The sequence below is a fragment of the Sander vitreus genome, chromosome 17 (genome assembly GCF_031162955.1).
Source record: "Sander vitreus isolate 19-12246 chromosome 17, sanVit1, whole genome shotgun sequence".
NCBI classification, from domain to species: Eukaryota; Metazoa; Chordata; class Actinopteri; order Perciformes; family Percidae; genus Sander; species Sander vitreus.
Window position 1 is genome coordinate 5,481,008 of NC_135871.1, and position 121,896 is coordinate 5,602,903.

The 121,896-nt window shown below is 41.1% G+C and overlaps 1 protein-coding gene across 1 annotated transcript; it reads right to left on the reverse strand.

The window, feature by feature from the left end:
- Window positions 1-39,999: 39,999 nt before the first annotated feature.
- LOC144532780 (uncharacterized) lies at window positions 40,000-117,057 on the reverse strand. The gene is made up of 6 exons (XM_078273717.1): window positions 116,827-117,057; window positions 114,462-115,551; window positions 72,837-72,894; window positions 50,333-50,439; window positions 40,379-40,470; window positions 40,000-40,272 (listed from the first exon to the last, which is right to left on the reverse strand). The coding sequence occupies exons 1-6, from the start codon at window positions 117,055-117,057 to the stop codon at window positions 40,000-40,002; spliced, it is 1,851 nt and encodes a 616-aa protein (XP_078129843.1).
- Between the last annotated feature and the right edge of the window lie 4,839 nt (window positions 117,058-121,896).

The window sequence follows — 121,896 nt, forward strand, 5'->3', positions numbered from 1 at the left end:
CAACTCAGTACAGTAATGTGAGTAAATGTATTTTGTTCCTCTGATTATATGTGGATATTTATATCATAATATCCTGTATATGAACTTATAGGGGCAGGCCCCCCCGTGTAGCTACTTTAACTCAAGTCAAATGGTACAGTAAATGCATGGCTTTCACTTGTTACAGAGTACTTCTACATTATTTAGTTTAACTAATTTTATAATATAAAGATGTCAAATAAATAACTGCATATACTACTTTTTGGGGAAAACTAAGTTAAAATAAATGATCATTATATTGGAATTGTTGCTGTTTGTAGCATGGTTCAAACCATGGTTCATCCAGCTGCTTCTGAATGACTTATGGCATTTTTTGTTACTGTTTTCAGAATCAGCTCCTTAAATACTAGATGAGCCCCCTGTAAAACAAGAAAAGGCTAATCGGTGCTAGAGTTATGGCCTGTGGAGTTATGGCCTGTGGTCCTCTGCTTGTTGGAGCTTGGGAACAATCTTGTTCTCAAGCCCCTTGTTATTTCTTTATGTCTCTATTTCTCCCTCTCTCTTCCACACACACACACACACACACACACACACACACACACACACACACACACACACACACACACACACACACACACACACACACACAAACAAAAACACTGGCAGAATAAAATAAAAGAACACACCGGCCTTCATGTGGTGATCTATGTTAGCCTCTATATGAAGATCTATGAAGCCAAGTGCAATCATAAAGACCTTTGAGAGATTGTGTGTGTGGTTTTGCTGACACAAACAGGGTTATAAAGGCAGAGGGATGACACACACTGCACAGCATCTCTCTCTCTGCCACGATGGCGGGCCTTTTCAAATATACTGCCAACACTAAAACGTAAAAAGAAAACAGAATTACAAAACAATTTGCACCCATCATAACCTCTGTCCTCTAGGAAGTGTTAACAACTGCATGGTTAAATCTGTCAAGTTGGTTAGTTGTAACCTGCAGCATACAGCCATTTCACTGTTCTATGTGAAATCACAAGTAAACTATACAGTGAGATTAACCTGACCCGTCAGAAGGTTTGTTACAAAGAACTGTCTGAGAAGCCGTCATTAGAAACTGTTTGGAAACGGGCAGGTACTTTCAGGAAATACTTGGCAGGTGATTGGAGCCATCTGTCTAGCAAACATTTGCTGAAGCCAGTCGGGAGAAGAGCGAAAATATATTTTCTACAGAGAAAAGCCTTCAGTGCCATTTTTTGCTAAATAAAGAACTACTCTCCAGTTTTGATATGGTCTGGATCAACAGAATTACATTTCCAGGATAATTGCCTGACATCTGGCACGTGATGTCCCTCACCTTCTGCTCTCTGTGCGTTTTCGTTCTCAAACTCCATTCTCTTCGGGAAACAACACAAACGTTGAGCTAGCACGCTACACGCTGAAAATAGCAAGTTCTGAAGAAGATTTGGATCATGCAACAAGGCAGGCCTGCTGGGTTCTGTCGGAGAATAATTGCAAAGATTTACAAAGAATATGTTTACAGCCTTTCGTCCTAACTGGGAGGTTTTGGGACCGATTGGTGGGTTTGCTGTAAGCGAAGTACACACGGTGATACACTGGTAAGAGCAAATTACGTTTAACCATGTATCCAGCTAATTTAAATAGCTCCCATTACTGTATTGTGTGAACAGTTAATTTTTTATTTAATATTGTATGTGACGTTTTCTTTTGCGGGGTGCAAATGTTTCACCAAAACAAGTTCCTTCCTTAGCACCGCCCAAGATGATTGGGATTGGTTTAAAGAAATGCAAACAACCCAGAGAGTTTTTTTGTCCTATTTTTTGTCCTAAAGATGCGTCAGCTGAAAATACAGGCGGGTTTAGGAGTTGCACATAATATTACTACTGCTGGCGTGCATTCTCCCAGTTCTGCTGTCAGTTTTGATGTGAGTAAGCACATTTCACAGGTGCCTGTTTTCCGTGAGTCAGAGGTAGAAGCTTACTTTGGTGCATTTGAGCGTATTGCTGTTGCTTTACAATGGCCTATAGACGTGTAGGACAACTAACTTGTTGCAGTGTAAGTTAGTGGGTAAGGCTCAAGAGGCCTGCTTATAATAAAGTGAAAAGTGCTATTTTGCAACATATGAGTTAGTGCCTGAGGCCTACAGACAGCGTTTTCGCGGTCTTAGGAAAACACAGAGCCAGTCGTTGACTTTGCGCGAGAGAAAGGGTTCCTTTTTGACAGGTGGTGTGCAGCTTGTAGCTGCCGATCTGTCCTCTTTGCGTGAGCTGATGTTGTTGGAGGAGTTTAAAAACTGCGTACCTGAGTGTACTACTGTTTATTTAAACAACCAGAAAGTTTCCACACTGCAGCAAGCTGCCACACTTGCTGATGAGTTTACACTCACACATATGGCCGTTTTTAACCAACGTGCTACTTCTCCACGTGAAGTTCCTCAACCATCTGATCTTCTGGTGCGTTATGACAGCGCTCCCTCGCATCCAATGTCTGAGAAACTATGCTTATTCTGTCGTAAGTCCGGTCACTTGGTTGCTAATTGTGATGCTTGGAAGCGGAAGCAGCAGGGGTCGTTTCAAAAACAGCCTAAGGGTGTGGGATTAATTAAAGAGTCCAGTCCACTTCTCCCAGAGTCCAGTCCTTAGAGTCCCTAGCTCCTGAAGTGCCTGATGACTGTTTTAAACCGTTCATCTTTAATGGTTTTGTGTCTCTTTCAGACAAATCTGAGGATCAGTGTCCAGTGAAAATACTGCGAGACATGGCTTGTTCGCAGTCACTGATCCTGTCTGACGTTCTGCCGCTAGGTATCAGCTCAGGTGTGAGTGCATTAGTAAGAGGCATCGAAACGGGTTTTTGTGCCGGCACCACTTTATTGGATTTATCTTTACAATAGGCGCCCAGTCAGGATTTCCAATTGATGGCGTTGACTTCATCATGGGAAATGATGTTGCAGGAGAAAAAAGTGTATCCTGGTCCTGAAGTAGTGTGCACCCCCATTCCTGAGTCGGAACGCAATAAATTAGCCATAAATCATCCTCATGTGTTTGTAGCTAGTGTGGCAACTAGCAGGGTGGAAAGCAGGCCCAAGAGGTTAACTTGTCTGACTCCTTGTTTGCATCTGTACTTTCTGAGGAAAGCGTGCCCTCTGGTGGTGGACCTGTAAGCTGTACTTCAGGTGAGCCTGGTGAGAAGGTTAAAGATTCAGTTTTGGTGCCTGACTCTGCTGCACCCTTGTCGCTTACTCAGGAGGGCTCTCATTAAAGCACAGAAAAATCATCCCTCACAAGTTTTGGAATTCAGTTGTCAAAAAGCGTAATGTGTAATGAACTGCCATTCGTTGTGGAGAATGGTGTGTTGATGCGCAGGTGGGTCTCACGGTCAGGCTGGGTGGCGACCGATTGGGATGAGGATTGGTGGGTAGTTATTCAGGTAGGGATCCCTGTTGACTGTCGGCAGCATGTCTTGGCGCTGGCTCACAGGTACTTATAGTCAGGTCACTTGGGCATCAGCCAAACCTATAATCATGTTCTCAAACAGTTCTTTTGGCCAGGAATGAAGGCAGATGTAGTGCGTTTTTGTAAAACTTGCAGTACTTGCCAGATAGCAGGTAAGCCTAACCAGCCTGTGCCCCCTGCCCCACTGCGGCCTGTCCGTTGTCCGCTGTGTACCACTGTCTGCTCGCTAAAAGGGAGGCTATGAGGGGAGAGATTAGCTATCTGGTAGAAAATGGTCTTGCCAAGCCCAGCTACAGTCCCTGGAGTTCTCCCTGCTTGTTGGTGCCTAAGTCTGACAGTAGTCCTCGCTTCAGTGTAGATTTCCGCAAATTGAATGCTTTACTGTTTCAGACTCTTTCCCTTTGCCCCGAATGGATGACTGTGTTGACAAGGGTTGGACCAGCTGTGTGTATTTCAAAGCTTGATCTACTTAAAGGATACTGGCAGGTTCCTTTGACACAGCGAGCTTCTGAAATATCAGCCTTTGTCACTCCTGATGCGTTTATGCAGTACACTGTGATGCGTTTTGGCATGAAGAACGCGCCTGCCACTTTTCAGTGCCTAATGCAGCATGTATGAGGAGATGTACCTAACTGCAGTGTGTACCTTGAAGACGTGGTAGTCTACTCCAGTGAGTGGGAGAGTCACATGTCCAGTCTGGAAACTGTTCTCCAGCACCTCTCTTTCCCTTAACTTGCATTATCTTCAACATCTTTGTGGAACCAGAGCCAGTGGGCCAGTGGCGTTGTGTTGTTCACTGAAGCGACCGGAGTTTGGAACGGCAACACAAAGAAAGTGGAATGACATCCCGCGGAACCTCAGGCAGCACTGGAACTATCCGTTAAATGAACCGTCGTCGATCCAGAGTATGTTTCCCCTAGCTCAGCAGTCACAAAGCCTTTAATAGTGTAGTACCCCCCACCCCCTTCCCGGATGACCAAGTAGTGTATTGCAGTTACTGTAGTCTTTAGTGCACATCGAATCAACTGCACAGTAATTATTGATTTAACCCAACGTTCTCTGTCAAAACATTTAGCAATTTTATTTGCTTACATGTCAATTTACTTGAGAATAAAAGCCTTTACTCATCTCAGCGACGGGAATAAACAGCACAAAATTGTAAATAATTCGGGGGCGAACTTCAACGCGCCTGGATATTCGCATCAAGTGTGACACGATTAAAATATATTAATACGTTTATTTAAAAAAAATTGCACCACTGGTGCATCTTTTACTTAATAAAAAAGGTAAAAGGAAATGTGAAACTTGGGTAAAAGGAAAAAAAGGAAATTTGAAACTTGGGTAACTCAATGTCCGTTGGACAATTTGAAACACTGCTGCAACATTTGGCACCAAGCTTGAAGAAGCAGAGGAGTAATTTCAGAGAGCCAATTGACCCGGAGCAGAGGCTAAACTGGTTCAATGCATTAATAATGTCATCTTGTGGATGTCTCATAATTTCTTGCAATTGAACAAAGATAAGACCAAGGTTTAATTATGGGGCAAATGTCCAGAGAGAAATACTGTACACTAACTTAAAATCCCTGGCACAAAAAGCCAAGCAAAAGAACTTGGCTTGCTTCCAGACCGTGATTTAAACTTAGAATCTCACATCAGTGATCTTGCTAAAACTGCCTTTCATCACATTAGAAATATTACATAATTGCAGGTTTTTCTCTACTGAGAGGCTTATGCATGTTTTTATCACCAGCAGGCTTCATTACTGCAATGCTCTCCTTTTTTTTTAGTCTAACTAAGAAAGCTGGCTACCTAAGATGACATAGTATCAAGAACGACAACGGTAGCGAGTAGTATGAAAGACCGAAAATCGGTGTTGGTTGGGGTTGTGGATGGGTCAAACAACACAGGACTTTCACCCAGGAGACCGGGGCTGGTGTCCCGTTGTTGTCCCACGTGTCATTGAAACGTACATTTTGTAACCCCACTCACGATCAGACTTTTTGACGCTCCCAGTGCGTCAAAAAGACGCCAAAGGGCTAGATGCGAAAAGATCCGACCAAGCGTGTCTAAATATGACACTCAAGGAGACTTTTTGCCTCAATAACAAACACCAAAGGCACCTGACCAAGCGTCGCTTTTTGATGTGACGAAAGTGAGTATGTGTTGGTTTTAGAAAAGATTTTAAGATCATTTTATTGGTGTATCATTTAATAGACTAGCACCTGGATTTTTCCCAGACATGCTCTCAATGTATGCTCCCCCTAGATCACTCAGGTCCACTGTCAATGGCCTTTTAGTTGTTCCTTGGTTGTGGACAAAGAGCTACCAGGATTGGGAGGCATGTCAGTGCAGTGCGGGCAGCAGGCCTACATGCTGTGAAAAGTAACTTGTTGAGAGAAAACTTTACTTACAGACTTAACAGCATAAGCAGTTTAACACTGAAATCACTGGGCAGTTTGGGTCAACGTATCACAGACTTCATACTGGGTCAATTTAACCCAGCGAATGTAGATTGTTTTGACCTAATGTCAGTGTTATTTTCCCATACTGAAACCTGTCTATTGTAACTCAGTATGTTAAACATAACATGCTTACGTTTAAAGTGACTATATGTAGGCTAACTTTTGAATTTTTCTGAAGCTCTGTCAATTTTCATACAATGATCTTAAATGAACTGTAACAGCAAACGAGACTAACAGTGAAAAGAACTGTATTTTTATATAGTTTTTAGTAAGGCCTCTGCCTAGGTCCGATTTTTACCGCGCAGTCACAGACAGATTTGCAGCAGGTAGATGGCGCTACAGTCACAGTCTGACGGGTCACAGATTTCTTTGTAAGCCTGTGTTAGGGTATACCAGCGGAGCCAGGTAAAAGATAGCAGGAGATGTCTTTATATAGGCCTTATTGTATTTTATTGTTATTTTACAAGTTATCTGCTGTAGTTATGGCTGATACTGGGGCAGGACTATCACAGAAAAGAAGGAAATGAAACAAAAAATAACTGAAAGGGAAAGTGAAAGACCGTAACGTAAGTCACACTCGATTGGGCTTTCAACAGATGAAGACAATTACGGAATTGTAAATGATTCAAAAACATCCTCGAATTAGCCGTCAGGTATGTAATATGTCTATGTCATTAAAAAAGGCGCGATGTGGTTGTACGTCAGTAGCCTACATTAAATTATGTCCCCCTTCCATTAAGCGCAGATGTTTTATTCCATTTACTCCATTTTTGTGTTGGATTCCTATTTTCTTTTCCCTTGTCCCCCTGTAAAGTGTCCGTTGGTTTCATGAAAAGCGCTATATTAATCTAAGTTATTACTACGTTGGTTGCTACAACAATCTCTTAATGTTTTGGCTTGTAACACAGTAACAGTAATACCCGGTTTAGCTCACGAGACATCCAAAGTAGGCTAAGTTACCATACGCTTGAAATGCAACGATGCATCTATAACGTATTCTCTTATTGGGAATGATTTTCTGTCTGAGCAAAACATTCATCGCAACTATATGACCTTCCCGTAACACTTACTCCGTAATACAGTGGGCAATACAGCACCGAAAAGAAAAGATCTTTACGACAGCAGGTGTGGTAAAAACACGAGCAGCCGCTAGAATCAACACAAACTGAAAGTTACATATGGCATATTTAACTTAAAACTGTCACAAATGTATCATTAGTTTATGAAATGATGTTCATATGACATTCAAAACTGCAAAGGATAAACATAATTAGACATCAGTAACAAAGAGTGATATATATATATATATATATATATATATAAATATATAGAAACAAACGGAACAGCGTGAAACAAACCAGAGGAGCTGAAATGAAATAGTAAAGCTAGTTTGGAAAAAGAACATGGAGATATTATTCAAGAGTAAAGTAAATGTAAATGTTTATATTTTATCTACCAGCCATCAACCCAAACTTAAATGTATTCAGAGGCACTCATAATCTGTTTTCTTTTCCCTCGAAAAAAATTAGCTAATGGGAAATCTGATTGGCTGGTAACTTAAAACATGTACTAGCCATGTTGGCTGGTTATTACAAAAGTTAATTGAGAACCCTGGTTATATTTAAATAACATTTTGGCACTAGGTAAAGTTAACCCAATATTGCATTGATGCTATATTGACCCAAATTTGATTTATTTTCACCAAGTGATGTTTGGTGTGTTTAGATGCATTTAAGGAGACAAACATCCGGCATTATACTTCCCACAAAAAACAAATTTGCTGATGCAAACAGGATGTATATAAGAATAATTTACAGGAGACAGATTTGCATCTCACACATCCTTCTTTTCACTCTCTCTCTCTCTCTCTCTCTCTCTCTCTGATTCTTTCCCACAACTAAATGTCTACCTATCAGCTTCCCTCTGTGTGTCACTCTCCTCCCTCCTTCTCACCTCTCCTCTTTGCTCAGAGCATTCCTTATTTCACACCCTGCAAAATGAGTCGCACTTCCATCTCGTCTCAACGTTGAGATACAGTAAATTCTCACAACCCCACAAGCTGTTTTGATCCTCACCTTTGGCTCATATTTGCTTTGCTGACGTTATCAGGCTTTCTATTACCAGCTCTGCCCGTCGTCAAATATAAAAGAATATTGCTTTTTGGAGAAATGCAGCTTGACCTGCTGTGATTGAAAATGTTTGGAGCTCAGCATAACAATTTATTTTGCGGAGGAATACTATCACAAGTGTAAAGCTCAGAGCTTTAACTTTAGCTCAGAGACGGTAACTTCGAGTGAAAAGAATTTTTAAATTAAAATTCAAAAATGACCTACTACTTAACTGCAGGTCTCACTTAGACAATTTTGTCTTTTTATTTTTTATGGATTATTTGTTTTAGCTTTTTTGGCCTTCACTTGATAGCATAGCTGAAGACAGGAAAAGGGGCAGAGAGTGAGGGGGTTTCTCTTATTATTTATTTTGTAGCCTAGTTTTCAGACATTTTACTTTGAAATAAGAATAGAACAAGAATTCTGCTAATGTGTATTAGGTGCTGTCAAAATGAACGCGATAATGAGTTAACAGAAATTCCTTTGCGATTACTGCACACCCGTTCTGTGATTTGGGCCTCGGGCTGCGCCATTGTTTGGGAAATCAGGAAACTGATAACATCCAGGGGATCACCAAACCCACCATCCGTCGTCTGGCTCGCTGCAGCAGAGTGAAGCCAACTCAAGTCTGAACTACGAGGAGACCCGCGGTGTGCTGAAGGAATGTGATCCGTGATGGCGTCAGCTAACACCGAGCACGCCAAGAGGAAGACAGTAGTAAGCGCCATGGATGTGGTGTACGCTCTGAAGGGGCACTGCCACACCCTGTTTGGCTTCGGAGGTTAAACCTGATCCTGAATCACCAATAAAATGCTCCTTTAAGAGCCACACACGTAATCTAAAGAGAGACTTCCCATTCTGAGTAACATGCTTTATTACTTACAATTTTAACTAATCAATGATCATTAAAAAGCATTTCAAGCCACCAAACTCGCAGAAATGGAGAAGGAAAGGGTCTTCTGAAAAGCAAGTTGAGTTTCAGTTATTTGCATGTTCCGTCTATGTAAATTGTGTTACAACCGGAGTACGTTGAGTCACAAATACCACTTTGTGACTATTTACTACTTTGTGAAACTTGACAAATATCCATTTTAAAGTCCATTTAGAACAGGTAAAAAAAAGTGTGATTAATGTGGGATTGATCACGATTAAATATTTGAATCGATTGAAAGCACTTATATATAAAGCTGCTTGGTCACCTGTTAAAGTGAACATACATCTGTGTGCGTATGAAACAAAACAATGAATTTAGCCAATATAAAAAACTGAATTTGCTCACTGTCAACACATACATGCTTGACAATATTAAAAGCTTTGTAAATAACAGCTCTGATTGCATTTTCAGTCCCTCCAGGATTTTGCGATGTCGCGATCACAACAATTCACACAAATTCAACCAATCACCGTGAATTTGGTGCGACTCGCAATTTTGACCAATCACCGGAGTTTCCCGCGACTTCAACCAATCCCAGCAGTCCCATGTGCCAGACTTCGTATCAGTATGTGACTCTGAGAGCCACTGACCAAGCGGGAGTGAGAACAGGTTGACGTAACACACGTACGAAGACGAGATGTGTGTGACTCGAACATCTCACATTTACCAACAAAACGTACGGCGAAAGACAAAACATTTCAGACCGTCCTTCCAACCTGTATACATTTTAACATCAATGTACGCTGTAACGTTTTTTTTCACTCTAAAGTCGCTGAAAGCTGCTGCTGTTTCAGTCCTTTCGGCTCTCTGCAGGGGGCAGGACTGCTGCTCAGTTTCCCCCCTCAACTGACGCGCGCACACACACAAACACACACGGTAGATGCATGAAAAACCGGAGATGAGAAGTACAGGATGACCAAAATTGAAGACAGCTACGCTCGTTATTGTAAGTGCAATGATGAGTTAAAGTCCAATAAGTACTTTATGAAACCGTATAAATGTGTGTCCCAGGCCAGGATAGGAAAATAACTAACAATGTAAAGGTCAACAAGCCACTGACAGATATGTTCAAATTTGATTAATTCAATAAATTCTTTTTTGTCTTAAATACACCAGCCATTTTCATATTATACCAACATTTGCAGCATTCTGAGCTTTTTTGATGAGGTTAGTAACCTTAATTGTAATTTGAAAATTGTAATTGTTGTCCAGAGTAATTTTATTCTCCCCAAAACAAGTTTCCTTTTTATTTTTAAAGAACTATACAAAAAAAAAAGCTCCCACAAAATCAGGCATTTTGGGCCGCAATAATCTCAAAAAAAAGGCTGAGTTGGAGTTGGTGAGTTTGGAGAGCCATTCTTCATTGTGCAGTGACCTACTCTGTCTTGACCTCATTATCTAAACCTATAAATCTCTATACAGATAAATGGACAGTGTCTTCTTCAGATCAATACACCACAATCCAATGCTGTGACCCTTGACATGGGAGACTGTCCAGAGTGACATCACAGCAAATGGCTATTGGATTGTTTGTTACAGTTAAAGTTAAATTTTAAATGATCAATATACTTGTAATAACTTATTATCCAAGAAGGCATTATAGTTACATTACTGACTTGTGTGGGCTGGAAAATTAGACATTAAAACCCTAGTTGATTCAGAGACTGCAAGAACATTATTGGTAGGGAAAAGGGGGGAAGATTATGTCTTTTTGTTTGTTTTTAGGCACCCTTTGCAAGATTTATATGAATATTTAAGTTTTAAGTTTATTTCATTTATATAGCACTTTAAAAGCAAACACATATGCAAAAACATATGTCTATAAGCATAAAACACACAGATATATGATATAAAGTTACACCGAAAAGAGTATACAATGGATCATAAAGGAATGCTTGGCAATGCCACTTCACTAATGTATTCATGCTTCGTTTATGATGCGGAGACACACACACACACACACACACACACACACACACACACACACACACACACACACACATAGCCTAATAGCCTTTCATTTAGTAGCACTTGGTTCAAAAATAGTGGTCATCTACAAATCAAAAGACCTTTTTTAGCATTAAAATGTGCATCTTCGTTTAGACACAACAGGCTCAAGAACTCTTTTTTACATCTGTCTATCCTGTTGCTAAATCAATTAAGATCTGGATCTGAGGATATCATGAAACAGTTTCTTTATCACGGCTGCTGATGTGTTTTCATCTATTGTACTATATGTGTAATTGTTGTCCACATTATTCCCATAATAAAGTTGTATCGTATTGTTTCATATGTATACAGTAAAACATTTTTTTACCAAGGGCCAATTACTGCATCTTTTTCACTTGCTTTGCTAATACAGTGAACTTTCCTCACTCTATCGGCAATGCGATAAGAACACCCCTTCAAACATCAAAGATGATCAATATTTAAACAATGACATCAATATCAAGATCAATAACAGTGTTCTCAATTACTTTCAAATACACTGTCTGTCTGCGCTATGATTAGCGGGCTCTGTTTAATGGGGCAATTGAGGCTTTAAGGAGCCATAAGTCTGCCTTTTAGGTGCTTTCTCAGACAGAGTGAAAGCGAGTTTCATGGAAAATCTGTTTTGCCTTGTTCATTACTGCAATTTGTCCTCTCCTCATTGGGGAAATAACATGAGACAGCAGACGAGTGCTCACAAAGTAGGAGGGAAGGCTGAAGAGAATTGATTTAATGATGTTTGCATTGTGACTAGGTTGTTTACAAACTGTTTGTTTTCACAGCAAGAAGGAGAGGAGTGATGTATTGGGAGCTGTCAGTTGCATCCTAAAAAGACCAATAGAACTATATGTAAAAAAAGAGAAGACAAAAAAGAAAAAACTCCCAACAGCATGCTCACTGAAACATTTTTTCAATTTTAATTTATGAATAAAACAAATTCTCAGGTGTTGATTAATAATACGTTTAACATTTATTATTGGTTATTAATCATGACAAGTCCAGTATAAATATTTTATTTGTTAGTTTGTTTGTTTGTTTATTGGTTTGCACACATTCATAAAAAAACCCAATACAACATAAATCACAACATCTGTCTTTCACATACAAAGAGAAAGTGTACTGGAGAGGTCATAAACACGTGGGGAGCTTATAGTGAAGCCTCAACAGGGGCCTCATCTATAAACGTGGCGTACGCATAACAGAAGACGTACGCCATTCTCTTGCAAGAATTGGGATTTATAAAAAGCAAACGGGACGGGAAAATGTGCGGTCCTCCACGAACACTCTGACCCAGGCGTACGCACAGTAACGGGGGAAAAACTCGTGAAACTGTGTGAATCTGAGACCATTGTCAGTCCTTCCAGGAGTTTTTTTGTGATTGTTGCGGGCGAAAATCCTTGATTATGCGGCACGTTTTCTTAAAAAATGCGATGTAATATGTGGGGTATTTATGCAATTTTAAGCGATGAAATTGCGGGAACTTGCAAAAATTGCGGGAACTTGCAAAAACTGTGGGAACTTGCAAAAACTGCGGTTTCATCATGGCTTCATCGCGGGGTTTGCAGCTTTTCGATGATGTTCACGTCGCGTAATTACGTCACTTCATAACATTCCCATGGCAACAGGGGGAAATGGCTGCTCTTGTGTGAAGTAAACGTTTTTCAACTTTCTGCTAAGATATATGACTGTTTTGCAACGTAAATGCTGGGATTATGAAATCATGCCCCGTTTTGGAGACAATGGGCCTGAGACAAAGAAAGGGCCTACATTGAAAATTCCAATCCATGTCTCCTCAGAAAAGAGGGTTCACTACCCATTTTACAGCAACAGCCTGCAAGTCACAAGTAAGCGTTACTGCACAAAATGGCCACAGGTCCGAGAACTCTGATCTCCCATTGGCCCTGAGGAGCACCCAGCTTGTCCGTGCCCGTTGACGAGCCGGATTGCGTTCTGTTTTTTTCCGTGGAAAGCTATGGACAGACACAAACGGACTGAACACACAGTAAGAAGGCTTAAGGTTTTCTGGGCAGCGGAATAGTGTGTTTTATTAATGTGTAAAGGCTAATGTTGCCATTGTTTTCCATTAATGTGATTGATTGATAAGCGCTACGGGTGCGCGTTTGATTTATTAATCTATGATTGTGCTGAGTCAAATCTGTTTCTGTGAATGTACTCTGATCACGGTGCATTTGTTGATATGTTGTGTTGAATATGTAGCTTGTTCAGACTGTAAAGGCTTGTGCTTCTCCCACTGCTGAGGAGTTTAGTTACTGTTCGGCGAGATAATAATCTCCGTCGGTCCGTCTGTTCACAGCCAGTGTAGACCGGCGGAGCCGTGTTATCTCCACGGAGAATCAGCTGTTTAGCGCACCAGAGCGGTTATAATGAACGTCCCCTCAGTCAGGCGAAATTCTCAGAGTCTGCCCTAATTTCACGTTAGTCCAGACCTGAGTGACTGAGAGGGCTGGTCATTATCGATAACAAAGATCTAAGTTTGTCTCTTTCTTTCCCCTTTCTTCTTTCACTAACCTCACGCACACACACACATACACACGCAAACACGTGCGTGAATAGCTAAACCGCTAGCCCGTAGCAAAGTAGCTAGAGTGTTCTTTTGGTCTGTAAGACGTTAGCCTGAAAGCTAACCAGCTAGCCCTAGCTACCCGGCGTTACACCTAGCACCACTACCGCCCTCGTGAGGCTAAATAGTTTTGTGCAGCTCACAGGAGTAGCCATTTTTGTAGTCTTTGAACTAGACTACATTTCGACACCCCCTCCTCCTCGCACTCTCTCACACACACTCCCACTCATACAGACACAGACACAGATGTGTCTCCTCACATCACGTGCTAGTTTGTTTTTGCTCTGTTTGTTGTAGTTAAAAAAAGGTATATTGGTTTTAATTGATCGAAGGATTATTGATTGGCCATTGATAATTTTGAAGTTAATAAATTCTACTATATTTTAAATAGCAGTTGTCTGTGATTATTTGTGTACTTGTAATAAGCTGGTTAAACAGCAAACAACAAATCTGTACCCTACGAATTCCCAACACCCGCATATTTTGCACGGAAATCTGCAATTTATGCGGCGAAAGTGCAGCGTATTTGAAAAAATGCGGCCCCCGCAATAAATATGCAGACTTTGGCTGATTATGCTTTGAATTATGCGATCGCATAATCGCGCTTTTCTGAAAGGACTGCACAGGGAATTCACAAAGCCATTCTTACAATTAATATCCTACACAAACACCTGCGGTGAGAAACAGACAAAATAAAACAAGATACTACCGTAAATTCAAACAAAGATATATTTGCAAAGAAAACTCAAATGTTCTGTAATTATATTGGCATGTTATGGAATTTATTCTCATGAATAATACGATAAACAGGACAAATAGACTGATGCTGTTTTCGATGCCTCCGTCTGGCGGAGGACGTCATTTTAATATGGTCATCATATAGCCTACAGTATCATAGTATTTTATACAGTGTTTATTTTTAGGGTGAGGCTATTTGCACCCCTGGTACAATTAGCAGTGAATGCTATTGTACCCTGGTGCAATTAGAAGTGAATGCTATTCGTACCCCGGCGCACACAGCAGTGTGTTCTATTAATACCCCGTCTGGTTCAAATATCAATGTATGCTATTTGCATTTACCCTGGCATATTGATCACACAATGCAATTAAAAAAAAATAAAAAAAAAAAAAACTACTGGGAAAATGTGGAAATCTCTCAACATTTTTCCTTATGACATCATAATACTGCGCTAATGTTCTAATCACATATTTGTGACCGTACTCCCAGGGGCCTAGCAGCAGCTGATCACATATTTGTATTCTGTACTCTTCAACACTTTAAAGAAGCATTGTAAAATATATGTATGATTATCAATGTATGCTATTCGTACCAGTGTATAAATTAGAAGTGGATGGTATTCGTACCCTGGTGTAGGCTACCCTATATTTACACACAGTTATCCATACTACTCATGTATTACACCTTTTTGGAATATTGCTCTGTGGCCTGAATAAAATTGTTGCAGTGTCCAATATTTCGCACACTTCAGAGAGACGTTGATACATACACTGGCGTGGTTCTCGACCTGGGGGGCGGGCCTGACTTGCGCAATGGCATGCAAATTATCCAATCCAAAATGAAAGAAACAAGATCTCTTCACTGGGGAATCAAACCCCAGACTCCTGGGACATAGCTCACTGTTCTAACCACTCATCTAGCAGTTCTTGTGGAATGTAGTACAACCGTATCCTGGATGCCAGCCAAACTTAGCTCCGCCCACAACATTCGAGGTCGGGAAGTTCGGTCTGGACTTGATCCGTTGAGGAGCAATAATGCTCGAACAAGATCTGTTCGGACCAATCAAATTGTGAGGGCGGGCTTTATACGGTGACAGACAGATACAGTAACGAACAGTAACGTCTCTCTCACATACACACACACACACACACACACACACACACACACACACACACACCTGATGGTGTCGCTGCGACTCAGCTGTTCAAGTCACAGAGGCTGGTTTTAGAACGTAAGAGACTTCACCTGTTTCAACGGCCAATAGAGAAGTCAGCTGATAAAGTCAGCTAAAAACTATAGAAATGAAATTATCAATAATCCATTTTATTTCTACATTACAAACAGCTTTACGAAATGGCAGCGTTTTAGACGGAGCGGCGCCTCAACAACGGCCCGAAAGCTCGGTAACGTTATATGGTGGAGAGAGCTAGAGAGATACTGAAGAGAGGGAGCGCCCAGCGGCGTTAGAACAAAGCTGTGAATCAGAGAAATAAAACGTGTTTTCTCTGATTAATCTCTAGAAATGCAACTGTAGCAAGCACATGTCACTATCACTAACGTTATCCACATTCATATTTACACGAAACAAATTATATATCCAGCTTCAAAAAAGTCTAAAAGTCGGGAGTTAGGACGGAAGTGCATTGTGCAAAGAGTGGTTGCTATGGAGACGAAACACCGTCTCTCGTCTGTTGGCAGTTGAGTTGAGTTCCGTTGCTCTGATTGGTTGTAGGTCTATCCAATGAGTGCAGAGGAATTTTCTTTCCCTGTTCGGTTGAAACACGCCCCATAATCACAGCCCAATGGAGCAGTTTCAGACTCACATTCTGACTAGAATCTGAGTATGACCAAAGAATTTCTAATAAGGGAAGAAGTTGCACTCTCTTGTTACTTCCGGCTTCTGAACTGGTTGCAGAGTTCCATATAGGGGGCGATCACAGGCCAGTGCAGAATGAATGGGACTCTATGGAACTATACCCCTCAAAATCCACTTTTCTCAGGACATAATTTTTTGTCTAGTAATTTGAATGTTGTATACACACTGCTGGGTGGTAGCTTTTTTGAAAAGTCGCTTGTTTGTTCTAAAAAGCCTTTTAAAATGTCAGTGACATCATACACATATACGGCCAGAGATACTGCTTTACGGCAAGCTCTGAGTCGCTTCCTTTTTTCTCTCGAGGCATCGACAACACAGCTGACAGGTTAGCCTCTCCCTGTCAATACATGTGCTAGAAAGAGGTTTGCTAATGTTTTAAAGACCACGCCGAAATATTCACTCTGACATTCTGGCTCTGCTTCGGATGCCGTCAAGTGGGATCTCCGATCGTAATCAGTCCTTCACTGACCAATCAGCATTCATTAGCAGAATGCTAGCGTGTTATGGGCAACAACGACTCAACCTGTAAGAAATCGAAAGGACATAAGTACTCGTTCATTCAACTTTCGACCTATAATCCATGTTGAACTTGCAGAAACTACAATCAAATCTGAGATTTGTCAACGACAATCAGGCGAAAGAGACAAATTTAGCCGTCTAGCTCTATAGAGTCCCATTCATTTTGCACTGGACCGCGATCACCCCCAGTGGAACTATGGTAGAACTGCAACCAAATTCGGTACAATGGGGCTTAATAGGGAGTGGAACGGCTTTCCGTAGACCGGCTTTGGTATGACCATGTCAGGCTAGTACAACCGTTGACCACTTGGTGTCTTTAAGCCTCGGTGGCTAGGTAACCATACTGTCTACAAATATAGGTACTAGCCATACGTATTGATACTTTTTTTTTTTTTGCAGTTGAGTTCCATTTTCTTACTGTCTGTGTTTTTATCCGAAATACAAGATGACTTATGTCTGGCTCCTGTGGTGACTTTCTAAATAAAGAATGTGTACAATTTAAAGAGTTAAATGGTGTCATAATTGAGTGATCAGATTAATGCTTTATCTCCATAATCAATTACCCAAAAGGCAAAATTTTAAAGGTGGGCAGGAGGGAGGAAGAAAATACAAAGTGGGGTCATTAAATACCAGTTGTAATTACACACATACTGTCCGTCATATGTCATTCAATCTAGCTAGCTAAACTACCGGTATAAAGAAAAGCTATTTGTTTATGGACATCAAGCTAGGCTAGCTAGGCTAGCTATGGCTAGCGCCATATGCTATGTGCTACATTTATTATTTTATTATTTTAGTTACTCACCCTCATAGTTGTGTACGTAACTTGATATGTCTCACTTCAAAGCTTTCTCCCGTTTCCTGATGGGTGCAGGTGAAAGAGTGTTGACCATTCTGTGCACATTATTGACATATACTAATAATAAAGCGATGGACGGCCGGCGTAAATAAACTTGGTTACAGACCCATGGTGACAGAGCAGCCCTCCGCAACAGACGTTCTAACATAAAACGAACGCACCCTCAACGGGACAGGGATCATTTTATTGGTCAACACTACACCTGGCATTCTATTGGTTGTGGAATTTTGATAGTGTTGTAACACAAAAAAATCCAAGCGTGCAGGAGAGAACCGAGAGGATATTATGAGGTGGTCCGCGAAAATTCTTGATTACAAATAGTGGTCCACACAGTGGTCCAAGTTTGAAAACCCCTGGCCTAGGCTATTCCTACCGGGGGTGCAAACATAGACTGTATATAAGAATGGACCAACAGATCCCGTTGCTCTGGACGGAGACCAGTGAAGGATATTAGAAGCACTTTTCCGGTGAGCGCTGAGCATTACTCCAACTGAGAGAGACGACATAAATGTGACGTGAGCAACGTGTCTGAAAGTTGTAAGTCTTCTGGTAGCTCTCAATACCTTTGCAAATGTGAACACAGATTTTGAGATTTTTTTTTAAACATTTACAAATCTGATTACGTACACACGGATTCTAAATCATAGATAGTAAAAGAATGGACACAGCTACGCCATATATTTCGACAGAGACCAGTGAAGTCACTTTTCCAGTGATGGCTTGGTGCTGCGCATCCTCAAACTGAGCTTGACAACGTAGATGTGACGTGAGCAACCTGTCTGAAAGTTGAAAGTCTTCTGGTAGCTGTGCCAAGTAAAATCTCAATCATTCCGAATCTTGCAGAGACAGAGAGCGTAGGTGTATGTAAGGAGATAACATAGGCACAGGATAATTACTGCTAACTAAAATGCTAGTTAATATTAGTAATTAAACTTAAACAGCTAATGTAAGACGAAACTGCCTGCCACGTTACGGAGCCATAACGTGAGATACAAGGTAATGGAGCCTTTAATACATTGTCGTGTTTCTTTAGAAATAAACAATGGACAAAAAAAGTCTTTAAACGCTTCAGATGTAAAGTTATTCGCTGTCAAAGTGACGTCAAAATGGGATGCTAACGGGAGGTGATGGCTTGTTAGCCTACAATCTCTCCATAGGAGGAACACTTTCCAGATGCTTGCTTACCCACTTGTTCTAAATACACATTTAAAGACTCCTGTACCTACGATCACTCATTGTATAGAAGCAAAGTCAGGGACGACTCCCTCCTGCTACGTAAAGCATGTCGGAAAAATCACCGGTTGACGACTAAAAATGAGAAGCTTTCATTTGTCTGTGTCTGTCTGAAGTCAAGGATTCCTCTGGTCACTGGATTATCTCACTTTGTACCCCCTCTGTGTACAAAAGGCTCCAGCCATCTTCTCCTGAGAGAGCGTTGTCTTATCAGCCACATGCCAGACCAGTGGAAATATCGTCCTCGTCGGGAGGGATTATTTATCCCCAAGCCATGACCTTTCACATGTCAGGGTTCAAGGGTTAATGCCACATCATAATTCACTACAGTCTGTGGGGAGGGAGGGGCAGAGGGAAAGCTGAAAGTAGTGAGAGGCACAGGTGAGAGGTTGTCACGGTCAGGGGCTCTGCTATAACCTCAATGAGCTACAGGGAGTATGGAAATAAAGGAAGATTAACATATCACTCATTTGGAGAAATGATCCTGTTCCACATCTGTGCACTAAAATATATGTGGTGAGGGGAGGAGTGTGAGAGAGCATAATGGGATAACTGTGACACCCATAATGCACAACATAGGAGCAATAACAGCACTTTCTTAATGTGCTGTGCTATGCTGTGTGCGTGTGTGTGTCCTGTTTTCTCATCAGATCGCCTGTGGTTTTCTACGCAGCTGAAGCAGATTCCACTAATCAACCCCGTTATAAAACCTGGCTCTTCACTCAGTCTGCACCAGATCGTCTGTTCACCTTTATAGCACACTAGCCTATCTAGTTTAGTATCTATTGTTTTGCCTTGTATTGCTGTGGAAAAGGATGGCACTCAGATGAGAGGAGACCCAGCTCACCTGCTTTGCCCAGTGTTTACTAGACCCGTTTGTCATAATCCCTCGACCCCCAAACTTTCAGTTTGTCTTGATTCTAGCGGCTCCTTTCGACAAAAGCGATTTTTACGTGTTTTTACCACACCTGCTGTCGTAAAGATCTTTTAGAGTTAGCATTACCGGGATGCTACAGCCAGGGGCGGTTCTACATTGAATTACACCCAGGGCGAGACCCCCTTGGAACTTTTTTGAAAAGTTTAACCGACACATAACCACGATCAGCTTTGTGGGTGCTCAGTATTAGCGGAGCACCAACGGTATTGGCGCCTATGACCAGCAACCCGTTCGACCCAGAGGTGAACTGTCCCCCGCTCCCCCCTCCCCTTCTCACACAGGTTCTCTGTGCAGTGTGCCCGGTACCTTCTCAGCAAGCAGGGGCGCCAATTTGCCAATTCCCCGCACGGTGAAATGATATACAGTAGAAAACCACTTGAGGATTTTTTTTTTCTCTCCCTTTTTTTAAGTGCTCTTGCCGCCCCCCCCGTGTCATGAAAAAATGCCACCCTGGGCGGTTGCCTGGTTCACCCGTGCCAAAAACCGCCACTGGTTACAGCCTTAGTCGTTAGCTAGGTAACAATTCCAAATTTTGGACAATTAATTGTCTGAAATAATTGTGATTAATATAACCGTCTCTTTTAGGGAATTTTGTTTTTCTTCAAACTAAAGTTTAAATGAATCCCAGGATACATCTTTTGTTATAGATCAGTTATGTGACCTTGATACGCAGGTTCACAGCCTACGAAGCAAACCATTGTCAGTTTCCGATACAGAACCCAAATGCAGATAAGGTAGGTGGCGAAAAAAGGCGAGTATTTATTGAAGAACACAGGTAATGCCAAACGTGGAGACAGGTGAGTCCGGGTCATGGGGGCTGAAGGTGGGGATGAGTGGGTTGGAAGAGAGCTGGGAAACTGGAATCTTGGTGGTTCAATATGGTTGGAGGTTCAGGTTGCCAGGCAGAGGTGGAGAGAATTTCCCAGGTAAAACTGCAGACAAAAAGGAACAGGAATCAGTTTAGCAACAAACAAAAGCAACAGAGCAGCAAAGCCAACTATCAACAGGATTAAGCTGACACACAAGCACAACATACTGTTAGGCTAACGATCCGGCAGGGAATGGATGTCAGGTCACAGCTTATATGGTGTAGAGATGATCAGGACCACGTGTGCAGATTTCTGATAATCCACAGGTGAGTGCAGTTACAGATGATCCTGGGTTTCCCGCCTTGCCCTCGTTGCCCAGCAACAGGAACAGGATGCGTTCAGGAAAATCAGGCAGGGAAACGGACTCAAGGAGGAGGGTTCATGACAACCATGCCTCTTTATAAAGCAAAACATTGTATTTTTTTGCTTAAATGAACAAAAAAAATTGAAAACATTTATTCCCGTCAAAAAAACAAAGCTTTAATCATAAACAAGAGCATGTTTTAATTTCTGGCTTTAGACTGCTACAGCCCAGGATGTTTGGAGTTGCTATGGCAACAAGTGACAGCTGCCGCTAGTGTGACCTATGTGAGATGTCTTGTGTATCACTCCGATCCAGTCAGGTTGGCAACAGCCTGTTACGACCCCTTCGATGGATTCGGGGACAGTAACACGACAATCAAAGTGAGACAGTCAGTGTAAAAGTGAAAATATTTGGTTTTTATTCCAAACATGGAAATAGCTCACAACAGGATGGTGGAAGATGGGACCTGGAGGTTGTGCCAAATAAATGGAATTATATAACAAAACTAGGCCTAGCTCACCACTAGCTATACAAACAAAATACCTGCTTCTCTAGAAAAAGATGAACATTACACAGGCAGCAACAACCACTAAACCTGGTGTATCTATACAAAGATCAACTACGTGCAAAATGTACAGGGTACCCCAACTTACCTAAGGTCCTCAACCTCCACCTCACAAAACTCTACAGTTTAATTACCAAACAGCAGCAACAGCTTAAAAGGACAGGAAGACTGACAACCAGCAGCACAGAGCAAAAGAATGTCCCACTTCTCAGGAGTCCTTTTGACTGCCACCTTGAATGCTGATTGGCCAACTCCAAACACAGGTGGAAAGCAATTATCTCAATCACCTGGAGAGAAAACAGAGTGAGCAAGAGGAAGAACAAAGAGAGAATACATGCAGACAGGCGTTTTGTCTGGCATGTAACACAGCCAGTTTAATCAGCCTCTGCCTGCATTTACAATGGAAGGTAACAGTGTGAATGCTCATCTCAAAAGGACAACAGCAAGCATGCTCTGTCTCGTTGAAAATCCTCTGTTGCTGTGTGGAATTTTTCACCTCTAAAACCTAATTCTCTGTGCAAAACTTTGACACTTACTTTAGCTAAGCAATCTACATGAATAACAAATGTACATGTACATTATTGTAAATGAAATAAACAATTGAAGCTGTACTCTTGCAAATTAACAGTCACTATATAAACAAAATTATAATTTGGCTTCTTCATACTGGACTGTTGCTTTTTATCCTTTTCAGTATTTTAACAAACAATAATAATGTGCTTGACTTTTCTCACAGTATAAAATAGCAAGCAGATCACAAGTAAAACAAAACATTTCACCACTGACGACAGCAACATATAACATACTGCAACGTACCTGCATTTACAAAGGAAGATAACAGTGTGTGTGAAGGCTCATCTCAAAGGACAACAGCAAGCATGCTCTGTCTGGAAAGAAAGCACATGTAGGTGCTAGTTAGCATACAGAAAATATTTTTCGAGTGGTAAAACATGAATAAAACGGCTGGTAACTCAATACAACCATTGGCAAATTAACTTCAGACAATTATTATATCTGACCAAACAAACTAGGTCAACTTTTACGTGCTTTTCAAGTAGTTAACGCTATATTGTCCACTAGCATTCACAGACATGTTACCTCGTTGGAAATCCTCCGTTGCTGTTAGGAATTTCCCATAATGCTGCGCTACAACTATTCAAAGCAGGTACACATTTTAACAGTAGATGGCGTAGTTGTGCCAATTTAGTAGAATTTAACTTGAACCCATTCAACTATGTTACACTAGCATAGCTTTAGCTAAAACAGTCTGACCAATAATCACTTATATAGTTTAGCAAACAAGTGGTTCTGTACAGATTAGAAAAATAAAAGCACAAATCCCCTTGGAACTACGTTAGCATAATGTTAATGAATGACGGCCATTTCTGCTACAGCGTCGTCATTTACGGTAATGTTACTAATTAAACAAAGCACCATAGCAGATTAAACACCACAGACGGACTAACTACATTACTGAAACTCATGTAAAGGTGCTTCTGTGGATTTTTAATGTTTGAAAGCCGACTGGCTATCGTCACTGTTCAACCCAGTCTCACGGCAGTTCGTGATGGCATCACGAAAAGAAATCTATTAGACTGTGATACCATCACGATATTTTGAAGATTTTTGTGATAGGATCACATTTTTTAAACTAATGTATTTCAGTGGGAAGCATCTTTCATATATATATACATACATACATACATACATACACACACACACACACACACACACACACATATATAGAGTAACATTAAAAATGACTTAATACTTAACTTTACTATAATACTTAAACATTATGGTCAGATCTGACATTTCTGCTGTGCTCACTTTCTGTATTGTGTTATTCTTTACGGAAGCAAAATTCATTCACTTAAGAAAAGTATATGTTCTTCACTCCTGTTTGCTCAGCGCTATACAGGATTGTCTAAGTAAGGCAGTGGTGGCCTAGAGGATAGAGAAGAGAACTTGTGACCGGGAGGTCGTCGATTCAATCCCCAGACCAACAGGATAAAATCTGGGTGGGAAAGTGGAAGAGCAGCACTTGTCCCTCCCTCATTAATACCACTGAGGTGCCCTTGAGCAAGGCCCTTAACCCCAACTGCTCCAGTGGAGCTGCTCAGTGGCCAGCAGATCAGACTGCGGTTGTGGCAGCTTCCAGGTGTGAATTCCAGGTGCGTTCCTGCAAAAGAGTGGCTGCCTCTCAGTGAAACTCCCCTGAATAAATAAAGGTTAAATAAAAAAAGTATGTACGGGATGCAGTTTTTTTTTTTTGTAAAACAAAACATTGTGATTGTCCAAATGTTATTATCCAAAATGGCCATGTGTGTGATTTCTTTTTTTTTTTGCAGCTGAATTTTAGATCACTGCTGCTGGTCTTCTTGAAGTCTTTAAGCAGTTTAGCATGAACAATTCTAGCATGTCAGACAATATATACATTTTATTTGACAAGACAAAGAGTGTAATGAAGAATTGATAACTAGGACTGTAACTGTAGCTAGTTGGGAATAGGTGACCACTGTGGTACATCAGTAAGAATGCAGTCAAATGCTCTGATGCTCTTCATTAGATTTATTAGCAGGTCTTCATGAGTGTATGTGTGGTTCTACAATAAACAATAAAAAAGGGAAATATCAGCATACAAGTAAAAACAACAGTGCTGACAGAATGCAATTAGTAAGACTAATAAATGGCAATTAGTATAACTTTCACTTCAGGTAGCTATAGCTGCTTATATCAAATAACCAAAGAATATACCAGTATACCAATATACCATACTTATTAAATTAAAAAGCAGCCTTCTTACTGCTGGGTCTCAGTAACAGCAACCCAAACATAGTTCTCTACTACACAACCATAAACACTCCAATAATAATTGTGCAGTGTCATGTGAGTGCACACATAAGCACAATGGTAATGTAACACTAATAATACTAGGCATTAGCATGCTGATAGCAAAAGTTATGCTAATATACTGCATTTCAACTGAGTATCCCAGAACAGATAACGTTCATATAAACCTAAGGCACCGAAAATACACATATGTAAACATTTACACCAGTGTACTCACGTCTCTGATACACCCCAGAAATATCTACATGTGCTTCTCCCGGCCACTCTCACTACTAACTCAAAAACGAAACTTATCAGCCAGCGCAAACAGGTGTCCTCTCTGTAACCCAAAAACAAAGGCGCTGATCCCCATTACCCCGAACATAAAATAGCAAGTCCTTCTTTACAAAGAGGGAAAAAGTACCACAAAAGGATAGACAACTGAGATAGAAGGTGAGTGACAAAAACAAATGGGTGTGCATTGAGGAGATGACAGTGCTTCATGCAGACTGCAGGATGACCTCCCACTCGCAGAGTGTGTATGACAGATATGGCTCCTGCTGGAGATGACAGAGACAAGAGTGTTAGCTCTAAGCGTCCGCTACAGTGTGTCCCTGTTACTGCTGTGATCACCCCGAGAGATTAGAGGTGTCAGAGTCTGAGGGTCAACACGGCAATGAGGGATGGCAGCATTACGCCCGGGCCACAAAGCCTGCATGGGCAGTGCTTGACAGCTACCTCGCTGAAAACGCTTGCTGATCGCACACGCGTTGTGTTCACAGAGACAGCGTTGCTGCCGTGGCGCTACCGGAGCACTGCCTGCCCTTTTACATTCAAGTTTTGCCATTTATATGTATTTTATTATGTATGGTGTACATGTCATGTGGGACAGACACTGTCACCACATTTAAGAATAAACTGAAAACCCTCCTCTTTGATAAAGCATATAGTTAGGGAGTGAGGAGATCCAGAAATGCTTGTTACTAACCTAGCTCTGGGGAGTTTACTCCCCGGAGTCCTTATGTTTCTTTTTCCCAGCATATTTCATTGGATTAGGATGGCACCAAGATCTTGGTTGCAGCTGTCACCATGGTCCTGCTTCACTACACCCTGCTACGCTCTACGGTGCCCTGCTGCGTCCTGCTGAACCTGCTACATCCAGCCATGCCCTGCTGTGCCACGCTACATACTGTAACGCCCTGCAGTGCCCTGCAATGACATGAACTACTACGACTACCATTTTCTAGTCACTGTTCCATTATCTTTATTGTGACTATTATTGCCACTGTTCATCACATCCCCAACCGGCACCGTCGGACACCGCCTACCAAGAACCTGGGTTTGGGCGAGGTTTCTTCTTAAAAGGGAGTTTTTCCTCGCCACTGTCACACTAAATGCTTGCTCTTGGGGGAATTGCTAGAATTGTTGGGACTTTATAAATTATCGAGTGTGGTCTAGACCTACTTTATCTGTAAAGTGTCTCGAGATAACTCTTGTTATGATTTGATACTATAACTAAAATTGAATTGACAAATCGTCAGTGAGTACGAACATTATTGTGAAGACAGTAACTTCAGAACAAGACATGGCAGATACAGTACACCACATGCAGTTCCCATGGAGTAGATGATCTGACATTTCTTTGGAGCACCTTGTGGCTTAAATAAAAAAATAAATAACATTTTAGACAAACCGATGTCCTTAAAACAGTTAGGCTGGAGGTAGTCTCGCATTGCCAGACCTTCCTCCACAGCGCTGCGGAGGAGGGTCTGGCTAGTCCACACAGCATTCCAGGATGGGAGAAACCAATCACAATCGTCTTGGTGGCGCTAAGCGCTAGACGGAGCCACGGTGCCTCTGCAAAATAGCCTCAGGAAGGAAGTTGTTTTGGTGGAACGTGTACGTTCAAGAGTTGTTTTAGTTGTCCAACAGAAAACTCAGATTGGACAGATAGTCTAGCTAGCTGTCTGGATTTACCCTGCAGAGATCTGGGGAGCAGTTAACCATAGTCCTCATAAATCCACCAGGAGTTTAAAATGTCACACAAAGAAAGAGGACATCCGGCCGAAAAGAGGGACATCCTGCGGAATTTCCTGCAGCACCGGAGCAATCATGGAAGTGGAACGTCGTGGATATAGACTAGGCTGGAGTGTGACACTGCTTGAAACATGAGGTATTAGCATATTATGTCGCCTTTTTGTGTAGAGGCAAGGTTTCTGAAGAGAAAAAAACATCAGATGATGGTAAGAAGCCAAGCTGGGGCTAAAGTTATCTGGTAAGATGGCCATACAGTGGATTCACACAGGCAGACTTGCATGTGTTGTGATGTGGCTTTGCCATCTCTTCAGTCCCTGTTGTTTCTGTCAAGCATTTGTGTGTGTGTGTGTGTGTGTGTGTGTGTGTGTGTCGCTCTGGTCTCCTCTATTTCCTCATCAGATCACCTGTGGTTTCCTACGCAGCTGAAGCATATTCCACTAATCAACCCCTACAGTTATAAACCCTAGCTCTTCACTCAGTCTGCACCAGATCGTCTGTTTTAGGGATAGACGATTGCTGGTTTTTGTCAGTTTGCAGCTTAGCTGTATCAGTGTTTTATTTGCCTGATAACCGATGAAGTTAATGAATTAAAAAGTGTACTACTTTGGCTCCGCTACAGCTCTGTGTCTGTCCCTCTGCTTGGGTTTCACTCACCAATGAGTCTGACTTAATGTCCCGCCCACAACAGTATCTGACTATTACCCCATTTACACGTACATGGTTATTTTGAAAAACGGAGACATTTCCCTTTGTTTGTGCCCATTGTTTACACGCAAATGGAGAATTTGCCTCTGAAAACGATTCTTTCTAAAAACTTCGGCCAGAGTGGAGATTTTAGAAAACTTTATTTACATGCAAACTACACGTTTGCATGTAAACTGAAACAAATGGTGGTTTAGGCAGCCGAGGAAGAGAAGAGAGACGAAGTGATTTGTTGCTGTTGTTGCTATTTTCGGGATTCTGATTGGCTTACGTGGGCTTGAGCCTTGACGGCATTGACACCATATATACACGGGTACGTGTAAATGAACGCTTTTCTGAAAACTGACAGCTGTGCACGATGTTATTTTTGAAAACGGAGAGGTTGAAATGTCCGTTTATGAAAATAGCTGGCCACGTGTAAACGAAGCTTATCTCTTGGTTTGTCATAATCTGCCCATTCTCCACCCACTGTCTACAGGACTTAATCCTTGCACATTCTTTGTTAATTGTTAAATAGTCTCTCGCATTGCTAGACCTATCTCCACAGCCCTATGGAGACCACAAAACACAATCACAATCGTCCTGGGCAGCGCTAAGCTCCGGACGCAGCAACGGTGGCTCTGCAAAATAGTCTCGGGAAGGAACTTGTTTTGGTGGAACATTTGCAAAAGAAAACGCCACATACAATAATAAATTAAGTTAACTGTTGACACAATAAAGTAATGTGAGCTGTTTAAACCTATAGTGCGCAGCTATTTAATATTAATGAACATCTGTTACATTCAAGCCATTGCCAAATAAGTTAAAACAAAGCTTATTAAGCCTATCAGCTCCACAAAACAGTGTACACAGCTGAGACTACATTAGCAACACAATGAAGGTATGCATGACTGAGTCAGTGGCCCAAAACTCACACTTCATATCACAACTATCCAAACATGCATGTATGTCTATATCTGTCTGCTGTCAGTATTTTTAGGTATGTGTACTTGTGGCGTTGTCTCTGACACTGACCATGGTTTATCAGGCGGGAATGTTGTCTAGGAGTCGGACACGTCTGTTGACACCTGTTGTTTAACACCTCGCTGTCATGGCCTGAGGCTATGGAGACATAGACGGAGAGAAGAGAGAGAAAACAGGCCCTACTGGAGACAGTAAAGGAAAAGAAGAAATAGGATAAGTGACAAAAGAAAAGAAAATGACACACGGGAAGACAGAAAAGCAGACCTCTATTAAGTAGAGTCCCGCTCATCAGTCTCAGCAGGGAATCTGGTCAGTTTGTTGGTGGCTTCACATTCAACATTCCGTCTCCTGCTGTGGGTTAAAGCAACAGCAAGCTGGGGACAAACAGGAATATGGAAACACTGGAATTATGTGATTTTATGCATTTGTTTTATATGTTGTTGTTTTTTGTGTTGGATTGTACTTTGGTTTTCCCTGTGTGCGTGTGGCAGGAGGCGTGGCTGGCTTTCCCTGACGAGCTGCAGTGAGGCACACGTGGAGTCAATCATCCACAATCACCTTCTCCATATAAGGCCGGTCACGTCGTTATTCCAGCAGCAGATTACTCTGTATCATTCGGTAGTGCTTCAGCATTTGCGCTGTCTTTGACTTTTTTTAAGATCTTGACATTTTTTTGCTACAAATACTTTTTCCGGTACTTACTTACCTTTTTTCCTGTGTTTTTCCAGCCTGTGCCCAGCTGTTCTCTGGATGCCTTGGCTTCTCATGTGCCAGCCTGTTTCCTGCTGCCGCCACCTGTGTTTTTTGTTTCTTCTTTTTATGCATCACCAATCTGCTTGATTTTTTTTTTTTTAACAATAAACTGATAAAGAACTTCCTTAATGTGTCTCTGCCTCTGTGCATCCAGAACCCTAAAAACCCAACAATAAGAGTAAATAATATTGTGTTACGAGCAAATTATTCTCTCCATGTATGTAACATTTTTAACATCCCTTCTTGGTTACAAAATGCTAAAACACTTCTGCTCACACACATAAAATACACACACAACAACATTAAAAGAAAACAGACCATTCAATAGACTCACCTCCACTTACTTCAAGTGTGTAGGAAGGGATAGGGGATGGGGTTGCCGTGGTAACCGACAGGCAAGCGGCCAGACTGAGCCTTTAGGTGGACCTCGGCTGAAAAAAGATGTATGGGTGTATTCCCCCGAGGCTCGGCTTTTCATGGCCAAAGCAAAGGCAATAAATCTTCTTGTGTCCTTTCGAAACATGAAAAATCAATTAGATATATTGTCATCCCATGCTGCATGACTTTAAAAGTGTATCTCAATTCTGCAATGAATCAAAGACAGAAGTGCATGTAGAACTGTTCCCATAAGAATAGAACAGAAAATGTCCTTGCAGAGCCTTAAAATGTAGATTTTATTTAAATAAAAATGTTGCCTGATGCACCAGATGGTTGAAAGCAATGATTCAAAGAAACGGTTTCTGCTTTTGTCTATAATTAAGGAGACATATTGCCAGATTTTTCAGTGGGGATTTGCACAATGCTCCCTTCATACATGAGCAAACGGCACCTATAGGGCTTATACATTGTGATTTATTGTTGTGTGATGTTATTAGGCTAACCCAGATGGTTCCTGTGACATTTACACAGGCGTGCCTCTGGCTTTACTCGGAACCAATATCAGAACAGGTTCCTTTCTTTTCCCTCTGAAGTTGTGAGATGGAGTCAGAGCCTTGTTATCTTAACCTGCATTTTCTCTGGCTTTACAGTATATATTTACCCAGGTAAACCTACAGTAAGGCTTAAAAGGCATACCTTCTCTGTGTAAAGTTAGGGTTAGGGTTTTCACTAGTGATGGGACGTTTGACACCGAGGCACCGAAGCTTGTATCACTCCCGCAAAGCACACTGGTTCGAAGCAGTGTTGGAGCTTGTATCAAATTGAAATAAGCGCGTGACTGATGACGTCCGAAGCTTCGAACGTCACTGAAACTCCGGAACGGTTGGCTGGATTCATGGATTCATGTCGCTGCGTGCTTACCAACGGCCCGTTAGAATTCACTGAAACATCGCAGGGTTTATGAGTGTGGCTTGCAATTTATTTGATTAGCCTTTTAATGGAAATTAGCCTACTTACATACACCTGTACATAATTCTACATAGCAGTAGAAGATGGAATTGTTGCTGCAGTTTATTAAATCCATATTTAGCCTAATAAACATACTTACATTCAAATCCTGATCACAGTAATTTATATTATTATATTATGTTATATTCAAACATAGGCTTTATATTTTTAATTCAGTCATGTCATGTTCATGTCATTTAATTCAAGTTCAGGCATGTCATGCCATATGCATGTGTCCATTCTGTCTCTCCTATGTTCATGGTGTAAGCTTCATTTGGCTGTGTCGAGTTCATAGCCGCTGTCATTTCTGCTGACTGACCACCAGATGTCACTGTGTGGTTTTTGATGCTTTGATGCTTCGGATCATTTTGCGATACAATCAGGAAGAAGCTTCAGAGGCTTCACAAGGCTTCGTTCGCCCATCACTAGTTTTCACAGGGAAAAACTCACAGGGGAAAAACTCACAGGAAGAAACGTCTACAGGGAAGATTCCAAAAACACACTGACAGGATACAAACACAAAACAATCTGACAAGAGACAAAGGGAATACAGAGGCTAAATAAACTAGGTAACGAGCAAACACAGGACAGGTGACACCAGGGCTGGGGAACAGGTGGAGCACATTAGACAATCACACAGGCGGGAAAACACAAGACAGGAAGTAAGACTAGACAACACAAGGGAGAAAACAGGAACTTCAAAATAAAACAGGAAACAGAAACATACAGGAATACAATCAATATACAAAACAGAAAACAGCAACAGAAATATACACAACCACAACACAACCTCCGAATACAATTATAAACCTGAAAATGAACATAATATGAGCACTTTAATAGTCTGACAACATTATGAAAAGGATTGCTACAGAAATAGTCTTTTTTATTAGTAAAATCCTTTTTGTTTAATCAGAAACGGCTGTGAAATCGCCCTCGCCAAACTCACCAGACTCCATTTAAATAAACAGTTCTTTTAGCATGTATAGAGCCAGCATATTTTCACATGTAAATGGGGGAATTAAGGGTTTATTTCAACCAGTGTTGTAGTCAATACCACATAAACCGAGACCAAGCCATGACCAAGACAAGAGTGTATCAAGACAAGACCAAGACTTTGAGGGATTGAGACCAAGTCAAGACAAAGACCTTCGGTTGGCCACTGTGGCAGCCAGACGCTGGCGCTGGGGTAAGCATTCTGTCTGTCATATTTATAAAGCAGTATGTTCACCTGGTTCTGTTTTATAAATCTTAATCACTGTGGAGCTGGGTGCCCACAAATAAGCCTCATTTTCACTTCCGCAGTTAGCCAAGAATGGACTTAGAAACGCCCTTTAACTCCGTTTGCATATTGATACTTTGAATAACAAGATTGATCCGATAACAAGTGGTCACTTGTTCCATGTGGATAACGTGGATTTTTTAATGCCAGGTGTGAACTGACGTACTTAGAGCTGACCACTTACGATCGGATCGCTCATGACGGATGTTAAAACCAGGTGAAAAGAAGTGTAAAAGCTACAGCCGGCATGGAACGCACGCTGGACGCCAACGCTGTTGTCTTACATGTCACATCTCTTTCTTTTTGTTTGGTTCAGTGAAAAAAAAAGCAAAGCTGTCGTAATGGCAGATCTTCTTTTTGGCAGAATTGTGTAATCTCTGTGTAAAAGAAGTTTATATCTTAACCTCAGTGTTACCCCCCTGAACGAGCCACCTCTGCAGAGGTGACACCAGCACCAACACAAAGGAATATTCAATTTGAGATCTGCAGCTTCAATCGTGTAATATCCTCGACAACAAGAGCCCCAGCTGGCTGACTGCAAACAGTGAGACACAATAAGCCAAATGGGAAATTGCATTACAGCAGTTAAGTTATGCTAACTTCAGTGCTGGGATTTAGTATCCAATTCTGTTTGATTGGTCTCATTTACAGGCTCCTAATATTGAGTTTGGAATTCAGCAAAGGGCTCTCTGACTCATACAGGGTCATCACATACATCTTAAACAGACAGTCAAGAGAACAAATTATTATATTATACACTCAAGAGAACAAATTATTGGTGATCCATGTTGGCAATATGCTACTATCATTTTACTGCCAAGACATTAAATAATCAGTGTCATGTCCTAACTTTTCAGATCAATGCAGTCCAACATGCACAGTAAATGTTGTGGGCTGATGCTTTTAGTGTCACATTCTAGTTAACCAGTGAACATGGCAGCGTTGTAGTCGAGTCACCAACTGTTGAGTCCGAGTTGAGTCTCAAGTCCCCAGTGTTCGAGTCCAAGTCCAAGTCAGAGTCACCAAAGAAGAGTCCGAGTCGAGTCCAAGTCGATTCACCATTACCTGAGTTTGAGTCAGGGTCGAGTCTCGAGTCCCCAGTGTTCGAGTCCAAGTCGAGTCGTCAAGGTTGAGTCTGTGTTGAATTCCAAGACTGCCTACATTTCTCCACTCTGGCACCTTTTAAAGAGCTGATATACTATCAAAAGAGGGTCTACATTAAACAAAAAGGACACCACTGTCACAATTGCAAAGGGAGTTTATTTACTGACTTTTTTCTAAACAACATTTAGCAGTGCTCTTTCCAGCATTGGATGTAAAATCCGTGTAGGCAAACTTCACGATCTGGGGCACATCTCTCTGCATTTTCCAAATTTGAATATATGACTAGATTCTCGAGTCCGAGTCCAGGACTCGAGTCCGAGTCCAGGACTCGAGTACTCCATCACTGGAACGTGGATTGACAGTTTACTGAGGCTACATCTACATTACTACATTTTGGTTTAAAAACAAACAAAAAATTAAGTTTACGCATTGCGTCTGCACTACTGCGCCATTACCGAGCCCCTAAAACGGAGACATTTGGAAACACTGCTGCCCCGGTTTTGGTTTGAAAACTCCGGGGAGGCATGAAGCGATTGTGCTTGTCTGGTGTTTGCTAGACAAGGCAAGGCAAGGCAAGGCAAATTTATTTATATAGCACATTTCAGCAGCAGTGCAATTCAATGTGCTTTACATAAAACAATAAAACAGTAAACACAGTTAAAAATCAATACAAATTAATACAAAATTAAAAATAGGTAATACAACATTAAAAAAGCATTTCATACAAAATTAAAACAGTCAAAAACAGATTAAATACAGGAATAAAAGGATAAAATAGTGAAATAGTAAAATTAAACAAAAGCAGTATCGAAAAGAAAGGTCTTCAGCCTTGATTTAAGAGAGTTGATCTACAGTTTAGCGGTAGTTTATTCCAGATGTACGGACCATAGAAGCTGAACACAGCTTCCCCCTTTTTTGTTCCGACTCTGGGGATGGCAAGCAGACCTGTCCCTGATGATCTCAAAGATCTCTGCGGCTCGTAGTGTAGTAGCAGATTTGAAAGGTAAATTGGTCCTAAACCGTTTAGTGACTTATAAACTAACAAGAGTATTTTGAAATCTATTCTTTGGTGCCAATGTAAGGACTTCAGAACTGGAGTGATGTGTTCTATTTTCTATTTGCGTTCTGTATCAGCTGCAGCTGTTTAATATACTTTTTAGGAATACCTGTAAAGACACCGTTGCAGTAGTCAAGTTTACTGAAGATGAAAGCATGGATAAGTTTTTCCAAATCCTGTTGGCACATAAGTCCTTTTACCCTTGCTATATTTTTAAGGTGATAGTAGGCAGATTTAGTTACTGACCTAATGTGGCTGTTAAAATTCAGGTTAGAGTCCATAATTATGCCAAGATTTCTTGTTTTGTCTGTTGTTTTTAACGTTGTTGATTGAAGATGGGCATTGACTTTTAATCGTTCATTTTTTGGTCCAAAAATGATCACCTCCGTTTTATCTTTGTTTAATTTTAGGAAATTCTGGCACATCCAATCGTTGATTTGTTCAATGCACCTGGCCAGGTGCTGTATTGGACTATAGTCTCCGGGTGACAAGGGTATATAAATCTGTGTGTTGTCCGCATAACTGTGATAGCTTATGTTGTTGTTTTCCATGATTTTAACTAGGGGCAGCGTGTAGATATTAAACAGTAGAGGCCCCAGGATGGAGCCTTGGGGAACTCCACATGTCAAACTTGTACGCTCAGATGCATAGTTACCTATTGACACATAGTAATTTCTATTATTTAAATAGGATTCAAACCACTTTAGTACTGTTCCAGAAAAGCCTACCCAGTTTTCCAGTCTGTTTAATAATATGTCGTGGTCAACCGTGTCGAAAGCAGCGCTGAGATCTAGAAATACTAAGACTGTAGTTCTGCCACTATCTGTACTTAAGTGGATGTCATTAAAAATTTTCAGAAGAGCTGTCTCCAGTGCTGTGATGTGGTCGGAATCCGGACTGTAAGGGATCCAAAATATTGTTTTGGGACAATAAAAGGTTGATTTGTTGAAAAAACGCTTTTTCAATAACTTTACTTAAAAATGGGAGGTTTGATATAGGTCTGTAGTTGTCCATTAGTGACGTATCTAGGTTATTCTTTTTTAAGAGTGGCTTGATTACTGCAGTTTTTAATGCCTGTGGGAAGATACCTGCTTGAAGAGACATGTTTACAATCTGTAAAAGATCTGAAGCCAAACAATTTGAAACATTTTTGAAAAAGCCAGTTGGTAAAACATCAAGGCAACAGGAAGAGGTTTTCAGATTTTGTATGATATCTGCCAGATTACCTTGGTGAATCGTTTGAAATTGTGTCATATGGGGTCTTGTTTTGCTTAAAAACTGAGACAGCACATATCCTCTACCTGATATGGATGCACTGACTGTTTTCTGATTTTTTTCACTAAAGAAGATGGCGAAGTTATTGCAGGCTTCGGTGGACAAAAATTCAGCTGCTACTGGTACTGGAGGGTTTGATAACTAATCGACAGTAGCAAATAGAGCACGTGAATTATTCAAGTTTTTAGCAATAATTTCGGAGAAGAACGACCGCCTTTCACTCCTCAGTACCACATTATAAATACAAAGTCTCTCTTTATAGATTTCATAATGGCCATGGAGGTTAGTTTTTCTCCACCTGCGTTCAGCTTTTCGACACTCTCTTTTTTCGAATCTTACAGGTGCAACATTTCTCCATGGAGATTTTTTCTCACTAGAGATAGTTTTGACCTTAACGGGAGCAATGGTGTCAATAATAGTTGACATTCTACAATTAAAATTATCTACAAGCTCAGTTACTGAGGCTCCAGAGGGGGCTGTTGTGGACGAGAAAAGCTGAATGAATTCATCACTGGTGCTTTCAGTTATGTATCGTTTTCTGATTACCTTAGTTTGAACAATTTTTTTCGCAGTTATAGAGCTGTTAAAAAACACACAGGAATGATCAGAGAGAGCAATATCATTCACCACAACTTTGGAAATGTTCAAACCTTTAGAGAGAATTAAGTCCAAGATGTGACCTTTGTTGTGTGTGGCTGTAGTCACATGTTGAGTCAGTCTATAATTATCAAAGATACAATACAGTTCCTTTGTACTATCCTCAGGGTTGTCGACATGAATGTTGAAATCACCCGTAATAATTATACAGTCAAAGTCAACACAGATCGACAGTAGTTCAGCAAAATCATCAAAAAAGGCTGCACAGTACTTAGGTGGTCTGTAGATATTTAGGAATATAGCTCTATTAGTGGACCTTAGCTGAAGAGCCACATACTCAAAGGAAGCAAAATTTCCAACGGAAATATACATATACTAATATACATAGGAATAAGTTTTTAAACAAAATAGCGACCCTACCTCCTCTCTTATTAACTCTATTCTCATTCATAAAACTGAAGCCAGGGGGGGGGGGCTGACTCGATAAGGACAGCAGCGCTGTTATTATTGTCAAACCAGGTTTCAGTTAAAAACATAAAATCAAGGTTGTGCTTAATAATAAGATCATTGATTAAGAATGATTTGCCTGCCAGGGACCTAGTGTTTAGTAGTGCAAATGTCAGTGTGTTAAAGTTATTAGCTGTCTCATTTTTTGTGACAGACTGTGGTTGACAAGAAATAGATACTAAATTCATTGTCTTTGCAGTTAAGTAGTTGTTGTTATATAGTGACTTCACCGATCCGTCTTGTCTGTTACTGATTCTGACTGGGATGGTGGAGCTGGTCTGTGGATGGAGCTCATCTGTGGAAGCGTGCATGTGCACATGTCCACAGTATGTAAACAGTCATTTAAAAGTCGGTGTTTGCAGGGCATGGTGCAAGTTCCCACAGAGCATTTGGTTGCCTCGTGTGTTTGGATGAATACCATCCCTGCCAAACAGCACGCCACGTTCCCAAAACAGATTAAAATTGTCAATAAAACCTACATTGTAAATGTTGCATGTAGACTGGAGCCAGGAGTCAAGTTGGAGTAGTCTGCTAAAAAGGCATGATCCACGACCTAGAGATGGCAGTGGGCATCGAGAGAGGCAGTGTCAATGAGAGATTTGAAGCTTCGCTTTGTGCGTTCACTTTCCTCACAGGACATGTCATTGTGTCCACAATGAACCACGATGCGTTTTATGGAAATCAGGAGGGATGGTATCAGGGCCTTAACTTTGGCAAGGATGTCTACAACTTTGGCTCCTGGGAAGCAATGTGTTACGGCATTAAAAAACCACATACCTCTGGTGATGGAGTCACCAATGATTATTGGCATGAACGGCCAGCGTCCAAAGGACAACAGTTCGCAACAGCACCAGATGGACATTGACAAGTAGGAGATAGTAGGCCTACCTCACCCGCATCCTGTAGAAGCTCCTGGCGCGTGACAGCAGCCCCTTCCTGCGAAGACAACCGGTGATCCGACCGTGCAGCAGTACTCTCCCGCAACGACATCCGGTGAGCCGGTCGTGCAGCAGTCCTCCCCCGTGGTGATTGCTGGGGAGCCGGCTGCGCACCGGGGCGAGCTCTGGAACCACCGGGCACCGAGCCATGAGGAATCATGGCAGCCTCTGCTGGGAGGGTCGGGATGCAACAGGTAGCAACAGGCACTTCACCAACCCCGGTCATCGAGCGTGAGCCAGTCAGGTCGGCATCTAGCTCCGACAAGGCACCAAAGCGGTTGGAAAGGCTGAGGGCAGGAGGCAATGCAGCCCCACCCTCGGCTTTCCTCCGGCCGTGGACCACCTCAGTCCAGGACGGCCTGACGGTCGGCGTTGAGCAGGAGGACGGACGTGGACAGGTGGACCGGTCCCAGTGCACCGTATCCTGGAGGGTCGCCAATAGACTTGAAATCCGCAACGACTGATCATGGGCTACATCAAAACAGGCGGCCAGCAGGGCGTCCTTATTCTTTAATTCCTCGGACATCCGACGAACATCTTCCCTGAGATCAGCTATTTCCTTATTGGTATTCCTGAACAGCGATGTTACTTTGCGGGGCAGTGGAGACTCATCAGGAGGTATGGATGTAGCCATGCTTAGCAACGCTTAGCTCTGCTTAGCTTATCTGTGCAACCGAGCCACTACGCTAACTTCAGTTAGCATTCAGTCTATGAGGCTCTATACTAGAGGATACTATTGGCTTCACAATACAGTGGTTATCCAATGAGTCTCTCTGTATCTGTCTCTCTCAGACACACAAACAAACATACACTCCTACACTTGATCTCGTAGTGTGCCTGCTGCTCGTTCTCAAACGCTAACTTTTTTGAAAGCTCTAAACAAAAACAAACCTGAATTACTACTCTTGCATTGCCAGACCCAGGGGCGGTTTTTGGCACGAGCGACCCGGGCAGCATTTTATCATGAGTCATGGGGGGGCGCCATGAGCACTTGAAAAAAAAAAAAATCCTCCACCGCGAAGCAGTTTTCTATTATCTATCATTTCACTGTGTGGGGAATTGGCAAATCGGCGCCCCCTGCAGCTGCAGGCGCCCCTGCTTGCTGGAAGTGCTGTGTACAGAAGCTGTGTGTGAGAAGGGGAAAAAGGGAGGGGCGCGCGGGGGACAGTTCACCTCTGCGCCGCGAAGCAGTTTTCTATTATCTATCATTTCACTGTGTGGGGAATTGGCAAATCGGCGCCCTCCTTGCAGCTGCAGGCGCCCGGCTTGCACCCCCTACTTTCACAATGAAATGGACTAGTCCGTAACAGTGCGGGGCCCGGCGCGAAAGATAAACACACGGTGACAGGAGAACTCGGAAGTACACGGAGCAAGACAAATCTAAACCTTTCTTTTATGTCAATGATCTAAAGACCCAAGCGGCTCAAATAAAAGAGAAAAGTGAAAAGACATGTTTTCGGCAGTAGCAGGACCTTCATCAGCTCCCGTGGCTGATGATAGTGGTGGTGGTGGTGTCGGCGGCAGTGGCAATGGCATGCACAGTGAGGAGGACACTACACATACATTCCAGGATAGGAGAAAAAAACACTCACCGATCACAATCATTTGCACTCTGCAAAAGAAAACACCACATACAATATTAAATGAAGTTAACTGTTCACACAATACAGTAACATGAGCTTTTTATATTTGCTGGATACATGGTTAAACATAATTTGCGCTTACCAGTCTATGGCCGTGTGTACTTCATCCCCCGCAATCCCAACAATCGGTCCCAAAACGCCCCAGTTAGATAGTAAATGCCGGAAACATATTCTTTGTAAATATTTACAATCATTACCTGAAAGAACCAAGCATTTCAGCGTGTAGCTTGCTAGCTCGAAGTTTGTTGTTGTTTCCTGATGCAAATGCAGTTTGAGAACGGCAACACACAGAGAGCAGAAGGTGAGGGACATGTCAGGCAATTATCCTGGAAATGTACTTCCATTAATCCATACTAGCCGTTTCCTAATCACATATAGGGCTAATATCTGTGTGTGTGAGTATGCGTGCATGCGCTGGTCATCTCTGTTGCTATGTTTAGATAGAACTTACAAATGTGTGGAACAAGTACTAATTTAAAACAAAAAGCAATCACAAACAGCAGTGACAGTAGGCTATTTCTACTGTTGTGCATAAGAAAGACACACCAGTAATGCTACTGCAAATGTGCATTAAATACTGTAGAGTAAATCAAAAATAATGAAGAGATTTCAAATAGTTACAAATCTTACTTATATTTTTATAGACCTGGTCTGCTGGCAGCAATTACAATTGTGACATAAGAGCTTATTACGGACACAGATTGCAAAACAAAAACCGTTTTTTGGGCTTGGCTTGTTTTTGCGTTAGTGTGCTGCAGAATGCTTCTTCACATCTACAGAAGAAAGTAAAACAGTAGGTTGTAAAGACCCAATAAATGACCTTGGTTTTTCTTCACAACTGGATGTTTTATTCATATGATTACATCTAATGCAGGTAGTCATTAACGAGAGCCGGTAATTAGCAACCTAGAGATGACTAAGAAGAGTCCAGTCAATTACCACACAGAGCTGGGCTTCACAAAGTGCTTAGGCTGGCAAAAGGAAAGTCCCTGGACCCTTTCATTCCCTGTCTCAGTATAATGCAGTATGAAGCCCTCCCACCGTATGTTATCACATTGACCTCAGCCTGCAGTTTAACTGGAAAGCAGCTGATAGGGATGTGCAGTACAACATTTTCAAATCATCATTTTCTCCGATATTGTAAGAGGTGCCGTTGCTAAACAATATCTGAGCATCAGTGTGTCTGGGGAGAGACAGTCTTGCATTGCCAGATCGCCACTGCGCTTTTCTTTATCACAATTGTCTTGGGGTCGCAACGCGAAATAGCGCCTCTGCAAAATAGCCTCTGGAAGGAACTTGTCTTGGTGGATCATGTGTACATTCAAAAGTTGTTTTAGTCGTGCAACAGAAAACTCTGAACAGATAGTCTAGCTAGCTGTCTGGATTAAACCTGCAGAGATCTGAGGAGCAGTTAATCACAGTCCTCATAAATCAATGTTATGTTTTTGTATTTTGACCCAGAACTCAGACAAACACACAGACAACAGGGGCGCAGTTTAGATGTTTATTTGAACAAACTTGGAATAGGCAGGAATGGTGCAGGTGGAGTGGCTCCAGGTGGGGGCGCAGCTGGAGGCAGGCAAGCGTGTGGCTGGACAGACTGAGCCTCGACGGAGGTTGCGAAGAGAGTCCGGTCCTGACTCACCCAGGTGTTTATACGGGGAGACGAGTGACAAGGTGAGCGGCGAGGAGATTTGAGTGGAGAGGCAGGCAGTGATGAGTGCGGGGTGGAGAGGCGAGCAGGCGGCAGGCAAGTCCAGAGACGGAATCTGAACACAGAGATAACATGTGAGCCAAGCACTAGGAAACACAAACACAGCGCTAAAGCCGAGATGCTAGGCGTGGAATCGCTAGTAGGTTTTGGAGCCAAGTTACCACATGAATGGTTGCAACGAACTGGCGCTGAAGAGGTGAACAGCCCGGGTAGATAACTGTTGGGTGATTAGTGGAGATGTGCTGCAGCTGAGCTGGAAACGGAGCAGGAGAGAATGACCACGCCTCTTGACCCAGACACGCCTCTCGCCACAGCAGGTGAAGACAAACACACAGACAACACACACAGGGAAAAGGGGAGAGGATAACAGGCAGGACAGGGAAACAGACACTGACCCATGACAATCAACCAGCGTTTAGAATGCCAACACAAATAAAGCGGAAGGTAACGCACGTAAAACCCTGGCATAAGCACGCATTTTTCACCAGGTCTTGACATTTTCAACTCACTTGAGCGCTGCAAATTTGCATATAATCCCACCATCTTCAATACCTTTCTGGACCCTTTAGACCTTTTAAACAAAATATTTTTTTTGTGTTTTGTTGAATTCTACAGATTTTATAAACCTGAATTTCTGACCTCCGCAGTTCATCTGACTGCCTTGTAGTCTTGCATTGCCAGACCTTCCTCCACAATGCTGCGGAGAAGGGTCTGGCTAGTCCACACAGAATTCCGGGTTGGGAGAAAAACGTGCTATGGTTTATTGGCATTTCTTTAAACCAATCACAATCATCATGTGCAGCGCTAAGTGCCCGACAGAGCCACGGTGCCGCTGCAAAATAGCCTCGGGAAGGAACTTGTTTTGGTGGAACGTGTACGTTCAAAAGTTGTTTTAGTCGTGTAACAGAAAACTCAGATTGGACAGATAGTCTAGCTAGCTGTCTGGATTTACCCTGCAGAGATCTGGGGAGCAGTTAACCATATTCCTCATAAAGCCACCGGATATTGGAATGCCAACACAAAGAAACCAGAAGGTAACGGACATCCGGGGCGAAAAGAGCGTGATCTGGCGGAATTTCTGGCAGCACTGGAGCAATCCCGGAAGTGGAATGTTGTGGATATGGACTATCTGCATGGTATCTCATCAGTGTTCAGTGCCAGTATCCAGGATAAAGGGGATGTACATGATGGCACTATACGATCACGTTGTCACAGTGGCAAACACGCAAACAGAGAAAGCACTGCAAACAAAATGTGGCTAGGGTATAGGTTTGTACATGTAAATGTTATAGAGGGAAGCATTGATCATTACAACTTTCTGTTAATGACATCTATTTTTTCTGTCATATTCTTTGCTAATTTTTGCTAGCTAAGCTAATGTAGCAAATGCAAAAAGCATATTTTTATATGTACAACTTAAATAAACAAGTTAAAAAACATTGAAAGTTGCACAAATTAACACCACCACCAGCCAGTTAAACAGTAAAGTAAGAGCTGTGTGGGAGGAAAAGGAGAGGAAATAGCAAACAAGGTTGCAGAATAAGAAATATTCTGAGAGCATATCAGACTTTCAGACAGAGTTCTCCTGATTCATGAAGGATGCATTCATTAGCATCCTAAATGCTTTTAGATGTGACTCTGAGTTATTTCAGAGTGTCCTCAGGTACATCTCTGTGTCACTTCCTTACTGTTAGAAAATGAGACTTGGCAAAGGTGAGAGGGAGCCCCGGCTTGGAGAAGCCTCCTAAACATTTTAACATCTCCGCACACACACAAGACTTCTAATGAGAAAGAAAACTGATGAGTCATGCTTCTCATTGTCTGCATCACTCTATGCAGCTCCCATCTCAATTTCTCCCTCTTCTCTGCAGTATTAGATGATGTGGCCAAAATATATTTTCAATAATTGTATCAACTGTCAGTTTTGTTTTGTTGGGGAATTATGTGACTTAATTCAGGTTTATAGCCCAAACTCAGAATCATATTTTGTCTTATGTATACTACACTACAACCTGGGAGGGATCACACATACTTGCACACACAGGCGGTCCAATGACATATCCTCTGTGTGCAAATTTATTTGTGTGAGATTAAGTGTATTGATTGTGGAGTCTCCTGCTGAAGAGCTGAATGCTGGTTAGGACCACAGCCAATGGTGTGCAAAGTTAACAACAGCAGCCCACACACATGGTTTAGTATCTGACAAAACGCTGCTCCACTGCCACTGTGGTCTCAGCAGTGGTGGAAGCATAGACAATAAAACAATAAAATGAGTGGACGTGGCATCCTTGACGGCACCCATTGGTTTGCGGACTGCCATTTTGAAGCCTCAAGTTTGGCAACATGAGCGTCGCCATCTTTTTTTTGAATGCAGGTTTAAGGCACTTCTGCATTGGCTTCAATTTTCAGGCCCAGAAGGTTTTTCCATTATTATTATACAGTCTATGGGCTGAAGAAGTATTCAGATCTTAAGTATCCAGATTCACTTAAAGGTGCTTAAATGTGTAAGATATGGCCAGAAGTCAACAGAAGTAACAGTTTTGACGTTATGTCAAAGAAGTCTACGGATTGTGTTGCAGAGATATCTAGTGAAATGAGCATGCTAAGCCTGGCCCGTCCTGTCTTGTAATACCAATTGTACCTCAAGAGGCGATAGTGAGTCACTGTAGCGTCCAGTCTGCTCTCAGTCCAACATGATACACTGTTAGCAGTACAACAGTTAGCTGCTTACACCTAAAACTAAAATTAAGATCTACACTCAAACTAAGAGTCAGAGTTAAAGAGACTGTTGCAATGGATGGGTCCCTGGAGACTCTAGCCCCATCCCGGCAGAGATTAGAGCCCTCATGTAGGTGGCGAAGCAATGCAGAGTTTTGTTTTTTGGCCTGCTAGCTCGAGAGCTAAGTGTGTGATGTTATTTCCTTGCAGCCAGTTATCAGTGTGGCAGTTGGTAATCTGCAGTCTCATGTTGTCCAGCTTGTTGACAAGACAGCGGGCGTTGCCGAGAAAGACTCTGGGTACAGCAGGTTTACACTTGTGCCTCCTGTCTGCGGGGTTGTTGGTCTCTGTGTGCTCTGCTGAGGTTTTTTAGGACATTGCAAGGTTTATTGTCTGTCTAACTACACAATCCTGAACAGTGTCATCGCTGCAATCAGTAAATCATGGAATTCTTGCACAAGGTGAAATGCTGCCCCCTATTTTTTGGAGCATGTGGCCAGGAACTATACATTGCACCTCCAAGTATCAGCAAAATATACGATTGCACAATGTACAAGTAATCATTCTGCAGTAATCTGCCTCTTGTTACCGATAAATATCATATACAATATTATTCAATTGTTTAACAAATATTGTTGTGATGCATGAAGGTGTAAGTAGCATTTTTCTGTTGTAACAGCTTAAAGCGGAGCTTGTTTATCCTCCTCCTTTACGGATTGGTAGTTTGTTCCAGTGTTTCCAACCTAGGGCTCGGGGCCCCTCCAAAGGGTCACAAGATATGGGGTTAGGAAGAAGAAGAAGAAGAAAAAAACAAACAAAATTGTATTAATTTTTTGACTTTTCTTGTATCTTGTACTTATCTCCTATGTAAAATATTGGATAATTTGACCTCTTTGGTCCTCAAACAGTTATTTTGAGCTATAACAATGTTATCTCACTGACCACACTGGCTGTGGGTTTAAAGTTTTCACTTGCACTGAGTATGTGTGTATGCCTTTTTTAAATGTATGACATTGCAAAGATACAATTAGCCTGTGTGTATTTAATAGCATGCATCTGACATTGTGTATCTTAGCTAATGTAGTGATACAATGCTAATTACAAAATTGTTTATCTCTTATCTTAAACCTCAAATTACCTGTCTCTTTGTCTTCCACTGCCCTCCCCTGCAGCCTGCAGGTCAACACCAACAGAGTGTGCACATGTGTGTTTCTTTGTGTAGATGTTTGTGTAAGTGTACTGTGTGTGCTGTATGTGGTGCTCCATTAATCTTAGCCTAAAACAATGGTGTTATAGTGCTGCAGGAAATGAAACGGTTGTTGTGCCTGTGATTGATCGCTTTGTGACTGAGCACAGATGCGATAAATAAAATAAATGTCTTTTAGACCTTGTGCAGTTCTACGCAGGCCACATGCCTGAGTGTTTGTGGGTTAGTACATTTTCTTGCAAATAAATATATATATTCACATATACTCATTGTAAGCTCAAATCGAGCAGTGGTTTTCAAACTTTTTGTGCCCAAGTTACACCAAAATGCAAGCAAAACTCAAGGCACACCTGTATTCATATCAGTCCAAAATAGTCATGTTATCACTCACATCACTCTGTTAAAGTTTATTTTTATTAACTAATGCCAAGTACAATTTGATAACAACTATATAATGAAATATGATGAAAATTAAATAAATTAATTTGAAACATTGTGTGTGTGTGATGTAATCTGAAGATGTAATCCCGTTTTACAGACAAAGCTAATAAGTATGCAATTAAAATTACATTACAATACATTGAGAATGAAAACTAGCTGCTACGTTAAACAAGAAGAAATGTTGTTGAAATTGTAAATGTAACTGAGGCATTTGTCAGGCATTTTTGTAATCCTTGGTGGTACTGAAGAGAGGGCCAATCGCAAGTCCTGTTCAACAGAGAGGCATGACCCCCTGTTGCTCTTCATGTAAACCAGGGTAGAGGATGCCAACTCACAAAGGGTAGGTAGTAGGGAAAAGAAGAAGTTGCTTAATAGCATGGTGGGAGATGGTTGAGTACTCTCTGCCAAAGCCAACCAAAACTGATGAAGTTTAAGATCACTTAATTTGAGCTTCATTGTGTGGTCCACACAGCTCTGTGCATTCCTCTCTCTTTCTTACAAAATAAACTTTTCTGTTGAGGAGTCCTGATTGAATAGGTCTCAAATTCAGTCATAGTCCGCAAAGTCGGCCACATGTGTAAAATAGCGCTCAAATCTCTCTTTTAATGTCTCAAGGTTTTCGGCAAATACAGGCTTTCCATGGCACGACTAATGCCAATGTCCATGGAGCCCTATTCCAAAGCCTCGTTCCATAGAATAAGCTTGCACAGAAACTCCTGAAACGTGTCTGTGGAAGATAAAATGTTTTCATTCCTGCCCTGAGGCTTGGTGTTCTACTCGCTGAGATGCCCAAATATGTCTGCAAGGTAAGCCAGCTTGGCGCACCAACTCTCATCTTCGAGCTTGTCTTTGTGGGAACGCGTGTTCACTTGAAAAAAACTCCAAAAGCTCTCATCGAAGCTCATAAAGAAGGGACAAGACTTTCCCCTGTGAAAGCTAATGTACCTCTGTGTGGACGACAAGGCTTTGGTGGTCAGCTTCCATCTCAGCACACAGTTGGGAAAAGAAGCAAGATTTTAGGGGCCTTGATTTAATGTTCACCCCCTGAATCCTGATCCAGCACCTCAGCCAACTCGGGGGGTATGGTTATGGCAACTAATGCCTCTCAATGCAAAATACAGTGGTTTGTCACAATATTTGGGTTTTGTGCTTTCACCCTGGCCAAACCAAGCCAAGTTTCTCTCAACGTGAAAGGTTGATGATTGGTTTCTAAGTGCCTCTTCAGCTTGCTTGGCACTATGTTAGCAATACTTCTCCCGACAAATGACGCTAAGGGCTGTTGACATCCCCAGTCCAGCTAAAGCTATTAGACAGGTACCTTTCATGTTACTGTTACGTTTTTTTTCTTTCTCTTTTCTTTAGGTGTTGGGTTATCTGCACTGGTTAATTGTGGTTTTCTCCGCACAAGAAAGCGATCCATTTTCCCCTTTAAGGACTTTTTATTTTTTATTTTGTTATCCTCACACTATACACTGGCTGTCAATCCGGGCCTTTGATGTGTAACACTCTAACAATTCCCATCCAGTATAACCGTCCGGTAACTGCGCAAGCAGTGAAAATTGTGTTTGCTTTGATGACAAGTTTTTTTATTTATTTTTATGTTAGGGTATAAAACACCAGTGTGCCATAGAGGCTCAGTACAGAGATATTTATCCATCTGGCCTGCAGCCACACTGGCCTCATTCAGACAACACTCTTATTGATTACAGTTGGAATGAAGTGGATTCCCTCATTACTGGGCTATTGACAGCAATACTAGGCATTAACATTGTACCATTAACAACAACAGCTAATGTTAGTGCTACTGTGTATCTTGTAATGCATTTGTCTGCTTGGATACAAACACATTGATGTCAGAGATGCAATAGAACTAGCCAAAAGGAACAAATATAAGTGCTAGTGTGCCAGGTTGAAAGGCCTATGGTCAGCACAAAACAGGACAATATCAGCACTCGGTGGATCACTAAGGTATATAGACCTTCTTTCTCTCACTGCCAAACTTTTGCTGCTGCTCCATACACAGTACTCATAATGGTGTAATTGGTCCATTTAAATGGGTGTTAACTGCAGTGTTTGCCTAAATTTTCATCGTCAGGGAAATCTGCTAAACATAACACATTTTGCTAAAATGTTGCTGAGTTTCAATTAGTGCCAAACACTAAACAATCCACTAATCATTCACTCAATCAACAGACTCTAACCACTATTTGTAGCAACATAGCTGGCTTTGTCAAACCGCCACCCGGTAGCTCCTGTTATCCTTGACTTGCAGGAAATGTACAACAATGTGAAAGTTACCTAGATTTTTTCAGTTCCAAATAGAACAAGTTGTGCCATGAATTGGTTAGTAGCCATTCACACCAAGAAAAGTGATCTGGCGTTTTTCCGCAGGGTGGTGCGGCAGGGGGAGTGTCAATGAAACAGTCCATTAAGTGTACGGGACTCTCACACCGCCTCAAACCAGAGCACAAAACACTCTGACAAGTCTGATCTCGGGTTACGATATGATACGTTATGATTGGCCACCGCAGCGTGACGTGGGGTTGTGTTTTTCCAAAAGTTGAGTGGGTCTCAACTTTTCGCCGCAGGCCTGCTGCATTTATTTGAGCGTTTATTTGCGGCAACCCCCGCAGCCTAAACGCACTACCCTCATTCAAAATGAATGGAAAGACCTGCGTTTTTGCCGGACCGAGACAGGCAGTGTGAACACAGCCTTAGTCACTTTCAAAAAGATCTTTAGTATTTTGGAAAGGACACATATTAAAAGTCACAGCCACATTTTGAGATGCAAACATTGTTGATGAACAGCCCCCAGCATTGCGCTGATATGAAAGCCCTAAATGCAGCCTCATTTGCAGTGATATGAGTCGTCCGCATGCATCCAGACGAGCGAGTTGTTGCATTTAGAAGAGAGCTGAGCAATTAAAGCAACACTAAAGCACTTTTCCGCTTTGGTCCCCCTACAGGTTGGAAGCGGAATTGTCCATTACCGTTACCATTATTCTTATGTCTCATTTGAACTACAGATCTGCTACGCGATCTGGCAAACTTGCACCAAAATAATGTTTCAGTGGTTCATCAACTCGTAACAGGGTGAACGGCACTTCTGCATTCACTTTGTGGCCCTCTATCGGCTATAACCGCACTATGCAAGTTTGCCAGATCGGGTAGCGGATCTGTAGTTCGAACGAGACATAATGAGACATTACGCGGACAATTCCGCTTCAAACCTGTTGGGGGAGCGACGCAGAAAAGTGCTTTAGTGTTGCTTTAAAGCCATCTCTATTTATCTGTATCATTCTCAAGTTATTTTGCTAAATAAATCAGCGTGGTAACACAGCATTAGTCAACCATAGTGGCAATTCCCTTTCCAAGTCTATTATATTGAGAAGGGATTGTGAGGTCACAGTGGATATAGAAACTGGGATTGTGTGGAGCTGGAAACAGCCCCCCACAGGTCTCCAGTCAGCCTGTTTAAATAGCATGGAGACTGAGCCCATCCATCACCATGGGAATCTCATTTCCACCATGTGTCCAATGCAAATGAACAGAGCTTGCAATCAGGGGGCTGTTGTTTTGCCAATAGTGGCAGAGTAGCAGGAGGAATGTTAGCTCATCCGTCTTGGTTTTGAGTAAACAAAGCTTTGCTCAGATGAGGGGCTCAATTCACATTTGCATAGCCGAGCTGGGAGCACATTGACTGTTTGCCATTTATTGGTATTTGTTAGCAGTGTTATTTTTGGTTATAGGTGATTACAGTACTTTCATTGTAGAAGATTAGTGAGTACAATACAGCACTTATCCAGCTTCTTGTGTTTCTATCTCTAACATTTAGAGACAGAGGGAGTCGAGAAGGGTGAATGGGACAGAGAATACGGATGTCTTTCTATTGTAATTCAAGTTATCTCTCTGTACTGCGTTACCTTTGGACCAGCAACAACAAGCCCTTTTACAGCCTTTTTTTAATCAAATATTCCCAGGAAATAAGGAGCCCCAGGAACTAAACTCAAGAACTATGGGTGCTTTCACACCTAACCTGTTCATTGCAGTTTAATAAAACACTGGTGTGTTTCCCATTTGGTTCATTTAATTTGGGCTAGTGTGATAGACAGTAATCGAACTAGACCAAAACAACTGGAAAGAAACCACCTGATAGGGGTTTGCTTAATATGTTGGTACAATACAGGCCTGTCTTTACCTGTCTGCAGTGTGTGATTTTCCGGGAGGATGCGTTTTTTTCTCCCCTTTCTGGTCAATATATCCCTACCTCTGCTGAATTATTTGTATCCCCTGTAGGGACAAAATGTATCCCCTCTTAAAGTGATCAGTGTTACTTCACCAATACACCATATATTATATACCTAAAATAGAAATATTTTAAACTAAGTAAAGTGCTGCATGAACAGTCGCACAGTATAGTGCGAAAGAACGATAAAATCTGAGCAGCAGGAGTAGTTGTGTTTACAGAGCTCCGTCATATCAGCTGCAGTTGGTAGTTGTGTTTAGCCGCTACGGAGCGCCGTGATGCCGGCTACAGAGATCTGTCGTATCAGCCGGAGCGTGCCTATGTTCCCACATTTCTAAGATTTTATTTTTCATTGAAAATTAGGCCGTAGATTAGTTTAGCCGAGAAAAAGTGAGCGTCATGAGGCGACGGCAGCTAAGTTTACGCACCAAAACAATAATAGTTTTTGATTAAAACACTTGTGGTATCTGAATGGCCTATAAGGTTCAAGTCTGTATAAAGCTCAAATGTGCTGAGATATTATGAGCACTGTGTTAGTGACCTAAGATTAATGATTTTCCTCTCAGTGGAGTGATGTGTTGAAGAGAATGTTCTATTTGATTCTGTGATTGGTGGCTGAGTGGGATCAATGCTTTTATGTGTAGTGTTGGAGCCCCCCAAAGAGACTCTGACCTCAAAGGGACTCAGACCTTTACTTGCCAACTCACATCAATTTACTTTATCTAACATGTTACCTAAACGTACCCCTTATAAACCATGTTCTTGCTGCAGCAAGACAGAGTGCATTTCTGGACTGTGACTCTCTGGGTTCCGTAGGACCCGTCATGATGCTGAAAAACTTGATGTAATAAACCTTTTATAATCAAGATCAGTGTCGGTGAATTCCTCTTCCACACAGCACCACAGCAACGAAGCTAAAGATACCACAGAACTTTTCCCGAGGAATGAACAGGCGTTTTAAGTACTTTGTTTTCGCTGGGATGTGAACTCCGCTCCCTGGCTTGAAAGCGCTGTGTTTTATGTTGACACCATGTTATTTCATCTTGATATTATTTTCCATTGAATATTGTTTCAATAATACGTGTTGTGGCACTATCCATGGTATTGGTTTAATTTTTGTATGTTTTGTTTTTTGTTTTGTGCATGATCAAAAAACATCCCCCCCTCTTTATGCTAACTTCGGTGTAAACTGACTTGAAGTCACAGAGGTGAGGTTTTGCAGTAACAGCCAAACAAGCAGTAATGTTACGAGGCAGAGAGCCAGCCGCTAAATGAGTCAAATTTAACAAGTTCATGCTTCATCCACACAAAGCACATTGCTATCGCCGGGTGAATGACAACATTGTCCGCTCGTTTTTCGTGTGTACCGGTGTGGCGTGGGGCATGGCAGAGTTAGCAAACTATTTAGCCAGTCGTCCACTGGTTTGCCGGCTTGCTGGGTCTGCTGTGCTTTTGTGATGCATTGGTTACAGAAAAAGAGCCGAACAGCGGGCTGGGTCTAACAGTCCATCCTCTTCACTCCCTGCTGCTCCAGAGAACGTCTCCCGAGCTGCATCTGCCCGCTCTCCTCCATGTGAGCTGTGACACACTTTCCAACTAACACAGGACAACTAACAACAATCAAAAAAAAAAAGTTGTACTAATCAAATCAAAAAATCAAACCAGTGCAAACAGCTCAATGGCCTTTCTATCCATTTGGAGTCTTTTTATTGATACATGAGCTTTAAGTTTTCATAAATGTATGTACAGTTGTGTTCAAAATAATAGCAGTGTTTAAAAAAGTGAATAATGCTCAATATCCTTAGAATAGCTTTTAATTCCATAATATCATTGCATTGGGAACACTGCACATTCAATTCCAAATCAAAACATGACCAAAATTGATCAAGTTTGTGTTATACCTTTACAGAAAGTGAAGAAAAAGGAATTAGGCTGTTCAAAAAAAATAGCAGTAATATACATTTTTCTTTACAAACTCAAACATGTACTGTATAAACTGAAAAATGTCTCAAGGGTTTGCTTTACTTTGAACTGCACTAATATTTAGTTGCATAACCATTATTTCTGAGAAATGCTTCACATCTGTGTTGCATGGAGTCGACCAACTTCTGGCACCTGTGAACAGGTATTCCAGCCCAGGACGATTGAACTACATTCCACAATTCCTCTGCATTACTGGGTTTTGCCTCAGAAACAGCATTTTTGATGTCACCCCACAAGTTTTCTATGGGATTGAGGTCTGGGGATTGGGTTGGTCACTCCATAACATCAATCTTGTTCATCTGGAACCAAGACTTTGCTCGCTTACTGGTGTGTTTTGGGTCATTATCTTGTTGAAAGACAATGACCCATTTCAAAGGCATTTCCTCTTCAGCATAAGGCAACATTACCTATTCAAGTATTTTGATGTATTGAAACTGATCCATGATCCCTGGTATGCAGTAAATAGGACCAACACCACAGTATGAGAAACATCCCCATAACATGATTTTTGCACCACCATGCTTTACTGTCTTCACAGTGTACTGTGGCTTGAATTCAGTGCATGGGGGTCGTCAGGCAAACTGTCTGTGGCCCCTAGACCCAAAAAGAACAATTTTGCTCTCATCAGTCCACAGAATGTTGCCCTATTTCTCCTTTGGCCAGTCAATGTGTCCTTTGGCAAATTTCAACCTATTCAGTACGTGTCTTTTTTTCAGCAATGGGACTTTGCGGGGGCTTCTAGCTGATAGCTTTGCTTCACAGAGCCTTCTTCTGATCGTAACAGTACTCACAGGTAACTTTAAGTCTTCTTTGATTTACCTGGAGGTGATCATTGGTTGAGCCTTTGCCATTTTGGCTATTCTTCGATCCATTTGAATGGTAGTTGACTGTTTTTTCCCCACGTTGTTCAGGCTTTGGATGCCATTTCAAGGCATTTGAAATAATTTTGGCTGAGCAGCCTATAATTTTCAGCACTTCTTTATATGTTTTCCCCTCTCCAATCAACTTTTTAATCAAAGTCCACTGTTCCTCAAAGCAATGTCTGGAACGACCCATTTTGCTGAGTATTTCAGTGTGAAATGCACTATAACCAGCATGCACAACATTTGCTTCCTTCCTTCCTTAAATATGGGCCATAATTGACACCTGTTTCCTCACAGAATCAATCACCTCACTCACTGAACACAACACTATTATTTTGAACATGCCCCTTTCAATTACAGATTAAATTACACAGAATGAGCCGCATGCATGTCATGACTGTTGGGTCTGTTGGTTTTCTATGACTCTACAACACTTACTAGTAAATTATTTGCCATGTAGAAATATCACTTCTACCAAAAAATTTGATTTATGAGGTTAGTGATGTTGGACTGCTATTATTTTGAACACAACTGTATAGTTTTTTTGTGTCTATACAATGAAGAAAAACTGTTTTACAATGCTTTCTTTCTGGGAAATGTCATACCAGACACCTAGTCCGTAACACTGCAATAATTCCATCAGTGACCCATAGGCTCAATCAGCAGTGTGTTACCTCATTCAGTGATTAGATATACTTAACAGACATTTATTTAAATTAAAATCTTTGAGATTACAGCAGATAGGATAGTACATGTGTTTTATCAGCAGTTCAGCAGCAGTTTGCTTTACTTTCTCTAATTGGGGGGGCAGCAGTAGCTCAGTCTTTTAGGACTTGGCTTTGGAACCACAGGGTCACCAGTTCAAGTCCACGCACAGACCAAGTATGTACTTGCGTACTGTGTGTACTGGTAGCTGCAGAGGCACCAGTTACAGTACTGCTCAGCATGCCGTTAATGGGCAGCCCCCTCACTCTGACAGCTCTCCATTAATGCATGTATAGGTCCTGTTTGTGCATGTGTGCTGTATTTCCTGTGTGTAACATCAACAGAGTGTAAACATGTATGCCTTCTTCTCTGGCTGATGATGTCTTAAGTATTCTATTTTCAATTCAATTTTATTTACAGTGTCAAATTATAACAGATGTTATCTCAGGACACTTTTCAGATTGAGTTGGTGACAACACTCTACAATTTACAGAGACCCAACAATTCCCCCAAGAGCAATTGCACTTAGCACGGCGACGGCGAGGAAAAACTTCCTTTTATGTCATAGAACAATAGGAAATTTTCTTCTCTCTGCGCCTCTCGATCTTCATCTTCTTTCCTCCCCAGTCTCCCAACCCTGCAGAGTTGCATTACAGATTGTGATCTGATTCCTTAAACACCATGCTCCTCATATATCCTCGCACACACACACACACACACACACACACACACACACACACACACACACACACACACACACACACACACACACACACACACACACACACACACACACACACACACACACTTATTCAAATACACAGTTTAAAGTGTGCTGCTGAGGGATCTAGACCAGAGAATAGCAAGAGAGCGGCGGCCTGGCTGACACTGAAGGATGCGAAAGCAGTTTAGCTACTGAGACACTTTTTCATCCTCTTCTTTGTTCAGCACTCACTCACACACACACACACACACACACACACACACACAGACACACAGACACACAGACACACACACACACACACACACACACACACACACACACACACACACACACACACACACACACACTGTCCGAGTGTATATCCTGTACCTGCTTGTGCACATGTTCAGTAACCTTTCAAGCAAATAGTGACAAATGGCTAAAAGTGATGATGTAAAATGTGTGCAGACAGAATATATTAACAATAAACAGTACTTCTCATAAATAAGAGTTTGTAAAGTTAAATATAATAATCAATTAACATGTATTATTTATTAATGATACATTGGCATACAGTATGTATAAAAATGAAAACTGAATATCATTCATCACCTGTGGAATGCTTCATGTAAATTTCATTTCTTGACTCCTTCCTAGCACTTTACAACAAAAGCTGTCCATTCAGGCAAAGCAAAAGGAAAAACAAAAGTAGGGATAAGCCTTGGCTCACCAGGGGTATATTGAACGCATGCAAGAAAAAGAATAGTATGTACAAAGAATTTATTAAATGTAGATCCAAAGACAAAGAAATCAAATACAAAAGATACAAACACAAACTAACAGATATAATTAGAAAAAGTAAAAAGGAGTATTTTGATAATAAACTTGAAATCAATAAAAATAACTTTAAGGGAACATGGGATATATTAAATAAAATGATCAGAAATAAATCAACCGGTACCAGCTACTCCAGTCATTTTATAGACAACGGAAAAGTTGTCGGTGACATAATTGCAGTGGCAGAAGGTTTTAATAAGTTCTTTATATCAGTAGGCCCCAATCTGGCAGGGGAAATTATACTACCAGATGAGGGCAGTGTAGAACAAATTTATGGAGCCAGAAATTCGGAATCAATGTTTCTGAGAAAAGTGGGAGAGAATGAGATAATTGAACTTGTAAACAAATTTAAAAACAAAAAATCCATAGACTGGAATGGGATTGACATGACTATAGTTAAGGAAGTCATTTCAGCCATTGTAGTGCCTCTGTCGTGCAATTGTAACTTATCATTCCAATTGGGCCGCTTCCCGGACAAAATGAAAACAGCAAAAGTAATTCCACTGTTCAAGGCCGGAGATAAAAAAGTATACACAAATTACAGAACGGTCTCACTTTTATCTCAATTTTCAAAAATACTTGAAAAACTGTTTGTTGCCAGACTGGACTGCTTTGTTGAAAAACACAATATATTAATTGATTGTCAATATGGTTTTAGAGAAAGTAGATCGACATTGATGGCTTTGACGGAACTTATGAAAAAGCTTTCAAGTGCAATTGATGATAAGAAGTTTGCAGTTGGAGTGTTCATAGACCATAGGAAATTATTTGACACCATAGACCATGATATTATGTTGGAGAAAATGGAAAGGTTTGGCATCAGAGGTGTAGGTCTGGAATGGCTGAAGAGCTACATCAAAAATAGGAGTCAGTATGTACAAGTGGGAAATGCCATGTCCAAGCAAGGTAACATCACGTGTGGCGTGCCACAGGGTTTGATAGTTGGACCAAAATGATTCATTATGTATATAAACGATATTTGCAAAGTGTCCAATATATTGAAATATGTCATTTTTGCAGATGATACCAACATTTTTTGTTCAGGCGACTGTTTACAAAGGCTAATGGAGAAGGTAACAGTAGAACTAGGTACATTGAAACTGTGGTTTGATATAAACAAGTTATCTTTAAATTTGAAAAAAAAACGAAGTTTGTGATTTTTGGAAATCACAAAACACATTTAACAGCTCAGGTAAGTTTAAGGATAGAAACTGTTGAGTTAGAGAGAGTATATGAAAATACCTTTCTAGGGGTAACAATAGACCACAAATTCAGTTGGAAACCATAAGTAAATCACGTAAGATCCAACATTTCCAGAAGCATTGGGGTGTTGAGTAAAGTCAGATGCTTTCTTAACCGCAGATCTATGAACAAGAGGGTTCATAGATATATGTCATTTTTGCAGATGATACCAACATTTTTTGAACAAGAGTGTTCATAGATCTGCACGCTGATTCTACCTTATTTAACGTACTGTGTTGAGATTTGGGGTAATGCATGCAAAACCACAGTTCAGAAAAGAGCAATACGAATTGTGAATAATGTTGGCTGCAATGACCATACTAATTCATTATTTCTTAAGTCAAAAACACTGAAATTCATGGACCTGGTGAACCAAAAAACTGTGTTAGTTCTGTATAAAGCTCGAAATAACCTACTTCCTCCCAACATACAAACCATGTTTAGAGAAAGAGAAGGGGGTTATGCCCTCAGAGGCGAACTCAACCGGAAACAACCTACCTGTAACACAGTGATGAAAAGCAGGTGCATATCTGTCTGTGGCATGAAGTTATGGAACGCATTACCAGAGGAATTAAAACATAGTAGGAATGTCTTCAAATTTAAAAAAGGGTTCAAAGACATGACACTAGATAAGTATAGACATTGAGTGGTATTATTCTGTGAGAATGTTTATAATGGTGGTGATGATGATGATTGATGATGAATATCATTATTATCATTAGGGTTATCATCATTACTTAGGATGTTATTCACCTTATGGTGGCAATGTACTGTATATAAATACTGACTCTTATGGGTATATGTAGGAGTGTATGTATGTATGTATATATGTAGGTAAGTACACACTATATGTATGCATGTATGTAGAAAGTTATCTGGGTAAGTGTATATGTTCTTTAGTTTTTTTGTATAATTTATTTTACTTTCTTGTCTTATACATTTTTTCCTTGCCAATTTGTTTGTTACTCTTAAACAATGTAAGAAAGGGGGGGCCTTATATAAGCTGAAGCTTCTGACCCTACCCTTTGATTACGACCAATAAATTCATTAATTCATTCATTCATTAAAGGAGCAGTGTGTAGGATCTACAGGTGAGGTTGCAGATTGCAATCACTCAATACCCCTTCCCTCACCCCTCCCTTTACAAACAAAGCAACTACTTCTGGGCCTAAAAAGAGAAGTGCCTTAAACCAGCATTCTATGTCATTTCCAGCAGGGGGCAACTCCAAAAAGATGTCAATTTCTACAGATGTCTTTGAGTCATGAGTTTATGGCCTCAATCACTAGTTTCATGTCTTCTTCAATACAGCATGATGTTCATTTTGTAAATTATGGTCCAATTTATTTTAAAATAGACAATAAAGCAGGGGATGCTTTAGGGCGTGGCTACACACCACGCCAACCTGTCAATCAGGACAGAGGCTTAGATATGCGTATCCATGTGTACACACTGTGTTTTTGGATGTTGTCCATGTGTTCATCTTAAACTTTGCCCCTATCACATGTGTTTTCACATTAAAGTGAATTGGAACACTTTGGTCGCCAAGAAATGTCTTGTTCATGTTAATGCTAACCAAGCTGGCTAGCTACCGCTGGCATTAGTTTGTAAATTAAGGGAAAGTTTGCTGATTTTCAACCAGCTCTGTGTACTGCTGTACATGCAGATAAACGGCGCCACTACCCTGAGGTTTACCCGCCAGTAAACCTCCACTGGATGACTCGCTTCAGAAGGATTGAAAATCTGCGACGTTCCCTCTTTAGCGTTTAGCTTAGCGCAGCACCATGAAACCATCCACAACACCGGCTTAGAGGCGTCATCCTCCCCAGCTCTGCCCTTTTCTCCAAATATGGTCACTTCTGGCTCCAAAATACCAAGATGGCGATGGCCAAAATGCAAACTCGAGGCTTCAAAACATCAGACCAATGGGTGACGCTATGCCCATTATTGGAGACAGAGCCTTTAGTGTTGCAGCCCCATACCTCTGGAACACCCTTCCATGCAGATATTCGAAATGCCACATCCCTGGACATTTTAAAAAAACTCCTGAAACACCACTTATTCACCACAGCCTACAACCTCCCTTAGTATAGCCACTGTAATTATTATTATTATTATTATTATTATTATTATTATTATTATTATTATTATTATTATTATTTTTACAGTCTATGTTCAAAACGTGTAGTAGAACACGGTGGCTTTCAGGTAATGTAAAAATACTGTCTAGAGCCAGTGTTTGGTTTGTCCATTTTGGGCTACTGTACTATAGAAACATGGTGGTGCAACATGGCGGGATCCTTGGAAGAGGACCTGCTCCCTATGTACTAAGTTTAAAAAAACACAACGATTCTTAGTTTCAGTTGATTATGCACTAATAAAAACATAATAATTATTGTTTAACATTCTATTTCAGCTAATAGAGCCCCCTAAATCCTACACACTGCTCCTTTAAAAGTACAGGGCTTGTGCTGATTACCATTTAATTTACTGAGGAATTGGCAATACTGTATATTAAATGAGAATGTCTTCAGTAGTTTTACTGTTTTGGTAGCAGAGACTTCAGCTTGTCAGAGTAAATTTCTGATACAAGCTGCTGTCTCTCACACACCCACTCAACAACCCCCGCACACACACACACACACACACACACACACACACACACACACACAAAACACCCCAAAGCCCTAAACTGAGAAGCTGTCCTGCATCATAACTCACTGCTCCCTCTGAAGATATGATAAGGGACAGGAGCACGCCATGTAACATATTGTATAATGCAATGTGATGTCACTATTTTGCATCCCATCATACAACATGAAATGGCATTGAGTTGTATTTTTGAAGATGCTCTGGACAAAGGATACGCACATTTCTCAGTCAAAACTGTTTCTTTTTTACAACTAAGAAGTGGCTAGAAAAAGGAACCACCAACAAACAGAGAGTGGATAGCAGTTCGACATAGAAAAGCTAAATCTTCTCCTTAATTATTAATACATGTCAGAAGTATTGGTTAAAATGGGTATTACATGTGAGTAGAAATATTGCATAACAAGAAAGGAAAAATCTGTGTTCACTCTAGTTTATTTACTAATGTATTATTTTTATTATTTAAATGTATCTCTCTCCAGACTAAATGTGGTACGTGGAATGGATACAGTATGTTGTATTGTGCGCTCCTTTCCCCTATTTACTTACCATAAAGAATACTCTTGGTTATCTGTGTGGACTGGATAGACTGAGACTAATACTGACTCTATATGAACTTTATCTCTTTTGTGCTGTCATGCGGGGGCTAACTTGGTTAGTCTCTTTCCTCTTTCCTCACAATGATAGTTGTTTTTTTTCTTTTTTCTTCCTTGTACTTTATTACCCTCAGTGACCTGACTGTTCTCTTCTGTTTCTTATTAGTGTATGTGTTATACCTTAAAACTTAAAAATAAAGTATATTTAAAAAAAACACAAAATAAATGATTTCTTTTGTTGATTTTGTGAGTGCTTGGAGCAGAGCACCTGCAGTGACTCCTGGGAAAAGGAGTTTTCACAATCCAGGATTAGTGGAGCCCAGTGACTGAAACTGAACCAGTGGAAACACTGACAATCACTGATCATGGCATGGCATGGAAGGAGAGTTTAGGTTCTGTTACCATCATGCAAGGTCATGTTAGCCAGCAATTATTGAAGGCTCAGCAGACAATTATGTAAGAACAAGCAGGGTCAATGAGGCAGAAAGGAGTGTGTGTGCACGCCAGTGATTTAAGGGACTAATATGCACAGGATGTATGCCTTCATTTAGCTTGACTATCTGCCTCACTGCCCATTGCTCACTTATGACTGCCCATTCAGAACAATGAGAGAAAGAAAAAGAGCATTTTAAATGAAATCAAACTGCCCACTGCCTTAGATTTCCATGCCAAAACCCAAAATAGGCCCTCAGCCTCAGGGCTGGCAGTAGGAGGGCCAAGCAAACTTATGACTTCGAACTTGGCCTGTAGAATAAAATACATTCAAATTTAAGCCAGGCTGCTGGCATGCCATATTTTATCATGTAGCAAAAACAACAGAACATGACATTTTCATTGGGTTTATATTTAAAAAGGCTATTGCAGTTACAGCACATTCCCCTTTAACTGTATAAACCAAAGGTTGATGGTACGTGCCCACTGTGGCATTTCATGGCGGCAGGGATTGCTGCCATAAAATGTGCTTGGTGGACGCGTCAATTATCAGTTTCTCTTCACTGACCACTGACAAGCAAAGAAAACAGGCTACACCCTCCTACAACCGCTATGGCTGCACCTGGTTGGACAAATGCTTCACGTGGGAATGTCTGCTTTTAAAACAGACAAAATAGTTCACCGAAATGTGTTTCTGAAAACATTTTTTGTGAGAAATAGGCTATGCAATTGCTGAATCTGTCTTCATTTCAGATCGACAGCGGTCAATTTATAAGATTTTCGTGAGTTTTCAAGAGGCAGCTAGTCGAGCTGAACACCCATGATTTGCATAAAGTAGCCTGAAACCTAACTTTATTGCATGCCCTGCTTTTTGAAAGGGCATGCACAGCTGCTTACATAGACAATGAATGGGAAGCCAGTGGACACGTAGCATTACAGTATGTAACTCTATCCAGAACCTTTGGATAAACCCTATGAGGTTTTTATCTGACAGTGGCAATATGGAATTGTATTGTGTGTTACGGTATTATATCATATTGTATTCTATTTTAGGGTGTCATACTGACATGCATTTTTTTCTTTTACCCACAATTGGTTGTGACACTGCATGACAATATGATGGCAGATGGTTTATTATATATTGTTTATGGTGTTGTGTTTCATCAAGTTGCCTACACTGTGGTGCAGTGGTTCTCGAACTGCGGGGGTGCGTGAGGGTGTGGTGGAATTGGAGTTGGCACATAGTCTCCGCATAGTCTGGATCAGCAGAAGTACATTTCCAGGATAAAGCCTGACATCCAATGTCAGGTTTTGCCCGTCACCTCTGTGTGTGTTGCTGTTCTCAAAATACCTTTGCTATGGGAAACAACAACAACCTTGGAGATAGCAAGCTACATGCTAAGCATGGCAAGTTTTGGTAAGTCACTGATAAGAGCAAATGACGATTAACCATGTATCCAGCTAATTTAAATAGCTCACGTTACTGTATTGCGTGAACAGTTAAAGGACAATTCCGGTGCAAAATGCCGTGCTTGAGCTATGTTACTGGTTACTGGTTGCACAGCGTTCATCGTTTGACTGATCGTGACTGTTTTCCCAAGATGGCACCTGCCTGTATACGTGAAGGTACAGTGTTTCTAAACTATTTTTTTAATAAACTGTCTGTCTACTTACAAAGTTCTCAATGCTTCGGTTTACATGTAGGGACCCTCATTATGCTACTGTGGAAGTTGGAGCCTTGTTAGTGGTATAGAAATGGCAATTTCTTTTTACTTTCGCGTGGCCCCGACGACAAGTGTTATTAGCTAATTAATGGTTTGCCCTAAAACTGGTCACATTCGATTAGCATGAAAACATATCCTAGAGAACGGTTGACTCGGTACCCATGGTAACCCCTAGGTTCATTTTGCGCCGGAATTGTCCTTTAACTTCATTTAATATTGTATGTGGCGTTTTCTTTTGCCGGGTGCAAATGTTCAACCAAAACAAGTTCCTTCCCGAGACTAGCTCACGTCACCCAAGACGATTGTGATTGGTTTAAAGAAATGCAAACAACCCAGCGTTCTTTTCGCCTATCCCAGAATACTGTATATGTGCTGTGTAGCCTGACGCCTGAAGTAAGGTCTGGCAATGCGAGACGGGTAAACTTTTGGTTTGCAAAGGGGGTCATGGCAGAACAAAAGGTTGAAAAACATTGCTGTATTAAATGGTATCACATTGTGTATGGTGTTGTATATTGTTGTATATAGTACAATTACCTTAGAGGAATATTCCTTTTCACTACTCCAAGTAAAGGAGTTCAGGTATCTCAGGATGTTGTTGAGGGTTAGATGTCGGATGGGTGCTGTAACGCAGGACTGTACGGGACTACGTTTCAACTCTAACCTATGGTCATTGCCATGACCAAAAGATTGAGACACAAGTAGGCAAAATGAATGCCCTGGCTCACCCTAACAGACAGGGTCAGGAGCTCAGACATCTGTATGGAGCAGAGCAGAACTTCAGCTCCTTCTGGTCTAAAGGAGCCATTTGAGATGTTTGCGGGCATCTGATCTGGATGCCCCCTAGAGGCCTGGAGGTTTTTTCATGCTCGTTCAACTGGGAAGAGACTCCAAGGCATACCCTGGAGAAAGCCAAAAAGCATAAAATGAGCACTTTAAATAGATATTAAACATCAAAAATCTCTTGTTGTTGAGAAAGATTTTAATTCATATTTAATTAATTAGTCTTTAAAAACACCAAATCGCCTTTTTTCGCCCAAAAACAATATAGATTGTATTTAGTACTTACCTCCATAGGTTATTTATGCCTAAGTTTTTCTGTTGAACGGCATTAAGGAGAGCAGAGTGCCCGGATAATGGAAGCATATCAGTGAAAACTAACTTGCATGGGATCCGAAAAAAAATATGCAAAAAACGTTTTGTTCCAAAATTCCTGTGCGCATGCGTGGAAAACAAATTCCTTCATGGGAAATGCTTTGTTTTGCAATAGTTTAGCAAAAATAATTGTGTTTAGATTTACATGAGCCCACAAATAGATACAAGACACTTGAATAATGCTGCACAGGAATGTTCCGAATTTTTTTAAGACGTTTCTTTATTGCTCTCTACTTTATGTAGTTGTCTGTTTGCACTGATATGCTTTAGTTTTTCGGGTGCTCTGCTCTCCTGAACACATTTGACAAAAAACTCTACAGAGCTGAATGCTATGTACAATTTATATTGTTTTTTAAGTGAACTATTTCTAAAAGATGTCACTTTAACGGTAGCTCAACTGGTGGAGCGCACGCCCCATGTACTAAGGCTGAGTTTGACTCCAACCCATGGCCCTTGGCTACATGTCGTGCCCTCTCTCCCCCCTTTTCTCTGAGTCTTAAGATGTACTATCAAAAAAACGCAAAAGGCCAAAAACTTATCTGAAAAACATGAAAGAAAAAAAAAGATTTTACTTTAAAAGACATTTTCTACTGAGCCATCAATTACTGCTGTGGTGTGTGTATGGGGGTTTTCATTCATTCATTTTGAAAATGTACAATAAACCCCTAGGCTTTGCCCTGTGAAGAAGCAAAACATGTTGTAGGTGATTTGTCCATCAGCTTTTCACTCCTTCCAACTTTGAAGTTTAAGCTTAAACTTTGGAAGGCCAACTATTTTGGCTATAAGGCAGTTCTGCAGGTTTCCTGTCCCAGTTTAAACAGAGCCACACTCTCTCATGTCTTTCCTCTCAACTCTCTCAGTGACTAAGAAGGACAAATCATAAAATATGTGGAATCAGTTGGGTGTTGTCAGAAAAAAGGACAGAGACAGGCAGACGAGCAGACAGGGTGACTCACCAGCACAGCCAGCCATGGAGGAACTGGGACAGACATGTATACTGGCATACTGACAGAGACACCGAGGGCCCAATACTGCTGCATTGCAGAGTGAAGCTACGAGAACTGTACACTTTATGTGTGTATGTGAGAGGGAAAAGTGAGTGCGTGCATGTGATTGCGTGCATACGTGGTATGAAAGAGAGAGAGAGAGAGAGCGAGAGAGTGAGTGCTGCGTGGGTGGCTCATATTCAAATTTGTTTGATCCTTTGCCATCGCAGCTAATAAATAATAGGGGACCATTTCCTCTGGCAGCCAGCCAGCAATCTGTTCACTGTACACAGAGCACACACACACAAGCACAACCACACACACACACACACACACACACACACACACACACACACATACAGAGAAATACACATACACTAATGCTATAATTGAATAAAATAAATAAAGAATGCCTGATCTGCTTACCACACAAACACACATCAAGTAATGTTATTGATGGAGCAGCAGTGTGTGCACTATTAGCAAAGTGTGCTGCCACAGAGCAGTGACAGCAACCATCTTAAACAAGATTATATTAAATGGCAGCAGTTGGCTCCTTAATTGATCACGTTTTAACGGAGCTGTTGATAAAGAACTGCAACGCTACACTGGAGCCATCACCAGAGTTCATTTGATGGGAAAATACTGTATGTCTTTTTTTTATTAGTATAATATACAGGCTTTACCCCAAATGTTTGTCAGAATGGAAGTATATATACCAGCAAAGACTCCATCCAGATACCAACCTCTCATGTTAATGTACAGCTAATTTGAATTAGCAAATATGTTTAGTAAAAAAACATCATGCCGCTCAGATGACATTAACATAACAAGGGATTGTATATATTAGAACTTTTGAAATGAACGCGATAATAACGAGTTAACACAAATTCCTTTAAACGCAACTAATTGTTTGACGCACGATTAACTGTTCTGTTTGATTGTAAAAAACAAAACAAAAAGAAACCCCCTTGAGCAGAAATAGATAAAGAAAAGGGTCTTTTGAATGGCAAGTTGAGTTTCAAAGCCCTTCCAGATGGTTCTCTGGACAAGACTAAGGCTGAATCCCATTTCTCTATCTTACCCCTACCCCTTAGTTTACCCCTAGCCCTTGGCCCTCGAAAACAAGGGGTAAGGGGCAGGGGTGAAAACATACCCCTATGAAATGAGACGCAACTTGGTTACATCATCATACATACTTAGGTCTGTTTGCAATAAATATTTGTATACACACTGCATGGTGTGTTGTATATCTGTTTCAGTTATCACGGTTTTGAATGTCATTGAGTCTTTATTGCCCAATAATTAACATTATTACAACTATTAGAACCATAACTTACATGTCACACATATATAAAACAAAGGCACAAATGTACAAAACTGACCCCAGTCAGATGCCTGTTGGCCAGTAACCTTTCCCTCCATACCCCATTTCTTTCATTAGTGTCCTGTATCATAACCAACAATAATGTACAGGTGCATGAACAGGAATGAATTACACGTTTACAATAACACAGTACCAATACAATAATGACTGGCTACAACATTAACGCAGAAACTTCTGCTCGTTTTCAGCCCAGAAAGTGGATCAGCTGCTAGGTTTCCTCCGGCGTCCCTGTGTGATACAGGACAGTATATGTAAAGTTGGGACTGTTGTGCAAATGTAGCTAACGTTACGTACGTTAACTTTAGCGTTAGCATAGCAAGCTAGTGATTTTTAAAAACGTTTCAATTACAAATATGGTTGCAAATATATATGTACAGGACTGTGTAGAGCACAAAACAGGGCCGTCGTCATTTTTAAATCAATTCTTTAAGCCAAAAATACTTACATTTATGGATCTCTCTGGTCGACCGGGCAGCCATGTTCCTTGTTGCGCAATGAATCTGGATACCCCTTGCTGTTCAAGTAAGCTTGCGTCCTTACTTGGCGTTAAGGGTTATATAGCCCTTCCATTTAGCCCTACCCCTTGAGCAAAATGAGTATTGGGACAGCACTTACTCTCACGGGAGCACGCAAAACTAAGGGGTAGGGGTAAGGGGAAGGGTTAAGACAGAGAAATGATACGCAGCCTAAAGTTATTTACATGTACTGTCGATGTGAACTGAGTTACCACCTAAGTCCGTAGAATCTGAAATACCACTTGAGCATTAAAAACTTAAAAATATCCCTTTTAAAGTACATTTAGAACAGATAAAAAATGTGTGATTAATTTGGGATTAAGCGAGAACTAACTATGGACAATAGTGCGATTAAATGCAATTAAATATTTTAATCGATTGACAGCCCTAGTATATATAAAACGTTACATATATAAAAACACACATTGATACAATGAACACTTTAGGCAAAGGAGTTGATTTTACATAAAGACACTTTATTAGCTTATACATACATCTCTGGTTATAATAATTAGATATATAATACCAAGAAGTCAAAAATAATAATTGTTATATATTTATAAAACTAAGCAGATATACTACTCTTGACTTTTAAAAACATAACGTCTTTGATAATATATTATAGTTCTTGTCTTGTTTCATCTGTCTGGGGTGAAGAGGTTATACAGTATGGATTCAGGATAAATGTATATGTGTGTATGTCCGTATGTGTGTGTATATTATTGTGAGCTACTGTGTGTTCACCAAGTAAAATGTCACATTTTTCGCACATCCAGTTTTATTAGAACAACACATCTTGATAATTTCATCTGGTTGTGGAAATCCTGAAAATACTTTTAGAAAATGCAATTGTAAATACTTAAAAAAAAAAAACATTCTGGAATAAATCACCTCATGTATTTTGGTGAGGACAGACATCCTGGAATGCTAATCCTGCTGAAACCAAGCTTCCTGTCACAAAACATACAGGCCAAGTCGGATCTCTAACGGATGATTTTGAACATTTCCGACACAAACTGCAAGTTCTGTTTTGCTAAGTCAGTAAGCCATTTCTTGTCCTGACCTTGGATTTGGTGCATCTGTGCTTTCAGTGAAATCTGTTTTCCTCTGTGAAAGCAAAGCATAAAACTGAGTTTAAAAGGGGTGTGTATGTGGGAGCATTTATTCATTAAATCCAAGAAATCTCCACTAACCCACACACATTAAATATAGCTTACTCCTACTACTTAGAAACCTAATAGCACAAGACCTATGAGCACAACTATGGGTTAACTCAAGGTAGGGCTGAGTGGTTAATATCTTTATTAGGGGTCCAAGCCCGAGGCTGTAAGCACAGCAGGGCTGCGGAACCCTATTGTTTAAGCAAAGATTATTATTCTTCTCCGTAAAACTCACGCTACAGCCTAAACCGTACATGGTGGGGGGGGGGGGGATGCCATTTACAGGACTGGTCCAGAACCCTGCAAGGGCCTCAGGCGCAACATTTGACCAACTTCCACCACTAGGTGGCGCTAAAGCAGAGAAAACACATTTGGTTTTATAACTCCTAAACCATACATCACACATTCAAAAACCATATATCCTCATGTTCCCTGGATCCAGGTGAATCTCCTGATATAGGCCACGCCCATTTCCGCCTAGACTTTTATGATAGAAAAATTACGATTCATCGAAAACCTACTTTGCTGAACTCCTCCTAGACCGTGCGACCGATCTGCACGAAACTTGGCAGGGTGCATCTCCAGACCGACCTGACAAAAAGTTATCAAAAGAATAGGATAAAAATTGTGCATATTATGCACGAACAAATTTGTGTAGCTAACTATGAAAACACCAACTTTGCCATAGCTCGGCCAAAATAAATGCTATCAACGCGAAACTTTAGATATCTTGTTTGCCATGACCCTCTGGAGGTCCCTCACACATTTTACGAAAATTAGCCACTAGGGGGCACTATAAGTACAAAAAGTTTATATGTCATGAAAGGCTCATCCAATTTTTAGTTAAGATTGGAGGGTACCATCTAGTGCCACTCCTGAGGCCACCCCTACAGTGGGGTACTGATTGGTCAAAGTGGGCGTGGCCTATGGGACCCACATTTGGATTCACCACTTACACTGAAATCAATAACTTTAAATTTACAGGGTAGATGTACAATGGGTCATTGACCTGACCTACCAAAAATTACACATGTGGACTACTAGGTGGCACTATAATGACGTCAAACGTGTTTTTGCCTATAACGCCCACATTACTCATTGCACATTAGAAATCCTTAAATCCACGTGTTCCTTGAATTGAGCTGAATTTGACGATATAGGCCACGCCCATTTCTGCTAAGTAGTTTTTTCGCAATATTGCACAATGTGCACAACCAACTTTTTCAAACTCCTCCTAGGTTGTGCGACCGATCTGCACGAAACCTGGTACATAGCATCTCCAGATGGACTTGACCAAGAGTTATCAAAAGAATTGTGCTACGTTAAAGTATGCGCAATTTACAACCAAACAAATTTACAAACCACATTTTCCTAGCTGGCTACCAAAACATGAACTTAATCATATCTCAGCCAAATTAAAGGCTATCAGCACAAAACTTGAGATTATTTTTCCACATTGCAATACCAATGTACCAATTTTGGCGAAAATCGGCCATTAGATGGCGCTATAATCAATGTTTGTGTGTTTTGGTTGATAACTCAATGCATGCAAATGGCCCATTTGCGATTGCAATATCTCTGCCGTAGTAATTGCTATCAACATGAAACTTGTGATGCTTGTTCGGCATGCCGCTCTGAGACTCACCAAATTTGGCAAAGATCGGCCATTAGGGGGCTCTATAGTCAACGTAGAACAGTTTTGGCCCTTTTACACAATCAATGTTAATGGGATATTTGCAATGGCAATGTACCGCAGACCTCGCGGCTCACACCTCTCGATATTTCCTGACGTTTGCCTCCCCACCATTACGCTTTGTGTTCCGCTTTTGCGCGCTCCCCGGGTCGTCAGGGGCGACTGACGCCGGGGAGCCTTGGACCCCGTCATAACTGCTTGCAGTTCTAGTATTGAAATTGTGATACTAAAGAGTTTCATTTTCAAAATACAAGAGACTTGATTTTATTGTATAACTTAAGTAGTTGTCTATGTCATCAATGTTCTGTAGCAAGTAAAAGTTTAAAGGATGATTGCTGGTGTGTCTACGTCAATCTAGCATATCTCTTTAGGAGAATAGCAGAGCCGGTGTGTGTGTGCGTGTGTGTGCGTGTGTGTGTGTGTGTGTGTGTGTGTGTGTGTGTGTGTGTGTGTGTGCGTGTGTGAGAGAGACAGGGACGGGGATTGGCTTCGGAGCGACTAGCATTTGAGACGGAAAAAAACATAGTGTATCCCTTTTGCTTTCTGACCACAGCCAGGAAATCTGTAGCAGGAAAAGTTAACCCTCAATTTTATGTTGTTCACAAAGGAGTACACGGAAATCAGTAGGAGGAAATGCTACCAAGCCACGGCTAAGTTGACCAATCACATTTCTGGGAAGATGCACGTCAGGCTACGGTATAGGGTCCATATCCTTGGTATGGATGTGTCCGTACCTACAGTGTAGATTCAACGCAGATGCATAAATCAGGCTTAAGCCAGCAGCTAATGTCAATGGTAGTTAGTAAATTTACTTAACTGTAATGCTAGCTTATTCAAATCAATTCTTTGAATTAACAAAACAACAAATCTTGACTACTGTCTGGTTCTTATGCTCTCTGCATTACGGTGTGTGTAAATTTACACACGGACAGATGCCTTTATTGAAGTAGAAGGAGCACTTTGTATCATATATGATATGTGAAAAAAAAATGTTGTTCATAAAAGACTAGCAACTACGAGAGCTAGCTCAGTATGTAATCACGTGAAAATAAAAATAAGTAAATGAGAATACTTTGATTTATGGAGTTTTCATTTTAGGCTTTGAAGCATTCAAATCTAGAGAAACTGAAAATAGTGTTGCTGGGTATCCACTGTTCCTGATCTATTTGTGTCTTCTGGCATCTATACCTGCATATCTCCTTAACATGCTGTGATAAAATGTTGCACAAGGCATGTTGTCCGTGTCTAAATACCTGGGAGTGTGGAAAATGTCAAGCAAACACACACAGCCCCATATACATGACTGAACGCTGACACAAGGTTTAGAATACTCTAACACTGTTGGTATAGGAACAGACCTTGACACAAAAGCTGAACGAGGTGCAGAAAATAACCAAACCTTTCCTTCTCCCATAAACAACAACATATTTAAATTTCCCCCACACATTCTCTATATGTTCTCTTTGTAACCCTTAAAGTTACAGCACCCTGGGTATATGCCGCATAACTACACAGGAACAACAATTTCACACAGAAGCTATGCAAACTTCCAAATATGACAACTGGAACATTTGCTTCTCTGTTAGCTTATTTTAATCAAATGGAGGTAAATACTAGCTGTGCTGGTAACTGCTGTGTTATAATTCCAAACAGACTATAAAGTATGCTCAAAGAAAACAAGTGTTTGTTTGATGGAGGTCTTTAAAGTATAATTGGTCTTTATTACAACCTGGCTTATAGTGTTGTAGTTTTCACCATAATTTCTATCATTAATAATAACATTGCACTCATCAAGTTTAAGACTGCAACTAACTATTATTTTCATTATTGTTTATTCTGCCCATTATTTATCTATCTTGTGATTATCTAACCAATAATCATTTGATATATGAAATCTCAAAAAAATGTAAAAAGAAAAAATACCATCGCCTTTTCTGACCAAAAGTGAAAAACCAAACACATTAACTTTACTATTATAACCCTGTTCTTTGTGAAGCTGAAACCTGAGAATGTGTAGCATTTTTCACCATATTTGCTTGAAAAATGACCACACCAATTAAACGATTATCTAAATAGTTAGATATTTTACTTTAGACTAATCCCTTAACCGACTAATTGTTTTAGCTCTAATCAAGTTAATTGCTGGGATCTGGGAACGCAGTGACATGGCTAAAATGTCTGATTAGGGAAAAAAACATGAGTGCTTAGTCAGGTTTGCTGTTTCTTTTTTATCCATGATCTGCTAACAAGAGGTGCCAAATTTGACCATAATGTTGTGTAGGCTAATTTTTAACAATAGCACCACCAAGAAAGCTTTGCTAATTTCCGTCACAGATACATAGCATGTAGGAAAATGTTCAACGCATTCTCATGAAGGGGTTTGTATAAAATCGTAAGAAAACTTATGCACAACAATTCGTATGATATCATATATGACTGGTGGTCACGGCTGGTCACGTGACGACCGGTCACAACAGTAAAGTTTAGCAGCTGTTACAGTTAAGTCTTGTGTTTACCCCTTAACTTCTTCCAGGACACAAACTCCGCTTCCCTACTTGAAAGCCTGTGTTGTTGGATGCATTTATGCACCCCAACCCTCTCCCTATGCAGATCTTAGCGGTCTTATAGCAGCAGTCAATATGGTGCATACAGTAATAACTACGTGGAATACATACAAATTACAGTGCATTACTTTTCTAACTATATGTACAAATGGTTCATGAGAACAGCCTGAAATGTTTCACTTTATAAGCCTAGCAACATTTTGAATTCGAAAGTGAGAACGCGAGTCAAAGGCAGTCAGAATCTGCCATCTCTGACAGCTCTGATACGGCTGTTAAATGAGAGGGCTGCAACAATTATTTTCACTATCAATTATCCGTTGATTATTTTCTCAATGAATCGTTTTGTCTGTAGAATATCAAAAAATGGTGAACAATCCTCACAATCACAAATCAAATCACAATTTCACAAAGGACATGATCTCCTTAAATGTCTAGTGTTGTCTGACAGTTCAAAGTCCAAAGATCCTAGAAGAAACCAGAACATATTCACATTTAAGAAGCTGAGACCAAAGAACTTTGGCATTCTAATAATTAAATTACTCAGAACGATTAATGATTCGAAATTGTTTCCTTTTTTTTGTTTACCTTTTTCTGTCAATTAACTAATCGACTAATTGTTGCAAATGAAAAAAGAAGAAGAGGAACGTATAAGTGAAACTTCTGAATAAGTGAATCTGCAAATGTACTGAGAGCTGAAAACATTAGTTGTGTGTAATGGTGTTCACATAGTTTTAGTGTGCAGTGGGGGATTACTATCAACATTTGTGGTGCACTCACTTTCAGTATAACCTCCAAATAAAGTGTTTTAGATAATCTAGCTGAACTAGCTTGTTTATGACTTGTCTGATTGTCTGACCTCTTATGTTTCTTGCCCTGTTGGTCTATTGTAGTGATGTTGCCGTGTTCCCAGATCTCAGCAATTACTTTGGTGAGTACAATGTTACTAAAAATGAGGCTACGGAATATGACCAGAGTTGTATTAAAACAGAATTATCTTTTAAAATAACTCAAAACTCCTCTTTTAGTTAAAATGAATCAGTAACTTCTTTTGTGCTTTAATTCCAGGTCCACAATGACTTTGTAAAAGTAGTTACCATCATCACATATTGGGTATTATAAGTTTTAAAATAATCACTGGCATTGTGATTGTGAAGAGATTGTGAGGAAAAGGGGGCTGTAACCTCCAGTCTTACTCTTCCATGTAAAGGTTCTTTCTTCCAGACAGTCTCTGTCTTTCCAAAGAGGTAGGACTATTTAGTTGGCAACACAAAGATTCTCAGCTGTCTTATTTTTCTCTCTTCATTTTGGCAATACAATGATTGGCCGTCCAAACAATGACATTCAGTCTTTTCTGGTAGTCCACGAGAAATGCATAGCAGCAGCAGCAGACAGGGCAGAGAGAGTGTTTAAGTGTTTCCAGTGTTTTGTCGCCATGTTTCACTCATCTGCTCCCTCGCCCTCACTGCTTGATTTTGAAATCCATGATAATTTCTCCATCCAGTTATATCTCGATCCACTCGTTCTTTCATCCATCCAACCATCCATCCATTCTGCTAATAACCTCTCTCTGGGGTGTGTGTTGTCACAGCAGCATCTGATCAAGAGGCATATCATGGTCAGGAGGTATCAAAGCTGAAAGACAAGAAGGAAACCGTCCAATTACTGCAGGTGGATGGATAGTTTATTATTTGCATTTATACTGTGTGTGTGTGTGTGTGTGTGTGTGTGTGTGTGTGCGTGCGTGCGTGCGTGCGTGGGTGTGTGCGTGCGTGTGTGTGTGGAGCCTGTGCTCAGCAGAATACAGGGATCTGTCCTCTCCAGTGAAGATGGATTCTGATTTATTCACCCATTAAGAACTGCTCCATCATTAAATATTAACCCAGCACAATCACTCCCCTTTCGGCCAATGCATTTAGGCAGGGGTCACACCAGAATGACCTTCTTACACACACACACACACACACACACACACACACACACACACACACACACACACACACACACACACACACACACTCCTGTACTTCTATACTTGTGAGGACCCTCATTGATGTAATGCATTCCCTAGCCCCTGACTCTAACCTAGCCATCACAACTAAATGCCTAACCCCAACCCTTACCCTATGCGAAACTTAAAACCAAGTGTGAACCCTCAAACAAGTCTTTGAAGTAGGAAGGACTAGCCAAAATTTCCTCACTTTGCAAAAATATCCTCATTCTGTAGGTCTAAAAATCTTGGTCCTCACAAAGGTGGATGTACAAGTACACACACACAAACAATTTGCCTTTTCTGATACCAAAAGCCTCCGACACCTTCCATAAATCAGGGTCAAACCTACCACCGAGGAACATGGGGTCATATCCTCAGTGGTTTTAACAACCTGAGGCGGAGTTTACATTCTACAACTAAACATAAATTACGCTAGTCCCTTAAAACCTATATTCTCAATTCTTACAATGAATAATGGGATTTTACACACACACACACACACATACACACACACACACACACACACACACACACACACACACATATACAGATACACAGAACATTTTAGCGTCTTTTAGCTCATTGTTTTGGTTTTACAGCCCACAGGCACTGCTCTCAAAAATCTGGTTGCCAGCTGCAGTAAGCAGCTGTTTTCAGCAAAAAAAACTCTGACTGTGCATTACCTGCCCAGCGTCAAACAGATAGACAAGTTAGCGACAAGCTAGTGAACATAATGAAGCATTTAGCTGCTAAAGAGCCAGATATTTTCCTCATAGGTGGAGCTCAAAGCAGAGCTAAAAGAGTAAAATGTGTGTGCATGTGACTTACCTGTCCCAAAGCTTTACACTCCTACAGGAGTTGGTGCAGCAACCAGCAGATATCAGAGCTGCAGAAGAAAACAAAAATAAATAATCAATAATCAAAACAATTCCAGCATTCATTGTCAAACATGTGCGAGTGTGTATGTGACTTTCAACACCTGGCTGGTGGCTTCATCCTTTAAGCCAGTTTGCTGCTAGTTATTCCAAACACGCCTACACACTCACAGTGAAAGGTGTATTTGTTCACTCTGAACTGCTTCACTGACTGTATGACACAGACACTTTTCCCTTTCTGTCAATCCACTTTGATTCCTGTCATGGATGGACAGATCCTGTGACTCTAGGTGACAGAAATGTAAAAGTTATCTTCGGAGGGAAAAGTGATTAGAGACCGATAGATCCGATGGCTTTTCCTGACAATATTCTCTATTAACGATTCACAGCTGAGGGAATACATTATATATGCAAACTTGTTGAGCCGTACATTAGAAATGACACTGAATAAAGTTGTGAAATTACAGTAGCACAAACTATGCATCACATTTCTTTGACACAGGAATTTACATGCATTCAGTTGGTGATGCAGAAAATCAGAGAAAGAATATTGTTTTATTTTATTTGCAAGAATATTTTTGCTCTCACTGAACAACTGACTGTTTTTTAGTGTTCTCTGTTTAATTGCCCACGCTGGCTCTCTAATAAGTCTTCTATAAAATCTCAGGTAGCATACATTAATAGTTCACTTTATAATTAACAAGTGTCATTTACTTGCATTTAAAATGCAGTATAATTCTTTGAAATCATACCATAATGTTCCCACTTTTGATTATGTTGTTATGCTTGGTCCTGTTTTCTTAAGTGTGTTAAGTGAACACACACTTCTGCTGCATAACAACCGTTTCCATCAGTTACCACGGTTAAACTAGAGGCCTGCTGTACATGTTGTACAACTCCAAGTGAGCATGTGGCAGAGCAGCTGTGGAATGGAAGAGGAGCTGACCACTGACTGTGGTCATTTATCAACCCTCAAACACAGCTTAACCAGTCTGTGTGTGTGTGTGTGTGTGTGTGTGTGTGTGTGTGTGTGTGTGTGTGTGTGTGTGTGTGTGTGTGCATGTATGGGGGGGGGATGGGTGATTAATATTCTAATTACAGAGGAAACACTGACAGTTCTTTGGATCAACCTGTGTTACTCCACCTCTCTTTCTCTCTGTTTCAAACATTCACTCTGCCCTCGTTCTCATGTTGACCTGCTTATGCCTCTGGTTGTGTCCCAGTGGTCCAGGCTGTCAGAGACACACACACACACACACACACACACACACACACACACACACACACGCCTCTGGGTTGGTTCACAGCTGTGTGCTCTGCTTCGCTTCACTGCACCTTATTGTGTGTCAGAGAGAGTGATGGACAGAGGAAGGAAGGGATGGAGGAAGAGAAGTGTGTGTGTCAAGAAAGAGAAGGGTAGTGTATGTGCATGTGTTAGTTTTCCTGCATTTTGTTCAGCAATTACATTTTTCTTTGCTTTTTCTGTTGAGGAAAGACGGAATAGAGATAACAGAAACTGAGGATCTCTTTGAACTGAACGAGAGAACTGCCCTTCTGTCCACCATCAAAGGGCAGACACAAACACACACACACACACACACACACACACACACACACACACACACAATAGGTGGTTGAGGGACAGAGCGGCAGGTTTTCTGAATTTAAACAAAGTCTATTTCTGTGGTGCACAATCATAACCACCCACACTGCTACACACACACACTGCTACACACACACACACACACACACACACACACACACACACACACACACACACACACAGAAGATGAATATGCTGCATCTATTTGAATACATAACACCTAAAGCAGGCTTGGAGCCAACACCTTGAGGCCTGTGCTACGAATCCAGATCAACATGCCCTGGATTTCTTTCAGTTATCCGGCTTCACTAACCCTAACACCCGCGGTACCGCATAACCTGTGTCACGACGCTGGTTATCAACTAGTTCAATCATCCCAGGGTTTCCCAATCCAGCAGCGCGTGCGTTCACATAAAAGAGGCGGTGTTTGCGCACCACGACCAATCACAAATCGCATCTACCAGAGCCGCATATTTTAAACAAGAAGAGCAAACTATAATTCTACATAAATATGAAGAACACAAACACGTTTTACAGGCAAAATGCAGTTTTTTTTACGCTGTTTTACGTAAATCACAACGCTTATCCTATCAATATCACTTCCAGTGGTGTAGTCTACGTGATAGTAAGCTCCAGGATTTCTATATAGCTACCCACTTAAAAATGCCCAATGACACGTAACAACATAGGCTACTTTCCATTATATTTTTGATAAATTTTGAATTGTCATCTGTGCTTTTTTCTTAACACATAGGCTGAATAAAGGTATTTTTACCGTAAATTGGTGCATTAAAGTGTATCGGAATGCAGGAAATGAAGTCGTTGATGCTTAAAACTTTCCTGGGGGAGGACACCCAGCCCCCCCCCCCACTATGATATGCCCCATTTCTCCCCCAAAGGCAGATTCTGGCCAATATACAGTATGCTACAGTACACCCACTATAATAGTATTCATTAGACTACACTGGTCACGTCCCCATCAGTCAGGCACAAGATCTGACCATAATTACACTTTTGCTTTCCATGAACTGTCGTTGCTTTAGCCTTTTATTTCAGTTGAAACCCTGGCAGTGGTAAGCGATCGTGAGAGAAAATAAAAAAATATCAAAACATAATTCTAACTGATGTGTGTATTGGCAACACACGGCTGAAGAAGCAGACAAATAGCCTATATGTAATTCCCTCCGCTTAAAAATCTAAATCTTTCATAAAGATACCCATCAGTGAATGTTAACGGGGTTGTCGGTCTCTAAATGTTTTAACTTTTATGAGCGCACCCCCCCCCCCTCTCTCTCTCCGCGCGCAGAGCTCCACCTGATCTTCTAAGAACGGTGACGCCATTATCAACCGAGTATTGACTGGTCAGTAGGCGGTGCTTTAACACTGGTTGATCTCTAATCTCCAACATAACCTGCTCCCGACCAGGTTAGGTGTTACCACGGCGATTGAACCCGATAACAACTAATCCACCTTCGTGGTACAGAAAACCCTGGGTTGAACCTGAAGTTAGCTCGTTAACGCCAAATCTTGCTTCGTAGTACAGGCCTCTGGACACTTGTTTTTTTATCAGCCGCTGGTATTGTTTTTGTGTGTGTGTGTGTGTGTCTGTGTGTGTGTGTGTGTGTGTGTGTGTGTGTCATAGCAAAATGTGGTCCTGGAGACACCTACTGTAGCAGGAACTACTACAGGTTTTGAGTACTTTGCCAGGTGTTTATATGTCTGTCATGATGATAGCATCACAACCGTTTAGTCACTAGGGTTGGGAACTGAAACCCAGAATTAGAACAGAAATAATTCTGCTTTCTGGTTCCTACTACACTTCTGCGCCCACAGGTTTGGGAGGTACCTAAGGAGGTACACACTTCTGTTTTCTAAAAGGGGCGTGGCTCATTTGAAAGTGTAGTGAACGCCGTGTGAATGGATGAAAAGTTATATTTGCATAATTTATTTAGGTTTTCTTTTGCTAACATTAGATATGTATACAGCTAAAAGACATATTTAGCAATATGACATTTTTTGTTGTTGTGGTGTTCAGGAACGTTAGTTGACGTTGCTGTATCTGTGTTGCCAGATCTCACGAGAGTTTGGTTCTGAGACAAAAACAGGTCTCAAACTAATTTTCTCTTTGTCCGTTTGAAACATGCCATTTTAGGGTCAGAATGTTTGGGGGGCTTGTGAAAAATGGCTCCAATATTTACTTTTGTGACTATTGGGCGAAATAATTGCTCATAATCTTTGTTAACGTTCACTTCTCCCATTGGAATCAATACACTCAGGACCTGCCACTAGTCTCCTAAAGAGGCAGTGGAACAACCCACGTGACAGAGACAGGAAATTACTCTTGAGTTGGGTTCTAAAACGTCTCTGCTTGCACAGACTCGCTACACACACATCATTCTCAACCCAGTGGTTGTTTTCTCCAAGATGCAATGAATGCTCGTTTGCATTTTAACTCATATGTTGTCTATATTGACCGTCATTTCATGTATGAAGTTAACAAGCCTGCCTGCAGCGTGCTGAGAGACACGGGCAGACTGGAGCGAAGTCTCAGAGAGAAGAGCAGACGGAGTAACACCGCTTGTGAAACAGCGTATGGAAAATTATTTGAATGAAATGTTGTTTACTTTTTAAGGCTGATTATATATGGCCCGACGTATGTTGGACCCTGTGTCATTTCAGTGGGGTTACAGTTACAGTACATTGAATGAAAAAACCAATGAACACATTGTTGAATTATATTATTTAATAACCAAATTAAACTGTATCAAATGAATTTACAGGTGCGATAAACTGAATGAAGTGAATTGTGAATATGAATATGAACAGTGTAAACGTTTTTAAAGTGCTCATATTATGCTTTTTGGCTTTTTCCCTTTCCTTTACTGTGTTATATATCTTTTTTGTGCATGTTATAGGTTTACAAAGTGAAAAAGCCCAAAGTCCACCCCAAAGGGACTTACCATCTCCAACAGAAAACACTGTTCACAAACTGCTCCAAACAGCTCTATTGTAGTCCAGCCTTTACTTCCGTGACTTCCGTTTACTTATAATGCTTGCCTAGCTGCTAGCATGGCACGCCCTCATACTCTGCTTCTGATTAGCTAGTTGTCCTTACCGAGGTACTGCGCATGTGCATCTCCCAACAAAGATTGAACAGAAGTGCGATGCCTCACTCGGTAGCTAAAACGGAGAGCTCAACACACAGGGTGAAAAGAGGAGCTGCAGCAATGTGCAGTACAACAAAAATATGGTGTTTTTTGAAAATGAAATCATGTAAACCTATTCTGGTACAACCTCTAAATACAATTATGAACTTGAACATTTGCATAATATAGCCCTAAGAGGACATGAGGAAAAAAAAACATCTAAAGTTTAGTTTCATGTGCTCACACGAAACTTGTGCGCACGTGTAGCCCTGGCTACTCTCTAGATATTGAGAGTTAAGTAGTTACAGTCATTTAAATTATTTAAATACAGTATAAATATATAAATATGGTGAAGAAAATATAAGTTAATGCCATATATATGTTAAAATGGTTAACATTAATAAAACGTTTAAAATGTAAGAGTTATATTCACAGTTTTAAAAGGTCAAAGTTTGAAGTTCATGCCATTGATTGTAGTTTAAGTGAAGTGTACATGATTCAGCATGTGTAATCAGCCACACAGCTTAACTTGATAGTAGCCTAATATGTCAATCATCGTCTTTCTTTACTTTTATTGGAGGGTCATGACCTATCAGACAATGTAATTACAATCCCAGGTAGAGGGGTGGGGCCTAGTTGTCACATGCAGAGATTCCTGTTTTGAGAGATACAGTCAGAGAGAGAGTCGCTAAGCGAACAAACTTCGTGAGGTTTAGTAGGTTGTAGAAGGACAGTATTATCCATTACTGAGGCTGACTACCAGTTATGCTGTGTTTTGGAGTATTGTAATCTACAAGAGGTAAATATACATGTGTGTGTGATTTTATACGCTGTAACTAAGTGTTGTAGTATGAAATCACCTACTGTGTTACTAACTGTGAATAGCTGTTAGCATTAGCACAATTGCTATTAGCATTGCTTTCGTACTGTTAGCTTTGCATGTGAAATAATTGGTTGAGACAAGCTACCGCTAATTCGCTGTGAAATAGTGTATGGACCTGCTTGCTCAGTTCATTTATTTGATTCTAGAGATGGACGTTTGTGACTGTAAAAGAGAGAGGATCAGGGAAGCTCCTTTGGACCACACAGAGAGCGGTTTTCCATCCTGCTGGTGTGATCTAGACTGTTGCTGCTGTTTTCTGTTCCGGTAATCTTCCTGCTGTGGTTTCTACGTTGCTCTGCCTGCTGCCATTGCCAAGTTCGCCTTGTTCATATATCCCCTTCACTATCACCAGGATTCGTGAGTCAACATGGCATCATGACTTTGCGTAAACATACACGCCACTTTCCTAAACGCCAAATGGCGTGTTATCTGTATGCATTTTGAACTAGCTCCAGGTGTATGTCTATGTTGTATACAGCGGATATAAACATGCACACCACGTGGCGTCACCACGTGGCGTGTTATCGCAAGAACGTGCTGTGCTATCGCGAGAACGTCACACGCGTGTTTAAAAAAAAAGGTTGGGTTTAGGAAAAGAACACTGGGAAAGGCTTTAGTAACACAAAAAAATGACAAAAAAACGACAAAAACACGACGGTGACCAACGTCACACGCTTAGACCCAACTATAAACGGTTGGGTTTATGAAAAGAATATTGGGGAAGGCTTTCTCCTGTGTTTTACCCATCCACCACCCCAACCAACGTACCTCTGCGGACTTCCGTTCTTTTCATACTACTCACTACGGTGATAATTCACACATAATGTAGGTCAATGGAGGCCAAACGCCGTTGATAAACACGCAAAAAAATGATTATGCGTCTTGATAACATGCCAAAATGGCATACGGATTGGCGTGTCATACATCGCCACTTAATGAGATCAGTCTGCGTGAGTACTGATTATATTGCACGTGCATTTTATTTTATTGCTTGTGTAAACAAGTGAAACGGCCTTCACCGTTTTAGGCCTCCACGCTCCCAGGCTTCGAATCAGGCCTGCAACAGTGTTTTCTTTTGTTTGTATTTTGATTGCTGAGTATGAATGTGTGAGTGTGGGCCCATAGATAATTATTGAGGTTTACATGTCAAAAGGTTTTATGCATTTATTTTATTGAAACCTAAGCGAGGTAACAATTTATAATGTACTCTGAAAGCTATATTGAGGCAATATTATTTTGTGTGTCATATAAAAAAGGGAGTATTTTGTTTATTTATATTTGCCTCACTTGTGTTTATTTTTCTAATACACCATAAATGTGTTTGCATATTATTTCTGTACTTTAACTAAATAAATTCCCTTATCTGGGTTATTGTATTTAAAGTATACTTGTTGGGTCTTAGATTTTGGTACAAGAGGTTTCTTTCTGAGTTACAATTTAAAAGAGTAATCAAGGTTAACACAAAACTTACCTAATTCATATTGGAGGCACCACCAGTTATTTTAATATTATTGAGAAACATAGATTGCTAACAAGCATTAATTAGTACAGGTAATAGCGCCATCTAAAGTAAGAAAACAAAGAACCCAGGTGCCTTGCCATAGTACTACTACACTAGAGACTATATAGCTACATGGGACACACGCAAAACCTAAATTTTAGTTTCATGTGCTCACATGAAACTTTCATGTGCTCACGTGTAACTTTCATGTACGCACGCAAAACCTTTTCATGTGCGCACATGAAAGTTTCACGTGAGCACATGAAACTAAACTTTAGAATAGTTTTCATGTGCACCGCTTTGAAACCCATTTTGCGCTGTTATGAACAGTGCCAGTCAGCAGCACTGCAGCAAAGAACTCCAGTCAGAAAGGATGGCGGCTAAAGATGAGTTTATATCGATGCCAAAAGGCTTCAATTTGTCATAAGAGTCTAAGTGCCAAATATAATTAGGCCCTTTAGCAAAGTAGTTTCTAAAACTTACAAAGCCCATGAGAACCGTGGAGAGTCAACCCACAGCCGCTGAAAATGTGAAGCAGAAACGCTTAATGTCAGATAACGTCCATAATAATTGGACTTTTGATTAGATTTTTTGACAGTTTTCAGTGGTTATGAGGAGCAATATGAGAGAGGAATTTGGTAATCATTGATCATTGTTCAGGTACATTAAACCACATTAAGCTTTTTTACGTTAAGCGTTTGAATGTCCCGCTCAACACCCCTTGGAGTTTTCGTAGAATTAATCGAACATCCTCTTTCCTTATGTTTAATCCATTCTCCTTGCATTTTGTGTACATCCACCTATAACCGTGAAGTTGGCCAGATGTTTGTAACTGTTCATAAATGAAATATATATGCATATATATATATTTTTTATGATTGTGATCTATTTTCACACCTCCCCTCAAAGAATCTGAATCAAGAATTGTTAAGAACCATAATTGATAAGGAGAATCAGAATACGAATCGTTAAAATCTAAACAATACCAAACACTAGCAGTCATGAATCCTTACAGGTGAGTAGTTGAGATCAAAACGAAGGCCAATTTCGAAGATGGCTGTGGTCTGATCAAGGGCGCCCCCTACTTTACACCTCTGGCCCGATTTAGCGTCACAGCTGTAGTGATCCATGACAAGATGGAATCTAGTTTATGTGTGTGCTTCTACAAAGGGGTTTTAAATAAGTGTGGTGTGTATGTATGTGTGATGGTCAGAGGAGTAGAATATAAGCGCCATTAATATGCAAAATGTTCCTGTGTTGAAATAATGGCAAAAAAGGGCTTCAAAGCTGACAGGACATGAATTGCCAGGGAAGCAGCTGTTGGCCTAGTTAACAGGCCTGTCCTTAACACAGGACCTCTGATCACATATACCGCCTCACATTATACAAGCTTATGCACGCTAAGACACATTTAGACACTCAGCCTGTACTTGAAAAACACCCACCCAGGCTGCCAGCTTCAGTCAAACTGTAGCAGAGACCCTTGCTGACACCCCCGGCCGTCTTATTATGCATGTGCATGTGCTTCCATTTGTTCATCTGGGTCCAAGTGTGTGTGTGTGTGTCTCTCTCTCTCTCTCTGATTTTGCTGTACTGTAGCATCCCATAATCCACCAGGCCCTCAGGTCAACACTTAATGACTTTCCTGCCAAATATTCCAAGGCTCTGCCACCTTCCTGACCCACTTACTCATAAAAAAGTGGCCTCGTCATTACATGTCATATACAGTTAACCTGCAGCAGGCCAGACCTTTACAGTATGTATGAAATCACTCATTCTATCAGCCAACATCATGAAATGTTGGGTTGTACAAGAAAGCATGGCTACTGCTGGGAAATCTACTTTACCCACAGGACATGACAAATCAAATCGTATACGCAAAATGTAAAAGCAAATAACCATTGGTGATCTAAATCTGGAAGGCTGAACTATCTACATGTCACATCACTTGATGCGATTTCTGGGTAATGAAGTCTTGGATAGCCATTTGACTCATAGTACTATTCCAAATTAATGGAATAGTTCAACAATTTGGGAAATATGCGTATTCACTGTCTTTCCAAAAGTGAGATGAGAGGATTGATATTCACTCTCATATGGACCTGGAGTCAATAAGCCTTAGCTTAACTTAGCAGGGGGACAACTAGCTTAGCTCTGTTGAAAGTGAAAGAATATCCATACAAACCCCTTTAAAGCTCACTAATTACCACATTGTATCTTGATAGTTTATTCCAAAAATGTGAAAACAGACAATTTGTGGTTTTAGAGGAATTTAGGTGTTGGAGCTGCTAGCTTGGCACCGTCCAAGGTGAAAAAGAACAAGACTAGGTCAAAACCTAGTATTGGGCTGGAATGTTTACTTTATATTTTAAGCTTGATACGACATTAGCAACATCATTGCTGATAGCAGCCTGTAGTGTAAACACACACACACACACACACACACACACACACACACACGGTCAGCCATAGGAATGTACTGTAACACTGACCAGGCGCATCTGCATTGCGCTCCGGCTGCGCCGCGGTTTTGTTCCGTCCTCCGCCACACGCCATACCACACCCAACTTGCAGATTTTATTGTCTCTACAAGTACCTGAAAGAACAATCACGTGTTTATTAGGCTAGTATCTACTTTCCAGTCCAGGCACTCCTGCAGTTAAACTCCATGCCTTCTCTTTTCTGGCACTGTCCTTGGATCCTGGATGATGTAGTAAAATGTTTTTCCACCTCCAACATGAAGCGCAGACACACCCGGTGGAAAATAGGGGTGAGAGGCATCAAGAGAGACAAGGTGTGTTGAAAAAAAAATTCTGCTATTTGAACCTTCACACAAAGCTGCTGACATAAGCAGAAATATGCTGAAGTTTGAGAAAATGCATTGTAGCAGAAGCTTGAGTCCACAGAGGATACTGTACATCAGCTCCTCTCTCTCTCTTTCTCTTATTTATCTGTCTCTTTCCTGAATGTAAACAGCTCCTTTCCAATCTCTCTTTTCCCTTTATGTGGTAAGTCCTGCAAATAGGCTTGTTTGGATTGAATTACACTGAGGTAAAAAAAAGTACCAGTGGAGCATAAACTACTGTATATCAGGCACACACACACACACACACACACACACACACACACACACACACACACACACAAAGTGAGCCTCTAGCAGGAAATTAGAGTGTCATCACTCAGCCCAGAGCATACATACTGCATTGACTATACAATGATGCTACTGTACTGTCAAATGTATTGTCCCGAGGTAATGTTCCCCTCCATTAGCAACAAAACAACTGTGTTTCTGTGGGATATTCACAAAGACAAACACACATATGCACAGCACAGCAGGCTGGATAGAGTTGGATAGTGAGCAATTATCAGGTGTAAAATAAATCTGTATCAGTAAGTGCCCATTAGAAAATGCAACTAATGCCAGGATCAGACTACACGATTTTTTTTTGTCTTTCATGACAGTCACTATGTCAGACTAGATACACATATTGCCAAAAAAGAGTGGCAACATTACAAGTATGTTGTGAAGATCACTGTCGTGAAGATCATGCGCAATCATGGTGGAGCAACAGCCTCTCAAAATCTCACAATTTTTTTTAAACTGACCGTTGTCGATCTGAAATATACGGTATACATTATATTCTCGCTTAAAATGTTTTCAGAAACATGTTTCGTTGAACTATTTTCGTAAAATAAGAGATTGTTTTCCAAACAAGTCGGTCCCGACCCTCATTATCGGGCACGACTTTGAACGTTTGTCTGCGATGTGTCTGTCGGGTCAAAATCGAGCTGAATTCGTGTAGACTGATCCTGGCATACTTGCAACTACTTGCAACCGACGCTTTGCAACGTTCTGAAACCTTCCAGTTTACACCACGACGCCACCACTGCGAAGAGACGGTGTATCATCTCCAACTCTTCGTACTCCGTTCTAACTTCCGACTTTCATGCTTTTTTTAGCTGATATATCATTTGTTGCGTCCAAATATGAATTTTGATAACGTTAGTGATACTAAGTAGTGCTTGCTACATTTCTAGTGATGAATCGGCGAAAACGTTTTATTTCTGTGATTCACTGCTTTGTTCTAACGCCGCTCCCTCGCTTTAGTCACTCTCTAGCTCGCTCAACCTGATACCGTGCTCGTGGGTGCATGTTGAGCCTCCATTTGAACTGTGCTGTTTCTACCAGTTGACAGTTTGTAACATAGAAATAAAATGGATTATGGGTAATTTTAGTTCTATAGTTTCTAGCTGCCTTTACAAGCTGACATCACTATCTATAAGCTGTTGAAACAGGTGACATCCCTTACGTTCTAAAACCAGCCTCTGGAGACTTGACCAGCTGCGTCGCAGTATCACCATCAGATGGTTTGAGTTGAGCTGAGAGGGTCCTGACCACTGAAACCTTTTCCCTGCAGTTTTCTAAAATGGTTTTGTCTTGTCGCGCATCTTTGGTCTGAACTAGGCTTAAAAGGTTCTAGGCAGAACTCTCGCCTGTGAACTTTGGTTCCACATTATGTGCATCAATCTACATACCGTGTATTCTGCGTGCGTCTTTGTGCATGACCCCTGTACCGTGATGGTTTGGTACGAATACACAAACCGTTTCACACCTATATTATACAATACTTTGATTAGTGCAACTTCAAGTATAAGGTTGTTAAGTTATAGGATGATTTTTGTACATTGATATCAATATGCCGACAAATTGGAACCTGTCAATGCTGCTATAGTTACCTCCGCCAAGAAGTTAGTAGAAGTCAGCCTGTCAGCAGGATTACGAAAAAACTATATGCCCGATTTGCATGAAACTTGATGGAAGGGTGTAGCATGGGCCAAGGATGAATCCATTACATTTTGGAGCATATTCAACGTGTTGAATAAATGTAATCTTCATCTGATCGAATACCAAGAATCTCCATTCCATTAAGTTTGTGTATCAAGTTAGAAACGGTTATATTTAGGTATTTTTATATTTAGATTTAAGGTTATGATGTTTACGTTATGTAATTCCTCAGTGAGGGTAACACAAGATTATGACACTAGAAGGGACTTAGTCCCGTAACTAAGCTGGGACCCATAAGAAAATGTGTTTGACAGCTGACTTTGTAGTTGCCTAGCAACAACAAAAGGACACTTCCAGGCTTGGGCTCTCATTTCCAAACATACTCATAGTGTTCATTTTTCCCTAATGGTTTAGGACTTTGCAAGCTCAGCGTAGAAAAAAAGACTTGCAATATGGTTGCATCTGCCTTTATGAAATAAAAACTATAATTATGTACATGTGTGTTAAACAGGCTCCATTTGATCTTTGATGTTGCAGCTTATTCATCCGTGCTCAACATTGCTGCACTGACACACCGAAAACAGGAGAGCTGACTGACAGCGAGAACAGGAAGTGGAAAGTGTGCTGAGCCCTCCCCGACACATCCCTGTTTCACATCTTTGCTACTTCAGCTGGGCTTCAATCACAGCCTCAGAAATATCCTGACGCTATGCAGTGTCTGAAACCCTGGAGAATAAACTACACTCTCACATCAACACACACATGTGCATTTACTCAGGCTCTGCCTGTCACTCTGACACACACTCTGTTTGTGCCTCAGTGTCTGAGGGGGCTGATGCAGGTGTGTTTAACCCTTTGAGGTTGAGGGAAAGACTGTTACATCATGTTCCAGTACATTTATATCCAGAGGACAGCTCCAGTTCTGATCACACAACAGGCCATGTCATCTTAACAATATAATTCCCTACAATCCCACCATTAATTTTTTTCTAAATACACTGTCATCAGCCAAATTAAATGGTAAAGTAGATATTGGATTTATTTAGAGAAAATTAAAAAGACTTGCCCTACGTTTTTTGTGTGTATTGTGGCTCTGTTTTATTATGTAAGGGTTAATGCCCAACGAGGTCTCCATTATCAGGAATTAATGGACAATGGGGGGGAAGGAGGCCGGTTGTCTCCACCAGAGTCCTTTATTTACTCGATAAGGGACACCTCGAAGGGCATTAACCCGCTTATACCATGGTCACTGGCCAATTAACATTTTTTAAGACCATTTATTTATATTTGAATGCATTTTACAATCAAAATCTAAAGTATTTTCAAACAATGACTCCGCCCCTGGTAACACAAACTAATACCTGTAACAATCATTTCCATCCTATACGGTTCTAATGCAATGCAAACGTTGTTCACTGCTCCAGTAAATAGAAAGGACATTAGCTAGGACTTTCCACGCTTAGCACGGGAGATATTTCTAGTTCGCTCAGCTCATAGAACCCTTTGGCTCAAACAGCTACAAGCCAGAAAGCTAACGTTAGGCTAGCAAGATTCAAAGTCAATAACATTATGTAAAGTTGATTATAATTTGACGGTATGTTTAACAACAAGACAAGCTAGCTAGGTATCCAGCCATGACATTGTGCCCTAATCAATATAAAGACTTTCACGAACAAATGATCCGCCATGTGTCGGCCGCAGCCTAAGGCAGAGAGTTGAACAGTGATTGCTGTGAACGTATCAGTAAGGTTGCTTTCACACCTACCTCGTTTGGTCCATTGGGCTGGTGTGAAAGCTCATCCGAACTCTAGTGTGGATCAAATAAACGAACTCTGGTCCGCTTGAAAACGGATGTCTTGGTTCGCTTCCAAGTGATCTAGAGTTTGGTTTACTTCAGTTGAGAACGCGATCTGACCCAAATATTGGATGTGAACCAGAAACAGAGCATTTACTGGCCTGCAATTTCAACCTTGCACACAATTTACGGACTTGTATATGATTTAAGGGATGATAACTTTCAGATCCACAAGCTGTTCTGTGCACTAGCGGATGGATACCCGAACCAAGCCCGTTTATTTCTGAGACCAGAAGTGTCGGTGAGTTTCGGATATTTTGTCCAATAACCAAGCGACCGTTTCGATCGTGTGACGTGTGTTTACAGCGTTTGGTGCATTTGACAAAGTACAATATGAAAGCAAACCAAACCAAATGAAAAAGGCAACAATGTTGCAACTTCACCCCCGAGTCCACTGAGCTATAGGTGTGAAAGCGTCCTCAGTTTAGAGGGGCAGTGTAACTTACTTCTTGCAACTTGTGTGTTAGCGCCATCCTGTGTTGTTCAGTGGACGAGGCACTGAAAGACTACAGTGTTAGAAATAACATATTCAGATTTTCTTCTTCATTCAAGGTATGGCAATAATTTAGAACGGTAAACGGTCAGTTTCACAGTAGTAGGTGTAGTAGGTAACCTGTATCACTTTTTAATGGACACCCTGTAGCTAATCAGAATTGAGTATTCACCCACACCACGGTATAAAACCTCCTTTCTTAGAAGGAAACCAATCATGTGATTTTTCAGACTAATTTCTGACAGTCACACAGCTGATGTGTTAACAGTTGGACTTCTTCAGCCATGAAGCCTCTGTAAACTGAAAAAACAATTCATTTCTTTTCATCTAATCTCCTCTCTGAAAATATTTTGATCATAGCTTGCTTCTCTTGAAATGCTAACAAACATGAACTTGTGAATCTTAGGTCTGTAGTGATCTATTATTAAAAGGTGTGTGCCCTGAGTAAAATATGTGCCATAGTTATTAATTGGATAGGGGACGTGTGACCGAGTCTGAGCTTATTGTTAAGTTTAATTATGATGGAGAGCAAAGAAAGAACAGAACTTAAGTAGAATTTCCCTTTACTATTTTTATATTGTATTTCCAGGTTTATAAAATAGTTTTTTGATTGGGGCTGTATAACTGAATGACAAAAAATAAAATCTGCATCTCACGTCACAGTTGGTTGTTGTTGCCTACAGCTCATAAGTGTACATAGTAACTAGTGAGACTAATGAGACCACATATGTCTTGAAAGAAGAAACAGCAGAATCCTCTTCTTACATATGAAAGGTCAAATTTATAGGGGGGAAAATGCACTCTTACTCTAGTCAATACAGCTACAGCTTTACTTGGTCTAGTATGAACAGTAGCTTCTGTTGGCTAATGTTAGCTTATTTTAACCCTTAGAGAAGGGACCTCCCGGTTATTGTTTACATGATCCTGTTTAAATTGATCTAAAATTAAAACCATAACAGCTAGTGCAATCTTTTATTCGCAGCAGAAAGCTAATGCTTATGTCTTTCGCGTCATTACTTTGCAAGCTCATCACGTTACGTGACATCCAGGGCAAAACCGCGTAACACCATTCTATTGGAGATGAAACTAAACGCATTTACACACTGCATATCTCAAAACTTAAAAATGTACATAATTCTAATAGTTATTGCAGTGTTAAGAAATATATTGTTCATATTTCTACATTTAGAAATCTTTTGGATCAATATGTTTTGTGTGTTTATTTAGAAAAAAAGAAAGATAAACACGTCTGATTTCTTTTTTTCTTCTTTTTTAATTATTTCATTCATTCATTCATTCATTCATTTCATAATTCAGAAATGATTATGGATTATTGACTTACATAACCTTTTCGTTAAGGTTGTACTGATTTTAGGGATATGAAGCATTTGAAGATACTCCAAGGAATTACATCACATAAGCAAAATTACCAACATAGGCACTAAAGGACCATTTCTATTGCAGAGTTCAAAAGGTTAAATAGATATAGCATACTAGATATACTGTATCTTCTGTACTTATGTACAGTGTGTTTGACATTATTTTATACTTGTCGCTTGTGGCTTGAGGCTCAGTCCTTACCGCAGTGGCCATGGGTTTGATTTCGGCACACGGCCCTTGCTGCATGTCATTCCCCCTCTCTCTCTCTCTCTCTCTTCCCTTTTCTGTATCCATCTGGACTGTCAAATAAAGGCCTAAAATGGCCAAAAAATTATCTTTAAAAGAAAAGAAAAAAAACGTGCCAATAAGTTAAGTAAGGACAGATATTCTAGAGAGAAAGGAGGGAGGGACGTGCGTGCTTCAAACCAGTTACTCACAGTGGTTCTGAAAGACGCAGGGACCTTCAGCTTGGCACGGCTGTTATGACACATCAGCAAGGTAAATACTCAGTCTCCTTCAAACACTCCCACTCACTGCCTGCGTCAGCCTGTCAACATGCGTCACACGCACTGTAAGATGTCCCAGAGTCCTCTATTCAGTTAGATTCAAAATCAAAAAAGTCCCAGTGATGGACTTAGACGACATATTCTTTCCCTGTTGCTGTGAAACAACAAAGCTCGTACTTGCCCACACATACCATATTGACACACACAAAAACAGACAGACACACACACACACCAAATTTGATTTCCGGTTTTCTATCAAATAAACACGCCGACATCACAGTTGTCAGTAGCTGGCTAAACAGATTGTGGGGGCTTAGCTGGCATTGAGGGTCATGATCGTCTGTTCCAGTGAACTCTCCTTTCAGTCTGCCCTGCTGGACCTTCATCCTAACAGACCACTGCTGGATGAGGGAACACATGCCCACATGGTGGAGAGCAAATGCAATGTAAGTTTAATGATACCCCGGGGGAAATTTCATTATTGCAGCAACAGATTTTAAGTCAAATTATGAAACCAACAAACTGAGACTAGAATAGATTTTAAGTCCAATTATGAAACAAACAAACCAACACTAGATAGGAATGAATAAATAAAGAAAGATAATTAGGTAAGTTTAGAACCAGGGAAAGTAGGTGCAATATTAGATCAGCATCAAGCCTTTTTCCCCCTGCTTATTGGTTCATACATCACGCAAGTCATTGTCCATGCTAGTGTGTCCAATTAACACAGTTTAAGCGTTGCTTTATCATCACTGGAATTTAATTGGTGGGATTCAAATTCTTGTCTTCACAACTAAAGCTCCTAGAGCTATGTGAGCCACATTGCTTCATTCATTTTGCAAGGACATCAAAAATTATTTTGCAGGATGGATGTTGTCTTAGAACATCAAATCATCCTGTTTAGTTACAGTTCAGGGTTGATGATGAAAAACTTGCACTTCAAGTCAAGTTTCACTTTGACGAATAATAGAACAAGTTCGACGAACCTCAGTTGTCCTTATTTTAATCTATAACTTTATTACAAAGTCTGTAATAAAGTTTAGTATGTCTGTTAGTCTCGCATTGCCAGACCTATCTCCACAGCGCTGTGGAGTACAGTCTGATTACACCACAGATACATTCCAGGATAGGAGAAAAAACACTTAGGGTTGTTTGCATTTCTTTAAACCAATCACAATCGTCTTGGGCGATGCTAAGCTCCGGACGCAGCGACGGTGGCTCTGCCAAATAGTCTCGGGAAGTGTAACATTTGCAAAGAAAATGCCACATAAAATATTAAATTAAGTTAACTGTTCACACAATACAGCAAAGTGAGCTATTTAAATTAGCTGGATACATGGTTAAATGTAATTTGCTCTCACCAGTGTATCACCATGTGTACTTCCATAGCAAATCCCCACCAATTGTTTCCCGAAGCTAACAGAGTTGAGATCGGCAACACACAGAGAGCAGAAGGTGAGAGACATCCGGCAGTGCTATATGTCTGTGCACACCATGTACATTATACTCAGACATACCAAAAACTTCAAGTAACTTACATCCACTCAGCCTTATACAGTTTGTCCCACATCATACAGAATCACATATAGTATACAGTTCAGTTAGATAAAAATGGATGTGTTGGTGCCGTATTCCTAGATTTAAAAAGAGCTTTTGACACCGTCAATCACAACGTGCTGCTATCTAAATTGTCCCATTTAGATTTTTCGGTTCAAGCAATTAATTGGTTTCATTCGTACTTGTCTCATAGAGAGCAATGCACCGTGTTGGGCAGGGTTAGTTCTGCTTACATGGGTTGTCCAGTAGGAGTCCCTCAAGGGTCCATACTGGGGCCCATTTTATTTTCATTATATATTAATGATTTACCTGAATACTGTTTACATGTTGCTTTACGCCGCCGACGCTGTAATTTTTATGGAAGCAAAAAATCCTGACGAGGCAGCACGTGTCCTTTCAACAGCTCTTGCACATATACATACATGGCTCAATAGATCATGTCTTATTTTAAATGCAAAAAAAACTGTTTGTTTATATTTGCTGAAGCAACCTTCTACTACTACGCCATCTCAATCTGGGGTGTTTTTAGGCACAGAGGAGTTGGAATTTTTAATGAGTTTAAATATTTGGGCATGATTATAGATTCCAAACTCTCTTTCAAAAATCATGTTAAAATGATATCCAAAAGAATTAAATTCAATCTTTTTAATTTTAAGCAAATTAGAGGATCTCTGTCAGATGCAGCTGCTCTGATGTTCCTTCACTCAATGATATTATTTTCACATCTGAACTACTGCATCACCAGCTGTTCTATGTCGGGTTCTACTATCCTAAAACCAGTTGAGCTTTTGTACAAAAAGGCACTCAAAACTCTAGATAAAAAACCTTTTTCTTATCATCATTGCAAGATCTTAGAAAAATACAACTTACTGAGTTTTGATAATTTTTGTAAATTTTCCTCAATATGCTTAGTTTATAAAGTACTACATGGCTTGGCGCCACCACCACTGCAAGAGTTTATTAAATACAGACTCGGATCACCAGAGCTGTTGTAAACAGGGACTGTGAGGTTCCTTTTAGAAAAACCTCGTTTAGCCATAATGCACTATCTATTAAAGGTAGTGCATTATGGAACACAGTACCCCCAACTATAAGGGAATGTCCCACTCTGGCCACCTTTAAGAGCCAGGTAAAGGTGTGGCTCAGAGCTAACCAAACGTGCAATCATCTCTGACTGCATGCTGTACCGTATTAGCCCAGTAGAGCGTATTAATGAATTGTGTCTCCATTTTAACACTTACTAATGAATTGTCTTGTTTATTTTTCTATCATTTTGTTTCTCCCTGTTTTATATAACAAATGTTATTGCTGTATATGTTTGGTCTTGGATCTGGCTTGGAGCTAACCAAGCATGTGGTCACCTCTACCTGTATGCTGTGCCGTGTTAGTTCGATGGAGCATACTAATAAATTGTCTCTGTTTTAACATTGACGAATGAATTATCCTGTATTTCTTTTCTTTCGTCCTGTTTTACTTAGCTTGATGACAAATGTTGCTGCTGTGTATCTTTTGTCCTTTTTATTGTAATATCTACCTGATGAATGAACTACAGATGGAAATTAGCCCTTGGGCTACAATCTGGCACTTTTACGTGTCTGTCTCTCTTTCAGTTAAGGGGTCCTTGGCTTAAAAAACATTGAAGACTCCTGTCATAAAGGGTTTGACAAGGCCCGTGTTAACCACAACCACTGCATTGTACATGTTCATCAAATGTGCATTGTCCTGAAATAATAAATACAAATAAAAAATAAATAAAATAAATATACCACCTTTTTTCTTGTATCCTGTTGTGTTGCTCAGTTGTATTAGTTGTTGTATTGTTGTATTGATAATAAAAACAGTATATACTAATACAGAATTTATCATATAAGATATTAGAGCACAGGTACTTCCCCCTCCTCTTAATATTGTTGACCACTGCTGGAAGACTAGCGACTAGTGTGAGCCTCCTCCCCAAAGGAAGCTGGTGAGCCTCCCAACGACTAAAACTAATAGCCTAATCAACTGAAACATTTCAACTTTTGCTTTGAATGGGGAAACTTAGTGTTAACGTCACTGGGAAACATGAGCAAGTTCATTATGGATTTAAAATTGAGTTCTGATATAACTTCAACACAAGATGGACTGGCAAATGGTGTACTGGGGAAATGGTTAATATATTGATATATAACCTCCATTTCCAAGCATCACTGTGTGATTGACAACATCTCCAGACTGCTGACAAGAACAAAGAAGTTTAAGTTTCAATGATTTATATCTGTGATCACATTACATATCCAACCTTTCGAGTTGACGGGGTTCACCTGAAAATTATTTATTTTTTCAATGCAGTGGTTGTGGTTAACACGGGCCTTGTCAAACCCTTTATGACAGGAGTCTTCAATGTTTTTTAAGCCAAGGACCCCTTAACTGAAAGAGAGACAGAGCAGGAAGCCCTTTATACATATGTTGTATAAAATTAAGTTGCATATTAAACTGGGCCTACAATAACGTGTAGGGCAGCCTAAAGCCTTTATACATACATTTTAGTGCATAGAATACTAAGCTATTAAAATATGAATTGTTGGTATGATTTTATAAATCTATCATAAAACATAATGTACAGTATGTGGCACAGTGAATCCTTAGGATTTCCTGTATATGTGGGTGGCTACCTTAGTCAATACCTTCCCTATAGGCAAGTAAGCCTATCATCAATGTTTGTTTTTACAAAAAGGCAGATTTTTATTTGCTAATTATATGTTGGATTCATGTAAAGACATAACTTTCAAAAAATTAACAATAATTTGGTGCCCCCCTGCAGTTACTCTGAGGACCCCCTAGGGGTCCGAGACCACCTGTTGAAGATCTCTGCTTTATGACATATTAAGACTTCAGAGGGTCCAGCCCCTGAATGGGACACAGCAATGGTGTTTAATGTACGGACACGAGAGAGAGCCTCTTATCTTTCTGTCTGCCATCCTTGTCTAGAGGACAACATCATTGTCTGTCATTACAACATGATTTAGAGCAATCATTTTTATGATTGCAGGGGGACATGCTGTCTCAGAGGCACTTAAAGAAATCTGCCATTGCTGGTGAATTAGGATCATTTGATTATTGAGGGATTTAGCTTGTGACTCATTGTGACCATCCACTTCAATGCACTAAAGCCTTATTAAGTGCTCATCATACAGATCAAACCTGACCCCATAGAGACAGGAATGCATTATGGGAGGAAGGTAAATGTAAATGGCCTGTTTTTATATGGCGCTGTTCTAGTCCTAACGACTACTCAAAGCGCTTTTACATAGTACAGGAACCATTCACCATTCATACACTGTGGCCGAGACTGCCGTACAAGGTGCTCATCAGATCACACACATTTACACTCCAATGGCGCAGCATCAGAGGCAACTCGGGGTTCAGTGTCTTGCCCAAGGACACTTTGACGTGGGACTGTAGGGCCAGAGATCGAACCACCAACCTTCCGATTAGCAGGTGTCCGCACTGAGCCACAGCCACCCAGGTAAGCAGCAGAATCATTATATTGGCAATTATTTTTTATCTTTTTCAAGGATTCTATCCATGGACCAAAATTAATGATACTAAGTATTTTTAAACCAAGTACTTCTAAATTATATTGTCCTCTATATGGCTACGTGTAGTTGAACAGTAAAGTGAAACCTGAGCATGAAAACAACTAATTGCCTGTGTGATAGACAGAGGCTGCTGTGTTGTGGTGTGGTGTCTTGGCAAGGATAGACACTAATGAGAAAGAAAGCTGGTCCTGAGAGCATCCTGTTTCAGACATGCTGCTTGGTTTTTTTCTTAGATTCAGTGAAACAGTAACTTTTAGATAGAACACAATGACAACACCACACTGAATTAATTTATTAGCATGTTCTATCTGATAAAAAGCAGAAGTTCGCCTTTCTCACTATGTCCACAGGGATTGGACAAATGGGATAGATGAATAGATTTCATAAAAAATATTTGAGATAACGTATGAACTGTGTCACAGATTTTCGAAATTATGCAAAATAATCCCCTGCGAATATTTTTGCATCAAAACTATTCCATACTTTTTTACTGTTACGTGAGTAGATTTTTATAAAAAAAAAAAAAAACATTACTATTACTCCAATGCATTATAAAGCATTCATTGTGCTTCTTTTTTTCTCTCTGGATTTTCTGCTTTCGGTCTGTTAGGCTGGAAACGGATATGATGTAGTCGCCGTCAGGGTTCCCGTATAAACAGAAAATATTAAGGTAAATCATTCAATCACGAAACATACGATTTTTGATTTCCTCCATCCACCTCTAAGGACCCTGTAACATCTTGACACTCTTTATATTTACATTTTTGACATAACCGACACTGTCTATAATGCACATATACATGATTTGCTGATTTTATTTGCTCTCTTGCCCTATTTTCAGTAATTTATCTGACACCAGCAAGACGTAACAAATAGTATTGAACATGTATTATAAATACATAGTTTTCACTGGGACTTTTTCTCTAGTAGACAGTGCTGCAAGGCAATTTTATTTACATAGTATATTTCATTACAAGTAAACTCAATGTGCTTCCAACTGTTCAAAGCAAGGACTGTGGATTATGTAGAGCAGTGGTTCCCAAAGGGGGTGACACATACAACTCAAACTATCTGTATAGCTGCATACCACTAGGGGTGAAACTGGATTCATACATGACACAAGGAGTTAATCACACTCTAATCATGATCAACGACAGTACATTTCCAGGATAATAGCCTCACATCCGGCACTGCCGGATGTTCTGCCGGATGTCCCTCACCTTCTGTGTTGCTGTTCTCAAAATCCCATCGCTCCGGAAACAACAACAAACTTCGAGCTAGCAAGCTATGCGCCGAAAATGGCAAGTTTTGACGAAAATTTGGATGGTGCAACAAGGCAGGCCTGCTTGGTTATTTCGGGGAATGATTGTAAAGATTTACAAAGAATATGTTTACGGCATTTCCTCTCTAACTGGGACATTTTGGGACCGATTGGTGGGATTGCTATGGACGAAGTATACACGGTGATACACTGGTAAGAGCAAATGAGGTTTAACCATGTATACAGCTAATAATAAATTAAATAAATAGCTCACATTACTGTATTGTATGAACAGTTAACTTTATTTAATATTGCATGTGACGTTTTAGCTTAGCATATAGACTGGAAACAGGTGAAACAGCTAGCCTGGCTGTCGAATGGTTTTAAAAATCCACCTGTTAATAGGTGGATTTTTAAATCCACCTATTAACAGGTGGATTCCTAAAGATCCTCTAGTGGATCCTCTAAAGCACACTGATTAACACATAATAGGCTCTATTTTTGTGAACCCAGTGGTGCGGCACAACTCACAGTCAAGTGCACCCTGGCCAATGTGTTGGGCTGTTTATAGGCAATGACCTTCATGACCAATGAAATTCACTACTTTAAACACAGGGTACTGACAGTTTGGAAATCCTGTAGAGAGTGTTCGTCAGAGCAAACATATTGTTGTCTGGGACCTGCAGAGCTTCAAATATGGATATATATGAATACAGCAGCTCAAATATACAGTACTGCCCAGAGCAGATAATGTCTATTTTTAAGTTTAATGTACACATAAGCAACACTTAACCAGCAGTTGAGGCTTGACGTCACTCTCCCAGATGGAAGAGTTACCTGCTGCCTTCAGATTCTTAATTCCCTTAACGCTGTCTCTCAGCAATCTCCACTGGCATCAGAAACTTGCAGAAGAAAACACAAGCTGACCAATCACAGTTCTTGCAGTCTCCACATGGAATCTGTATTGCCGCCGTAGCCCTGATGGGTAATTACATTTTCGAGGCGACACACATCAGTTACAGTGTATAGTAACCATAACAACAACACAAATATATTATATTTTGGGTGAAGTTTTCAGCATAGTTATTTTGTTCTGCCTTTGCTTCACTTCCTAACGAGTCAAAATGCGGAAATACGGACAGCGCCACCTTCCCACCCCCCCTCTTTAACTGACAGCTTAAAGAATCACTTGGTGCCCTCTCTCTAAAAAAAATAATCCTTTACTGGCTGTCCAACTGTTTGTGCTAATAACATTAATGTATCCAACTTAATATGGAAATGACTTACTAATGTTAAAATGCTTCATGTGACATTTTAAAGCAAGTTATGCTTAATCAGTTCAAACTGTCACAAATGTGTTTGTGCTTCAGGTTTATTTCAGTGACAGCCCAAAATCTGCAGGTATCCAGAACTATGTGTGGCTTATGTTTATTAATAGCAGCAGCAGTGTAATATATTATATGCTCCCTTTACAGAAACTGTGTGTGTGTGTGTGTGTGTGTGTGTGTGTGTGTGTGTGTGTGTGTGTGTGTGTGTGCATGTGTGCGCTTTCAGCTCACCATGAAGATACTTTCTGCCTATTCACAGTAACGTGAGATCGGGCCAGCTGAGCCCAGCAAAAACTGCTGTGTTTTCAGATGCACCTAGGACACTGATGTAACACACACATACACACACACACACACACACACACACACACACACACACACACACACACACAGTAACATACACATAAACATGCATGCAGGCCATCTGTTGCAGTCAACACCTGTAACACATGTAAACAAAAGCATGCACTCTACACACACATGTACCACACACCCACTAACCTCTCTCTCCACACACACACACACACACACACACACACACACACACACACACACACACACACACACACAGCCAAGAATTAATAAGGGACCTCATTTTGCAATTGTGCATAATGTGAGACTACAGCAAAAGGGGTCTTTTGTCAGTCAAACCCATATCGTGTGTGAAACTGTGTAAAGTGTGTGTGAATAGAAACAGTTCTTTTCTCTGGGACTTCACACTCGGTTGTAAAGACAATCAAGATAGGCCATTGTAGAGGATCCAGCCTGTTTAACTATGTCCATAAGCAGATGAATGATGACAAAAGAGGCCTTTCTCATTTCCTAAATCGGCTGTCAAACTGATACTGCCCAGGTGTGATGTAAGAGCCACAAATCCTCTAAGCCATTCGCTGGAAATTTAGATAGGAAAGGATGTCATAAAATGACCAAAATTTCTTTTTAAATCAGTACATTTTGGTGACCTTACTTTACCTACTGACCTGGGCTAACGGGTATGCAGGCAACAGACAGGAATCAAACCAGTGGCCGAGGCAGATAGACCTTTTGTATGAAAGTCCACAGATATTGGAACCTCTGAGAAACTTTTTTGCAGTTTGTAAGAGACTGTAATGATGGCAATACAACATGGAGATCAGAGGCAGGTGTGTGAAACACATGTGAAAGGAGTGATAAAGAAGGGTCGGAATGGGGACGATGAAATACGTATGTCAGCTACTAACACAAGAGCACAAAAACTATAATAATTATGTAAAAATCATATTAATATAACAGCAAGATGTAAAGCAAGTCTAAAAAAACTGGTTTTAGAGCAGCTTTGAGCTTTAACTGTCCCTGCATGGGTCTTGAACTTATTTCTACATTTATGCAAGAAGTACGACACGATACGGTGTGTCGTCTTGTCGCAAAAATTTGTTGTTGTGAAAAATTGGCAGGTTTCAGAATGTTGCAGACCGGCCCATTGCAAGTAGTTGCAAGTTTCAACTTCTTTTGTCGAGAATCTTTGGTCTGAATTTGGCTTAAAGTGCTCATATTCTACTCATTTTCAGGTTCATAATTGTATTTAGAGCTTGTACCAGAATAGGTTTATGTGGTTTCATTTTCAAAATACACCATATTTTTGTTGTACTACACATTGCTGCAGCTCCTCTTTTCACCCTGTGTGTTGAGCTCTCCATTTTAGCTACAGTGTGAGACCTCTCACTTCTGTACCATCTTTGTTGGGAGTCGCACATGCGCAGTAGCTAGGTAAGCACTGCTAGCTTGTCAGTTGCAGAGTATGAGGGCTAGCAGCTAGGGAAGCATTATAACGTGTGTTACAAAGTGACGCACGTTCGTCACGGAAGTAAAGGCTGGACTACAGAGCTGTTTGGAGCAGTTTGTGAACAGTGTTTTCTCTGGAAGATGATAAGTCCCTTTGGGGTGGATTTTAGGCTTTTTCACTTTGTAAACCTACAACATGCACAAAAAGATATATAACACAATAAAGGAAAGGGAAAAAGCCAAAAACCATAATATGAGCACTTTAACAGAACACACCTTTTTCTACAGCTCTACAGCAATGTGGATAGCCACATTGCTATATTATTAAATTAAAAAACTAAAACTATAGTTAAATAATTCGACCCCTGCAATGTCTTTGCCTGCAAACAATATACCTAAATTAAGTTATATTTACATTATTTTCATAACCACAATAACAAAAAATCAGTTTTGGCTCCAACATTATCCGTTTCCGACACAAAAACCACAAACATACTCGTTGCACCACAAGTCATCAGTTCGCATCACATGAGTATAATTAAAGCATTGACTTATCAGTCCGTCATATCAACAGAAGCGTTTATTTTGACCCAGATGCCAATGTTTTACATTTAAAGCCTTTCTCGGCTGATACAGATGATTTTTTTATCCATAGTAAAGACTGCTGAATGTATATCAGGATGACAGCTCATAAAAGGACATTTTAATTGAAAACTAAATAGCCAAAGTGTAAAAAGAAGGCCACATGAGAAGATGGACCATGATAATGAGCTACGGAAAAGGAAAAAAGGAGCTGATTTCTAGAAAATGAGAGGAAATGATCAGTGAATGGAGGATGGATGGATGAGGTGGACTGGAAATGTCAGCGTGTAGATGGACGAACACAGAATTCCCCCCCTCCTCCTACAGTCAGGATCTCTGGAGGGCGCAAATTACATTCCAGTTTGACACCAAAGCAGCTGAGGATTACGTTATGCACTGACACACATTGAAACACACACACACACACACACACACCATACTCATTTCAGTCTGGAGCCGACAAATTCAATTAGACCAGCAGTGCCTAAATGGGTTTATCTGAACAGTGCGAGACATGGAGCCCCTAAGCCTTGGTGTGTGTGTGTGTGTGTGTGTGTGTGTGTGTGTGTGTGTGTGTGTGTGTGTGTGTGTGTGTGCCGTGTGAGAGGAAGAGACAGAGAGCTTCAAAGCATGAAACCACAAAGGCTGAACTTGCATGAGGGCTTGTTGTGTGTCAAATCTCCAATGCTAATAGGAAAGCATAAATGGACGATGATGCTAACATTTACACATCACAGCTAACAGCTACAGTGTATAGAGCTGCTGCAGTATTCATTCCTATTATGCAGGATTCCTTTCCGGTAAGATGCTAAAAGGTCCGACAGTAAGGTTGCTAACTGTGTTGCACGTTTATTGACATTGACACTCAGAAAATCAGCTATCACTGAAAAAAGGACTGTTGTGCTGATTCCAGTAAAAAACATGTCTGAGGTATGTGCGTTATGTTTGACCGAATTATGACATTGAGGAAAAGGGATGTTATTTTTTGTACACAAAATGCTAATGGTGCGTGTCCACTGGCAAGCCTCATTTCCACGCATCCCATTCATTGTCTATGTGAGAAGCCGGGCAATGCATTCTGGTAGCCTCGCGGCGACTTTTGAGAGACGGGGCACAGAGTTGCCCGCTCCTCATTTGCAAATCAGGGGCATCCATCTCGACTCGCGCCTCTCGAAAATCTTTTACAGTTTTTGCCAATTACTTACATACTGAAATCAAAAGTATTATTATTATATATATAGCAATTATCAAAACATTACACTAAAAGACCTAAACATTGGTCCAGATGTGCCCCACTATAAGCACAAAGTCAGCCTCACAACAATACACACGGTGATTTGCAAAACACTAAACACAAGTATACATTAGACACAGAAGTATATCATGATGTGACTTCCTTGCAATTCCAAAGCACTGACTGTCATACTACCACACCTATGAGCCAATCTGTGAAACAAAGCCATCCGGTGCGTAAACACATGATTGCTTAATTGTAGACACACCAATCAGGTAAGTCTAGTATTTTCTGTACTGTATTTTCAGCTTTTTTCAGCTTTTTCTTCTTTTTTTTTTACTGTAATTATAACCTGTACTGGATACAGTATTTAAGGTTTTTCTGTTGTTTGCTGAGCTAACAGTGTTACAGTATGCAAACTACTGTAGTAGCTGTATGAAAACTGGGACATGTTTTGTTGTAATTCTCCATGTTGACTGATTTGGGTATATGGAGAGAAAGGAATTCTCTTTTCCTCAGTCTGCAGTATTGGTCGTGTGTAGTGTTTGGTGAACTTATTGTGTATTTGCATTTTCTCTGTGTAGGCTACTTCATTTACAGTACTCTAATCACTGAGAAGTAGAATTGCTAAAAGTGTTTTAGGTTAGCAACAGCAGTGTGTAACTGGTGCAAACAGAATTAAGTCATATGAAACGTGTGTGTTCATATGGTAACAAAATATGTTTTTTATAAATGAGTGTATAGTTTTTGCAAGAGTGTTTCATTTTGCAAAGGGTCTGAGGTGTTCTGCTAATTGGGTGCGTGATTGTGATAATTGTGTGTAGTGTTTTGAAAAACCGGTCCCTGTTTTCAAAATAGTATTTAAGCAATTGAACTGTAAACTGTAAACTGACCGTTGTCGATCTAAAATGAAGACAGGTTGAGCAGCTGCAGCTTATTTCTGGCGTAAAACGTATTCAGAAACACATTCTTTCGTAAAAACAAGCGAAAGTTTCCAAACGAGCCGTCATGTTGGTGTGTTTTGAAATTCAGGAAAAGACAGCCCATGAGTGAAGCTGCTATTATATAATATATAATAACTGCTAGTGGCAAGACCATCAAGCGTCCAATGCTGGGAAGCGGGGCGATCCATGCCGCCAAAAAACACAAGTGGATAATGTTCATGGAGTTTATGTTGATGTGTGCATTTCTGCAAGTGTGCATACAGATGTGTGTGTGTGTGTGTGTGTGTGTGTGTGTGTGTGTGTCATTAGCTCTGCCGTGCATGCTTCAATTCAATCAAGACAGATGTTGGGCACATAATAAAGCAAGGAGAAACTTCTGTTCTTATCCCAAATTTACAGTAATTTGTACTGGAGCCTGCTTGGGGTTCTGGCTATGTACAGAGCCTAATGAATTTTGCACAGTAATTCTTCCCATCTGATTCACCAGGGTTGGCAACACCAGCGGGGCTCAAGAGAACAGCTTCACCACAAAAAGCAGCAAACAATAGTTAAGAAATACTAGATGTTGCTCAGTATTTCAAAGCAGAACTCTATAATTGTACACATAAAAATCTATTTACTAGTCATAAAGAGTGCAACTCGCAGACCCAAACAGATTTATTCTGCTTGGGCTTAGCCTTGGAAACTAAATTTATAACTTAAAAGCCTGTACTACAAACCTGAGGTTTACCAGGCGGGGAAGAAATACTAACTTAGAAATACAATCAATTCCCATAATGCAATCAATCTTCATTATGGGAAATGACCCAGTGTTTTGGGGGCTTGACCAATTGTAGGGACTTAAAGTCTGTCTCTGGTGCATTCTTTTTGACTTTTTTTTGTTTTTATCGCTCTCGTGAATTCCTTAACTACCACAAAAGTCCCCTTTTTACCTGTTTGTTGAACTCCACACAAACTTGCCTTAGTTCACATAGGTTGGAATGAAATGTGATTAAGTCTTTGTTGGAAGTCTAAGAGCAAGTCAAAGTTTTTCTATAATATAAGAGTTTTGAAGCAAATCTTACATAACTTGATCATGATAAATCAGCCAACTGAGGTTTCCAGTATAAAATTCTGTCTACTGGCCCTGCACGGGTCTTGAACACAGCACAAAGTAAAAGTCATAAAAAAACCAGCAACCTTGACATTTTGAATAATGCTACATTTAGGCCATTACTGCTATCAGCTACTAGATTTCAGATAATAGATTACTTTAAGATAGGGGACAATTCATGATTTTGTATATTTTATTTTTCAAAATGAAGCAATACTAAAACATGACTGAAACATTGGTTTAGGCCTACATGCAGAAAACAGTTCAGCAAGAATAAAAACAGACCGTACCACTTGCAAAGGCTCTCGTTGTTACACACATTTTAAAAAGTATGGGTTATACCAGATAGCAACAGCAGATCGTATAATACTTTAACTAGGTAAGAAAAAGACATTCAGAAACTCATGTAATAACTTGATTCCTAAAATGTAGACATTTTAAACATTGTGCAAAATCAAATGTAATGACTATATTACCCAGAACTAGTTCTAACTGTAATCTACCCCAAGCTCACCACACAACCCAGTTCTGCTCAGGAAGTTTGTTCTTCACTTGCTGATGACAGTACTTTTAAACATGCAATGGTTCCCAATTGGCACGAAAACACAGCAGTCACAGCACTTCTCGAAAATGTTGACTACATACAACAGACTGCTGGGTAAAGGAACTCTCAAAAGGGAAAATTTGCCGATTTTCAACCTATAACTTTCTGAGTTAGGGATATGGTGTGAAAATCGCCTGCTGATGTTCTCTGTGTCTCTGTGGAAGCTGCAAAATATGTTGTTCTTCCTGCCACCAGCGCTGTCATTTGACCTAGTTGGTGGTGAGAAAGAACTACAAAGTAGTGATTTCCAAATAAGGCCTCATGAACCATTAGTTGTATTTGTTGACCAAACTAGATGGCGCTTTTGGTTTTAAGATAAAGGCTCAAGGAAAGGCTCAACTCTGGAAATCCAGAGTTCTTGCGAGAGTACAATTTTAATTTGCTCAGCGAGTCACTCTGACATTGAGTAATGATGCTCATATGCCCTTGTAGCCAAGTTGCACCTGATATAGGCGGGCCAGAGGTGAACAGCTGGTAGCTAAGCGTATGGAGCTCTGGATACGTCACCCTGTGCATTGTTGTGATTGGTCATAGTGTTATCCAATTGCGTGCAGTGAGATTTTCAAATGCATGCTTGGTGCCGTTTATGTTGGGCCATTTTCATTACTCAATGCCAGACCCTTAATCTTTCGGATTTGGGCTACTTCGTTTGGTCATCACTACTACAGAGTGCTAATTCAGCTTTGTCGCTGTGGGTCACAATGTCGCTCGAAAAGTTCCTTGTTCTTCGCTTGTATTGCAAACTAGCTACATTTCTAACAGCAAAAATGCCATCCCAAAATATGAGTGCAGATAATATTATGGATGAGGCTTTTTACATTGTACATTTTACAGTGTTTTGGCTGACTCGGATAATCAGTCGTATTCAGCCGGAGAGAGGCCGAGCTTGCTGCGGCTGCAGCGGGGAGGACATTGCCGGCGGGGAGCATAAATCAGCTTTCTTGGTCAATAACGCACACACTGGGGAATTAATTTCTTTAATCGACTGCATTTACCATCAGCACTGATTGGACATCCACATAAAAGGTGGCACATTTTCCCTTTAAGGCATAGTGCATGTAACCTGACGCACACGATCATATGTTACACAAAACCATCTGAGAAGCCGTCATTGGAAACTGTTTGGAAAAGGGCAGGCACCTTCAAAAAATACCTGGCAGGTGATTGGATGAACCAAAAAGAAGAAGAAGAAGAGTCCTTTTCGGTCAGCACATAACGGGCGCGTGATTTGAGACAACACTAACGTTACCCTGTCGAAATATAGGCACTACACAAGTGAGTACATAGTGTACACAGTGTACTACATGTAAGGGCCGCCCGTACCAAGAATGATAACTATAACAATAACTATAAATATATAGTTTTAAAAGTATTTCCAACTCCAGTGGATGGCGGAGTCCACACCACAACTATAAAGACAACGGTAGACTTTTTTTTCCCTAAAATGTACCTGAATCCACGAATATAGGATATTACTACAGACATTCCTGTAATCTTACGTTGCAACGTCTGCTGTATATTATGTAGTATTATCAGCTGGAGCGTGTAGTTCATGCTTGTCTGATGCCACCGTTTACAGAATGTTATCGTTCAGCAGTGTGGATGCTCACATCGTTGTAGTTATGGTTATAGTTATCGTTCTTGGTGTGGACGGGCCTGTAAGGAAACTTGCGGAAGTATTTGAATTGAGACACACTGCCAGTACTGTAACCTATCTATGATCATCATTCTGCTGTGCACTATACTGTACTCCCATCTCAAAACATATGTGATGATGCACAGGGTTCTCATGAAAGCACAACCTTCAACTCAAGCCCACTGAAACCCAGGCGGACATCCTGAGGGCCACGTTAGTTTTTGAAACAGCATGTATTGATACTATAAAAAGGGTAAAATCACACAGGCCCTTTTCAATTATTTAGTGCACTAAGGCAGCAGTGCATAGAGACCACTGAAGTTAATGACCTCAATTTGTAAAAGTGCTGGCCCTTGATAGAGGCAGCTTAATGAAGATTTACACTGGCTGTGTGCACGGCAGCAACAAGGTGGTGGAGAGCTGCAAAGAATAGGAATTACAACGGAACGGAACGGTGCAGATGCACGGGGCACACAGATGTTAACAGGAAGAAAATGGAAGTGGAATGAATGAAAGGCGGAGAAGATAGATGAAGCTGAGGAAGAAGGTGAGGCTGGAATCTGGGAGGAGCAGTGGAAAGCTACAGGCTGCAAAGAGAAACTTTGAGAATGAAAATGAGAAAGAATGTGTCTTATAGAGAACATTCAGCATTACAGAACAGATTAAAGAACTAAAAGTGGGGCTGCAAATAATGATTAATTTCTATCAGTCTCCACCACAAAGCAGAAAGACAGTGCAAAATTCTACAGATTTTCATTCTGGACCGCTGAAAACTTCATTATGTTATGTTATTATGTTGCATTAACTCACACTCAAACCTGTTTCAATCATCTCGTATGCATGTTAAAAAGTACAACTTCTACACTCAACCACATGGGCCAAACGACCGATCACTTCATGGGTGCTCACACTAACCGTAAAGAGGGAACCTGCCAAGTCCAATAAAACATTTTTTAAACAAGATGGTAGCGTCCAGCTGTTGTTGTTTTTTTTTCAGTAATCTGACATCTTTTTTTTCTGTAACTCTAACGGAACACAGTTACCTTTTTTGTATCCTAATTATACAACAAGTACATCCAACCAGACAATCTGATTGGTCAACTAGACATTTAGAACGTGCTCAAATCAGCATGACAGCACACCCAGAGCCATTTGAGCACACCTGGCGCATCACTCAAATATCACTGCGCCATTTCTGTGTCAACATTACGGAGTTGCATTAAAAAACTGTTTCAGGGGCGACCTCTAGCTCACCCAGTAAGAGCGTGCACCCAATGTAGGCTAAGTCCTTTGCAGCGGCCCGGGTTCGAATCCGACCTGTGGCCCTTTGCTGCGTGTCATCCCCTCTCTTTCTCTCCCCCTTTCCTGTCTATCCACTGTCACTGTCGATTGATGTGAGTACTCTCGATAGCAAAAAAAACGAGCCAAATCGGTGCTAGCAACATGGAGCTACAGCTAATGCTACAGCTAAGCTAATGCTACAGCTAATGCCGAGAGCTCCCACTTAGCTAAAACGGCAGTTATGGGGGCACAACATAAAGAGTGCCTTTGTGCCTCTTAACAGACAAAAAATGCAATTAAAATGTCTGTGCAACATGAACAGGGCCCTTACATGACAACAAGATGCGTTTTCAACTCAGACATTGTTTAAATTCACGTACCCTGTTAGCAAAATGTTTGTGGCGAAAAACGTTTATTTCCCCCTCAAAAATAGGTAATTGAGCACTGTAGTGGTTATGATCATATCAGTGACTATGTAACTACATGGAAATGGGCCAAATGATGCCTGTTTCTTGTACAGTAATAGCGTTACTGAAGGCTAGCTCCATAGTTACGTTACTCCAAGCTTCTTCCCTTGTGAACACCTCCGCTCTTCACTCTTCACTCTTCACACACTACGCTCCCATCTGTACACTGCTGTTTACCTTTTCCTGCTACAACTGAATTCCCACGGGACTTCAGCACAAGACTACAGCCAGCCTTATGGCTTAAGTTATGGCGAGTGAAACATCTTTTTTTAACATAAATTAATGTTTCTGCCACCCACAGTGTTTCTGAAGATGCTAATTTAGTCCTCTGCAGCCAGAATGTAACCATTTAAATCCAAATTGTTCTCCACGTCAGAAGCAATCAGAGTCATTTGCTGATCTATGCATAGATTATTTACTGACCTGAACACAGTATTTTCTTCCAAGAATCCCATGTGCTATAAGGCAGAAAAACTGAAGAGAGCTGGGGATATACAAATGTTTCACATCTACTAAAAAGCATATAGTATGCTGCAAATGGTATTAAGATATATGCATAATCTCAGTTTATGGTACAGTACATCCAGCCACTATTGTTTCCTGGTAACAGCTGAGTCAGGGATCCCGCGTCCACACAAGGTACAAAGCTATTTCCCATGGCCTCAGCTGTAATAGAGATCACTTCCACTCAGCACTATAGAAATCATTACTGCTGCTGGACACCATAGAACAACACGGACACGTTTGCGTTTCAGCAAACAGCATCAGATATGCCTGCCATTCCAGCCTGTGGTGCAGCGGGAAATATAAAGACGGCTCAACTATAACCTCCAGCGTGGATCCTAGAGTGTTAGAAAGAGTGCAAAGAGTTTTGGATTGTGGATTGAGTGTTGGACGTCAGAGTACGGGCTTATCTGCTAATGTTAGCTACCGACCGTTACCTTGAAACCATCCAGAAAATAGACGGTACTGTAGGGTGATTTAACGTCACCGCTCATTTTACACACAGATTAACAACAAAACAAAACGCTGAGTGAACATTACTAGCTACATTTTTCATGTTGGTTTTGAGCGGTATGCACCCCCACTAACCTGGAAAACGGTTTTAAATCAGTAACGTTAATACAGCGTGTCGGAGGAATACACACAGTCTCCTGTAGCGGCGAGTCAAAGGCAGAGGGACCATCGCAGCAGCGTGGCTAATGTTAGCTTCTGGTCTCATCTGGGGTCTGATAAACAGTAAATTCATTAACTTCAGTCTCCACAATGCTATTTTCTAATAAACTGTAGCTGTCATATTTCACAGGCGTGAGTGCGGATTTCATGTCGTGGCTTTCGTCGCTGTTTATCACTTATTGAGTGAAGTAGTACTCGCCCTGTTGTTTATTTGGTTGCCATAACTTTGCGAGTGCTTGTTGGATGCTTTTATATAGGCCTTAGTGGTCCCCTAATACTGTATCTGAAGTCTCTTTTATATAGGCCTTAGTGGTCCCCTAATACTGTATCTGAAGTCTCTTTCCCGAAATTTAGCCTTGGTGCAGAATTACAGCCACTAGAGCCAGTCCCACAATGAACTTTCCTTAGGATGTGCCATTTCTGTGTCTGTAGCTTTAAATGCTATTGAGGAGGAGAGAGGGGGGCAAGGTGGAGGGTGGGGGTGTGGCCTTGACCAACTGCCACTTTGCTTGTTTGCAAGCCATGATGTCTCTCTCTCTCTCATGGGCTGGCCAAATTCTCTGGGCGGGCAAAGCAGAGAAAAGGGAGGTAACCTCATAAGGAGCAGATTCCAGATTGGCCCATCTGAGCTTTCTTTTTCTCAAAGGCAGAGCAGGATACCCAGGGCTCGGTTTACACCTATTGCCATTTCTAGCCACTGGGGGACCATAGGCAGACTGGGGGAACTCATATTAATGTTAAAAAACCTGATAAAATGACATTTTCATGCCATGGGACCTTTGACCAAAAGGTTGATGGTTCAATCCCTGGCTCCTCCTATCCCCATGTCCTTGAATGAGAGGCAAAGGCGCTTTGTCTGCTAAGGTAGAAAGGTGCTATAGGAAACGATTTTCAACCAGCTGAAGCGAGTCATCTGATAGAGTTTTACTGGCGGGTAAACATGGACCTCCGGGTACTGGCGCCATTCAGCTGCATGTACGGCAGTAGGCCTACGGCACAAAATCTGCAAAGATTCCCTTAAGTTACCAGCTAACACTAGCGCTAGCTAGTTTGGTTTGCAAGGTGCTAGCGAACACTGAACAAGACATTTTTAGGCAACCAAAATGTTTGAAAATACACAGTGAGATGGTCAAAGTTTAAGACGAAAACATGAACAGCACCCAAAAACAAGTGCACAGCTATTTTAATGTCCACAGTGCCATGGTTAGCATTAATAACTTAGCAATGCTAAGCCTCTGTCCTGGTTGACAGGTCGGCGTGTAGCCACGCTCTAAATCATCCGCTGCTTTATCGTCTATTTTAAAATAAATGGGACCATAATTTACCAAATGAAAATCATGCTGTATTGAAGACTTGAGAGACTATAAAATGTTTATTGAGGTAATAAGTGAGATGTAGAGTCATTTTCCCATAGACTTCTACAGAAACAGACTTTTTTTTGCAACCAGTGGAGTCACCCCTGCTGGAAATAAGATAAAATGCAGGTTTAAGGCACTTCCGCATTCACTTCACTTTTCAGACCTGGAGGGTCCTTCCATTATTTTTTACATTTTTTTCTATGGTATTAGTGCACACTGAATTTCCCTGATGCAGGGCTTTAGGGGTATGGGGCTCTGAAGTGAAATAGTTCCTCTAAGCACTGCATAGTGCAAAAAGCATTTCACATGAACAACCAATGGTCACAAATGCATGAACAAAGAAATACACCTTCTCATAGAGCTCTTCCCAAACACCTTATATACAAACAGCCTTTAAAGCACACAAATTTGTGATTAAAACATTCCAAAAATAAATTCTTTTCCACAGTTCAAAAGATGGATAAAGTGAGTTGAGGCAGTTTTACCCTCCACTGCGTCCCTGGGCACAACACATTAATAATCACACTCGTCACACTCAAAGTAAGTACTCAGAAACGTATAAACAGAGAGAAAAAGCTAAACCACAGTCATCACAAGGGAGTGCTTTGGAATATTTAATGGCAGTAAAACTAAGTCAGGCTTATCAGACAAAAATGTATTTCATGTTGTCCTCTGTTGTCAAAAAACGCCCTTTTATAATGTGAATGTGGGAAAAATTTATGTGAACATGTCAGAAGAGTTACGCAACTGTCAAATGTGAGCTAATTACGAGTTGACAACTCACATGCACAAACACATACTCTACGTGTGTGTGTGTGTGTGTGTGTGTGTGTGTGTGTGTGTGTGTGTGTCTGCCTTTCTTTCTATATGCATGTGTACACACATGCTAAAACTGTCTGTCTCATGTGTTTTTAAAGACTGTCTCTCTCTGCTTTCACTTCAGTTTCTCAAAGGTGTGTAAGTGTGTGTATGTGTGTGCATCTTGGTCCTAAACACCTCAAGCGTACCTATGTAACACATACACCCTGGAGAGTTGCATCACCCACGGTACCCTGCTTACAAACACACACACAGATGAGTACACTCCCTCGCTCTCTTACCACTACTGCCACAGCCAGTGAATCCACATGAGCCCTGTGTGTGTGTTCATGTGTGTATGTGTGTGATTGTAAGTCTGGCTCCTAAACTGGGTCTAAGCTTGAGCTCTTGAGACTTTGTGTGGGTGGACTTGACCTTGACCGTGTGTTTCCTCCCATACATTAAAGGGGTGATAGAATGATTATATAGGGTATTTCACACTGTTCCTTAAGGTCTCCTAATAGGGTATGTAACATTGGTTGGGCTGAAAATTGCCCAAGTGCTATTCTGTGGGCCCTTAACTACCCTGTGAATATGGCTCTATTTGGAACAAGAGCTTTTCTTCCAAATATGGTATGCTCATGAATATTTAGATGAGCTGCGTGCTGATTGGTGAGCGAACCACATACACATACATTGGAGACGAGACAGCAGGTCTCATATTTCAGACACTGCAACGTTATACATCGTTTGTCTGCTATTTCGTTATTAAATTCACTTCTGAGACTTTTTTATGCGAGAAATCAACTACATAAAGCTCAAATATGGGCCGTTTTATGAAAATTGATGGCTAATTGCAAATTTGGTAAGACGTGTCAGACTTTCAGGAGCTCCACACAGTCTGACAAGAAAGCAGCAGCCTGCTGGGCTCTATACCCAGGACAAAGTCACAGTTTCTGGGTTACTGGACTACCGGGGCTCGGGGCTCCGCAGAGCCACCGGCTGCCGGCATAACTATAGTATATTTACTAGGGCTGTCAAACGATTACATTTTTTTAATCGCGATTAATCGCATATTTTATCACATGATTAAAATTCTATTATTTTGCATTTCAGAACTGTTTTTAAGTACATATTAACAATCGAAAGCAATTTTTACCAGTGTATTTGGATTGGGAATCAAATGAATGCAAAGAAAGTTACTTTATGAACTTGATTTTAAGATTTGTAATTATTTATTTATTGTAAACAAAAGAAAAATGTATGAATCTGTCATTATTGCACAATTCCTCCAAGTACCTAACTAAAAAACTAAAAATCCCTATCCTTACCAGAGTCAATATAGTGTTTAGTAACTCCTAAATAATGTTGATTACTCACTGACGTCCAGTGATCACCGGTTAATGAGCAGCTCATTTCTTCACAAGTCCGTGTTAACACAGCCCATCTCCACTCTTACCCGGCAACAGAGAAACAGGCTGGATAGTCCGGTACACTGTTGTTTCCACAACAACAAAAACACAGCAGTCTCTGAACTCTCGTTGGGAGTTTCGTTGAAGTTGGATGTAGTCCAGTTTTTGTCTAATGAGCGGACACTTGCAAGCAGGATTGATGGAAAAGGTGGCCGGCTAGCATTAGCTTTCCACCTAGCTAGGTTATACTCCAGCCTCCGTTCGCGTTTCACCGCTGAGGATGTTCCCCCGCTAGCTCCGGCCGCCGCAGCTGCTGCTCGCTCCGGCCACCGCTGCTGCTCGCTCCGGCCACCGCTGCTGCTCGCTCCGGCCACCGCTGCTGCCCGCTGGTCAAACTAACCTGTACGGCGGGCCACAGCAACCGTAGGTGGTAGCTCAAGCTTGACGTGCTTTGGTGATATTTTAATTCTGCTTTATACAATGTGCATATGGCTTTCGACTTGTCTACGAGCCGTCCGGGAGTTTTGGAAAATAAAAAGCGCCATTCAGGATTTCATTGCTGCGGTCTTTCTCCATCATGCCTGCAGCCTGCACATAGACAGCATATAAGAAGCCTGCAGCAGCAAGATGTGTTACGAGGAGGTGGCAGCTTGATGATAAGTAACGGTGCTGCAAAGGGTCAAAATAGTAGCCTGTTAGGCACGACGCAAAGCCGAGTGAAGTGTAAAATAACATAATAACATGCGATTAAAAAAAATGAATGGCATTGCGTCAGCCCTTAATCACATCGCGATTAACGCGTTAACGCTGACAGCCCTAATATTTACAGTTTGAATTTCGTCACGCCACTTATATTACAGCTACCCTAAGGTCTTACAAAGCTAACACTTGTGTCTGATTTCAATTTAATGCATTTTTGTGAATGTGAGGGGTTTCGTTAGCTGCTAGCGTCCCTTCAATCCTATGGGTAAAGATTGTGGCTAGCTAGCTACACTTTCGGCATAACTATAGTATATTTACACTTTGAATTTCGTCACGGCATGTATATCACAGCTACCCTAAGGTCTTACAAAGCTTAGCTAACACTTTCGTCCGATTTCAATTTAAGGCATTTTTGTGAATTTCAGAGTTCTCGTTAGGAGGAGGCAAGCTAGCGCTCATCGATAGCTCCATCCAGCACACTCACAGACAAGAGGCATTTATTTCCCCGATCGTTTGTTTAAATAACTCAACACACATATCCACTATAAGATTAACTGGAACCTGTGGTAAGAGATTGCAGGCGTAACAAGCTCGCTGACCGCACTCTCACTCACACACCAGCCATTTAGCAGGAAGAAGGGAAGGAGAACAGCGCGCTGCAGGCCCTAGAGCTCTGTCAGGGCAGCGGCGTTTGGTAGTCCAGTAAACCTGAAATGGTGACCGACACACAGTTGTTGTAAAGGAGGGTCTGGCGAGTCATCACAGCATTCCGGGATGGGAGAAAAACGTACTCTGGTTTATTGGCATTTCTTTAAACCAATCATAATCGTCTTGGGCGGCGCAAAGCGTCATATGGAGCAACGGTGCCACTGCAAAATATATAAGAAGGAATTTCTTTTGGTGGAACGTGTACATTCAAAAGTTGTTTAAGTCGTGCAACAGAAAACTCAGATTAGACAGTCTAGCTAGCTGTCTGGATTTACCCTGCAGACATCTGAGGAGCAATGTAACACTTTGGCTACGGGGCAATTATGCACCGTAAATCTACGTCTTGACTTGTGGAACACAATTGAGAGAGTTTGTTGTACTCTCATGCCCTTCATCTAAAATGCATGTTTGATGCTTTCATATCTCAACACTTTCAATAACATTAGGTTGGAGAGCTAATTTACCTGTTGTGCCACAGACTAAAGAAAATTACACCACCCAAACTAGCAGTCAGTCCAACCGGCGCTGTTCATAATGCTATATTTGGTGTATCAAAGACGCTAGCAAAGCAACACAGTACAGAAAATAAGCAGAAACACCACATAGGTCGGACCACCGTGTTTAACTATATATATCTTTAAACGTTACAGTTACGGCTGAAAATGAAAGGTTTGCCAATCTCACATATCTCTGCTATTTAAATCATGGCTATTTGTCCATCTGGAAGGGATTTTTGTGTTAGCGTGACGTCAGGGTGATTCGGTCTATACAGAAAGCGTAGTTTTGTGTTGTCTAAAGATTTTCAATTAAGCATTTTAGAATTTTGCCAACAAAATGTCAAGCTACACATTACACAGCTTTCATAGACGTTACCTTTGGATACGGACAGGCTGAAGTTGTGGCTAGTTGTGCTAGCATATAGCTACAAATAGACTACTAAGATTATGGTCCATAAACTGCGCCAGGACTGTAGTGACCATTTTGAACTGGTATTGGAATGACTACGGCCAGCCAAAGAGGAGAATAAATCCTACACCAAAGCACATTTTCCTACATAAAAATGATGCTCCAAGAGTGGAGAGCTGCAGACAGAGCTGAGGTAAGCTAATGCTATTAGCTAAAGTTACTGTGTTGACCTGGCATCAATAAGTTACAAACAAAAGCATGGCAGAATAACGGCAACTTATCCATCTTTCCATAATGTAGTCAGACACTTCTAATAACAATCTGAGTCTGTCAGTGGCAAAACCAGCTCTTTTAGTGGACGTACATTGATGATCCCTATTGTCCCATAGATTACATTGCAGCCTGGTTCGCGGCTGTCAGCTGCAGGGCTCTCGCTCAATACTGGACCAATCTCAAAAAATGTTGATCACATTAGTCACTTAGACACAAAAACATGGGAAAATAGGGTGCAAGTTGAAAAATATAAATTTCCCCTTTAAACCAAGGTCATCTACAGTCCCACTGTGGCTCAACACTGACAGTCTGAACTAAAGGCAGCGATTATGTGAACACACAGTTAGAGTCTGGGTGGACATTTCATGTGTGTGAACTTAGCAAACAACAAGTGCACTAAATGAAGAAGCCATTCGTTTTAAAGCACAAGCTTGTAACTGTATCTTTGAAGAAGAAATAACAAAAGTATTAAGTGTCTCAGATTGGGTTCATGTCTCAAATTTGACCAGGAGTTGAACACTAGGTTGTGGGTCTCTGTTGATGTAGTTTGTTAGAAGCTAGAGGAGTATAACTGTAATAATGTGTATGAACAGTGTAATAATAAGCCTTACATCCATCATTTCAAAGCCAGAAGACACTGACTCAGTCAGCCCAGATCATTTCATTTCTGGTATAACTTTCTGTACATGTAATGTTGTTCTTTATGGGTAATGAATGACTTATCAATGGAAATATAAGATAAGAGTTACCCTCTGCCTACCGTTGTACAGACTCTGATGGTGGGGAGCCAGCTCCTCTCCCGCTGCCCTCCTCTGCACCCCGTCCCTGCCGGGGGAGCCACTGCTATAGGTCCCTTTGCCGTGCTCCAGCCCGGTGCTGTGCTGATAGTGATGGTGGTGCCGTATAGACTCTGGACTACCCACAATCACCCGGCCTTTCCTCAGGTGCTCAGGCGTTCCCATGCCTGCCAGCTTGGCCTCAGGACTCCCACAGCCTGACCCCTGCCCCACGGTAACCGACCGGTGTCTCTGACTCAGCTCTGGGCTGGACTTGGCAGTGCCCTTCCCACAGCCTGCTGACGCCTGCCCGGACATCAATAGCTGTTTGTGGGCTACTAGGTCAGAGCTGCAGGGTTTAGGGTGGTAGTCACATGGCAGCCTGGTGGGCGACTTGCTGTGTTTCTCCGGGCTGTGTCCCCGAAGGCCACGGGGTTCCACGTTGGTGAGGGACCCCCCGCGGGGGCGGCAGGACTGGGGGAAAGTGTGGTACTCTGGGGTGGAGCTGTGCCTCCTGCCTGTTGATTGGCACACATCGGCAGGTTTCTGGGCGTGCTCAGAGGAGACACCTCTGGATCCAGGGCTGGCGTTGGAGCCCACGAGAGGGGGTTTGAGGTGGGGGTTGTCTGGGCTATCAGTACTCCCCGCGCTGGAGGTGCTGCTCCCATCGCCGACGTCCCGCAGCAGGCCAGGTGCTGGGACACTTCCACCTAGCTGGGACAAGCTGCTTTGACTGTCAATGGAGCTCCTACGGCCGGGGCCTCCATGCCCGCCCACACCTCCACCGCGTCCCACTCCCCCTCCTCCAGCCACGGCCGCGGCCCTCTCCTCCTCCAGCATGAGGCACACCTCCTTGAGCTCCAGGTTTTCCCGCATGACGTCCAGCTGCCGTTGCTCCAGCTCCTTCAGCTTCTGCAGGTAGATAGCCACCTCCTTCCTCATCAGGCCCGCGCTGTAGCGGCCCAGACGCTGCCACTCCCGCGACACACGCTTCCCCTTCTGCCGGTCGTCATCCAGGAAGCAGCACAGGTCCCGCAGCTCCTGGTTGTCCTCCTGCAGTTTCTGGTTCACGTCCTGGTTTACATAGGCACACACACACACAGACACACACACGCAGGCAGGCACACACAGACACACAAAGCAGCACGGTGAGGGATTACATGCACATCCCCGCTGAGAGTGATCATTCAATGAGAAGAGTGTTCCCATCATGCAGTTCTGTGTATGTGAGGTGTTTCTTGTAGAACTGAAACGATAAGTCGATCAACAGAAAATGAATCTGCAACTATTTTGATAATGCCAAACCCTCTCTAGTTCCAGCTTCTCAAATGTTAAGGATTTGCTGCTTTCCTTTGGCCAATTTGTTTTGGACAATTGACAAAACAAGCCATGCCATTTTTGCTTTAAAAAAAAATGCCAACAGTTGCCGATACATTTCTATCAATCATCTTGATCAATGACTAATGATTTCCGCTCTAAATGAAAATATCATTAGTTGTAGCTCTGTTTTCTTGAGGATGCCTCAGAACTAGGAATATTTTTAACACAATCAATGTTTTGTCCACTCCTGTCTAACTGATGGCTACACCAGCAAACATTTCCCTATTTTTAGGGCTGTCCTCCATTTAAGAAATTCTTAGTCGACTAACACGTATGATTTTGTCGACTAATCGATAAGTTGATTTAATCGACAGATCTGTAAAACTGAGTTTCTCCACAAAGAATCATGTAAACAAACATCTTTAAATCTTGTGTTTACTAGCGGGGTGCTCATATGTTTCTTGGGAATACGTCATTTAGCATGAAAAAGCATTTAAAAAATGACTAATCGACTAAAGAAATCTCCGAAACGACCAATTAGTCAACTAATCGACAGAGAGGGGGCAGTCCTACTATTTTTGGACCAATATAGGTATATATGGCATTCTGTCTATCCCATATGCAACAGGTTTAATGGTTTCAGTATAACCTTTATTATTTAATGACCATTTTGCCCTTAAAACCCTTGTGTTGACTTCGGGTCACATTGACCCATTTTAAATTTTTGTTTTATATCAGAAAATATGGGACGTAGAAATAAGCGCTGAAAAAGTGTAGAAGAAAAATCAAAGAAGAAAAAGCAAAAACAAACTGTAAAAAAAGGCGTCAAAAACGTTAAAAAAAGTGGTTTTTTTCAAGGTTGAAAGGAAGACAACACAAGGATTAACAGACAATCTGTAAATGTGGCCATATATTTCAGACTGCGTCCTCTCTTACTGATCCTGTACAGATCCGTGTCGGCATGCCCATTACACACCTGTACTGAAACCGGCCGGGAACCACCTCCCCGGGGCCCCCCACCCATCTCACCTTTAAGCTTCGTATCTCGTTCAGGTGCTGCTGGAGTCTCCGGTTCACCTCCCGCATCAGATTGCCGTGCTCCACGATGGCGCTCCTGTTCCCCGCCTCTGCCCTCCGCAGCCGCCGCACCAGCTCCTCTTTGCCCCACTTCAGCAGCTCCTCGTCACTGATTTTGGAGATGTCCTCTGGCGGACTCTGTGCGCTTTTGGACTGCTGCGGCTGATGTGCGCCTCTCTCCATCATTTTAAACTACACAGTGGAGATGGCAGAGCAAAAGTACTGTGTTTGGTGAATTTCAGAGAACAAGATACCAAACCAAGCCCCATAGAAAAATACACCCGTGACAACTCTGATCCAAACGCTGGGTTCCCCCCACCCCTTTTCTTATGTCCGTGGTATTACATGGCTTTCATTTTGGCTGTGCCTCTGTCTCTTCCCCGCCCATGCTGCAGCTCCGATATCCGCCCGGTGTTCTGCTGCTATATCCCCGCTGCTGTTAGAGCGTCCGTGTGCACGCTGTGTCTCCGGCGGATCCCTTTGGACGGCTTGGCGGGGCGGTTGCTCTCCAGGTGCATGCCGGCCGGCCTGCCCTGCGCACTCCAGCTGCTCAGTCCGCGCTACCACTGTCCAACCGCCGGGGAGGACAGGGGGAGGGAGAGGAGGGGGAGGACTGCAAGGGCAGGTTGCAGGTACATAGTTGGAGAGCCAAGATGGTAAAGTGCGTTAGTTAGTGTGGAGAACAGAATCTCCCTTCTCTCCTCGTTCCTTCAGTCTCTCTCTCTCTCTCTCTCTCTCTCTCTCTCTCTCTCTCTCTCTCTCCTCTCTTCTCTCTCTCTCTCTCTCTCTCTCTCTCTCTCTCTCTCTCTCTCTCTCTTCCCCCCCGAACGCCTCTTTGTCCGATGGCGCCATCTGCTGTAGCTGTAAGGGAAATGTGTCAAAGTTAAGGCCGAATCCGCGCTTCCCCCCACGTTTTTGCCACTTTTATCCGATGCTTTTTATAATACATGCAATAATACAGTCAAAGATATTAGACTAATAACAAACTAAACAATTCTCATTTTCAAGTTTGACACACCTGCATGTGTCTGCACACGTTGTGCAATAGTGGCCTGTGTTTGAGATGATATACCAGTTTGTAAATTGAGTTTATAATGAGGGATTGTCACTGCTGTGTTACTAGTGTTAGGCTACTTAAGGGCTGGTATCTTTATAAGCCTTCTCTTGGCTTCTAACCTCATCTGCACAATGTTTTTACTTTGGAACAAGCCGTATTGTTCTTTTTTTTAACAATTTGCTATTAAACTAAACTAAACTGAATGAGCAATGTTGGCAGATACAACTACTCCGTTTCTCCTGATTGATAGATGAATGTGACTTTAGTAAAACTAGGTAGGAATAATATATATACTATAAGTTTAATATATAAAGTAAATATATGCATAAGTATATAAATATAAATAAGTCATTAATTGAAAATTTACAAACTTTACTTTGATTACAAATTATGAAAAAAAGAAAGTACTCGTTATGCAGAATGGTTTCATTTAGAGTATTACTGGTATATATGTCAATATTGTTTTATTATAACGAATGCATTCATGCATGTGTAAGTAGCATTGATCTGGGTGGAGCTAATTTGAGCTAGTTAGTTAACTAGGTACTTTAATCTAGGCTATGATGTTACTGTAATGTATTTTGATCTGAAATGTAGTGAGCATATAGAATGGCATAACTTGGAAATACAATATTCAAATAGGTACAACCTACCTATCTGGGGCACCTGGATAGCTCACCTGGTAGAGCATGCGCCCCAATGTACGAAGGCTCAGTCCTTGTCGCAGCGGCCACAGGTTCAACTCCATGTGGCCCTTTCCTAAAATGATTATTTCCAAGGTCATAAATGAACTGTCAACCTAAAAAATTGTCGGGTTGCAGTCGTGCCGTTTTTCACCCCTCTCTCATTACATTCTAATATACATATTTTAATATTAAAATTTCTGTTTCTTTTTACTATTCGAATATACTGTATATTTGAATTTAGAATATATTCATTAAGGGACTTCCGGTATGCTCTGCGAGTGGTGAGACGCATGTGGGAGCCGCTCTGTGAACTCGACTTTTTAAATATATTTTTAGCGAAGCCTACCGTTTACTATTCAATTCTTATTGTCTCCTATTGATAATCGACTACTTCTGCATGTACAAAATGCCACGAAAGTGACCTAAATCCGACTCAGAGCAGACAACTGAAGCTAACGCTAGCGACCCCAACGGTAAGCTAGCTACGGCCACTGAAACCCCGGGTCCGTCCACGGGGACTGAGCTCACCGCCTTGATCGAGAAGTTGCTAACTACGACTGATTAGGAAGGAAATTTCCGAATTGAGGACTGAGTTTCTTTCAGAACTTCGTAAGTCACATTCTGCTCAGGTGGGCACTATCGAGGACCACGAACCAGAATAGTGGCTATGGAGTCAGCCCTTACCGACTTGACCTGCAGCCTCCAAAATGTTGTGAAGCGGTGCGCTGCTTTAGCCACAGAAAATTAACTCCTCCGGGAGAAGACTGACGACCTCGAAAACCGCGCACGGAGAGTGAACCTCCAGGTTACAGGCATCCCCGAGGGTGTGGAACAGGGAAGACCCTCTGATTTTATGTCATCCTTTTTCACCACTTTGTTTGGAGAAGGAAAAGTGTCTCGCACTCCGGTAATTGCCCTCTGGTAACGTGCGCATCGCTCCCTCAACCCAAAGCCCGGTCCCAGACATCCCCCTCGGGCAATGATAGTCTGCTTCCACCACTACCGAATGAAGGAGGAGATACTTAGACTTTCTCGTACCGAGCGGGACATTATGAACTTCCAAGGTTCCTCCATCCGGATCTTCCCCGATCTCTCGGCTGAACTCGCCCGGCGCCGTGGGAAATTTAAGGAAATGAAAGCTCAGCTCTACAACGCAGGCATTATATTCCGTCATATGTATCCCTGTAAGCTGGTGGTTCGGTTCCAGGACAAAGAACACGAGTTTGACAAGCCTTCTACCGCTACAACCTTTTTCACCGACAACATACAGCCGACGCTAACTTCCCGGTAAGGCAACCAGCTCTTCCTGCCCAGTTGATGGAAACAGCGGACACTTTCTTTGGACTGCCACTTCGGTGCAATCTGGTAAAGTGTTGAAACGTGGTGGCTCACTATCTTCCTATTTAATTATATGAGCGGATAGACGAGAAATTTATTTGAGGGTCTTACAATGTCTAATTTATGGTACTCATCAAGACCCACTTGTTAGGTTTGGAAATTGTATTAAAATGATCATCTGACTGCTTTCTCGGACACCCCTTTATCACATGAAAAATTACCTTTGGGTGTTCTGTAAAATAGGCCCGCTTCTGGTCAGCAACTTTTTCTTAACCTTTTTTTTTTTATTATTATCTTTTTTTTAATTCAGGCATACTTTTTAATGGATGTAGTGGTCTCCGGGGCTTTTCCCCCCTCCCCCTTGCTTTTTTCTAATTAAATTCATTATTAATACATTCAATTAAAAAAAGGGTCTGTTGTCTGTTTTCTCAGACCTTTATACATTCCGAGACATCCTCTCTACCACATAGACAGATTGAGACATAGGCAGATTGTTTTGGCATCTCACTAGACTACAATTTTGCTGCTTGATATTTGATATAATGGAGGCTCCACATACAGTGCTTCTGAAAATCTCATATATGTTCACAGTGCTCTCAAGGCTAGATTATCCTTGAGTAAAAAATCCTGTTGGAAATGGGTAACTGCACTATCATGGGTTTCCCCCTTTTAGTGTTCGGGTTTGTTCTGAATGCCCCATGTTCCCTGTTCGCGGGCATGCTTTTTAATTTTTTTCAAATGTTCTTCCTCATCTGTGGCAATATTTTTCTATGATTACTTTTTCCCTCTGTGTTGTTATTTTCCTCTCGTCTCTAGACCTGTCAGTTAGATATCAGATATATTGTCCATATTCCCACACACCCTCCATATGGCAGACAACCAAGTGAACAAGACGACTTTGGCCAGGGGAGGAGTTGTGAATTTCTTAAACTGGAATGTGAAAGGCCTTAATTCCCCAATTAAACGTAATAAGATATTTAACCATATCCAGAACTTTAATGTGGACATATTATATCTACAAGAAACACACCTTAACAACTCATCATCGCTGTCTTAAAAGGCCCTTGATCTCACAGCTTTTTCACTTGAAGTTTGAGAATAAAGCCAGAGGTGTTGCCATCCTTATCCGAAATAATGTACAATTTAGCCCCTCTACCATAATCGAGGATCCACTTGGGAGATTTGTGATTGTGTCTGGCCTTCTGTACTCTTCTAAAGTTATACTCTATAATGTATATGCTCCAAATTGGGATGACCACCAATTTATAGCTAAATTGATATCACTCCTACCTGATCTTAACTGCCACTTACTTATCATGGGGGGTAATTTTAATTCCGTGCTGATTCCCTCTCTGGACCATTCTTCCCCCAGATCAGCCGCCATCTCTCTCACTGCTAGAGCCATCCAATCTTTCCTCGACAGTTACGGCATTGCTGATGCGTGGAGATTTTTACACCCTACCTCACGTTAGTACTAATTTTTTTTCCCCCTGTACACCACTCTTTTGTTGACCGGAAAATTGTATCTAACATTGAGTCCAGTTCATATAAAAGCATTCTTGCAAAAGCAAAAGCAATCTCTGATCATGCACCACTGTTAATGGGCCTGCATTTTCATGAGAAACCAACTGGCTGTAGGCCATGGAGATTCAAGCGAGACGGCCGCGGGGGACGCACGACAATAACGGGATGGCGGAGGTTGGGTTTAGGAAAAACCCTACTGGGAAAGGGTGCCTCACACGCCGGGAGACGGCCTCGGGGGACGCGCGACAATAACAGGACGGTTGTGATTAGGAAGACTATGGGAAACAAAATGCCACACACAGGACGCGAACTCCGCTCACCCGGGTGAAAGTCCTGTGTTGTTTGACCCATCCACCACCCTGACCAAACTCCCTGTGCGGATTTTCGGCTCTTTATACTACTCCCTACCATTTTTGT

Bases quoted from the DNA above. Each gene is read 5' to 3' on its own strand.
- LOC144532780 (XM_078273717.1), bottom strand. From the start codon at position 117,057: ATGGAGAGAGGCGCACATCAGCCGCAGCAGTCCAAAAGCGCACAGAGT. The intron at 72,895-114,461 runs GTAGGCAGAGGG...TTTCTTCTGCAG, and splicing joins CCATCAGAGTCTGTACAACG to CTCTGATATCTGCTGGTTGC. The intron at 50,440-72,836 runs GTAAGTCACATG...GATTGTTGTTAG, and splicing joins AGTGTAAAGCTTTGGGACAG to TTGTCCTGTGTTAGTTGGAA.